At 46.6% G+C, this 144,179-nt stretch overlaps 2 pseudogenes; one reads left to right on the top strand and one right to left on the bottom strand.

The window, feature by feature from the left end:
- Positions 1-50,874: 50,874 nt before the first annotated feature.
- LOC136572338 (peptidyl-prolyl cis-trans isomerase E-like) lies at positions 50,875-54,903 on the bottom strand (annotated as a pseudogene).
- Positions 54,904-58,224: 3,321 nt separating this feature from the next.
- On the top strand, positions 58,225-106,519 carry LOC136583454 (peptidyl-prolyl cis-trans isomerase E-like; annotated as a pseudogene).
- The last annotated feature ends 37,660 nt before the right edge of the window (positions 106,520-144,179 follow it).

The following is a 144,179-nucleotide window of genomic DNA, read 5'->3' as shown; positions in this document are numbered from 1 at the left end:
TGTCTATATCCCAGTGCATTTTGGAGGAGGAGGAAGAGGTGGGGGGGGGGAGAGGAGGAGGGGGAAGAGACAGCTGGCCACACTGCAGAGGGTACCCATGCTGCTTGCCTCTCATCTGTTCAGCGTGTATGGGCTGAAGAGAAGGAGGAGGATCCTGAAAGTCATCTTCCTAGTGAAAACAGCGATGTGTTGCGTACTGGGACCCTGGCACACATAGCTGACTTCATGTTAGGCTGCCTTTCCCATGACCCTCGCGTTAGACGCATTCTGGCCAACACGGATTACTGGGTGTACACCCTTCTAGACCTACGGTATAAGGAGAACCTTTCCACTCTCATTCCTGAAGAGGAAAGGGGTACGAGAGTGATGCAATACTACAGGGCCCTGGTGGAAAAAGTGATGCTAAAGTTCCCATCTGACAGCGCTAGTGGCAAAAGACGTAGTTCAGAGGGCCAACTAGCAGGGGAGCTGCAGGGATCAGGCAGCATGTCCAGCGCATGCAGGGGAACACTCTCCAAGGCCTTTGCCAGATTTATGGCTCCCCAGCAAGGCTGTGTCACCACTCTCCAGTCAGAGGGAGCACTGTAAAAAGATGGTGAGGGAGTACGTAGCCGATCGTACCACCGTCCTCTGTGATGCCTCTGCTCTATACAACTATTGGGTGTCAAAGCTGGACACGTGGCACGAACTTGCGCTGTATGCCCTGGAGGTGCTGGCCTGCCCTGCCGATAGCATCTTGTCAGAGAGGGTGTTTAGTGTAGCTGTGGGAATCATCACGGATAAGCGTACCCGCCTGTCAACTGACAGCGCCGACATGCTTACACTCATAAAAATGAACAAAGGCTGGATTTCCCCAGACTTCTCTTCTCCAGCGGTGGAAAGCAGCGGATCCTAAAGAATCTTTTTGCTGCAACATACAAAAATGCATCCTCTAGCACCCAAAAAAAGGGAGAATCAACTTTGTGTATCTCTTTCAGATATTATTACTCCTCCTCCTCCTCCTAAAACAGCATGTCATCACGCTGAACTGCCAATTTCTATGCGTCTCAAAATGCTCTGTTTAAAACTTTTATCAGTTTTTAAAGTTTTAAAAGTTAAACTTAAACCAATCTTTGCGGAGGGCTGCCTCCAGGCTCTGTTACAAATTAACCAATAACGAGCTGTATCTTCAAAAAATGTTTGTGGGTTTCACCTGCCTTTTCAGGGGTATACTTGTACTCTTGGTACACCAATTTTTTCAGGCCATTGCCAATACTGTTAGCAAACTAATTTTTCCAGGCTTCGCCTATACTCTTGGTAAACAAATTTTTACAGGTGTTCGCCTATACTCTTGGTACACCAATGTTACTGGGGTTCGCCTATACTATTGCTACAGAAATGTTCAGGGGTTAGTCTATACTTTTGCTACAGAAATGTTACTTGGGTCTGCCTATACTTTTGCTACCGAAATGTTACTGGGGTCTGCCTATACCTTTTCTACTAAAATGTATGCCCCTCCCGAGAATGATTATGGGATCAAGTTATCCTAAGAATCTCTGGATAGTAGAGGTCTGAATGACAGCTGAGAGCTGCCCCTGATTGGCTGAGCGCAGGGACCAATCAGAGGCAGCACTCACTCACCCATTCATGAATTCATGAATGGGTGAGTGAGAGCTGCCTCTGATTGGTGAGGCTGGGACCAATCAGAGGCAGCTCATTCAGCAGGCGGGGATTTTAAATCCCCGGCTGCTGAATACTACTCACAGCAGTTCAGGAAAACTGCCGGACGGCCACGGCTGAACTCCGTCTGCCGGGACAAGGTGAGTATTTTTATTTTTTTTTTTACTTTTTACACATTTCTGGATGAATTTCAGGGAAGGGCTTATATTTTTAAGCCCTTCCCGAAAATTCATCGTGAGATCGCCCGCTGTATTGCCGGCTCCATTGAATTCAATGCGCTGGACAGCGCTGCACTGCTCCGGCCCGTTTCTAATGAAACGCGGCTAGGAGCAGATTTTTCGGGCAATTTTTCGGCCCCGGTCACGCGATTTGCAGATGTGCATCCGTCATGCGATCCGCAAATTATGGGGAAAAACGCCCGTGTGACCGAGGCCTTAGATGCAAGGTGAATATTAATTTTGTGTGCTGCTTAAATAACTGTCCTATTGATTAAAAATGATAGAAAACTTGTTTTTACACTTGAATCAAAACTCTAGAGTTTATTTGCAACTCATGCTCTAATTGAGCATTCTGTTGCTGCTGTTATTTAACTAATTGGCATCACAACTGGTTTTCATTTTTTTTTTCATCCTTGACTTCCAAAAGCCATAGTGTTTTCTTGCTTGTATGTCAACGTAACCATATGTGGGCGTGTGTTGCCTGTTAAGTTCTGTTTTTTTAAAGTCCCTATTTAATCTGCCATAAAATGTATTGATACATTTTGAAAATAAATATGGGAGGTAGAATGGATAAAAAAATCGCAATGTGAACAATTTTTAGTAGGTTTAGTTTCTACAGAGTTTACTGCAAGTAAAATGGTATGGTATCTGTTAGTGCAAATAAGGGAGATGGAATAATATCTCCACAGTGCCACCTATTGGAAGGCAGCATTCCTTCAAACCAAAGTTAGACTCTTTATACAAGCCTTGTAACAATGACTGGGAATCAAAAGCAAATCCAGACTCCATGCACAGACAGCTGTTTCGTGGTATTGATAATGGTGATACCAAATTATAGAAAGCTTTTGTTATGTTTTTTTGGGGAAAAAAAATCTGTTTTGCAAAATTGCTTTGTGTCAAAAGTTTCTACACCCCATATCTTTGTTATTTAATGGAGCTGTGTGAGGTTGGTTGCAGGTTACCATGACAATCCCATGGTGGCATTTGAGTGACCACTTAGATGCCTAGATCAATAAAGAACATGGCATCCAAGGAAGTAAACGGCTGAAATAATAGTTATCTCTGATCCTGGCCTTTTGCGGGTGAGTGCCAGCTGTATGAGCCTGCTCCATAGACTTCTTGCGCGCATCTACACTCCTTGCGCGCATCTATCATAAAAATATGACAGATGGTATCAAGGGGTTAAAATTGATAGCCTATCCTAGGCTATCAACAGTAGATTGATGGGGAACTGACTGTTACCACCCCAGATGGATAGCTTCTTTAAGGGACTTTCTTGTTTACTAGGTACAGATTCCTGTTTAGTAACGGCTTTGTTTGATACTACAGCTTCTTCACATTCAAGTGAATGAGAGCAAGACGAAATATCTGGCAGCATATATAGAAAATAGGAAGCAGCACCATAAGCAGATTCTTCACAGTATGTTATAAAGATAAAAGTTGCTTATCTTTATTTAGGCATCCAGGGTCTGCCACTTTTTAACCCTGGATGCCTAAATAAAGATGAGCAACTTTTATCTTTATAAGATGCTGTGAAGAATCTGCTTATGGTGCTGCTTCATATTTTCTATATATGGACTACTTTGGTGGAACCTACTGAGGTCGAGTTCTCTGGTTAAGCCTGCACCTTTTTCCATGTTGCACCCCCACTGTTACCCACTGTTAGTGGTTTTATTTTGGAGTGCTGCTGTTCATTTTATCTATTTTCACTGAAATATCTGGCACCATCGCTCCTAATAAAAACTAAACTGTACAGAGCATTGTAAACAGTCATGGTGGTGGCCCCTTAAGAGAGCTGTTAGGTGGTGGTGCTGAGAGTCAGACCCCACCGATCTAATCTAAGGATAAGCCATCTGTTTTAAAGAATTGAAAAAAACATTTTTTCCACCTTTTACTAATTGCATTTTTTTTAAATTTACAGGTTTTATTTTGTTCAGATCTAAAGAAATTCAGAGAGTTCAGGATATAAACCAAACGCAAAAACAAAAAAGAAGCTAAAAGGATAAAAATAGTATTTCTTTTTCTTTTGTGTTTTTCTATACATAATCATTATTTTCCTGTGTAGAAAAGAAATAAAGTGTTAATTCTCTATTACTCCTGTGTCGGTGGTATAAGTTTTATAAATAAATTTCAGATACAAATCTTCTCAACGTTTTGCAGCATATGGTACAATGATACTGTCTCTTAATAAAAGATACTAACTGGCAGAATAATGGTTTCTGGCATCTTTTCCAATGTTGTAGGGTTTTTCTTTAACCCTTTCCCTCCCCATGACGTAAGGGTACTTCCTGCAAAATGACGTACCCTTACGTCATAGGGATAGCGTGAGATCATAGCAGATCTCGCGCTATCCCGCAGCGAGAGCCGACTGTCACTAGTAGCCGGCCACCCGCTGCAACAGTGGGGGGCATCGGAGATGCGCCCCCCCGCTGTTAACCCCTCTACTTAGATCCTGGCAGGGAAAGGGTTCACAGAGGGAGCGTACTCCCTCTGTGACTTCAGCCGGCTCTCGCAATATAATCGCGAGAGCCTGGCTGGTTGCTATGGCAGCAGGATGCAAGATACCGGAGTCCTGTATTGCCATTGCCTAAGATCGCTATAATAAGCCGGCATGGCAGGAGAGAAGTCCTGCCATGCCTTATCCTAGCGATCTTCAGTCCTGCAGTGTAAGTCCCTCAGATGGACACAGATTGTGTAAAAAGGAGAAAAATAAAGTACAGGCGGAACAGGGGTGGGGCTAAGTTTCAGGAATTAGCTCCGCCCCCGGCCCGCCTCTCCTCATTAAAAATAGTGCAAGGGGGTGGAGAGGAGGCAGAGAGGGGGCAGGAGCATAGAGCACTGCTCCCGACTCTTCCAGTCTCCTCCCCCTGCAGAGAGAGACGCTGTATATCGGCTGGGCGTGAAAACTCAGCCGATATACGGCCGTCTGAATGCACCCTAAGGGCGCCCACCCACTGGCGTTTTTTTTTCTTTGCGTTTTGCGTTTTTTCTCAAGAGCAATTAGTATTGAATGTGTTCCTGTCCACTGGCGTTTTTTTTTCCGGTCCGTTGCAATTTTTAACATAGGAACTGTCAGTTGCATATGTGTCCTTATTTTTCTCTTAATGCACCCATGAATGTCAATGGAAAAGGCGCGAAAAAGCCGTGAAAAACGCGCCAAAAACGCTGCGTTTTTCACGCACGGAAATTGCAAACGCCAGTGGGTGGGCGCCCTAAGGGTGGGCTCACACAAACATATTTGCATTGCGTATTGCATGTGCAATGTACTAATATGTGATAAATGGCGCCAAAGAAAGTACATTGATTTTTATTGTTCCACTCACACTTGTGTATATTGATTGCGTATGTTACTTGTGTAAAAAAGAACGCAGCATGTTCTATTTTAGCGCCTAAGAGAACTATTGTTCACTAAGGGAGTGTTTGCAATCCAGTGAATGCACAATTTTTTTATGCACCGGCTTAACATTGCAAACTAAATTTTGTTCACATAATGCAGATTCTAAATTTATTGTAGGCTTCACTATACAAGGTTTTTTGGTAATTAGATCCTGTTTCGCAAGCAGCAGAAAAACATGTGAACTAATAAACCCCTTTCAGATTCAAGGGAGCGTTCTGGATACCAGGGGGCCTGAATTGAGGGAGGAGTGGCGCCTCAACTTTAATACAGACATTGCTACATGGCTGGCATGGGCGAGCCAGAGGGAGTTTGATGATATCGAGACCAGGACCACTTACCCCACTGGTAGGGACCCCTGATCTGTTAAAAGGAGTACACAGTTTGCCAAGGGGATCCTGGTTATTGTATTTCCATTTACATAACTATATTACCATGCTTGCTCCAAACTCTGACCTGACAGTATATCTCACACCATTCAAAAGACAATGCACAGCAGAGAAGTCACCCACGCACATGATCTCACTAGTGTACGCGCTCCTGCTGGATGGTCGGATGAAGAACTCCGACCCCAGTTGGATCAGGAAGTGGAAGGAGGCATTGGGGAGGCCTGTTCCCCGAGAGCTCTGGTCTAAATTTTATGCCCTGTCAAGTGAAATGAATATATCGCTCAAACTACAGGAGCTCAACTTCAAAATACATTCACAGTGGTATAGAACCCCAGTCAGACTGCATAAAATGCACCCCTCAGTTTTGGAACAGTGCTGGAGGGAGGTGTATGTCAGGCAGGGGCTCCATGGTACGTATGTGGTATTGCCCCCTTTTCGCAAGATGTTGCCCAATTATACAAAGCCATGTGTGCATCTTCACTGCAGTTCACACTGGAATTGGCACTCCTATCTATCTTCCCTGATCTCCCAGCTGAAGAAAGGTCTGCTCAGACTCTTTATTATGGCAATGAGACAGATAATCCCAGGATATTCAAGGCAGAGCATTGCTATTCCGAGAGTGGTGTGGTTGGAGGCCATAGAGGAGTTTAGAAGCAGACAACTCAAAATTTGATGCTACTTGGGCCGTCTGGGTGGAGTTCCAAGACTCCCCCTCTCTCACATCTTAGTTGAGGAGTGGTTTGATGACATAACAGATCCCAGGTAAATTTTCATGCACAGTATTGGTCTATGTCCCCAGGGTATTTTCCCTTCCCTAAATTCCCCTTCTAATCCCTCTTTCAGATTTTCTTATTCTTCTTAACTTATCTGGCTTTCCTCTTCAAACTATTTCTATACTTTCACATCGCCCCGTGAGACGAGAGGGAAGCAGTGCCCCCCTTCTGGCATGTAGGAGGGCGGTTACGCTCAAATCGGAGCCCCACATCCCCGGGGGAATCAAAACAGGCCGCAAAAACCCACGCAAACAGGTGGTCAATGCGATAGCTCAACCTCTATCCCAACCTACCCACACGCACCCTTCCCTAACTGCCCGCCGAGCTCTTCGGAGCCCTAACCCTGGTTAATTCTTCTGTCGTTTTTTTCCTTGTTCTTCTCTCTACCGCCTCATGGACCCCTACCTTGAGGTGGGAAAGAATCCGGTTAATAAAAAGAAAAGTGTGGGCGGAGGCGGGCCAGATACAGCCTCCACTGCGATGAGGCAGTGGAGAGGGAAAGTGGGCGCATCACTAAGTATGTATACATTACAATTGCTTTTGTCTGAGATGCACTCCATGTTTGCTCTTTCACATGCCTTCCAGCCTCAATAAAAACTTATTGAACTAAACTATTTCTATACTTTCATATATATCTAGACTAAAATGGACAAGAGGGGAGGGGTTGGCGCTCGGCGAGCTATCTTAGGGGGGCCAGAGGCGGGAGAGAGAGGGGCTGGATGAGAATCTCCCAGACAAGACACAGAAGAATGTGGTAATGTTTATTTTGTTCTATGCATAAATAAAAGGGACCGAAGAAAATGCCACATTAAGGCTGCCTGTCCACGGGTGGGTTTTCATTGCATTCCCCGCAGCGATAATCCGGCCGTGGGGAACGCAGTTAAGCTCTCCATAGCATTGCTATGAAGAGCGCTTGCCCCCTGTCCACCAGTGGAGAATAATTGTGATTGTCTGCTCGCGGACGGCAAATCGCAGCATGCTGCGATTTGCCGCGATTCTCCGCGATCAGCCTATCTCTCAGATAGGCTGACAGTAGAGATCCGTCTGCCGGCTTCTGCTCCCGGGCGGCGGTATCCTGCGGTGGAGTGGCTAAGACTGTCTGTCCATGGGCGTTGCATTTTCCTGCAGTGAATTTAGATGCAGGAAACCGCTAAAGTCACTGCGGTTCTCTGCGATGAACCTATCATCAATGATGGTTCATTGCGGCATGCCGCAATTTTTATACGTGAGTGGAAAATTGCAGCTGGCTGCGCTTTCCATAGTTATCCTTTGGAAAGCGTTCATTTGTTGAGCCACGTGCGGATTATTGCAGCAGATAACGCAATGATATATCGCCTGTGGACAGGAGGCCTTAAGGCCCATTTAGGCACAACGATTATCGCTCAAAAGCGATCTTTTGAGCGATAATCGTTGTGTGTAACTGCACTGACATTGTGCAGTTTTTATTAAGCCATCGCTCATCGTTGTCTTTCAGCTTGCTGAAAGACAACGATGAGTCTTATCAGGGATTCACAGCGGGATACAGCTGATACTATTGTTTCAGCTGTATCTTGCTCCCTGATGACAGGCTGGGTATGAAGAACAGAGCGGTCCAGCTGTGTTCTCCAGACCCCACACGGAGCGCTAGACTGTATAACAGCCGGGCGCTCCATGCAGAGAACAGCTGGATGCAGGAGACAAACAGGGACACCCTGCTTGTCTTCTGTATCCTCCGCTCAGAGCGCAAGGCTGTATAACAGCTGGGCGCTCGGAGCGGGGGAACAGCTGGATGCAGAAGACAAGTGAGGACACCCAGCTTGTCTTCTGCATCCTCCGCTCGGAGCGCTCGGCTGCATAACAGCCAGGCGCTCTGTGCAGAGAACAGCTGGAGCACAAGGTAATTGCTCAATGTTTGAGAGATCATCTTGCGCTGTAAGTGACACAACGATTACCTCTCAATGACATCTTTTCAGTGATCATCATTGTGTCTAAATGAGCCTTTAAGGATGTCATATCTGTATGCAAATATTTTATTTACAAACAGCCAATTCTTACTCAATGTCCTGTTTTCAAATTCTAACTGTATGTATTCTGCATACGAAAGTTAATAAAGATCTTTTTGAACATAAAAAGACTCAGGAGTTCTGTCATACATTAATCCTCCATGATTCAACGCTTCATTCTACTGCGCATACTTGGCTTTCAGTAGTAGGACAACCTGCTTTGTTTTTACTCCTGCAACTAAAGACATCCAAAGTGAAACTTCTACCAGCTGGAGATTATATTTACCTGCAGCGCTATTTGTCCAGTTTAAAAGAAATGGAAACAGAATGGAAACAAATTGAAAGCATTTGGTTTTTGAAAACCCATTGAAATCAATGGGGAAACAAATGAAACCTTTAGGGCTTCTACCCAGTAGCTCTTTTTTTTAACCCTGCGATATTCACAGCGTTTTTTTCAATGGGACTTTCTAATGTTAAAATTGCATCGCACAAAAATCGCAAGTTTGTGCTTTTGTGATTTTGTGCGATGCAATTTTAACATTAAAAAGTCCCATTGAAAAAAAAACGCACCGATATTGCAGCATTAAAAAAAAAACCTAGTGGGTAGAAGCCCTTAATTGTGTTTTTCTGCTCCAGAAACGGAACAGAAAGACGGAAGGCCCTAATGCAGATGGGGACAAGCCCTAAGTTACTTTCTGCCCTTTAACATCCTAACAAATTTTATGAAGATCTGAGATGGCCAGGTTGGGAGTTCTGAAGATTTTTAAGATTTTGTCCACAAAGCTTAAACTGTAAACGATGCAGATTTTCTGTACAGAAAATCTGCAGAATTTTTGCCCTGTGCGAACATACCCTTAGGCTAACTTCACATGGGCGAGCACGATATAGTGCCATGAATCCTGCCCCCATATTGCACTCCCCACCATGTGAATTCCCTGTGGATGTGAGGCATATTCATGGCAAAACAGCCTCACATCATTCCGGGGAAGAAGCAATCCTCTGCCACAGCTGTCAGCCACTGTGTTGGATCACAGAGTTTCTTCCATTGATTTCAATGGGAGACCTTACGATGATGCCGCCGGTCCCATTAGAAACCATGGGTGCTACGATCAGAGAGCACACAGCAAGATAGAACGTGCCCCGATTTGTTTCTCTCACGTAGCATTGCATTGCGGTGTCATGCAGGAAAAAAAAAACAAAACAAAAAGCTCATGTGTATGACCCCATTCAAAATGGGGGTAATTTGTGTAGGGTTTGTGTGTCTCGCAAAGCACAAATCTCACATGATTTTCTTGGCCATGTGAAGCGAGCCTTAGTTATCTGTGCAGCTCTACTCCTGGACAAGTAAACTCTTTTCTTCTCCAAACTCTTATCCTGTCAACACTCACTCTTTTAGATGCGTCACAGCTCTGCTTGGTGATTTCTTCTCCTTAGTTTACTGAAAATGACTCCTGGGGGTAGTAGTCTCAGGGCAACTCACTGGATATCGCTCAGCCTCTTCCATTCTCCAACGCCTCTCTCAGCCTACTCCCTGACTGCCTGGTTACTTCTACTGACTGGCTACTACTACTGACTTGCTAACTTGCAAACACGTATGAAGCATGATCACATGACTTCCAAACTAACAACTTAAAATGATACATTTCCAGACAAACATCTTACATACCAGACAGTTAGCACTTACAATGCTGCAGCTATGCAATGCACATCAATCATGCAACACAGAGGATACTGACAATACAGTTAGACAAGTGTATGCACACTTTTCTGGAGGGGCCCCATTACTCCGGGCCACTACACAGGCAGCTGTGGCACTTTAAAAAAAAAAAAAAAGGTAGGTTCAATTCTTCCATGGAGATGAATAGGTAGGTAGGCAGGTAGGTAGGTTGGTTCAGTTGCAGCAGCATTTTCAGCAAGCTCAGGCAGCCTTCTGACAGCACCCACAATGCACTGCGATGGATTTAAAATCGTTTTCATAGCACAGCCTTGTGAATTGCCCCACCCCTTATCCTTATTCCTTTTGCACCGGGCTCGCTCACACATCCTAGTCTTGCAGTGCCTGCAGCACTCTTCCCCTCCGTCCTTTTGCAGGATCGTTCAGTGGGTGATTACCTTGCAATCACTTGTTTCCCTCTGAAGATGCGTCGCTCCGAGGGATCTCTTTGGCTGGACGCATTTCGAGTGGGGACAGACAGAACTTTTCCCCTAAAATGAGGAAAATTGGCTTCAACCCCATAGTGGTTTATTGCCTTCCCCTGGGTTGATATTAATAGCACTAGTAAGAATAATGATAAATTATCATCATCATCATCATCACCCTCAACAAAGGCTGAAGAATTTACACGTACAGCAGGACTTTTTTTCCACCATACATAACTATTAAAGATGAGCGAACGTGTTCGGCTCCGCCCCTTTTCGCCCGAACACCGAACTTTGCGAGCAATTCCGTGCTCGGGCGAAAAAAGTTCGGGGGTCGCCGTGGCAACGCACCTCTCCCCGCCCCCCGCCCCCCGGCGCCCCCCGACACTGAAGTCCTCGGTAAAGCCGGTGTCAGGGTGCGTAAGTGTTCGTTAAGAACACGTTCGCTCATCTCTAATAACTATAGATATGGATTATATATATAAATAAATCTTGCAATTTGTATAGCGCCAACTTATTCCACAGCGCTTTCAAGTCATTTAGAGAGATAATATATAAGTAGTTTCTATGCTCTATATTGATTAATAATAATGATTTTTATTATAGATTTTATAATGTGTCAATAGATACACAGACATGCATACACACTGTATGCTAATGAGCCCACCTGTCTGGCAATTGAGACTACATTGTGATGTCATCAGTCTATTGGGACACGGGCAGTATAGAACTATAAATGCCAGAGCTTGGCGGCCATCTTAAGGCAGTCTCCTCTGCAGCTAGAAGTGGGCAGATGTGTCCTCCTGTATCTCCCCACAGAAGTTACAGGAACTGGATTATTTTTTATTTTTAACAGAACACCTTTTAATTCAGCCCTCAAGGGGGAGACAGTGGCCTACAAAAATCTAATTGTCCGCTGCTGTGGCATTTAAAAAAAAAAGGTAGGTTCAATTCTTCCATGGAGAGGAATAGGTAGGTAGGTAGGTTGGTTCAGTTCTTGTCAGTTGGGGAATGCTTATGGGCAAGGCCTTATGCCTGGTGGTGCATGAAACATCTGGAAGGCTCGGGCCAACCTTTAAAGATGGAGCAGCATTTTCAGCAAGCTCAGGCAGCCTTCTGACAGCACCCACAATGCACTGCGGCAGATTTAAAATCTTTTGCATAGCACAGCCATGTGAACCGCCCCACCCCTTATCACCATTCCTCTTGCATGGAGCTCGCTCATGCATCCTAGGCATGCAGTGCCTGCAGCACTCTTCCCCTCCCTCCCTTTGCAGGATGGTTCAGTGGGTGATTACTTTGCAATAACTACTTTCCGTCTGAGGGTGCGTCACTCCAAGGGATCTCTTTGGCTGGCCACATTTCGAGTGGGGACGGACGGCAATTTTTACCTAAAATATGGAAAATTGGCTTCGCCCCATGGGGGTTGATTGCTTTCCCCGGGTTGACATTAATAGCACTAGTAAGAATAATGATAGATTATCGTCATCATCATCACCCTCAACAAAGGCTGAAGAATTTAAACTTACAGCAGGCCTTTTTTCCCACCATACATAACTATAAATATGGATTATATATAAATAAATCTTGCTATTTCTATAGCGCCAACTTATTCCACAGAGCTTTCAAGTCATTTTTTTATCCCCCCACACCCCATCAAGCTGGGTGCTCATTTTACCAGCCTCGGTAGGATGGAAGGCTATAGATTATAGATTTGGATTATATCTATCTTGGATTATAGATTTTGTGGATATAGATGATAGATTTTATGTATATATAGAGAGATTTATTATATCTATGTAGTTTCTATGCCATGTATTGATTAATAATAATAATCTTTAGATAGATACACACAGATATGCATACACACTGTATGCTAATGAGCCCAGCTGTCTGGCAATTGAGACTACATTGTGATGTCATCAGTCTATTGTCATGTCATCAGTCTATTACAACACTGGCAGTATAGAACTATAAATGCCAGAGCTTGGCGATCATCTTAAGGCAGTCTCCTCTGCAGCTAGAAGTGGGCAGATGTGTCCTCCTGTATCTCCCCCCAGAAGTTACAGGAGTTGGATTATTTTTATTTTTAACAGAGCACCTTTTAATTCAGCTCACAAGGGGGAGAGAGCGGACTACAGAAATCAAATTGGCCAATGCTGTGGCATTAAAAAAAAAAAAAAGTAGGTTCAATTCTTTCATGGAGAGGAATAGGTAGTCCGGTAGGTTGGTTCAGTTCTTGTCAGTTGGGGAATGCTTATGACCAACGCCTTATGTCTGGTGGTGCATGAAATGTCAGGCAGGCTTGGGCAGACCTTTAAAGATGGAGCACCATTTGCAGTAAGCTCAGGCAGCTTTTTGAGAGCACCCATAATGCACTGTGGTGGGTTTAAAATTTTTTGTATAGCCCCACCTTGTGAACCACCGCACCCCTTATCACCATTCCTCTTGCACCGAGCTCGCTCATGCATCCTAGTCTTGCAGTGCCTGCAGCACTCTTCCCTCCCCCTCACTTTGCAGGATGGTTCAAAGGGGGGCTAGTTTGCTTCTGAAGGTGTGTTGTTCCTAGGGGTCTCTGGCAGTCCGCATTTCAAGTGGGGACAGAAGGAACTTTTTCCCTAAATGAGGAAAATTGGCTTCGACCCCATGGGACTTTATTGCTTACCCCTAGTTTGACATTAATAGCTCTAGTAAGAATGATGATAGATTATCATCGTCATCATCATCACCCTCAACAAAGGCTGAAGAATTTACACGTACAGCAGGACATTTTTTCCACCATACATAACTATAGATATGGATTATATGTAAAAATAAATCTTGCTATTTGTATAACGCCAACTTATTCCACAGCGCTTTCAAGTCATTTAGAGTTAATATATAAGTAGTTTCTATGCTCTATATTGATTAATAATAATGATCTTTATTATAGATTTTATAATGTGTCAATAGATACACAGACATGCATACACACTGTATGCTAATGAGCCCACCTGTCTGGCAATTGAGACTACATTGTGATGTCATCAGTCTTTTGTGATGTCATCAGTCTTTTGTGATGTCATCAGTCTTTTGTGATGTCAGTCTATTGTGATGTCATCAGTCTTTTGTGATGTCAGTCTATTGTGATGTCAGTCTATTGTGATGTCATCAGTCTTTTGTGATGTCAGTCTATTGTGATGTCATCAGTCTATTGTGACACGGACAGTATAGAACTATAAATGGCAGAGAGGCCCTACGCGGGACAGACCGGCCGAGAGGCCCTACGCGGGACAGACCGGCCGAGAGGCCCTACGCGGGACAGACCGGCCGAGAGGCCCTACGCGGGACAGACCGGCCGAGAGGCCCTACGCGGGACAGACCGGCCGAGAGGCCCTACGCGGGACAGACCGGCCGAGAGGCCCTACGCGGGACAGACCGGCCGAGAGGCCCTACGCGGGACAGACCGGCCGAGAGGCCCTACGCGGGACAGACCGGCCGAGAGGCCCTACGCGGGACAGACCGGCCGAGAGGCCCTACGCGGGACAGACCGGCCGAGAGGCCCTACGCGGGACAGACCGGCCGAGAGGCCCTACGCGGGACAGACCGGCCGAGAGGCCCTACGCGGGACAGACCGGCCGAGAGGCCCTACGCGGGACAGACCGGCCGAGAGGCCCTACGCGGGACAGACCGGCCGAGAGGCCCTACGCGGGACAGACCGGCCGAGAGGCCCTACGCGGGACAGACCGGCCGAGAGGCCCTACGCGGGACAGACCGGCCGAGAGGCCCTACGCGGGACCCTATATATTTAAAAAATTATTTATTCTACTCACTTTTCTCTTTTTCTTTTTAATCACCGGACTGGCCGCCACCACCGCCACCCGAGACAGAGGCCGCCGCCACCAGCTGCACCCGAGACAGAGGCCGCCGCCACCAGCTGCACCCGAGACAGAGGCCGCCGCCACCAGCTGCACCCGAGACAGAGGCCGCCGCCACCAGCTGCACCCGAGACAGAGGCCGCCGCCACCAGCTGCACCCGAGACCGAGGCCGCCGCCACCAGCTGCACCCGAGACCGAGGCCGCCGCCACCAGCTGCACCCGAGACAGAGGCCGTCGCCACCAGCTGCACCCGAGACAGAGGCCGCCGCCACCAGCTGCACCCGAGACAGAGGCCGCCGCCACCAGCTGCACCCGAGACAGAGGCCGCCGCCACCAGCTGCACCCGAGACAGAGGCTAATGAGCCCACCTGTCTGGCAATTGAGACTACATTGTGATGTCATCAGTCTTTTGTGATGTCATCAGTCTTTTGTGATGTCATCAGTCTTTTGTGATGTCAGTCTATTGTGATGTCATCAGTCTTTTGTGATGTCAGTCTATTGTGATGTCAGTCTATTGTGATGTCATCAGTCTTTTGTGATGTCAGTCTATTGTGATGTCATCAGTCTATTGTGACACGGACAGTATAGAACTATAAATGGCAGAGAGGCCCTACGCGGGACAGACCGGCCGAGAGGCCCTACGCGGGACAGACCGGCCGAGAGGCCCTACGCGGGACAGACCGGCCGAGAGGCCCTACGCGGGACAGACCGGCCGAGAGGCCCTACGCGGGACAGACCGGCCGAGAGGCCCTACGCGGGACAGACCGGCCGAGAGGCCCTACGCGGGACAGACCGGCCGAGAGGCCCTACGCGGGACAGACCGGCCGAGAGGCCCTACGCGGGACAGACCGGCCGAGAGGCCCTACGCGGGACAGACCGGCCGAGAGGCCCTACGCGGGACAGACCGGCCGAGAGGCCCTACGCGGGACAGACCGGCCGAGAGGCCCTACGCGGGACAGACCGGCCGAGAGGCCCTACGCGGGACAGACCGGCCGAGAGGCCCTACGCGGGACAGACCGGCCGAGAGGCCCTACGCGGGACAGACCGGCCGAGAGGCCCTACGCGGGACAGACCGGCCGAGAGGCCCTACGCGGGACAGACCGGCCGAGAGGCCCTACGCGGGACAGACCGGCCGAGAGGCCCTACGCGGGACCCTATATATTTAAAAAATTATTTATTCTACTCACTTTTCTCTTTTTCTTTTTAATCACCGGACTGGCCGCCACCACCGCCACCCGAGACAGAGGCCGCCGCCACCAGCTGCACCCGAGACAGAGGCCGCCGCCACCAGCTGCACCCGAGACAGAGGCCGCCGCCACCAGCTGCACCCGAGACAGAGGCCGCCGCCACCAGCTGCACCCGAGACAGAGGCCGCCGCCACCAGCTGCACCCGAGACCGAGGCCGCCGCCACCAGCTGCACCCGAGACCGAGGCCGCCGCCACCAGCTGCACCCGAGACAGAGGCCGTCGCCACCAGCTGCACCCGAGACAGAGGCCGCCGCCACCAGCTGCACCCGAGACAGAGGCCGCCGCCACCAGCTGCACCCGAGACAGAGGCCGCCGCCACCAGCTGCACCCGAGACAGAGGCCGCCGCCACCAGCTGCACCCGAGACAGAGGCCGCCGCCACCAGCTGCACCCGAGACAGAGGCCGCCGCCACCAGCTGCACCCGAGACAGAGGCCGGCCGCCGCCACCAGCTGCACCCGAGACAGAGGCCGGCCGCCGCCACCAGCTGCACCCGAGACAGAGGCAGGCCGCCGCCACCAGCTGCACCCGAGACAGAGGCAGGCCGCCGCCACCAGCTGCACCCGAGACAGAGGCAGGCCGCCGCCACCAGCTGCACCCGAGACAGAGGCAGGCCGCCGCCACCAGCTGCACCCGAGACAGAGGCAGGCCGCCGCCACCAGCTGCACCCGAGACAGAGGCAGGCCGCCGCCACCAGCTGCACCCGAGACAGAGGCAGGCCGCCGCCACCAGCTGCACCCGAGACAGAGGCAGGCCGCCGCCACCAGCTGCACCCGAGACAGAGGCAGGCCGCCGCCACCAGCTGCACCCGAGACAGAGGCCGCCACCACCAGCTGCACCCGAGACAGAGGCCGCCGCCACCAGCTGCACCCGAGACAGGCAGGCTGCCGCCACCAGCTGCACCCGAGACAGAGGCAGGCCGCCGCCACCAGCTGCACCCGAGACAGAGGCCGCCGCCACCAGCTGCACCCGAGACAGAGGCCGCTGCCACCAGCTGCACCCGAGACAGAGCCTGCCGCCACCAGCTGCACCCGAGACAGAGCCTGCCGCCACCAGCTGCACCCGAGACAGAGCCTGCCGCCACCAGCTGCACCCGAGACAGAGCCTGCCGCCACCAGCTGCACCCGAGACAGAGCCTGCCGCTATCAGCTGCACCCGAGACAGAGGCCGCCACCAGCTCCATAGTTTAAGACAGGAGTCCCCAACTCCAGTCCTCAGGAACCAATAACAGGTCATGTTTTCAGGATATCCTATGGTAAGAACAGCTGTGGCAATGTCTGAAGCACCGGCAATAATTACATCACCTGTGCAACACTGAGGAAATCCTGAAAACATGACCTGTTGGCGGTCCCTGAGGACTGGAGTTGGGGAACACTGATTTAAGAGACTCTTTGTTACTGCAAAATCTTGCATGTAGAGACAGTGTTGTTTAATAGTCAAGCAATCATATTCAAAGTAGTTGAAACTGTTCCAAGTTTGTGACTGTACCGCTAATTCAGCTGTCAAATAAAGACCTTTATTATACTGCAATGTGTGTTGTTGTTAAATCTACCTGCACACGCTTTCAGTAGTAGTCTGTGACCTGGTTCTTAACCCTTTCCAATCCAATTTGTATCCTGGTTTTCCTAGGGGGCTTACTCTCTTTCTGCCGTTATACAATGGCGCTATATGCTGGCTAAAGCCAGTACTGCATGAGGTGACACATTGGATAGGCTCCGACAGCAAAGAAGCTGGCAATATACAGTAAGAGAACCCCAACGGACGTCTTCCAACATCCGAGCTGTACAGCCTCAAATCACAATGTCTTCAGAGGTCAGACAGTGGATTGGAAAGGGTTAATTTGAACTAGGGGCCCTCTAGGCTCTGAATTGAGGATATATCCTCTGGCAGGCCTCAATGCAAGATTCTGCAAGGCTACCCATTGTATAGATTAGCACAGCGCTGTTTCCATAGCTCTTATTGAAGAAAAAAGAAGCTACTGATACAGCATAAGGGCTTATTCAGACGTGCGTAAATCGGGCATGTTTTCATGTCAGCAGTGCACTGAGCTCCCACCCCCTCGCCACTCTTTGCAATGGGAGGGACGGGGTGGAGCTAAGTTCCGCCCCCGCCCTGCCCCTTCTATTGCAAATAGTGGCGAGGGGCGTAGAGGGGGCAAGAGCTCAGTGCATTGCTTCTGGCCTGGCCTGCTTCCTCACCCTGCAGAGAGGGACAGCGTATAACGGCCGAGCGTGATAACTCACCGATATATGCACGTCTGAATAAGCCCTAACACCGTGCACTGTGCTGCTTCCTTAACTCTCAGACTTTGATAACAGTGTAGTGTTGGGCTGTGCCGTTTCCTTAGCCGCCATACACTTCAATGAGATTAACAAAAACAGCTCTGTATTAAGCACTCAGTTCTCCTCTTTGACTGGTAAAATGACGATCCAATACTCCCCTCTGCATAGGGTTTGTGTTGACAGTCTGCATTCAACCCATTTACAGAAAATCTGACTACTGCAGCCAATCAGAGACCTCAGTGCTTGAATGCTGAGGTCTGATTGGCTCCATCTGCCTGTGACATTCCATACACAGGCCGACTGCAGCCTGTCCACACTGCATTAGAGAGAAGACTGAAGGATGTGACACTGCAGCTGTACAAACCTGGGAGAAGGGCCTATACATTATTTCTGTGTAATATATATTTTTTTGCATGGCAAGCAGGAATATAAATGGAACCTGTCACGTCCCCACCGCACCATAGACCAAGTTAGTGCACCATTAGGGGATGTGACCGAGTCAGGCAATGTATTTTTTATACTCACCGATCCCCACGATCCAGTGATGAGTCTCATACATGTGCTCTCCAACAGACGTGTATGGGAGTGTGCATGCACAGGACTCGGAAAAGAATCGGAATTTCGCACCATGCGTTGTCTTCAGAGGGGGCATCGTGAGAGTTTCTAAAAAAATACTGTATCTGGCTCCCTGTCACGTGTCCCAACAGCACCATAACTTTGTTTATGGCGCTGTGGGGACTAGACAGGTTTCTTTAAAAAAGAAACAAAAAACTAAGTGACAAGCTCTGCTGTGTTATTGCGCAATAGAAGAATAAAGAAAAATCTTCTACATAGTTGGCATCACTGTAATTGTACCGAGAATAAAGGTAACACATTATTGCCACATGGTACTGTAGAATTTAAAAAGCAAAATAAAAAGCAACAGTTCTGGTTGTCTGAAAAAAGTGCCAAAGTTGGCCTGGTAAGTGGTGGGAGCAGAGTGCTTTGGTAATTAAGGAGTGCGGACTCATTCACATTAGCGATTTTGCCTCCGTTCAGGCCGTCTGTCCCATTTTTGGAGCAGAGCGACCAAATTAAGGTCTCTTACACACTGGCGATAGGTTTTCTAGTGATTGAAAATGCATGATTATGAAACCAATGATTTTCAATGGTTTCTTTCTCATTTGCTATGTGTTTACTCAAGCCTCCGTGCGATACAAAAAAACTTGCAGTATCATCCATTGTTTTTAATGGGCTGGGGCCCCATTAAAATCAATGGGAGAAGATCGCGCAACAGTCTTGGAATCCCCCATAGCGAGGGGAGAGAGCGGGCGAAGCTACAGGGGATCTCTGACATATCTTGAAGAGATAGGGGGCGTGGCTAAAGGGCTTTCCCAGGGTTTAGCTGAGAGAAGGGCGGGGCTAGAGGGATTCTCATAGTGATTCTTGTCTAACAAAGAGAGAAGGCAGGGCTAGCGGGAGGATCCCGCTAAGCCCACCCCCTCTCTTGACCACAGATTGAATTATTATATCACTAGAAAAGTAAAGTTATGGGGGGAGAATTTACTAATACTGGAATTTGTTACAAACCTTGGCACAAAATGCTCCAAATTTATTAAGGGCTCAGGCCCATGGACTATGTGTAAAACGCAAGTTTAACTACAGAGTTTTACCCATCTTGTTGGGCGTAGCTACAGGGGGTGCAGGGGTGGCAGTTGCTACCGGACCCCAAAGCCTTAGGGGGCCCAAAGGCCCCTCCCTCATATAAGTAGACCAAAGTATTATAAACACCACATGTAAGTAGGGGTCACTGTTATAGATTTTGCATCAGGGCCCAAGAGCTTCTAGTTACGCCTCTGCTTGTGACCATACGCTCTGCCAGCAGAGAGCTGGCACAGACCGCGTATGGCACTACGCATGCCTGCGTATAATCTTTTATCACACAAGGCTACCACAAGGCTCTGTCATAGGCCCAGTGTTGTTCAACATTTTTATAAACGATCTGGAGAAGGGAATTGAAGGGAAACTGATCAAATTTGCTGATGACACAAAGCTAGGAGGGATAGCTAACACTAGGGAAGAGAGGGAGTATTCAAAAAGATCCAGAAAAGCTTGAACAGTGGGTGGCGACTAACGGAATGGTATTTAACAAGGAGAAATGCAAAGTCCTACATCTGGGCAAGAAAAATGAAAAAAGCACATACAGAATGGGAGGACTTGGGCTAAGCAGCCTTGGGTATACGAATAGTTCATAGACTGAACATGAGTCAACAATGTGATGCAGCAGTCAAAATGTCAAACACAATTCTGGGATGTATTAAGAGAAGCATAGAATCTAGATCATGTGAGGTAATTATCCCCCTCTACTCTTCCTTGGTCAGACCTCATCTGCAATACTGTGTCCAGTTCTGGGCACCCCACTTTAAAAAAGACATAGACAAACTGGCACAAGTTCAAAGAAGAGTTACCAGGATGGTGAGCGGTCTGCAAATCATGTCCTATGAAGTTAAAGGATCTGGGAATGTTTAACTTGCAAAAGAAGGCTTATTGGAGACTTAATAGCCTTCTACAACTATCTGAAGGGTTGTCACAGTGCAGAGGTATCAGTCCTATTCTCATTTGCACAAGGAAAGACCAGACGCAATGGGATAAAACTGAAAGGGAGGACACACAAATTAGATATTAGAAAAAAACTTTCTGACAGTGAGGGTGATCAATGAGTGGAACAGGTTACCACGGGAGTTGGCGAGTTCTCCTTCAATGGAAGTGTTTAAACAAAGGCTGGACAAATATCTGTCTGGGATGATTTAGTGAATCCTGCACTGAGCAGGGGGTTGGGGCCAATGACCTGGGAGGTCCCTTCCAACTCTATGAGTATCACACAGACATGCAGGGATGCATATGAAAATGCTACACATACACAATGTATTTCATAGCAGGGTCATACAAGCAGGACAGACCCATCAGCAGTCTATGCACTGGTCTTACCCCTCTTGTCTGCTCCAGTCTTACAGCCATCACTCACTAGTACTCCTATAGAAAGAGTCAACTCTTCTCACCTGGTCAGTCAGAGCAGCAGGTGTAATTCTTGGGATGGAATGAGGGTGGTGGATCCTCCCAACTCTTCCCCAAGCGGCTTCAGGACCCTCTATATGCTGGACTAGGACAGAACACAGTTTTCTTCTATGTTTAAACACTATGGGGCTGATTTATTAAGACCAGTACCAGTAACCATGAATGTAACTTTATGTCCTGTGGCATTAAGGGGGTTAAGAGGTTTATGCCACTTAATAGATGTGTCTTGGGCTGATCATGTGCCAGAAGAAAAAATCTTTACCAGCTATGAGGCAGTTCCCTGGTGTAAATTCTACTAAACATAGTGGGTGCCCCCACCTACTTCTCTAAAAGTGTGGAGTGTGGTGCAAAAATCCCAAAAGTTACAAGTCTTAGTGCTGCCTATATTTGTGCACAAAATTAGCTACTTATTTTTTCCCAACATTTGTCCAAGTTGCCACCCCGCAATAACATCATTTTTTCTCATAATTAAAATTGCCAGTAAAAAATTATTCCCCACACCGGCCTCTAGATGTAATTACTGGCCTGGCCAGTAGAGATGAGCGAACGTACTCGGATAGGCACTACTCGTCCGAGTAATGTGCCTTATCCGAGTACCGCTGTACTCGTGCTCAAAGATTCGGGGCGCTCCGCTGCTGACAGGTGAGTCGGAGCGGGGAGCGGGGCAGAGCGGCCGGGAGAGAAGGAGAGAAAGATCTCCCCTCCGTTCCTCCCCGCTCTCCCCTGCAGCTCCCCGCTACGCAGCGCGTCCCGAATCTTTGAGCACGAGCACAGCGGTACTCGGATAAGGCACATTACTCGGACGAGTAGTGCCTATCCGAGTACGTTCGCTCATCTCTACTGGCCAGGCCAGTCATTTAGCAGCAGGGCGGCAATGCTAGTAATGGATGGGACATACTGGGAGATGAGGGGACAGTAATGAATGTGACACATGGGGAGATAAGGGGACAGTAATGAATGTAACACATGGGGAGATGAGGGGACAGTAATGAATGTGACACATGGGGAGATGAGGGGACAGTAATAAATGTGACACATGGGGAGATAAGGGAAAAGTAATGAATGTGACTCGTGGGGAGATGCAGGGACAATAAGGATATGTTCACAAGGTGGATTCCACCTGGAATTCCATTCTGCTGCAGTTTTTGCTGTGAATCTACACGTGGATGTAGCCATCAGTGGGCAAAATTTGCGAGCAAATTTTTGTGACGTGCATTCAAGAAAATCATGCGGATCCATGCAAAAACGTGTCAGACATTCAGCTCACGGATTTTGCCCATTGACAGAGCTAAATCCGCATATTGATCAAGAGCAAAAGCCTAATAAATGTGTCACACATGGAGATGAGAGGGCAGTAATGAATGTGACATAGATAGTATAAGATAGAGAGTGCCCCCATTGTGCCAGACAGACTACCATCATAAATAGTGCCAGACAGAGAATGCCTCCATATATAGTATCAGAGGGAATGCCTTATAGTGACCCATAGAGAGCGACCCAATAAATAGAGCGAATGTCACCCTAGTGCTACACAGAGTGCCCTCATAAATAGTATCAGATAGAGAGTGTCCCCACAAATAGTGCTAGATAGAGCACCCCCAATAATAGTGCTAGATAGAGTGCCCCCATAAACAGTGTCAGAATTCCTCTATAATGTAGGCAGTCAGCGTTCCCCCATGAACAGTGTCGCTGCAAAGAGCAGCCCCATAACCAGTGCCTGACAGTGACCCTACAAAAACTATTAGCCAGTAAACAGTTTGAACCCAACAACAGCCCCGTTCACAATATCAGGGCACTGCACAGTGCCAGCCACAGAGTGCCCACATTAACAGTGCCATGTAACAGAACTGGAGGCAGGTTCACACGGATGGTATATTGATAGAATATCTCATCATTGTCTAATTAGTGAGGGGTCCGCTGTTGGGACACCTACAATCCCCACACCGTGCTGTAAAGGAAGTGCAGCTGCATTCACCAGCATTATTGCAAGGCAAAAGCTAAAGAGGCAGTTGGGTCATTGTAGGTTTCAATGGTATCATTTAATGTACCCCATAATGTACTGAAGAGCTGTAAATGTGGGCTGAAATGCAACCCCCCCCCCCCCTGCCATTTTTTGGAGGGAAGGGGGTGTTACAGTAAACAACCTGCAGCTACAATGACACGTTGGCTTTATTGTGTTAGAATAATTACAACCAGGGGCGTACCTACAGGCTTGTGGGCCCGGGTGCAAGAGTTCAGTATTGGAGCCTGTCACGGCGACCCCCCCGGAGACCCCATACTTACCTCCGGATCCGCTGCCCAGCGTCCCGCATGACGCTCCGGTGCACATGCGCAGTAGAGCGCGTGATGCGCCGACAGCATCATATGCCCACAGCGTCATGTGACGCATCCAAGGCGTCAGATGACGCAGCTGGCGGGAAGCGTTTTCACGCAATCTTCCGCTCTGCTACAGCGGAAGCTAGCGTGACAGACGGCTTCTATTGACTGCAATGGAAGCCGTCTGCGCGTACGTGTGATTTCAAGGTGTGGAATTCCACGGTTCAATTCCGCACCGTGAGCATTGCGCTATTAGGTTCTATAGAACCTAATAGCTGCGGGGCAACACGGCGGATTTCCGCTGCATAATACGCGGTGGAAATCCACCTGTAGGAATTAGGCCTAGTAATAGGGAAAAAGCTTACAGATATAAACTTATTTTATTTTCATTAAGAGTGAAATGATGCTAGAGAGGTCCAATTACTTGTAGTGCACACCCGGAAACAGGAAAAATGTTTGTAGTTAGGAGCACTATTAGTAGTATGGTAATGATACTACAACAACGATACTTCTCCTGCAACAATGGGGTGCATCGGAAATGCGCCCCCCCCCGCTGTTAACCCCTTCCCTGCCGCCATCTATGTAGATTGCGGCATGGGAAGGGTTCACATAGGGAGCGCGCTCTCCCTTTGTGAAGTTGCCGGGCTCTCGCAATATAATCGCAGAGTGCCCGGCTGATTGCCATAGCAACAGGATGCCAGATACCGGCATCCTGTATTCTCATAGCCTGTGATCGCTGTATAAGCGATAAGGCATTGCAGGGCAGTAGCCCTGCCATGCCTTATCACAGCGATCATCAGTGGTATGGTGTAAGTCCCCCAGAGGGACACAAATGGTGTAAAAAAAAGATAATAAAAATGAACAAAAAAGAAAAATGTAAAAAAACCTTTTTTTTGCTTTTTCTCATATTAGCATAAAAAAAGGTTAAAAAAATTGAAATCCCACATATTTGGTATTGTCACGTCCGTAACGACACGTACAATAAGTTGCACATGCTTTTGACTCTAAAGCGTAAAAAAAGGCTAAAAAAAACTGAGGCAAAATGCTAATTTTTAGTGTTTCACCTCCCTAAAAACGCTATTAAAGTAATCAAAAAAGCAGTATGTACCCTATAATGGTACAAATAAAAACTACAGCTCGTCTCACAAAAATGGAAAAATAAAAAAGTTACAGGACTTTGAATGCAGTGATTTAGAAAAAAAATAAATAAAAAGGGGGTTTTATTGCAGAAAAGTGAAAAAAAAAGATTGAATTTTGGTATGGTTGTAACTGTACTGACCCGCAGAAAAAAATATATTGCGTCATTTATGCTGCATGATTAACGCTGTTAAAAAAAAAAACCTATGGCAAAACTGATGCGTTTTCTTTCCCTGTTATCATAAAAAAAATAATAAAATTTTACAATATAGTCTATGTACACAAAAATGGTACCATCAAAAACTACAGTTCGCCACGCAAAAAACAAGTCCTCATACGGCCGTGCCGACACAATCCCAAATTTATATAAAGTTGTATAACCTTTTGTGTAATATATATATATATATTTTATCATATAAAAAAAGGAAGTTGTTCCCTTCCCTTCCCCACTAGCCCACTCTGTCCAATAGCAGCAATCAGGTAGCAGAGCAGCAGAACTTTAACCCTTGCTGCCCTCAGTCCAAGAGCCCTCCCCACTAAGCAGATGATCCACCTAACCACCATATAGTTCTAGTATTCAGGTATTACCTGCTGACCCTGCAGGGTACGTTGCACATCTACATTGTGGCCTCATAGCAGGATAATGATGCACATAGTAAGGCTGCTCTTCTGGGACGGCACACATACCTCAATCAATTGCAGTTCGTGACCCCTGTCACTTCTCAGCAGGAGGGCACCTACGGAGCCGATGTGCACTGTGTCTGCAGGGGGATGATGACATCATCCTGCTACACAGTGCTGTGCCGTGCATCCCCCCTCCCCCCGGAGCCCCTCCTTCTCCTCACCTCTCCCCAGCTACCTCCCTGTCTCATCCTGTCGGCTGGAGCACACGGCTGACAGCGCGACATGGTAATGGTGGAGGGCAGCTTCTGGGCCCCCTTAAGCTCCCGGGCCGGGTCGCGGTTGCGACCCCAGCACCCCCTGACGCTCCGCCTATGATTACAACAATATCAGATGTATCTAGTTTTTTTGAAAAATGAATATATAAAGTATATTTTTTTGAAAAAGGAAATTGCTTTCTGTCACCATCTTCTGACACCATCCATTTTTCATTTTTCTATCAAGTTGGTTGTTTAACCCATTCCCGCTGCAGGGCGTAAGTTTACGTCCTGGCAGCAGGGTACTTCCCGCAACAGGGCGTAAACTTACGTCCTGGGGATAGCGCAGGATCACATATGATCCCGCGGTATCCCGCAGCGGGAGCCGGCTGTCAGTCACAGCCGGTGTCCCGCTGCAACAGCGGGGGGCATCGGAGATGTGCCCCCCCCCCGCGCTGTTAACCCCTTCCCTGCCGCGATCTAAGTAGATTGCGGCAGGGAAAGAGTTCACAGAGGGAGCGGCCTGTCGCCATGGTAACAGGACGCCAGACACTGGCGTCCTGTGTTACCAGTGCCTGAGATCGCTGTATAAGCGATAAGGCATGGCAGAGCAGTATCTCTGCCATGCCTGATGACAGCGATCATCAGGGCAGTGGTCAAAGTCCCCCAGGGGGACACAAATGTTGTAAAAAAAAAAAAAAAAGATTAAAAAAATGAATTTAACGAGTCTCAGCTGCAGCTGGGAGACGGGAGATGGTCTTATCTCCTCCAAGAAGCCGCAGAACTAATTGGATCATTTAGATTTTATTGAACTACAAAAAAAAAAAAAAAAGGAATTTAACAAAACAGTAAAAAAACCTTTTTTATGCTTTTTCTCAGATTAGCATAAAAAAAGGTAAGAAAAAATAAAACCCCAAATATTTGGTATTGTCGCGTCCGTAACGACCGTACAATAAGTTGCACATGCTTTTGACTGTGCACGGAAAAAAAACCCCAAAAAAACACTAAAAAACTGAGGCAAAATGCTAATTTTTAGCATTTTGCCTCACTAAAAACGCAATAAAAGTGATCAAAAAAGCCGTATGTACCCCAAAATGGTACCACTAAAAACTACAGCTCGTCTCGCTAAAAATAAGCCCTCACAAAGCTCCGTACATCAAAAAGTAAAAAAGTTACAGGACTTTTATTGCAGCGATTTAGAAAAAAAAAAAGATTTCCAAAAAAAGTGTTTTTATTGCAGAAAAGTGGAAAAACCTAAAAAAATGTAAGAATTTTGGTATCGTTGTAACCATACCGGTGCGCAGAAAAAATGGAATGTCTCATTTATGCTGCATGATTAACGCTGTAAAAGAAAAATAAAAAAATCTATGTCAGAATTGATACATTTTCTCTCCCTGCTATCATAAAAAAAAAAAAAAAGTTTTACAATATAGTTAATGTACCCAAAAATAACGCCGATAAAAGCTACAGTTCGCCAGGCAAAAAACAAGCCCTTACATGGCCGCGTCGACGGAAAAATAAAAAAGTTATGGCTTTTGAAAAACGGAGAAGAAAATCCGCCAAAAATTGTTGCGTCCTTAAGCCCAAAATAGGCCATGTCATGAAGGGGTTAAAGGCTTTCTTTTTGGGTAGGGCGGAGGGGGGCTGTAGTTTCTATTGACACCATTTTGGGGTATGTACGGATTTTTAATCGCTTTCTATAACATTTTTTTCTTGGAAATAAAAGTGCACTTTTTGTATGATGTATCTTTTTTCTAAAGGTGTTGGCCGTGCGGCAAAAATAATACACTCTGTAAAAAAAAACAAGCACCTAGAATTAGTTGTCGCTTTACTACAAAACTCGTCATGCAGTTATATCTCCGGCAGATATGCAAATGATTATAGTGGTGGCATGATTAGATGAACAGTCCTGCCAGCTGGGGCCTCTTTCAAACGGGCTACAAAATCGCCACTACAAAACGCATGTATGTGAAGTCTATGGTTTCCAATGGGTTCTTTCAGGCTACAAAGCATCTCATGTGAAAGAACCCAATGGACACCACGGGCTTCACATACATGCATTTTGTAGCGAGATTTTGTAGCCCATGTGAAAGAGGCCTTAAATTAGTTCCACCCTTGGCCTATAAAAAGGCTCTCAGAGGCTACTTGTGTGTATTGGACCTTTTTTTTCCGCTTGTGTAGAGCTTGTTAACCACTAGACGCCTCTACGTTACAATCAAAGAGATTATGCCCAGTTAAAGGAGTTTCAAAGGGAAGGTATTATTAGATTTCAAGAACCTGGATGGTTCTATGTATAAATCGCCCATTACCTGGGCTGACCAGAATGTTAGGAGACATTGGGACCAGAGCATGCATGAGGGCACTTAATAGACCACCAGTATGGATCATTTGATTGCCCGACAAGCATGAGCAGCTCCAACTGTATCATTGTCTGCCATCCACAGACAGGTGGCACCATTGTTACAGGCCACTGTGTCTTCTGTCGAAACTTTTACCGGCCACATGGCTGAAAGAGATTTGGTGTCACGGCACCCATTATGCCTTTGACACTCACCCACCGTTTGCAGTGGCGTCGTGCACAGCTAAACTGGACTGCTACGGAGTGGAACTGGGCTGTCTTCAGCGAAAAATCCAAGTTTAGTTTGGTCACCGATCACGCCGTGTTCCTGTCTGTAGACCTAGGGGTGAGCGCCTCAATCCTACCCTTGCTGTAGAGCGGCACACTGTCGCCAATGGTGTGATTGTCTGGGGGCCATCGAATATGATATACAATCATCTCTAGTAATGGCACGAGGGACAATGAGAGCTCAGCAATATGTTCAGGACATTCTGTAGCCACGTGTGTTCTTCTCATGGCGGCTTCCAAGAGGAATTTTCCAACAGGATAATACTCGATCGCACACAATAAGTGTCACAGGAACGCCTCCACAATATTGCCACAATTCCGTGGCCCGCCGGGCACAAACTTTATCACCAATAGAACATGTATGGGACCATCTGGGACGCCAACTTCGACAGCCTACGAGTTTGTATGATCTAGAGGCTCAGTTACAGCAAATCTGGACCGATATGCTGCAGGATACCATACAGAACTCGTATGCTTCCATGCCCGTCCGTATTCTTGTATCCAAGCTAGAGGCGGTACAACAGGGTACTAGAGCCTCCATGCCCGCCTATATCACATCTTACATCCAAGCTAGAGGTGGTATAATAGGGTACTAGAGCCTCCATGCCTGCCTGTATCACATCTTACATCCAAACTAGGGGTGACCCACCAGGGTACTAGAGCCTCCATTCCCGCCTATATCACATCTTACATCCACGCTAGAGGCGGTACAGTAGGGTACTAGAGCTTCCATGCCCGCCCGTGTCACATCTTACATCCAAGCTAGAGGCGATACAACAGGGTACTAGAGCCTCTCTTCAAGTGTTCGGTTTTCTGCAGTAAATTTTCCTTTTGGTCTAATATTGTAATCACTTCTTGATATCATCGTTATAATCACACAGAACAAGTTTCATTTGATTCCAAGAACGTCTTCTAGGGGAGGGATTTCTTTTGATAATGAGTATATGTTTTATTTCAAATCAAAATTCGCACCAATGTTGCGGATTTTGACTCTGTTTTGGATTTGGAAATACTGCGGACATTCTGGATTCATGATAGGGCTACGTATTGCTGGTTGATCTTTGTGTAATAATGTGTCAGAATCGCATCGGATGCCACAATCGTGGGTCAAATTTGAAGACGGTGTTCAGCAGAAGGAAATGTGCATCATCATAGTGTGACTGGAGCACTGAGACGAACAATTCACATATCCGGTGTTAGAAGTAGCTGTTCCACAATCCGCTGCTGGTGACATTATGCAGAGTATATGGACAGATTACTGCAGCATTTATCAGCATTGCCCCAACACTTCACACTGCACCCCAACATTCAGCACCCTCCTATTTATTGGACTTTTTCATCCACTTCACCGCCATCTAACATCCCACTCCAGGGACTACTGTGCATTCCTCTCAACACCTCAATATTTATTTACTTCTAAGCCTGTATCCCAATATCAAACCATATAATCAATGCTTATTAATGCACCATCCCACAGCGGAGATGTACTCCAATACACCCTATAGGTGCATCTTACACTTAGGGCAGTCGTCTGGTATTGCTTTATCCTCATTATCTAGCACCTGCACCCCAATATCCATGTACCGTCGCTGTCTTGGTTTTGTGATCTTGATAACGGACGTTACTTTTCACCCACATGCCCGTATTATCATCGGCTTATCTAATGTCCATCACATCACACGTCAAAGTGTCTCCAGCGCTGACAGTAGCCCAATAATTGTCGCCAAGTTCCATGTGATGAAAGAGGGGGGGGTTCAGCTCATCATATGACACTCCCACATACAGACCTCACCTGTCACGTCACTCCTGCTCCATGTATTACATGTTATTTTTATATTATTAAAATGTATTTTATCTCAGTGACTCTCAAGTTAGGACTGGTGGAAACCACAAAACTTGCTGCAGTCCTTTTGACCAGTCCCCCAATGCCCTAAGATGAAAGGCACCGGACCCAAAGATCTAGAGCACTTGTCAAACAAAAGGCCCGCGGGCCGAATCCGGCCCGCTGCCTCCTTTTATGTGGCCTGCGGCGTGCCAACGGCTGCTCGCCACTCTACTGATTACTAGCTGGGGTGCCGCAGCTCCTTGCTGGTAATCATGCTGACAGCTTTGATCCTGGCGCACACTCTGACGTCAGTGTGCAGCTGGAATACTCCTCCCCTGAGTCCCCTGCTCTTCAGTTCCACAGGAGAGGACTCAGGGAGGAAGGGTTCCGGGCGCACACACTGATGTCAGTGTGCACCCGGGCTCAGGGCTAGCAGAGGGGAAGCGGCGCTGACAGCAAGGAGGAGGTGAGTATATGGGTTAAGGGGGAGCTATTACTACTGAAGGGGGGGGTTATATTACTGAGGGGGGGGGTTATATTTCTGAGGGGGGGTTAATATTACTGAGGGGGATAATATTATTACTGAGGGGGGTTAATATTGCTATGGGGTTAATATTATTTAGGGGGGTTAATATTACTGTGGAGGTTAATATTACTGAGGGGGTTTAATATTACTGACTGTGATAATATCATTACTAAGGAGGGTTAATATTACTATGGGGGGGTTAATATTATTACTGTGGGGGTTGCTATTACTAATGGGGCCACTGTGGGGGGCGCTATTACTACTGAGCCCACTGTGGGGGGTGCCATTACTACTGGGGCCACTGTGGGGGTCACTATTTTTACTGGGGCCACTATGAGAGTCACTATTACTACGGCAACCACTATAGTGGTCACTATTAAGGCTCGTTCACATGGGCCTAATCATATTTCGGTTGCACAAACACGCTGTGTATTTGCGCAATCAAAAATTGCTTATGTCTGAATATTTGGTTACGCAAAACATAACGCAGATGGGCTCACTGAAAGGTGAGCAAATATGCAGTGAATACATAGGTTTCCTGCGCATTCACCACGTATTTGCGCGCCCCATTCACTCCAATGGCCTACGGTGTCGTGGAACCTTCCTTTGTGGAACCACGGCTTACTCAATTTGGAATGTTTACACCCCTCCATATTAATTCTGAATTGATAATGCGCATAAGAAGTTTTCACACTGACACGAGGTTCAGCATGTATAGCTTCCTCAATTCTAACTTTAATGATCGGCGTGTAGCCTGTTTTAAGAGTTTAACATATCCGCCCATCTGGGCAGGTCAAAGATTACATAGATACAACGTATTGTTTAATTATTGGATAAGCATCTTGCAATTCTTCCATCCTCCGGTCATCTGTGATTGGCCATCAGGTGGTGGATGAAATGACTGGGTTGTCTTAGGCCCACGTGTGGTTCCTTCGATATAATTGGGTTACATCATGAGTTAGTAATAGCATAGACCTCCCATGTTATTTGCATACGTTTCCAGTAAAATTGCTTGGGTAATTTCTGCGGTAGCTGTTTCAGACTGCGGTTGTCCATGTCTGAGTTAACTGTCTTCCAAAATTGCAAAACAGATGGAAAACGTAACGTGTTTATACTATATATTATCTTGTCAGCGTTTTGAGAACAGAAGTTTCATGTTGGCTTCCCCATGTCAGCAGAGTTATAAAACAGATATTTTCATATGAGCGGAAGTACCTATTGCATAACTGTAAGAACATTATATTTGTAGCAAGACAGAAAGCAAATATGTATACAGAATGTTAAATTGACAACTGTCTACTGCCAAGGCCCACCGATCCATATAGATATATACTGGGCTTCCACCACAGACCCCCCTTGAAACTATCCGTTTCACTAAACTCGCCCTGCTCCGCCCCACCCCCACTGCTGACCCTAGACTCGCATTGTGTTGTACACTGGAGCTATTGCTGTCATGGGGGTATAGGATGGTTCGACATCATCACATTCTGGATCCATGATAACGACGTTTGCGCTGACAGTGGGCTTTTTGTTGGACATCGTAGTGAGACAGGTGGACCAGGTAGTCATCAGGGTCGGAATACACTGTATGCAATGACAAACAGAAATTAGGATGACTATAAAGGTGACAAATATAATCAGGTTAGGAGAGGTGCGACTTTTACTACTTCAGGTAAACACTGCATAACTTGTATAGAACCCCGCCTTCTTGACGTTACCTCGATTCATCAACAAGAGTGCAAAATCAGAACTATCTAATTACTGATCAATATGACTAAACCCCTGTCTCATTAGTAAGTGCATTATCATATATATCAATCTGGAAAGAAAGAGCTACAAGGTGATTATTCCCACTTCCCTTTTCCAGAGGCGGCAAGGTAACAGGACCACGGGCGTTGTAACACCGGTATGTTGCGTGGACATAAGCAGAGTGCACTGCAGATAAAATAAAGCAAAATCTTAGCGAAAACCTATCACAGTGTTCTAAATACACAATGTTTCAAAACTTATTTTATATATATTTTCCTTCTCCCGTTAGGTACCTTACTGAGGAAAACAGACTAAGGTTAGCTCTTTTTAGTTAGTGCGGTCAGCTTCTTAATGGCAACTGCGTCTTTACCTGCGGGTCACGTTTTGTCTGGAATGTAGGTACAAGTCTCCCCTATCATCTTACAGACACTCCCTTTTTTGGCTAAAATCGTACCTAGTGCCATTCTATTTTGAAAAGTCATAGTCGAGGTAGGTCCTATTGGTCGACTACTCCCTATAAGGCGTCTCTAGTATAACTTATAAATCACTTTTAATTGTAATAAACATAATTAATCTGGTCAACATTTTATTTACCATAATAAATCAAGAAAAATTTTAAAAACTCGTCAGGTACCCCCCTTGGCTGTCTTATGACGTCAACGTACATGTGTGGGTCAAAACTATCACCAGGAGCCTCTCTTCTCACTCTAATATGCTGTTACAATACTAGTAGTGTGCACAGGTACGCACGGCGTGGGACACCCTGATCTTCACCCACACCGATGTCCCTCCTGGAGATAGTCCTAATGGTGAACACGTCCAGGCCGCCTACCCTGACCCTACACTACCTAGTGACAAGACTGGAAGGAGCCGTCGTACCTATGCAGAAACAAGGGTAGACCAACATGACAGGATAACTACAGAAAACAGCAGAGTTGGATCAAGATAGAGTAACTATGGGGGGTAACCTCATTATCTTCAATGCTGTCTGACAGGATGTGGGGGAGCATAAGGGATTTACTAAGGCACACTCCCCTGTCCAATTACTTTCTAGACATGATGTCACATTATTTTACCTGTGAAGTGTGTACCTTCGTTTACCTCATTCACTTCCGGTACCCTGTGTCTGCAGATTACCTCATTCATGAGCTTCTGTGTGGTTACCTGCTCATTCACCTTAGTATCAGGGTGGGCCTCCAACCTGAAAAAGACTCGAGCAACAACAAGCACATATTCATGCTCCCCAACAGGTGTGAGCTGAATTTGGTCAAATTGGCAATCCCTGAAATGGGTAGAGTGGTCAAAGCAAGGGTTATATGGCCACCTTACTTCTGTCCGGACTTGCATATGGCAAAGATCATGCTAACTGGACAAATGATGCAGCAGCTACAGAGAACCTAGGTGTCACCCATTCTTGTTCAGTGTCGACGTCATCGCTGCTTTTGATTCTGTGTACCAGTTGGGCCATCATGGGGGACAGGGACCTCTGTAGGCAAGTTCTGTTGATTGTTCGCCATACGCCGTCCTGTTCTGTCGCTCCCGTCTTTTAGCCCATCTGCTTTCTTTCCTCGTTGACTTGTAACTGTAAAGTCCTTGACATATCAAAGTCCAAGGTTTTATCAAAGTCCAAAGGTTTTATCACTGACTCCTGCTGTCAGTATCTATTCTTCTTTCTTCCACGGCTTGAGGGCCGCTGCCTTTGCTGTGTTGTCGGCGAGGGTGTCATCTCTCGCTTCTCCATTGTAGAAATCGGTGTGAATTCTCCATTGCCAGGTAGTAGTAGTAGGGTTTCCATGAGACTCTGCACCGCTGCACCATTCTTAATTGGCTGTCCTACTGAGATAACAAGCTGTCTGGCCTTCCATATTGGGCCTGATTAAAAGAAGAGTAGCCGGATTCAAGGTATTACAACATTGGGAAGAAATATTGGGGGAGGCATGGAAAGAGCACATTGTAGCCGGATCTAATAGGCCAGAGATAAGTGCTTGGGTTACACTTGCATGAGTATGTTCTGGGTGTCATTTGGGGTGTGGACCACTAGGGGTAGTCCAATACCAACTTAGAAGATTTGTCAACCATTGCCTGTACTGCTGCCACCGCACAAGCAGATGAGGGAGCTCCTTGAGTCACTGGATCTAACCTCATGGCTGTGGTTGTCCTCCGTGCTTTTGTGTCAATACTGTCGTATGGGCAACAGTATGAAACAAGGCCCAGAAAGGTGCGGAATTTGGCAATGGGTGTATGTACAGTTATGGCCTGCAGAACTTGGTTAGTATTTGGAGGCCTCCAGGCCTTACAGCCTTCTGCAAGAGAAATTAACAGTGAAATTGTGGCCGGTTGGCAGTTTTTCCAAAGCATCAGCACACAGCACCTAACATGTGTGGCTGACCCTTCACCCCTTTTTTTTTTTTTTAACTAGGGGGATAATGTTTGACCCAGGGGTGTGTATCTGGGTCTCGTATATATTATCATGGTCGGTACATTCAATTTCCCTATGCCGGTCTTGTGGGTGTCAGGAAACGTGAAAAGCTGAGTTTGAGACAAGAGAAAAAAACAAAACTTTTTTCTTCTGGCTATCTATGATTCTTACCCCCTCCTTGGATAAGAGACGTGTTCTTGCATCATCTAGCTCCACCCCTCTGAATCAGGCTAATCCCTTACTTCCTTATTCTCTCATTCAAGGTTAGCAGTCCTCAGACACACATCACAACCCAATAAAGATAAAGTCTTATGCATCACACAATTTACATTTTACAAATTACGGGTCAATCTGCCCCGTTCCTCCCGTGGATACCTGGCCTTATCGTTACCTGCTTGTTTCCTATTCCTTGGCTTCTCTACCGTTTCTCTACAGTTTCTCTTACTCCCTGTAGTTTATTTATTTATTTTATATTGTCTGTGAATATACGTTACTTGTGCTGGGACTACAGGGCAAGTAACTTCCTCTTTTTAAGTCTCTCGCTCATGTGACAGCCCAGCGACAGGATTACAAGGGAGAACGTGGCTAATTTTTACTTTTACAACAGTTTTTGTCCCAGACTTCCAGCGACTGGGCAGATGCAGTCTTAGATGCCGGGCATCTCCATCTGATTGGTAATGTACTGCAATTCTCTCTATTTACTAAACTGTTATATTGAACGCTGGTGTCTTTGGCGTGTTTTAATACAGACGCCATTTCAGCCCACCTTCTCTTCCTCTTTTTAGGTCTCTTAGGGAAATTCTAACGTCTAATGCATAAATCTTATGTTGTAACCTTACGGTCACAGCGGTGACCACCTAACATTGTATGTGGTTACAATTGAATTGGGGACTTGGCAAACATAGATGTATTCTTAAGAGCCCCCTCAGGATGTGAGTGGCATATAACTTTTTACATTTGTATGACGGACGTATAGTTTATTTATTTATTACAGCACAGGAATTGCTTAACCTCTATTCAGAGTTATGGCACTTCCTCTTTTTAAATGTAGTTAGCAGCCTTTTTTTTTTTTTTTTCCTTTCTAAACAATTACGGGCACAGTTGAGCAGGACTGATACTAATTCTATATGATAGACAAACAAACTATTTCTATATAACAACTCAGCAGGATTAGCTCTACACAACAGACAAGCACACTAACTTTATATAGGTAGGACACACAGAAAGATTGCTTGATTAATCAATGATAACTTGACTCTCCACCCCTTCCACACTTTTCTGGGGGGTGTAAGAATTGACCTTGGTACATTGTTTGTTGCCTTTCAATTTCAATCATGGCTGCCAAATTCATGATTATAGAAGTCTTCTCAGACGCCGGACACAGTATGTCCCGCCATAGAGTCTCTAGCATTTCTGTCACTACACAGTTTATTGATCTACTCTCAGACGGAGGGATCTACTCGTGAACGTTCAAACGATAAACAAATATTTGGGGACACACACAAATAGACAGAGCACCAGTACGGCTGGCTTAGTCTCACTGCCCCTCGGGATACGTGTCTGACAGCTCCCTTCTCCCGGACCCTACAAGCAGGCCTAGCAGGAGCGGAAATCCCATATCAGACTTTTCTCTGGCAGTCTCTCCCTCCCTGGGCCCTCCAAACAGGCCTCAGGACTGCTGAGTCTCTGCGACAGGCCACCTGAACGGCTCCCTCCTCCCTCAGGAGAGGAAACACCCCGTACAGGCCCTCCCTAGAGGCAGCTATTGATGTCACCAATTAACTAGTACTCTCAAGACAACAGGCATGCAAACATTCCTTTTATATCTTATGACAGGTTCTTATCGAGTGATCGAGACTTATAGAAATACCTGTCGAGCGGGTCCAAATCGTTCGGCCTTGACACGGCACATAGGTGAGCCTGAACTTAGCCACACAGGTATAGATAATTAATTTATCTTACCGTGTTCTGATGATATTTTGGGCCCACCAAGTCCAAGGTCGCATATGTCCGTGTCTTCTGTCCGACCTCTATGGAACCTATCGATCACTCCCCGTATGGGCCACCAGCTGTCGTGGAACCTTCCTTTGTGGAACCACGGCTTACTCAATTTGGAATGTTTACACCCCTCCATATTAATTCTGAATTGATAATGCGCATAAGAAGTTTTCACACTGACACGAGGTTCAGCATGTATAGCTTCCTCAATTCTAACTTTAATGATCGGCGTGTAGCCTGTTTTAAGAGTTTAACATATCCGCCCATCTGGGCAGGTCAAAGATTACATAGATACAACGTATTGTTTAATTATTGGATAAGCATCTTGCAATTCTTCCATCCTCCGGTTATCTGTGATTGGCCATCAGGTGGTGGATGAAATGACTGGGTTGTCTTAGGCCCACGTGTGGTTCCTTCGATATAATTGGGTTACATCATGAGTTAGTAATAGCATAGACCTCCCATGTTATTTGCATACGTTTCCAGTAAAATTGCTTGGGTAATTTCTGCGGTAGCTGTTTCAGACTGCGGTTGTCCATGTCTGAGTTAACTGTCTTCCAAAATTGCAAAACAGATGGAAAACGTAACGTGTTTATACTATATATTATCTTGTCAGCGTTTTGAGAACAGAAGTTTCATGTTGGCTTCCCCATGTCAGCAGAGTTATAAAACAGATATTTTCATATGAGCGGAAGTACCTATTGCATAACTGTAAGAACATTATATTTGTAGCAAGACAGAAAGCAAATATGTATGCAGAATGTTAAATTGACAACTGTCTACTGCCAAGGCCCACCGATCCATATAGATATATACTGGGCTTCCACCACAACGGGGGGGGGGGGGGGGGGGGGCGTAGTACGCAACAAAATAGGTCATGCTGTGTGAAAATATACATCATGTGAATGAACTCAATGAATTCAATGGCTTCTATTCACTGCATATTATGTACGCAAATACGCTTGTGTGAACAGGCCCTTACTATACTGTCTTCCATTCGGCCCTTTGAAGGTCACCATATGCCTGATGTGGCCCTCAGTGAAAAGGAGTTTGACACCCCTGATCAAGAGAAAGGCAATCCCCTCCAAAATAATTCCTGCCAACACCAGATTTTGCAATCGGCTATCACCCTGGATCTAATCTGTCCTGCTGCATATATACATGTAATTATAGACTCAGAAGAGCTAACGCTGTACAGAAATAGACATATACAACCTGTTCCTAAGAGCTTCCAATCTAATAGACAATAAAAACTTTGCTGCTATGAGCTTCCAATCTAATAGAATATTAGATATACCTTAGTAGCAGCATATGCGTACCCTAAGATAGCTGCAGGGCCAGCACTCATTCAGCTGACAGTGATTCCTCCCAACTGCCCCAGGCATGGGTCCTGTGAAAACAGCCTTGCATCACTTCGGGAATCCTCCGGTCCAGTTGTCACAGCCGTGGCATTGGACCGTGGAGTTCTTCTATTGCTTTTAATGAGGTGGGCATCTGCAAGTAATTAAATACCTACGGATGTCATTTTATCCTAGTGTGCGGATCGCACGAGCGGGATAAAAATCGCAGCAGGCTTTATTTTCTGCAGCTTCCTGTAGGACAGCAGGAGATTTAAAGAAAACCAAAAAAAAAACAAAACACGTCGCTGGCATGCTTGGACAGATCCACCGGGCAGAAGAAAGAAGAACCGGCCATGATGAAAGACAGTTGTGCCGCGTCCGGATAGGTGAGAAAATGTCATTTTTAGTTTCATGGCTGCGGAATTCTGCACTCGAATTCCATGCGTGCTCATGGACATGAGGCCTTAAACCGGCTGGCTCTGTCATCTCGCCGTCAGACATGCACAGTACAGATTGTTTTATTTTCTTTTAAATGTCTGTTTTTCCCGTGCTTTTGCTAGGCGATGACGTGGGTACCTGTGACCTATTGACATTGCGGATGGGCCGCAGGTCAGACGGCTTCCATTGACTTCAATGGACGCTATCTGTGGTTAACTGCACAAAAATAGGACATGCTTTGATTTTCCCTCTGCTCGCAGAAATCACGATTTAGAGTGTAGGAAAAAGCAGTTTTGTATAGCATGTTTCGAACAGTATTTGCTGCGGATCTGCAGTGTGGATGCCGAACACGTATTCCAAAATGTAAATCCGTTTGTGTCAGCATCCTTAGGTAATAATCTCATCTTCCCTCGTGGATATGATCTGTCAGGTAAGATGAAACACTAACTTTTTATTTTTTTACTTTTTCATGATCGCTGTTATCCATACCACGGCCCATGGTGACATCTCCTTCCTTTTGGCTACCTTTAGTAGTGAGCCATAGTGAGATTTTAATTTTCCAGGCTCTCTAGCCTTCTGCGCCTGACAACTTTCCTCTTGGCGCACATGCGCAAAAGCCAGTGACAGGTTCATGCAGGACCAGATCGCAGCGGGATGTCTGAGGCCAGAGGGGAGTAGTTTCATCTCTCCTCACAGATCCAATCCACGAGAGGAGATGAAACTACCTTTTTTTCCCCTCGGAACACATCGACCATTGTTTTCAACGGGGTATGAGGTTTCCCATTGAAAACAGGATCGCAAGTGTACTGAAGTGATGGGAGGAGTGTTTGAAAAATGGCCGGTATCACGCTCAGCCATGTGAAACTAGCCTCAGAAAGGAGTGCGTTCATTCCAAAACGGATTCTAGATGATCAAAGATTGGATGATGTGGTTGAACCTGAAGCTGCTAATTACAAATCTGATTTCGGTTCACCAGTGTAAACCATGTTCCCTATGTGAAGCCACTGGAATGTGAAATTTTCCCTTTTTGAAATTATATGAGTTCCAGATTTTTCACACATTAGATGTATTATATGTATGAAGAGCTTGGTTGTGACACAATTCTATCTTTTTTTTTTTTTTTTGCTGATATAGGCCTTAATTACCTGGGTTCTAAATGTAGATTTTGACATCTAATCGCCTTAACCTGTATGGAACAAATAGGTTATGGTGGATCCAATCAAATAGGGCAGTGGTAGATTGCTAGTGGAACATAGTTCACGTTTATATCTACATAGGGTTAATAATTAGAGATGAGCGAACGCGTTCGTCTGAGCTTGATATTCGTGCGAATATTAGGGTGTTCGGGATGTTCGTTATTCGTAACGAACACCATGCGGTGTTCTGGTTACTTTCACTTCCTTCCCTGAGACGTTAGCGCGCTTTTCTGGCCAATTGAAAGACAGGGAAGGCATTACAACTTCCCCCTGCAACGTTTAAGCCCTATACCACCCCCCTGCTGTGAGTGGCTGGCGAGATCAGGTGTTCGCCTAATATAAAAGTCGGCCCCTCCCGCGGCTCGCCTCAGATGCGGTGTGAGTTAGATGAGGGACAGTGCTGTTTATACCGGAGCTGCTGTAGGGAAAGAATTGGTAGTTAGTGTAGGCTTCAAGACCCCCCAAAGGTCCTTATTAGGGCCACTGATAGCTGTGTGTTGGCTGCTGTTAGCAGTGGGATTTTTTTCTTCTCAAAATCGCCTCTGCAGACCGTTGCACCTGGCATTAGGGACAGAAGTGCTGCATAGGCAGGGAGAGTGTTAGGAGTGAGTGTAGCCTTCAAGAACCTCAACGGTCCTTTCTAGGGCCATATTTATCCGTGTGCAGTACTGTCCAGGCTGCTGTTAGCTGTGCTGCATTTTTTTTGGGCTTCTCAAAATCGCCTCTGCAGAGCATTCCACCCTCCATTGATACTGCAGGGAAAGAATTGTATAGGCAGGGCCACAACACAGTTATTATTCATAGAATATACGCAGTGCTGCCTGTTGGTGGGAAAAAACTGAAAACAAATCTATTTGTCCAGCCTCTGTCCGTCCTTACGGGCTGTGGACACGTGTGAGCTGCGTGAAAAACATTGCTAAATCATACGCACCCAGCTACGCTTTACTGCTGGCTTCGCCATTTGCTTTCCTTAATTGGGAAAAAAATACCTGCTCTGCCAGAGTTATAATAACTCTGCTACCCTCACGTTCTGTGACACATAAGCAGGGACACAGCACAGTTATTAAACTTCTCATGTTCATTGAATATACGCAGTGCTGCCTGTTGGTGGGAAAAAACTGAAAACAAATCTATTTGTCCAGCCTCTGTCCGTCCTTACGCCTGTGGAGACGTGTGAGCTGCGTGAAAAACATTGCTAAATCATACGCACCCAGCTACGCTTTACTGCTGGCTTCGCCATTTGCTTTCCTTAATTGGGAAAAAAATACCTGCTCTGCCAGAGTTATAATAACTCTGCTACCCTCACGTTCTGTGACACATAAGCAGGGACACAGCACAGTTATTAAACTTCTCATGTTCATTGAATATACGCAGTGCTGCCTGTTGGTGGGAAAAAACTGAAAACAAATCTATTTGTCCAGCCTCTGTCCGTCCTTACGCCTGTGGAGACGTGTGAGCTGCGTGAAAAACATTGCTAAATCATACGCACCCAGCTACGCTTTACTGCTGGCTTCGCCATTTGCTTTCCTTAATTGGGAAAAAAATACCTGCTCTGCCAGAGTTATAATAACTCTGCTACCCTCACGTTCTGTGACACATAAGCAGGGACACAGCACAGTTATTAAACTTCTCATGTTCATTGAATATACGCAGTGCTGCCTGTTGGTGGGAAAAAACTGAAAACAAATCTATTTGTCCAGCCTCTGTCCGTCCTTACGCCTGTGGAGACGTGTGAGCTGCGTGCACCCAGCTACGCTTTACTGCTGGCTTCGCCATTTGCTTTCCTTAATTGGGAAAAAAAATACCTGCTCTGCCAGAGTTATAATAACTCTGCTACCCTCACGTTCTGTGACACATAAGCAGGGACACAGCACAGTTATTAAACTTCTCATGTTCATTGAATATACGCAGTGCTGCCTGTTGGTGGGAAAAAACTGAAAACAAATCTATTTGTCCAGCCTCTGTCCGTCCTTACGGGCGGTGGAGACGTGTGAGCTGCGTGAAGAACAGTGCTAAATCATACGCACCCAGCTACGCTTTACTGCTGGCTTCGCCATTTGCTTTCCTTAATTGGGAAAAAAATACCTGCTCTGCCAGAGTTATAATAACTCTGCTACCCTCACGTTCTGTGACACATAAGCAGGGACACAGCACAGTTATTAAACTTCTCATGTTCATTGAATATACGCAGTGCTGCCTGTTGGTGGGAAAAAACTGAAAACAAATCTATTTGTCCAGCCTCTGTCCGTCCTTACGCCTGTGGAGACGTGTGAGCTGCGTGAAAAACATTGCTAAATCATACGCACCCAGCTACGCTTTACTGCTGGCTTCGCCATTTGCTTTCCTTAATTGGGAAAAAAAATACCTGCTCTGCCAGAGTTATAATAACTCTGCTACCCTCACGTTCTGTGACACATAAGCAGGGACACAGCACAGTTATTAAACTTCTCATGTTCATTGAATATACGCAGTGCTGCCTGTTGGTGGGAAAAAACTGAAAACAAATCTATTTGTCCAGCCTCTGTCCGTCCTTACGGGCGGTGGAGACGTGTGAGCTGCGTGAAGAACAGTGCTAAATCATACGCACCCAGCTACGCTTTACTGCTGGCTTCGCCATTTGCTTTCCTTAATTGGGAAAAAAATACCTGCTCTGCCAGAGTTATAATAACTCTGCTACCCTCACGTTCTGTGACACATAAGCAGGGACACAGCACAGTTATTAAACTTCTCATGTTCATTGAATATACGCAGTGCTGCCTGTTGGTGGGAAAAAACTGAAAACAAATCTATTTGTCCAGCCTCTGTCCGTCCTTACGGGCGGTGGAGACGTGTGAGCTGCGTGAAGAACAGTGCTAAATCATACGCACCCAGCTACGCTTTACTGCTGGCTTCGCCATTTGCTTTCCTTAATTGGGAAAAAAATACCTGCTCTCCAAGAGTTATAATAACTCTGCTACCCTCACGTTCTGTGACACATAAGCAGGGACACAGCACAGTTATTAAACTTAGATAATTCATTCACTAGAGGCAGTGGGGCCTTTCGTTTTCCAAAAAGGGCAAAAATTATATTTGGCCTGCAGTCTTGCGCCAATTTATTTCCTGCCTGTGAAATCAAATCACTGGTAATACAGCATGCTGAGGGGTAGGGGTAGGCCTAGAGGACGTGGACGCGGCCGAGGATGCGGAGGGCCAAGTCAGGGTGTGGGCACAGGCCAAGCTCCTGATCCAGGTGTGTCGCAGCCGACTACTGCGCGATTAGGAGAGAGGCACGTTTCTGGCGTCCCCACATTCATCGCCCAATTAATGGGTCCACGCGGGAGACGGTTATTAGAAAATGAGCAGTGTGAGCAGGTCCTGTCCTGGATGGCAGAAAGTGCTTCGAGCAACCTATCGTCTACCCGCAGTTCTGCGCCGTCCACTGCTGCCAATCCGAATCCTCTGTCTGCTGCTCCTCCTTCCTCCCAGCCTCCTCACTCCACTACAATAACACCTGCTCAGGAGCGGGAGCACTCCCAGGAACTGTTCTCGGGCCCCTGCTTAGATTGGGCAGCAGCGGTTCCTCTCCCACCAGAGGAGTTTATCGTCACTGATGCCCAACCATTCGAAAGTTCCCGGGGTCCGGGGGAAGAGGCTGGGGACTTCCGCCAACTGTCTCAACAACTTTCTGTGGGTCAGGAGGACGATGACGATCAGACACAGTTGTCTTGCAGTGAGGTAGTAGTAAGGGCAGTAAGTCCCAGGGAGCAGCGCACAGAGGATTCGGAGGAAGAGCAGCAGGACGATGAGGTGACTGACCCCACCTGGTGTGCAACGCTTACTCAGGAGGACAGGTCTTCAGAGGGGGAGTCAAGGGCATCAGCAGGGCAGGTTGCAAGAGGCAGTGCGGTGTCCAGGGCCAGGGGTAGAGGCAGGGCCAGACCGAATAATCCACCAAGTGTTTCCCAAAGCGCCCCCTCGCGCCATGCCACCCTGCGGAGGCCGAGGTGCTCTAAGGTCTGGCAGTTTTTCACAGAGACGCCTGACGACCGACGAACAGTGGTGTGCAACCTTTGTCGCGCAAAGCTCAGCCGGGGAGCCAACACCAACAGCCTCACCACCACCACCATGCGCAGACATATGATGGCCAAGCACCCCGCAAGGTGGGACAAAGGCCGTTCACCGCCTCCGGTTTGCACCCCTGCCTCTCCCCCTGTGCCCCAACCTGCCACTGAGATGCAACCCCCCTCTCAGGACACAGGCACTACCGCCTCATGGCCTGCACCCACACCCTCATCTCCGCTGTCCTCGGCCCCATCCAGCAGTGTAGTTCAGCGCACCGTTCAGCCGTCGCTTGCGCAAGTGTTCGAGCGCAAGCGCAAGTACGCCGCCACGCACCCGCACGCTCAAACGTTAACCATCCGCATCGCAAAATTCATCAGCCTTGAGATGCTGCCGTATAGGGTTGTGGAAACGGAGTCCTTCAAAAGTATCATGGAGGCGGCGGCCCCGCGCTACTCAGTTCCCAGTCGCCACTACTTTTCCCGATGTGCCGTCCCAGCCCTGCACGACCACGTCTCCCGCAACATTGTCCGCGCCCTCACCAACGCGGTTACTGCCACGGTCCACTTAACTACGGACACGTGGACAAGCACAGGCGGGCAGGGCCACTACATCTCCCTGACGGCACATTGGGTGAATTTAGTGGAGGCTGGGACAGAGTCAGAGCCTGGGACCGCTCACGTCCTACCCACCCCCAGAATTGCGGGCCCCAGCTCGGTGCTGGTATCTGCGGAGGTGTATGCTTCCTCCACTAAAGCACCCTCCTCCTCCTCCTCCTCCTCTGTCTCACAATCAAGATGTGTTAGCAGCAGCATGTCGCCAGCAGTCGGTGTCGCGCGGTGTGGCAGCACAGCGGTGGGCAAGCGTCAGCAGGCCGTGCTGAAACTACTCAGCTTAGGCGATAAGAGGCACACGGCCCACGAACTGCTGCAGGGTCTGACACAGCAGACCGACCGCTGGCTTGCGCCGCTGAGCCTCCAACCGGGCATGGTCGTGTGTGACAACGGCCGTAACCTGGTGGCGGCTCTGCAGCTCGGCAGCCTCACGCACGTGCCATGCCTGGCCCACGTCTTTAATTTGGTGGTTCAGCGCTTTCTGAAAAGCTACCCACGCTTGTCAGACCTGCTCGTAAAGGCGCGCCGGCTCTGCGCACATTTCCGCAAGTCCCACACGGACGCTGCCACCCTGCGCACCCTGCAACATCACTTTAAGCTGCCAGTGCACCGACTGCTGTGCGACGTGCCCACACGGTGGAACTCTACGCTCCACATGTTGGCCAGGCTCTATGAACAGCGTAGAGCTATAGTCGAATACCAACTCCAACATGGGCGGCGCAGTGGGAGTCAGCCTCCTCAATTCCTTTCAGAAGAGTGGGCCTGGTTGGCAGACATCTGCCATGTCCTTGGTAATTTTGAGGAGTCTACCCAGGTGGTGAGCGGCGATGCTACAATCATTAGCGTCACCATTCCTCTGCTATGCATCTTGAGAAATTCCCTGCAAACCATAAAGGCAGCTGCTTTGCGCTCGGAAACGGGGGCGGGGGAAGACAGTATGCCGCTGGATAGTCAGGGCACCCTCCTGTCTATTTCTCAGCGCGTACAGGAGGAGGAGGAGGAGCATGAGGAGGATGAGGAGGAGGGGGAAGAGACAGCTTGGGCCGCTGCTGACGGTACACCGGCTGATTGCCTGTCATCCTTTCAGCGTGTATGGCCTGAGGAGGAGGAGGAGGAGGAGGAGGAGGAGGATCCTGAAAGTGATCTTCCTAGTGAAGACAGCCATGTGTTGCGCACAGGTACCCTGGCACACATGGCTGACTTCATGTTAGGATGCCTTTCTCGTGACCCTCGCGTTGCACGCATTCTGGCCACTACGGATTACTGGGTGTACACACTGCTCGATCCACGGTATAAGGAGAACCTGCCCACTCTGATTCCCGAAGAGGAAAGGGGTTCGAGAGTGTTGCTATACCACAGGACCCTTGCGGACAAGCTGATGGTAAAATTCCCAGCCGACAGCGCTAGTGGCAGAAGGCGCAGTTCCGAGGGCCATGTTGCAGGGGATGTGCGTAGATCGAGCAGCATGTACATCCCAGGCAGTGCAACAGTCTTTAAGGGCCTGGCCAGCTTTATGGCTCCCCACCAAGACTGTGTCACCGCTCCCCAGTCACGGCTGAGTCGGCGGGAGCACTGCAAAAGGATGGTGAGGGAGTACGTAGCGGATCGCACGACCATCCTTGGTGACGCCTCTGCCCCCTACAACTACTGGGTGTCGAAGCTGGACACGTGGCCTGAACTAGCCCTGTATGCCCTTGAGGTGCTTGCTTGTCCTGCGGCTAGCGTGTTGTCGGAGAGGGTGTTTAGTGCGGCTGGGGGAATCATCACAGATAAGCGTAGCCGCTTGTCAACCGACAGTGCCGACAGGCTAACACTCATCAAGATGAACAAAGGCTGGATTTCCCCAGACTTCTGTTCTCCACCAGCGGACAGCAGCGATACGTAAGCAATACGTAGGCTGCACCCGCGGATGGAAGCTACGTTCTCTCTCACCATCCAAAACGGGGACATTTCTGCTTCATCAATCTGTGTCTAATATTCCTCCTCCTCCTCCTCCTGCTCCTCCTCCTGAAACCTCACGTAATCACGCTGAACGGGCAATTTTTCTTAGGGCCACAAGGCTCACTCAAATAATTTTTCAGAACAATTTTTATAAGTTTCAATGCGCTTAAAAGCATTGGAACTTTAACTTGAACCAATTTTTCGTTACACTGGGCTGCCTCCAGGCCTAGTTACCACTTAAGCCACATTAACCAAAGCGATTAATGGGTTTCACCTGCCCTCTTGGCTGGCCATGGCCAATTTTTGGGATGTACATTAGTACTGTTGATACAGCAATTTTTGTGGGCCCTCGCCTACAGTGTAATCAAATTAATTTTTAGCCCACCTGCATTACAGCTGACGTTACCTCAGCTGTGTTGGGCAATGCAATGGGATATTTCTATGTACCGCCGGTGGCTTCCTGGCACCCACCCAGGCAGTGGGTCCACAGGGAGTTAAACCTACATGTGTCCACTTGTAAAGAACCCCAGTCTGACTGGGGCATGCAGTGTGGGCCGAAGCCCACCTGTATTCCGCACGACATTACTACCTCAGCTGTGTTGGGCAATGCAATGGGATATTTTTGTGTACCGCCGGTGGGTTCCAGGGAGCCACCCATGCTGTAGGTGCACACTGAGTTTTTAATACATCTGTACACTTCTAAAGAACCCGTCTGACTGGGGCATGCAGTGTGGGCCGAAGCCCACCTGTATTACGCACGACATTACTACCTCAGCTGTGTTGGGCAATGCAATGGGATATTTCTATGTACCGCCGGTGGCTTCCTGGCACCCACCCAGGCAGTGGGTCCACAGGGAGTTAAACCTACATGTGTCCACTTGTAAAGAACCCCAGTCTGACTGGGGCATGCAGTGTGGGCCGAAACCCACCTGCATTAACCCTTTCCAGTCCACTGTGTGACCTGTGAAGACATTAGGGTTTAAGGCTGTACAGCTCCGTTGTTGGTAGACGTCCGTCGGGGTTCTCTTACTGTATATTGCCAGCCTCTCTGCTGTCGGAGCCTATCCTACGTGTCAGCTCATGCAGTACTGGCTTTAGCCAGCATATAGCGCCGTTGTATAACAGCAGAAAAAGAGTAAGCCCCCTAGGAAAACCATATACAAATTGGATTGGAAAGGGTTAAGCACAACATTACTACCTCAGCTGTGTTGGGCAATGCAATGGGATATTTCTATGTACCGCCGGTGGCTTCCTGGCACCCACCCATGCTGTAGGTGCACACGGAGTTTTTACTACATCTGTACACTTATAAAGAACCCCAGTCAGACTGGGGCATGCAGTGTGGGCCGAAGCCCACCTGCATTAAGCACGACATTACTACCTCAGCTGTGTTGGGCAATGCAATGGGATATTTCTGTGTACCGCCGGTGGGTTCCAGGGAGCCACCCATGCTGTGGGTCGACAGGGACTTCACAATAGGGAGTTGTACCTGCCTGTGTCTATGAATTAAAAAGCCCGGTCTGACTGGGGCATGCAGACACCTTGACAGAATGAATAGTGTGTGGCACATAGGTTCCCCATTGCTATGCCCACGTGTGCAGCTCCTGATGGCGGTGGCACAGGATTCTATTTCTCATTGCTTCTGTACAGCATTGTGGGCTATCGCTCCGCCACTTTTAAAGAGGGTCGCTGCCTAGCCGTGCCAACCTCTGCAGTGTGTGCCTGCGGTCCCTCGTCATGGCAGACGCAATTCTAAATAGACATGAGCGTGGTGTGGCATGAGGGCAGCTGAAGGCTGCGCAGGGACACTTTGGTGTGCGCTGTGGGGGGGAGGGGGGGGCGGTTGGGCAGCATGTAACCCAGGAGAAGTGTCAGTGGAGTGTCATGCAGGCAGTGATTGTGCTTTGTTGGAGGTAGTGTGGTGCTTAGCAAAGGTATGCCATGCTAATGAGGGCTTTTCAGAAGTAAAAGTTGTTGGGAGGGGGGGGGCCCACTCTTGCCGGTATTGTGGCTTAATAGTGGGACCTGGGAACTTGAGATGCAGCCCAACATGTAGCCCCTCGCCTGCCCTATCCGTCACTGTGTCATTCCCATCACTTTCCTGAATTGCCCAGATTTTCACACATGAAAACCTTAGCGAGCATCGGCGAAATACAAAAATGTTCTGGTCGCCCATTGACTTCAATGGGGTTCGTTGTTCGAAACGAACCCTCGAGCATCACGGGAAGTTCGTTACGAATAACGAACACCCGAACATTTTGGTGTTCGCTCATCTCTATTAATAATGAATGGGGAATAATGCTATCATGTCTCACATATGGCTGAGATGCTGTGAGCTATAATCACTAGAGCCTCTAGAGCAGGGGTCCCCAGCCACCGGTCTGCGGACCGGGGCCGGGCCGTTAGGTGGTTAGCGCCGGTCCGCGGCACCGCCGAAACTTTTCTTCTAAACACAAGGTCCACGGGCCGAATCCAGCCCGCTGCCTTGTGTTATGTGGTCTGCGGCATGCTGACGCTCACCACTGAAGCGATTACCAGCGCGGGCGCCGCAGCTCCCCACTGGTAATCGCGCTGATCCCGGCGCACACTGAGGTCTGTGTGCAGCCAGGATCCTCCTCCCCGAGTCCCCGGCTCATTACTTACCTCCTCCCCGGACGCTGACAGCAGGGAGGAGGTAAGTATATGGGTTGGGGGGGGTTATTTCTGGGGGGGGGCTGCCTGTTACTGTGGGGGCTGGGCTGATTACAACTGGGGGGGGCCTGCTTACTACTGGGGGGGGGCTGCCTGTTACTGGGGAGGACTGCCTATTACTGAGGGGTGGGGGCTGCTTACTACTGGGGGGGATGCCTATTATGGGGGGGATGCCTATTACGGGGGGGGTGCCTATTACGGGGGGGTGCCGCTTATTACTGGTGGGCGGCCTGCTTATTACTGGGGGTGGGGGCTACTTACTACAGGGGGAGGGGCTGCTAATTATTGGGGGGCTGCTTATTTCAGGGGGGCTGCTTATTACTGGGGAGGGCTGTCTTACTGGGGGGGAGATAAATTATATGCTGCCCTATGTGTGTGCTGGGAAGGGGGTAAATAGATTATATACTGCCCTATGTGTGTGCTGCCAGGTGGGGGGGGGCCTGCTTACTACTGGGGGGGACTGCCTATTACTGAGGGGTGGGGGCTGCCTGTTACTGGGGGGGGGCTGCTTACTACTGGGGGGGCTGCCTACTACTGGCGGGGCTGCCTACTACTGGGGGGGCTGCTTATTACTGGGGGGGCTGCTAATTACTGGGGGGTGGGCTGGTTATTACTGGGGGGTGGGCTGGTTATTACTGGGGGGTGGGCTGGTTATTACTGGGGGGGCTGCCTATTACTGGGGAGATGCCTATTATGGGGGGATGCCTATTATGGGGGGATGCCTATTATGGGGGGGCTGCTTATTACTGGTGGGGGGCCTGCTTATTACTGGGAGTGGGGGCTACTTACTACAGGGGGAGGGGCTGCTAATTACTGGGGGGCTGCTTATTTCAGGGGGGGGGGGCTGCTTATTACTGGGGAGGGCTGTCTTACTGGGGGGAGGAGATGAATTATATGCTGCCCTATGTGTGTGCTGGGGAGGGGGGAAATAGATTATATACTGCCCTATGTGTGTGCTGCCAGGTGGGGGGGGGGAGGGGGATATATTATACTGCCCTATGTGTGTACTGCCAGGACATTCTAAATGTCATAATTGACTAAGTATGCACTAAACTCCAACCCCCTTTATAACCCCGCCCTATATAACCAAAGCCCCGCCCATGTCCCGCCAATGAGAAAGCTCAGTACTGAATAGCAGAGCACTGTCATTGGCTGAAGCAACCTGCGACGTCTCTTAAGCAGGCTTGGCAGCTTGTAAATGTGACCTGGAGCAGCGACACAGTGGGTAGAAGTATATGCCATCTTGACCAAGCAATTTGTTTGTTTATTTTGCTTTTTTTTTTAAGGCAGCTCCGTATTACTTCCTTGGTTAGACTGATGATATTTAATGTCATCATCTCACATTTAATTTTTCTCTGTAAATACAGTGGAGAAAAAAAAACTGATAATTTGTTTTTTCCTCATCACCTTCTAAAATGTTTCTCTCATTACTTTTAAAAGGGCAACACTTTCAGTATAATCTTTTTGTTTTAGATGATTGAACAGTTTACAGTTAGTTTTACACTTTGGCGAAGAGGAGTTAACGTCTATAATAAATATAGGAGAACCACCTTTGTATCGTATTAGCCAGTAGAAACCTATGAACTCATATTAATAGTTTTCCATCATTGCCTTATTTACCTCACTATTGCTATCCTATTTCCTTTTGTGTATAATCACATGGCTCCAGATTCTGTGGTAAACCATCCCTGATAAAGAGACCCGAATTGTCTGAAAGACTCGCCATTTGTTATAGTCTTTTCAGTTACGTATTACAAAGGGAACAACTAAGAACACATTTGTGAATGAAAATACTCCCTACTAGAGATGAGCGAATGTGCTCGGCCACGCCCCTTTTTCGCCCGAGTACCGCGATTTTCGAGTACTTCCGTACTCGGGCGAAAAAATTCAGGTGGCGCCGTGGGTGAGTGGGGGGTTGCAGCGGGGAGTGGGGGGGAGAGGGAGAGAGAGAGGGCTCCCCCTTGTTTCCCGCTACTACCCCCCACTCACCCACGGCGCCCCCCGGCCACCCCGAGTACTTTTCACTCGAGTACTGAAGTACTCAAAAATGGCGGTACTCGGGCGAAAAAGGGGCGTGGCCGAGCACGTTCGCTCATCTCTACTCCCTACAGGCCACAACATGAGATTCACCAAAGTAAAAACCGAGGCTAGAAAACAAAACCTTTAATTTTACAATAGCTTACAAACATTTTTTAATGGATGATCATAATTCTCACCACGATTGTTGGTCATGGTCTTATCAGTGCAGAAGATATCACGTCATACATATTCACCACAATCGAGATGATTATTTTCTGTTTTGATTTTCCATCCTTGGTACCTTGAGCCTTTCCAAATAAAAAGGAGAAAAAAGAAGAATGCATATGAGAGCGACTCCATAATGTATTCACTGTAATAAACTGCATGGAAGGATTTTCTTAAAATACACATACATCATATCTCTGTATAACAAGCACAGGTGTATCGCAGTTTAGTTTACTTACCCTTTCAATTGTTTTACAATGGACTTGTTGTGTTCGGCCGCCTTCACACAGGCATTTACAGTGTAAGCCATGTGGAGGAGATTTCTGAAGTCTCCTTCAAATGGTGCAAACATTTTTCACCAGAAAATCCACAGAGTTTTTAAAACACGATGCGGATTCTATATCTGCAGCCAGTCTATAAATGTTGTGGAATTCAACCCCCTGAAACACAAAAGTTGAATTCTGCAGCTGTTCCACAGCTAAAAATACAGATTTGGCTGCAGTGGATTTCGCCACGTGAGAAGGTGCTTTTTTAATGATTCAAGAAATCATGTGGCATTTGCTACATCCACATGTATATATTTTACACACACACTATCTTATATACACTCACATATATTATACAGGGTGTTTCACTGGAAGCGTAACCCTTATTCCAACTTATTTGTGTAGAACTGTAACCATGTTCAGGAGTCTAGAGTTTATCAATGACCCTTGTCCTGTCTCATGCCATGGGTGTATTGTTCAACTGCTGGTGTGCAGTTCGCATTTCCAAGTAGGTGGGTCTCATTTATCCAAACTGTCTTACAGTAAATGCCCATTTAGACACAAAGATTATTGCTCAAAAGCCATATTTTGAGTGATAACCGTTGGGTCTAAACGCATCAACAGCTAACTACAAAAAAAACACTCCATCCCTTTGGGTTCAGCCTATTACTTCTCTCACACAAACACACACACACGTTGATCCAGAGGAAGGAAGGGGAAAAAACAAACAAACAATGAGTTAGAAGCCAATTTTCCCCATTTAGAGGAAAATAATTTATCCCTGACTCTAATCTAGCAATTGGAATCATCCCTGGATAGACAACCCATCTGAAGGGATTAATGACAGGCAACTTGTCACATGTCCAACCACAACATGATGAAAGTTCATTCTTTCTTGGGGGACAGGATCAACTCCAAGGTGGGTGGTCACACAGATCACTGGGCCCTACGCCAGCACACTTTCCCCTGTGGGCCACCAAAAATGTTAACGGTTTGTCAATAAACCTCGCATTGAAGAACAACATTAGATATGAAATTGCCACCATTGATGTGGGCATGTTGCAGCACACTTGACTACAGAGTGCCGGGTTCAGCAGTGCTTGGAGGGTAGCGGTGGCCACTTTCAACATGTTCTGTGAGGACTCTGAATATGGACACCTACCTGGGTTCCTGATGAGTTCACTCGTGACATTGTTTCGAACACAAATATTACAATGTTACTGGGTTGCACTTCAAGTGAAGCACCCTGTACACACAATATATAATATAGAATAAATTGGATTCTGTTGATGGTTAGAGGACCAAGTTCATGTGGAAAACTAGACTGCTTGAATTATCAAGCACTTCTTTTCACAGCAGTGATTGTTTTTTCTTTTCTCTCCTTCAAGAAGGAGAAAGTTTCTTCTGAATAAGGGAAGAGGTTTCTTATTGGGCTCCATCCATCTTTGCCATTTAAGAACATTGAATTATAGATACATTTAAGAGCATTCATGGGGTAAGTTTGCAAATACTTACTTCCATCTGCCGTACAACATCCATTCCCTCCATCACCTCTCCAAACACAACATGTTTTCCATCAAGCCAGTCTGTCTTGTCACATGTGATGAAGAACTGTGATCCATTTGTATTTTGACCAGAATTTGCCATAGAGAGTAAACCTGTACAAAGACAACCTTAGAATGGAAAAACTAAACCGCCTAAAATACTGACCTAGTATAGGGGTGTTTCAATTGCTGCAGACTGAAGGATCCGCAAGTGACCCTGAATGACATTACTAGTCAATTTTGGTAAAATTCTTCTTTTTCATTGACTATATACAGTGAGACATATGTTGTACATATTGGGACATGTCTATTAAGTTATGTATGCCAAATTTCTACAATACAAAGGTTGCAATGTTGGTACACATCGTAAATTTGTGACTTTTCAGGGGCTTTAGGTTTGATCTCTGCACTTTTTCAGAAGTGGGTTTGGTCTAGCTTTAGGAGGCATAGCCATCCACAGCCTACCGGAGTAGCTGGAACCTACACTAGCTTGGGTGTTAGTCTGGCACATGTAGGTACTGCCAATTGCCACAAATATATTAAGAGGCACATTCCTCCTAATACATTTATCTCGCCGAGTCAGCTCATAGTTTACTTTGATCAGAGTATAAAGCAACAGTTTAAGTAACTAGGCTCCTAAGTGTTTATGGGAAATCTATCAAAATAAGCTTACCCACCTACACCTGTGTGCTTTAGAATGAGGTTCTCATCATCAAATTTCCATCCCCATAGATGGATTTTCCGCCTGTGCCATTGTGATTGGTGAAGTCACCTCCCTGACACATAAATTGAGGGATAATTCTATGGAAGCTGCTTCCTTTGAAGCCAAAGCCCTTCTCATGTGTACAGAGACAGCGAAAGTTTTCTGCAAGTTAAAAAAACAAAAACATAAAAACACAAATGTGGACATTCTTACATACAACCCCCCCCCCCCAAAAAAAAAACAACTGTATTTCACTAAAATACCTAGTTTCCTCGAAAATAAGTCTTTGCATAATTTTGGAGGATGCAGAACGATTTTTCAGGATTTTTGAAGCTGCTTGAACTATAAGCCCTACTCCAAAATTAAGCCGTAGTTACTGTCAATAAAAAAAGTCAATTTAAATAGTGTCCAGGCAGCTATACTCATAAATAAAATCCTTCGGAGTAAAAATAAATTTTAAGACCTGGTCTTATTTTTGGGGAAACAGGGTAGTTGTGTTTAGGGCTCATACAGTATGATACGTACAACTTATAGCCTTGAAATCAATTAGCTCAATTTATTGAATGAAAGCATTGTGCCGAGATGGCATCCCCTCTTCATATTAAGGCTCCTGAATGTCAAAGACAAGGGTCCCCTGGCCGGAACAAACCAGTCACGTGAAAGTCCATCCTGTAATACTACATTTTCCCTGCAGTGGAAATATCTCACTAGCAGAAGCTTTCCCTCGCATTACCAGCTTTTAATGGGGGTGACAAGAGTTAGACCTGAGGAAATCATCATTTTGAATGGGATTGTGCATGTTGGCATAACCTCTTTTAACCCCTTCTCGCCACATGACTTAAGGTTACGTCATTGCAGGCAGGTACTTAAGGCAACATGACGTAACCTTACGTCATATGGAACTCGCGGGATCTGAAGAGATCCTGCGGTATCCGGCAGCGGGAGCCAGCTATTACTAATAGTAAGGGTGCATTGGGACAGCGACCCCTGCTGTTAACCCCATACACGCTGCAATCTTCGTAGATCGAGGTTTATAAAGGGTTCACAGAGGGAGCGCACTCCCTCTGTGAGGTCATCGGATCCCCCCTCCCCCGACTTTATCGAGGATAGCCGACAGGTTGCCATGGCAACATGACGTCAGCTACAGGCGTCCTGCTTTGCCATTGCCTATGATCGCTATAACCAGCGATAAGGCATTGCAGGACAGAAGTCCTGCAATGCCTTACCACAGCGATCATAGCTGCTATGGATCAAGTTCCTGAGGACCTAAATAGTGTAAAAAAACAAAATAAATAGTGTAAAAAGAAAAACATAAAAAAATAGAAAAAAACAAGAAACACAACCCCCTATTTATATGAATAAACTTAAGAAAAAAAAAAAACACACGTGTGGCATCATTGTGTCCGTAACGATCTGTGCTATAATTTGATCAAACTAATCCTGCGCAGCAAAACCTGTTAAAAAAAAAAAAACAGATTAAAGGCTTATTTATTCATTTTACCTTCAAAAAGGCGCAATAAAAGTGATCCAAAAAGCTATATGTACCCTAAAATGGTAAAACTAAAAGCTACAGCTCGTGACGCAAAAAAAAATCCCTCACATAGCTGCGACAATGGAACGATTGAAAAATAATTATAACTTCCAAAAGAAAAGTGTCTATTGTGCAAAATTGGAAAAATCTAAAAAAAATTATGTTTTTGTTATAGTTGTAATCGAACCGACCGCAGAAAAAATGTATTGTGTCATTTATGACTTGCTCCACTCCAATCCATACTAAATGCAGCAGCTAGGCTCATTTCTCTATCCAGTCGTTACTCAGACGCCTCTGCATTATGCCAGTCGCTGCATTGGCTGCCCATCCACTGCAGAACTAAATTTAAACTGCTATACCTCACTCACAAAGCTCTGCATGGCGCTGCACCAGCATACATCGCCTCCCTCCTGTCAGTACACCACCCAGCCTGCTCACTCCGATCGGCTAACACACTCAGACTAAACACCCCTGTAATACGAACCTCTCATGCTCGCCTACAGGACTTCACTAGAGCAGCACCCATCTTCTGGAACGCTCTACCCCAAGGCATCCGGACAATTTCCGATGCACGAAATTTTAGACGTGCCTTAAAAATGCACCTCTTCAGGGAAGCATACCAAATCTCCTGACCTAGTCCCCTACCCCTCCCTATGGTGCCCCACCCTGTTTGCTTTCTAATAATTGATCTGCACATGAAATTTCCTATTGGCTGTGTTCCCCAGCCCTTGCACCTCCTGTACCACCCCCAACCATTTGTGTCTAACCCAATGTACCTCACATTGTAATTGTTGTATTGTTCTGCATACATCCATGCCTGAAAGCGCTGCGGAATAAGTTGGCGCTATACAAATAAAGATTATTATTATTATTTATGCTCTTTGATTGACGCACTTAAAAAAATTTAAAATATATGCACCCAAAAATGGTAGCAATAAAAAAAAAAAAAAAAAAAAGGTTGGCCACGCAAAAGACAAGCCCTTATATGGCCATGTCAACGAAAAAATAAAAATGTTATGTAATGAAATGAAAATCCCCCAAAAATCGTTGCTTCCTTTGACTAACCAATTGACTAATCGTTGACTAACCACTACAGATTTTTTTCACTGCGAAATTCCCAGCATTTTTTTTCTGCAGGAGCCTATGAGACTTGTAATGTTAAAATTGCAATTTCCCACGAAATCGCGATTTTAACATTACAAGTCCCATAGACCCCTGCAGAAAAAAAAACTCAGCGAATTTCGCAGTGAAAAAAAAACTGTTGTGGGTAGTCACCCTTAGGGCTTATTTAGACGACCGTATATCGGCTCGGTTTTCACACCGAGCCGATATATGGTGTCATTGTCTGCAGGGGGGGAGGGATGGAAGAGCCAGGAGTAGGAACTGAGCCCCCCGCCTCTTCCTCGCCCCTCGCCACTATTTGCAATAGGAGGGGCGGGGGCAGAGCTAAGCAACAGGACTTAGCTCCGCCCCCGTCTCGCCCCCTCCTATTGCAAATAGTGGCAAGGGGCGGGAGCTCAGTTCCTGCTCCTGGCTCTTCCATCCTCCCCCCCCATGCAGACAAGGACACCGTATATCGGCTCGGCGTGAAAACCGAGCCGATATACGGTCGTCTAAATAAGCCTTTAGGGGGTTAAAGAGGTTTTCCAGTTTGCTCTGAATAAAGCTTAATCATTGTACAATAATAAAATAGCTTTGCAGCTTTCTAACATCCCTTCTGCTCTAATTGCTCCATTTTAATTCTATTTTGCAGATCTCTGCTTGCCATCAGTGAGTGCAGAAATTTGTTACATTGCTATGGCTGAAAAACTTGCCTTGAACATGTCAAACTTCATGGGTTGTACCAAAGCTGGACAACGCTTGGACATGATCAGGGCTTAAGCCTCTAGATGTAAACATAAATGCTTTAAATCACTGAAAGCAAACATCTCAAAAAGTGAGAAACTGAAATAAATTAGAATACTATTTCATCATACATTGGACAAGCTTAACGAACATAAAATTAGAAGAAAAAAAAGATTTTTTTTGGATAAAGACAGGAAATGCAAATGAAACATGCTGGTCATTCACAGAGAAATATCCTGCAATAGTCTGTAATAACCCAGCTCTGCCAGAGAGCCGTGTATACATTGCCAGAACAGCTCTGATCCCATCAACAGCAAGTAGATTCAATCTTTATATATTTTTTAAAACCTAAGGCTCAATGTCCACGGGCGGATTTGATTTGCTGAATCTACGCGTGGCACCTGCGTGACATCTGCAAATGAAGCCGCCCATAGGGAAGCATTGGGCATCCGCACTTCATTTAACATCTGCGGATTTTTAATTTGATTTGCAGATAATAAATCGCAGCATGCTCCATTTTACCGCGGATGTGGCTTCATTCATCTCTATGGGAGCTTACGATCCGCATTGCATCCACAAATACATTCGCAGATTTAAAGGTTATAATCTATTCGGGAGGTGGCGGAAAGGCTGGGAGGTGGGGCTGCGGATTTGTTCCACACGGATGATCCAAAAGGCATCTGCGTGGGAAAAAAAACGCAATCCGCGATCTCCTGCAAACAATAAAAAAATCAATTTGATGACTTGCAGTGATCCGCTGCGGAAATCCGCATAAAAAATCTGCGTGTGTATGGACATGAGGCCTAAGGCCTCATGCCCACAGGGAAAATCAGATCCGCTGCGGATTTGTAACGCGGATTTGGGCTGCGGATGCACTGTAATTGTCTTTTATTTTTCATGCGGGAGATCAATTGAGCTATGTGCTCTATGAGCTCCTGCACACGTGATCCGCACTAAAATGGAGCATGTCCATTTTTTGTTTTCATGCTCCAGAAAGATTTTAATTCACTTTTAAATACCATCCGCGAGTATTTATCTACCCGCGGGTGGTCAATGCATTCCTATGGGGCGCGGATCCGCGTGCGGGAAAAACGCTGTGGATTTTAATCCTTATTTTCCCCGTGGACATGAGGCCTTAGGCCTCATGTCCACGGGGAAAATCAGGCCCGCTACGGATTCTCCATGGAGAATCCGTAGCGGGTCCCTCCTGCCCCGCAGACATGAGGGCTGAAAATAAGAATTAACTCACCTCTCACACGCTCCGGATTTTCCCTTCGCCGCAGCTTCATCTTCTCTCCGTTACGGCCGGATCTTCTTTCTTCAGCCCGGCGGATGTGTATGGCACGTCGGTTGCGTGCCGCGCACATGCGCCGACCCGAAGAGAAAAGATCCGGCCGCGACGGAGAGAAGATGAAGCCGCGGCGAAGGGAAGATCCGGAGCAGGTGAGTATATTCTTATTTTAGGTCTCCCGCGGATCCGGATGGCTTCCATAGGCCTCAATAGAAGCTTGCGGGAGCCGTCCCCGTGGGAAACCCGCACGAAAATGGAGCATGGTCCTGATTTTTTCATTCTCCATTTTAAAAAAAATCAATTTTATTGACCATCCGCGGGTATTTATCTACCCTCGGGTGGTCAATGCATCATGCCTAGGGGTGCGGATCCACGGGCGGGAGGAGAGTTAAAATCCGCTGCGGATTTTAATTCTTCTTTTGCCCGTGGACATGAGGCCTTAGAAAGGTTTTCCCAAGTACACAGGATAGCATTGATCCTATTACCAGCACCAATATAAGGCTCCTGGATAGAATGCTAGGCAGCCCAACCTCTGTATCTTAATTCTTGATTAAAGGGGTATTCTGGCCTTCTTTCAACTGACGATCTATCCTGTGGATGTCAGTGCAGCAGGACTAATTAATTAGGGCTAATTATTCGCTCAGGTCCTTTCATCTTGTTATCCAATTCTATCAGGATGATACCTGCGCTGCAATTTTGGAAACGTCCAGGACATTTGTCAATTTAACACTAACAATACAAGTTGGTTAAGTTGACTCTCTGTCACTTAACTTGATTAGTCTTTATTTTCCTACAAAAGTGGCATAAATCGTAGCACACTTTATTCATCATTTTTTCTATCATCTATAATATATGTGTCTGTTCTTCTTTCTTTTAACTATTAGTAATAAAAGTTATATTTTAATATTTATTAGTTCTAAGGTCCATTTAGTTAGCTTCTTGAAACCATTTCTTGGACTTATATTGCCTTTGTGAAATTCGATTTTACGCTCGCAAATCCATGGTAGAAAATATGCCGCTTATATGCCACATGTGAAGATACTTTTTCCCTAGGATAAGAGTTTAGGTAATATAAGATTTAAGGTTTTGTATCCTCCTAATATCTGTACTTGGAGCTATGATTACTATAGGACCAGTACCTCTTGTGCTGCAGGTTTAGGAGCTTCTGACCCTTCAGCCTGTTCGCTCTCCTCCAGTGTTTACCAGAAAATCTTTTGAGCCAGTCGTCATCAGACCAAACTATAATAAAAAAAAATGAAGTGTAAACCTTAGAACATGGAAGTAAAGTAGACATTTGTAAAGGCCCATTTATACACAACGATAATCGCTCAAAAGGTGTCGCACAAGCGACTTGAGCGATCATCGCTGTGTCAGCGCAAGATGCAGAAGGCAAGCGGGGTGTCTTAAAAAGAGACAGATCATCTCGCCTGGTCAGTCAGAGCAGCAGGTGTAATTCATGGGATGGAATGAGGGTTGAGTATCCTTCCAACTCTTCCCCAACCGACTCCAGGACCCTCTCCATGCTGGACTGAGACACAACACAGTTTTCTTCTATGTTTAAACACTATGGGGCTGATTTAATAAGACCAATAACTGTAACCAGTAATGTAACTTTACATCCTGTGGCATTAAGGGTTAGGAGGTGTATGCCACTTAATAGATGTGTCTTGGGCGGCTCATGTTAAAGAAGAAGAAATCTTTACCAGCTATGAGGCAGTCCCCTGGTGTAAATTCTACTAAACATAGTGGGTGCCCCCACCTACTTCTCTAAAAGTGTGGAGCGTGGTGCAAAAATCCCAAAAGTTACAAGTCTTAGTGCTGGCTATATTTGTGCACAAAATGTGCTGCTTATTTTTTCCCAACATTTGTCCAAGTTGCCACCCCGCAATAACATCATTTATTCTCATAATTAAAATTGCCAGTAAAATATTATTCCCCACACCGGCCTCTAGATGTAATTACTGGCCAGGCCGGTCATTTACCAGCAGGGTGGCAACCCTAGTAATGGATGGGACATACTGGGAGATGAGGGGACAGTAATGAATGTAACTCATGGGGAGATGAGGGGACAGTAATGAATGTGACACATGGGGAGATGAGGGGACAGTAATGAATGTGACTCATGGGGAGATGAGGGGACAGTAATGAATGTGACACATGGGGAGATGAGGGGACAGTAATGAATGTGACTCATGGGGAGATGAGGGGACAGTAATGAATGTAACACATGGGGAGATGAGGGGACAGTAATGAATGTGACGCATGGGGAGAGGAGGGGACAGTAATGAATGTAACACATGGGGAGATGAGGGGACAGTAATGAATGTGACGCATGGGGAGAGGAGGGGACAGTAATGAAAGTGACACATGGGGAGAGGAGGGGACAGTAATGAATGTGACGCATGGGGAGAGGAGGGTACAGTAATGAAAGTGACACATGCAGAGATGGGGGGACAATAAGGATATGTTCACACGGTGGATTCCACCTGGAATTCCATTCTGCTGCAGTTTTCGCCATGGATCCACACGTGGCTGCAGCCATCAGTGGGCAAAATTTGCGAGCACATTTTTTGACGTGTATTCAAGAAAAGAAGTCGTATGTTACTTCTTCATGCGGATCCATGCAAAAACGTGTCAGACATTCAGCACGCGAATTTTGCCCATTAATAGAGCTAAATCCACATATTGATCACGAGCAAAAGCCGTAAATGGTGCCAAATGATATCATATAGAATGCCCTCATAGTGACCCATAGAAAGCCACCCAATAAATACGGCAAGATACTGAATGTCACTCGAGTGCTACACAGAGTGCCCTCATAAATAGTATCAGATAGAGAGTGTCCCCACAAATAGTGCTAGACAGAGCGCCCCCATTAATAGTGCTAGATAGAGTGCCCTCATAAATAGTATCAGATAGAGTGTCCCCACAAATAGTGCTAGACAGAGCACCCCCATTAATAGTGCTACACAGAGTGCCCTCATAAATAGTATCAGATAGAGAGTGTCCCCACAAATAGTGCTACACAGAGCGCCCCCATTAATAGTGCTACACAGAGTGCCCTCATAAATAGTATCAGATAGAGAGTGTCCCCACAAATAGTGCTAGACAGAGCGCCCCCATTAATAGTGCTAGATAGAGTGCCCTCATAAATAGTATCAGATAGAGTGTCCCCACAAATAGTGCTAGACAGAGCACCCCCATTAATAGTGCTACACAGAGTGCCCTCATAAATAGTATCAGATAGAGTGTCCCCACAAATAGTGCTAGACAGAGCGCCCCCATTAATAGTGCTAGATAGAGTGCCCCCATAAACAGTGTCAGAATTCCCCTATAATGTACACAGGCAGCCAGTGTGCCCCCATAAACAGTGTCCGCCAAAGAACGTCACTGCAAAGAGCAGCTCGATCACACGTGCCTGACAGTGACCCTATAAAGAGCAGCAGCCATAGTGTCCCAGTAGTCTAACAACAGCCCCGTTCACAATATCAGAGCATTGCACAGTGCCAGCCACGGGGTGCCCACGTTAGCAGTGCCATATGACAGAACTGGAGGCAGGTTCACACGGATGGTATATTGATAGAATATCTCATCATTGTCTGATTAGTGAGGGGTCCGCTGTTGGGATCCCTACAATCCCCACACCTTGCTGTAAAGGAAGTGCAGCTGTATTCACCAGCATGATTGCGATGGAAAAGTTAAAGAGGCAGTAGGGCCGTTACCCGGGGAGTGCAGACATCCATGGATATCACATAGTATCAGATTAACATAATATGCCATCAATGACATTATGTGCAGGGTAGGATTATCCCTTCAAATGCAGTTTAATAAACAGACACTAGAGGGAGGCACTGAGCCAACATAGTTAATACACTACATAGCTGTGCCATCTATAGACATCAATGCCCTGCTCATCTGCGTTCTTGCGTTGTGGCACATGTGGACGATAGTGATTATCATCCATATGTAAAGAGACCTTCCTTAAAGGGTTTTTTTAACGGCCCATTTTTGGTTTAACATTTTTCTTTTTTTTCTCCCCATTAAAAAAAAAATAAAAACATACCTTATTTATTTGTCCGGCAACATATCCACCTGAGGGCTTGTTTTTTGTGGACAAGTTGTATGTTTCTATTGTATCATTTAATGTACCACATAATGTACTGGAAAGCTTTTAAAAATTTCTAAGTAGGCTGAAATGAAAAAAAAAAACCCTCAAGTTCGCCATTTTTTGGAGGGGGGGGGGGGGGTGTGTTTTTACAGTAAACAACCTGAAGCTAAAATGACGTGTTGGCTTTATTTTGTCAGAATAATTACAACAATATCAGATGTATCTAGTTTAGAGATGAGCGAACACACTCTTCCGAGCTTGATGCTCGTTCAAGTACTAGGGTACTCGAGATGCTTGTCACTCGAGTTGAACACCACGCGGTACTCGAGTCAATTGCATTTTCTTCCCCGCATGTTTAGCGCCATTTTCTAGCCAATAAACATGCGGAGAAGGCATTACCACTTCCTGCTGTGACGTGCCCCCCACCCCAGTAGGGAGTGGCTGGGCCGATCAGGTGTCCGCCGAGTACTTAAACTGGTCCCACCTGCGGCTCGCCTCAGACGCATGCTGGCAGAGGTTAGGGAAAGTGCTGCTGCTGATATAGGGACAGTGTTAGAGTAGGATCCTGTTGTCAAGAACCCCAACGGTCCTTCTTAGGGCTACTCCTTATAGTGTGCATTACTGTTGTTGCTGGCTGGGAGCAGTGATGCACCAATTTTTTTTTTAAGCATCTCGGGCTGTGCAGGCCATTTCAACTATAGCGTTCTCAGTCTGCAGTGTATTATGCAGAGTTTAGAGACGGAGCTGCCTATATAGGGAAAGTTTTACAGTACTCCTGATCCTCTGTGCAAGAACCCCAACGGTCCTTCTTGGGGCTACATCTGACCGTGTGCATTATAGTTGTGGCTGGCTGGGAGCAGTAGTGCATCAATGTTTGTATTACGCATCTAGGCCTGTTCCCAGCCTTGCAGTTATAGCATTCTCAGCCTGCAGTGCATAACGCAGAGTTTAGGGACAGAGCTGCTTCTATAGCGAAAGTTATACAGTCCTCATCCTCCGTACAAGAACCCCAACAGTCCTTCTTAGGGCTACATCTGATCCGTGTACTTTACAATTGTGGCTGGCTGGGAGCAGTAGTGCACCAACCTTTGTATTACGCATCTAGGCCTGTTCCCAGTCTTTCCGTAATAGCGTTCTCAGCCTGCAGTGCCGTACAACCAGCTTTCACCATGAAACTGCACTCTAGGGCTGGGTTCACACAGGGCGGATTTGCTGCGGTTTTGCCGCAGTTTTTCCGTTGCAGTTTTGCCGCAGAAGAAATGCTTCTCCGGCAAAACCGTTTCAAAGGTTAATTTTGGCTTGCGGATTTTCTTTCGGAAAAATCTGCAAGCTTTTTTTCCCAGCGTTTTTTTACTTTTTGCCGCGTATTTTGGTACAGATGTTGCTGCGTCCATAGAGGTCTATGGACAAAAAAGCGCTGCGGAAAAGAAAGAAGAATGGACATGCTGCATTTTTTAAAACTGCGCCGCAGTTGCATTTCCGCACTCATTTTTGCTGCATTGCACTGCAAAGGCAGCGGTTTTGCCGCAGTGCGGATATGCAACGGCAATCCGTGGCAAAACCGCAGCAAATCCGCACTGTGTGAACCCAGGCTAACATTTCCTAGCCTACTGCAAAGTAGTTCAGTTATACCATTCCGTGTCTGCAGTGCATTAGCAGAGGTCTCACCGCTAAACAGTAATGCAATATTTCCTGGGCCACTGCAAAATATTTTAGTTATATCGTTCTATGCCTGCAGTGCATTAGACAGAGGTCTCACCATGAAACTGCAGCCACTTCTATAGGGAAAGTTATACAGTCCTGCTCCTCCGTGCAAGAAACGCAACGCTCCTTCTTAGGGCTACATCTCACCGTGTGCATTATAGTTGTGGCTGGCTGGGAGCAGTAGTGCATCAATTTTTGTATTACGCATCTAGGCCGGTTCCCAGCCTTTCAGTAATAGCATTCTCAGCCTGCAGTGCCGTACAACCAGCTCTCACCGTGAAACTGCACTCTAACATTTCCGAGCCTACTGCAAACTACTTCAGTTATACTGTTCTGTGTCTGCAGTGCATTAGACAGAGGCCCCACCGCTAAACAGTACTGTAATATTTCCTGGGCCACTGCAAAGTATTTCAGCTCTGCCACTGTGCAGAGCGTCTCACAATACCCTTTTCTTGGTGGGGTTGAGATAGCCACAGTTACCAGCACTATCCATTGGCTTTAGAGTCTTCTCCCACTCCATACAGCTCCTATTATCTACAAATCTCTGCGTGCGGTAAATTACCCCTAGGTATCAGCGCAAGACAGCGGATTAATTTTTTCAAGTCACAGCATAGCATTCCGCTATCTACAAGTCTGTGTGTGCAGGGAATTAAGCCACAGGTGTCAGTGCTGTACAGTCGGGTAATTTATTTGGGCCCTCCTCTATTCTTAATCCGCCATGATGAGGAGTAGGGGTAGGGGTCGAGGGCACGGACGTCCAAATGAGGGTGTTGGCACAGGCCGAGTTCCTGGGCGTGGTAAATCACAGCCGGCTGTTGCAGGATTAGGAGAGAGGCAAGTTTCTGGGCTTCCCAGCTTCATATCACAATTTATGGGTCCGTGTGGTAGACCTTTATTACAAACAGAGCAGTGCGAGCAAGTCCTCTCCTGGATGGCAAAAAACGCGTCCAGCAATGTATCGACCACCCAGTCTTCTACGCAGTCCACTACTCCCGGCCTAGGGACTGCAACTCTGAATCCTCTGGCTGCTCCTCCTTCCTCCCAGCCTTCTCACTCCATGAAAATGACATATTCTGAGCAGGCAGACTCTCAGGAACTGTTCTCGGGTCCCTGCCATGAGTGGGGAAAAAACGGTTCCTCTCTCACCTGAGGAGTTTGTCGTGACTGATGCCCAACCTTTGGAAAGTTCCCAGAGTCTGGGTAATGAGGCTGGGGACTTCCAACAACTGTCTCAAGAGCTTTTTGTGGATGAGGATGATGAGACACAGTTGTCTGTCAGTGACGTAGTAGTAAGGGCAGTAAGTCCGAGGGAGGAGCGCACAGAGGATTCAGAGGAAGAGCAGCTGTACGATGAGGTGACCGACTCCACCTGGTTTGCTAAGCCTACTGAGGACAGGGCTTCAGAGGGGGAGGCAAGTGCAGCATCAGGAAAGGTTGGAAGAGGCAGTGGAGTGGCCAGGGGTAGAGGCAGGGCCAGAGCGAAGAATCCCCTAACTGTTTCCCAAAGCACCCCCTCGCGGCAAGCCTCCGTGCAGAGGGCTAGGTGTTCAAAGGTGTGGATGTTTTTTAGTGAGAGCGTGGATGACCAACAAACAGTGGTGTGCAACCTGTGTCACACCAAGATCTCCCGGGGAGCCACCACTACCAGCCTTACCACCACCAGCATGCGCAGGCATATGATGGCCAAGGTGGGACGAAGGCCATTCACCGCCTCTGGGTCACACCACTGCCTCTTCCCCTGTGACACAACCTGGCACACAGACCCAATCCCCCTCCCAGGACACAGGCACGAGCGTCTCCCGGCCTGCACGCACACCCTCACCTCCACCGTCCTCCACTCCATCCAGCAATGTCTCTCAGCGCAGCGTTCAGCTTTAGCTAACAGAAGCGTTGGAGCGAAAGTGGAAATACGCCGCCACCCACTCGCATGCACAAGCTTTAAACATGCACATTGCCAAATTAATCAGCCTGGAGATGCTGCTGTACAGGCTTGTGGAAACAGAGGCTGCCAGAGCAGCGACTGCTGTGCGATGTGCCCACACGCTGGAATTCTACGCTGCACATGTTGGCCAGGCTGTACGTGCAGCGTAGAGCAATGTTGGAATACCAGCTGCAACATGGGCAGCAGAGTGGTAGTCAGCCTCCGCAATTCTTTACTGAGGAGTGGGCATGGATGGCAGATATCTGCCAGGTCCTCGGAAACTTTGAGTAGTCTACCCAGATGTTGAACGGCGATGCGGCAATCATTAACATTACCATCCTGCTGCTTTGCCTGCTGAGAAGTTCGCTGCTAAGCATAAAGGCCGACGTTTTGCGGTTGGAACAGGAGACAGGGCATGACAGTATGTCGCTTGATAGCCAGACCACCCTCATGTCTATATCCCAGTGCATTTTGGAGGAGGAGGAAGAGGTGGGGAGGGGGGGGGGGAGAGGAGGAGGGGGAAGAGACAGCTGGCCACACTGCAGAGGGTACCCATGCTGCTTGCCTCTCATCTGTTCAGCGTGTATGGGCTGAAGAGAAGGAGGAGGATCCTGAAAGTCATCTTCCTAGTGAAAACAGCAATGTGTTGCGTACTGGGACCCTGGCACACATAGCTGACTTCATGTTAGGCTGCCTTTCCCATGACCCTCGCGTTAGACGCATTCTGGCCAACACGGATTACTGGGTGTACACCCTTCTAGACCTACGGTATAAGGAGAACCTTTCCACTCTCATTCCTGAAGAGGAAAGGGGTACGAGAGTGATGCAATACTACAGGGCCTTGGTGGAAAAAGTGATGCTAAAGTTCCCATCTGACAGCGCTAGTGGCAAAAGACGTAGTTCAGAGGGCCAACTAGCAGGGGAGCTGCAGGGATCAGGCAGCATGTCCAGCGCATGCAGGGGAACACTCTCCAAGGCCTTTGCCAGATTTATGGCTCCCCAGCAAGGCTGTGTCACCACTCTCCAGTCAGAGGGAGCACTGTAAAAAGATGGTGAGGGAGTACGTAGCCGATCGTACCACCGTCCTCTGTGATTTTAAATCCCCGGCTGCTGAATACTACTCACAGCAGTTCAGGAAAACTGCCGGCCGGCCACGGCTGAACTCCGTCTGCCGGGACAAGGTGAGTATTTTTTATTTTTTTTTTACTTTTTACACATTTCTGGATGAATTTCAGGGAAGGGCTTATATTTTTAAGCCCTTCCCGAAAATTCATCGTGAGATCGCCCGCTGTATTGCCGGCTCCATTGAATTCAATGCGCTGGACAGCGCTGCACTGCTCCGGCCCGTTTCTAATGAAACGCGGCTAGGAGCAGATTTTTCGGGCAATTTTTCGGCCCCGGTCACGCGATTTGCAGATGTGCATCCGTCATGCGATCCGCAAATTACGGGGAAAAACGCCCGTGTGACCGAGGCCTTAGATGCAAGGTGAATATTAATTTTGTGTGCTGCTTAAATAACTGTCCTATTGATTAAAAATGATAGAAAACTTGTTTTTACACTTGAATCAAAACTCTAGAGTTTATTTGCAACTCATGCTCTAATTGAGCATTCTGTTGCTGCTGTTATTTAACTAATTGGCATCACAACTGGTTTTCATTTTTTTTTTCATCCTTGACTTCCAAAAGCCATAGTGTTTTCTTGCTTGTATGTCAACGTAACCATATGTGGGCGTGTGTTGCCTGTTAAGTTCTGTTTTTTTAAAGTCCCTATTTAATCTGCCATAAAATGTATTGATACATTTTGAAAATAAATATGGGAGGTAGAATGGATAAAAAAATCGCAATGTGAACAATTTTTAGTAGGTTTAGTTTCTACAGAGTTTACTGCAAGTAAAATGGTATGGTATCTGTTAGTGCAAATAAGGGAGATGGAATAATATCTCCACAGTGCCACCTATTGGAAGGCAGCATTGCTTCAAACCAAAGTTAGACTCTTTATACAAGCCTTGTAACAATGACTGGGAATCAAAAGCAAATCCAGACTCCATGCACAGACAGCTGTTTCGTGGTATTGATAATGGTGATACCAAATTATAGAAAGCTTTTGTTATGTTTTTTTGGGGAAAAAAAATCTGTTTTGCAAAATTGCTTTGTGTCAAAAGTTTCTACACCCCATATCTTTGTTATTTAATGGAGCTGTGTGAGGTTGGTTGCAGGTTACCATGACAATCCCATGGTGGCATTTGAGTGACCACTTAGATGCCTAGATCAATAAAGAACATGGCATCCAAGGAAGTAAACGGCTGAAATAATAGTTATCTCTGATCCTGGCCTTTTGCGGGTGAGTGCCAGCTGTATGAGCCTGCTCCATAGACTTCTTGCACGCATCTACACTCCTTGCGCGCATCTATCATAAAAATATGACAGATGGTATCAAGGGGTTAAAATTGATAGCCTATCCTAGGCTATCAACAGTAGATTGATGGGGAACTGACTGTTACCACCCCAGATGGATAGCTTCTTTAAGGGACTTTCTTGTTTACTAGGTAAACGGTTTAGTAACGGCTTTGTTTGATACTACAGCTTCTTCACATTCAAGTGAATGAGAGCAAGACGAAATATCTGGCAGCATATATAGAAAATAGGAAGCAGCACCATAAGCAGATTCTTCACAGTATCTTATAAAGATAAAAGTTGCTTATCTTTATTTAGGCATCCAGGGTCTGCCACTTTTTAACCCTGGATGCCTAAATAAAGATGAGCAACTTTTATCTTTATAAGATGCTGTGAAGAATCTGCTTATGGTGCTGCTTCATATTTTCTATATATGGACTACTTTGGTGGAACCTACTGAGGTCGAGTTCTCTGGTTAAGCCTGCACCTTTTTCCATGTTGCACCCCCACTGTTACCCACTGTTAGTGGTTTTATTTTGGAGTGCTGCTGTTCATTTTATCTATTTTCACTGAAATATCTGGCACCATCGCTCCTAATAAAAACTAAACTGTACAGAGCATTGTAAACAGTCATGGTGGTGGCCCCTTAAGAGAGCTGTTAGGTGGTGGTGCTGAGAGTCAGACCCCACCGATCTAATCTAAGGATAAGCCATCTGTTTTAAAGAATTGAAAAAAACATTTTTTCCACCTTTTACTAATTGCATTTTTTTTTTAATTTACAGGTTTTATTTTGTTCAGATCTAAAGAAATTCAGAGAGAGTTCAGGATATAAACCAAACGCAAAAACAAAAAAGAAGCTAAAAGGATAAAAATAGTATTTCTTTTTCTTTTGTGTTTTTCTATACATAATCATTATTTCCCTGTGTAGAAAAGAAATAAAGTGTTTATTCTCTATTACTCCTGTGTCGGTGGTATAAGTTTTATAAATAAATTTCAGATACAAATCTTCTCAACGTTTTGCAGCATATGGTACAATGATACTGTCTCTTAATAAAAGATACTAACTGGCAGAATAATGGTTTCTGGCATCTTTTCCAATGTTGTAGGGTTTTTCTTTAACCCCTTCCCTCCCCATGACGTAAGGGTACTTCCTGCAAAATGACGTACCCTTACGTCATAGGGATAGCGTGAGATCATAGCAGATCTCGCGCTATACCGCAGCGAGAGCCGACTGTCACTAGTAGCCGGCCACCCGCTGCAACAGTGGGGGGCATCGGAGATGCGCCCCCCCCGCTGTTAACCCCTCTACTTAGATCCTGGCAGGGAAAGGGTTCACAGAGGGAGCGTACTCCCTCTGTGACTTCAGCCGGCTCTCGCAATATAATCGCGAGAGCCTGGCTGGTTGCTATGGCAGCAGGATGCAAGATACCGGAGTCCTGTATTGCCATTGCCTAAGATCGCTATAATAAGCCGGCATGGCAGGAGAGAAGTCCTGCCATGCCTTATCCTAGCGATCTTCAGTCCTGCAGTGTAAGTCCCTCAGATGGACACAGATTGTGTAAAAAGGAGAAAAATAAAGTACAGGCGGAACAGGGGTGGGGCTAAGTTTCAGGAATTAGCCCCGCCCCCGGCCCGCCTCTCCTCATTAAAAATAGTGCAAGGGGGTGGAGAGGAGGCAGAGAGGGGGCAGGAGCATAGAGCACTGCTCCCGACTCTTCCAGTCTCCTCCCCCTGCAGAGAGAGACGCTGTATATCGGCTGGGCGTGAAAACCCAGCCGATATACGGCCGTCTGAATGCACCCTAAGGGCGCCCACCCACTGGCGTTTTTTTTTCTTTGCGTTTTGCGTTTTTTCTCAAGAGCAATTAGTATTGAATGTGTTCCTGTCCACTGGCGTTTTTTTTTCCGGTCCGTTGCAATTTTTAACATAGGAACTGTCAGTTGCATATGTGTCCTTATTTTTCTCTTAATGCACCCATGAATGTCAATGCAAAAGGCGCGAAAAAGCCGTGAAAAACGCGCCAAAAACGCGCGGAAAACGCTGCGTTTTTCACGCACGGAAATTGCAAACGCCAGTGGGTGGGCGCCCTAAGGGTGGGCTCACACAAACATATTTGCATTGCGTATTGCATGTGCAATGTACTAATATGTGATAAATGGCGCCAAAGAAAGTACATTGATTTTTATTGTTCCACTCACACTTGTGTATATTGATTGCGTATGTTACTTGTGTAAAAAAGAACGCAGCATGTTCTATTTTAGCGCCTAAGAGAACTATTGTTCACTAAGGGAGTGTTTGCAATCCAGTGAATGCACAATTTTTTTATGCACCGGCTTAACATTGCAAACTAAATTTTGTTCACATAATGCAGATTCTAAATTTATTGTAGGCTTCACTATACAAGGTTTTTTGGTAATTAGATCCTGTTTCGCAAGCAGCAGAAAAACATGTGAACTAATAAACCCCTTTCAGATTCAAGGGAGCGTTCTGGATACCAGGGGGCCTGAATTGAGGGAGGAGTGGCGCCTCAACTTTAATACAGACATTGCTACATGGCTGGCATGGGCGAGCCAGAGGGAGTTTGATGATATCGAGACCAGGACCACTTACCCCACTGGTAGGGACCCCTGATCTGTTAAAAGGAGTACACAGTTTGCCAAGGGGATCCTGGTTATTGTATTTCCATTTACATAACTATATTACCATGCTTGCTCCAAACTCTGACCTGACAGTATATCTCGCACCATTCAAAAGACAATGCACAGCAGAGAAGTCACCCACGCACATGATCTCACTAGTGTACGCGCTCCTGCTGGATGGTCGGATGAAGAACTCCGACCCCAGTTGGATCAGGAAGTGGAAGGAGGCATTGGGGAGGCCTGTTCCCCGAGAGCTCTGGTCTAAATTTTATGCCCTGTCAAGTGAAATGAATATATCGCTCAAACTACAGGAGCTCAACTTCAAAATACATTCACAGTGGTATAGAACCCCAGTCAGACTGCATAGAATGCACCCCTCAGTTTTGGAACAGTGCTGGAGGGAGGTGTATGTCAGGCAGGGGCTCCATGGTACGTATGTGGTATTGCCCCCTTTTCGCAAGATGTTGCCCAATTATACAAAGCCATGTGTGCATCTTCACTGCAGTTCACACTGGAATTGGCACTCCTATCTATCTTCCCTGATCTCCCAGCTGAAGAAAGGTCTGCTCAGACTCTTTATTATGGCAATGAGACAGATAATCCCAGGATATTCAAGGCAGAGCATTGCTATTCCGAGAGTGGTGTGGTTGGAGGCCATAGAGGAGTTTAGAAGCAGACAACTCAAAATTTGATGCTACTTGGGCCGTCTGGGTGGAGTTCCAAGACTCCCCCTCTCTCACATCTTAGTTGAGGAGTGGTTTGATGACATAACAGATCCCAGGTAAATTTTCATGCACAGTATTGGTCTATGTCCCCAGGGTATTTTCCCTTCCCTAAATTCCCCTTCTAATCCCTCTTTCAGATTTTCTTATTCTTCTTAACTTATCTGGCTTTCCTCTTCAAACTATTTCTATACTTTCACATCGCCCCGTGAGACGAGAGGGAAGCAGTGCCCCCCTTCTGGCATGTAGGAGGGCGGTTACGCTCAAATCGGAGCCCCACATCCCCGGGGGAATCAAAACAGGCCGCAAAAACCCACGCAAACAGGTGGTCAATGCGATAGCTCAACCTCTATCCCAACCTACCCACACGCACCCTTCCCTAACTGCCCGCCGAGCTCTTCGGAGCCCTAACCCTGGTTAATTCTTCTGTCGTTTTTTTCCTTGTTCTTCTCTCTACCGCCTCATGGACCCCTACCTTGAGGTGGGAAAGAATCCGGTTAATAAAAAGAAAAGTGTGGGCGGAGGCGGGCCAGATACAGCCTCCACTGCGATGAGGCAGTGGAGAGGGAAAGTGGGCGCATCACTAAGTATGTATACATTACAATTGCTTTTGTCTGAGATGCACTCCATGTTTGCTCTTTCACATGCCTTCCAGCCTCAATAAAAACTTATTGAACTAAACTATTTCTATACTTTCATATATATCTAGACTAAAATGGACAAGAGGGGAGGGGTTGGCGCTCGGCAAGCTATCTTAGGGGGGCCAGAGGCGGGAGAGAGAGGGGCTGGATGAGAATCTCCCAGACAAGACACAGAAGAATGTGGTAATGTTTATTTTGTTCTATGCATAAATAAAAGGGACCGAAGAAAATGCCACATTAAGGCTGCCTGTCCACGGGTGGGTTTTCATTGCATTCCCCGCAGCGATAATCCGGCCGTGGGGAACGCAGTTAAGCTCTCCATAGCATTGCTATGAAGAGCGCTTGCCCCCTGTCCACCAGTGGAGAATAATTGTGATTGTCTGCTCGCGGACGGCAAATCGCAGCATGCTGCGATTTGCCGCGATTCTCCGCGATCAGCCTATCTCTCAGATAGGCTGACAGTAGAGATCCGTCTGCCGGCTTCTGCTCCCGGGCGGCGGTATCCTGCGGTGGAGTGGCTAAGACTGTCTGTCCATGGGCGTTGCATTTTCCTGCAGTGAATTTAGATGCAGGAAACCGCTAAAGTCACTGCGGTTCTCTGCGATGAACCTATCATCAATGATGGTTCATTGCGGCATGCCGCAATTTTTATACGTGAGTGGAAAATTGCAGCTGGCTGCGCTTTCCATAGTTATCCTTTGGAAAGCGTTCATTTGTTGAGCCACATGCGGATTATTGCAGCAGATAACGCAATGATATATCGCCTGTGGACAGGAGGCCTTAAGGCCCATTTAGGCACAACGATTATCGCTCAAAAGCGATCTTTTGAGCGATAATCGTTGTGTGTAACTGCACTGACATTGTGCAGTTTTTATTAAGCCATCGCTCATCGTTGTCTTTCAGCTTGCTGAAAGACAACGATGAGTCTTATCAGGGATTCACAGCGGGATACAGCTGATACTATTGTTTCAGCTGTATCTTGCTCCCTGATGACAGGCTGGGTATGAAGAACAGAGCGGTCCAGCTGTGTTCTCCAGACCCCACACGGAGCGCTAGACTGTATAACAGCCGGGCGCTCCATGCAGAGAACAGCTGGATGCAGGAGACAAACAGGGACACCCTGCTTGTCTTCTGTATCCTCCGCTCAGAGCGCAAGGCTGTATAACAGCTGGGCGCTCGGAGCGGGGGAACAGCTGGATGCAGAAGACAAGTGAGGACACCCAGCTTGTCTTCTGCATCCTCCGCTCGGAGCGCTCGGCTGCATAACAGCCAGGCGCTCTGTGCAGAGAACAGCTGGAGCACAAGGTAATTGCTCAATGTTTGAGAGATCATCTTGCGCTGTAAGTGACACAACGATTACCTCTCAATGACATCTTTTCAGTGATCATCATTGTGTCTAAATGAGCCTTTAAGGATGTCATATCTGTATGCAAATATTTTATTTACAAACAGCCAATTCTTACTCAATGTCCTGTTTTCAAATTCTAACTGTATGTATTCTGCATACGAAAGTTAATAAAGATCTTTTTGAACATAAAAAGACTCAGGAGTTCTGTCATACATTAATCCTCCATGATTCAACGTTTCATTCTACTGCGCATACTTGGCTTTCAGTAGTAGGACAACCTGCTTTGTTTTTACTCCTGCAACTAAAGACATCCAAAGTGAAACTTCTACCAGCTGGAGATTATATTTACCTGCAGCGCTATTTGTCCAGTTTAAAAGAAATGGAAACAGAATGGAAACAAATTGAAAGCATTTGGTTTTTGAAAACCCATTGAAATCAATGGGGAAACAAATGAAACCTTTAGGGCTTCTACCCAGTAGCTCTTTTTTTTAACCCTGCGATATTCACAGCGTTTTTTTCAATGGGACTTTCTAATGTTAAAATTGCATCGCACAAAAATCGCAAGTTTGTGCTTTTGTGATTTTGTGCGATGCAATTTTAACATTAAAAAGTCCCATTGAAAAAAAACGCACCGATATTGCAGCATTAAAAAAAAAACCTAGTGGGTAGAAGCCCTTAATTGTGTTTTTCTGCTCCAGAAACGGAACAGAAAGACGGAAGGCCCTAATGCAGATGGGGACAAGCCCTAAGTTACTTTCTGCCCTTTAACATCCTAACAAATTTTATGAAGATCTGAGATGGCCAGGTTGGGAGTTCTGAAGATTTTTAAGATTTTGTCCACAAAGCTTAAACTGTAAACGATGCAGATTTTCTGTACAGAAAATCTGCAGAATTTTTGCCCTGTGCGAACATACCCTTAGGCTAACTTCACATGGGCGAGCACGATATAGTGCCATGAATCCTGCCCCCATATTGCACTCCCCACCATGTGAATTCCCTGTGGATGTGAGGCATATTCATGGCAAAACAGCCTCACATCATTCCGGGGAAGAAGCAATCCTCTGCCACAGCTGTCAGCCACTGTGTTGGATCACGGAGTTTCTTCCATTGATTTCAAGGGGAGACCTTACGATGATGCCGCCGGTCCCATTAGAAACCATGGGTGCTACGATCAGAGAGCACACAGCAAGATAGAACGTGCCCCGATTTGTTTCTCTCACGTAGCATTGCATTGCGGTGTCATGCAGGAAAAAAAAAAAAAACAAAAAGCTCATGTGTATGACCCCATTCAAAATGGGGGTAATTTGTGTGGGGTTTGTGTGTCTCGCAAAGCACAAATCTCACGTGATTTTCTTGGCCATGTGAAGCGAGCCTTAGTTATCTGTGCAGCTCTACTCCTGGACAAGTAAACTCTTTTCTTCTCCAAACGCTTATCCTGTCAACACTCACTCTTTTAGATGCGTCACAGCTCTGCTTGGTGATTTCTTCTCCTTAGTTTACTGAAAATGACTCCTGGGGGTAGTAGTCTCAGGGCAACTCACTGGATATCGCTCAGCCTCTTCCATTCTCCAACTCCTCTCTCAGCCTACTCCCTGACTGCCTGGTTACTTCTACTGACTGGCTACTACTACTGACTTGCTAACTTGCAAACACGTATGAAGCATGATCACATGACTTCCAAACTAACAACTTAAAATGATACATTTCCAGACAAACATCTTACATACCAGACAGTTAGCACTTACAATGCTGCAGCTATGCAATGCACATCAATCATGCAACACAGAGGATACTGACAATACAGTTAGACAAGTGTATGCACACTTTTCTGGAGGGGCCCCATTACTCCGGGCCACTACACAGGCAGCTGTGGCACTTTAAAAAAAAAAAAAAAGGTAGGTTCAATTCTTCCATGGAGATGAATAGGTAGGTAGGCAGGTAGGTAGGTTGGTTCAGTTGCAGCAGCATTTTCAGCAAGCTCAGGCAGCCTTCTGACAGCACCCACAATGCACTGCGATGGATTTAAAATCGTTTTCATAGCACAGCCTTGTGAATTGCCCCACCCCTTATCCTTATTCCTTTTGCACCGGGCTCGCTCACACATCCTGGTCTTGCAGTGCCTGCAGCACTCTTCCCCTCCGTCCTTTTGCAGGATCGTTCAGTGGGTGATTACCTTGCAATCACTTGTTTCCCTCTGAAGATGCGTCGCTCCGAGGGATCTCTTTGGCTGGACGCATTTCGAGTGGGGACAGACAGAACTTTTCCCCTAAAATGAGGAAAATTGGCTTCAACCCCATAGTGGGTTATTGCCTTCCCCTGGGTTGATATTAATAGCACTAGTAAGAATAATGATAAATTATCATCGTCATCATCATCATCACCCTCAACAAAGGCTGAAGAATTTACACGTACAGCAGGACTTTTTTTCCACCATACATAACTATTAAAGATGAGCGAACGTGTTCGGCTCCGCCCCTTTTCGCCCGAACACCGAACTTTGCGAGCAATTCCGTGCTCGGGCGAAAAAAGTTCGGGGGTCGCCGTGGCAGCGCGGGGGGGTGCGGCGGGGAGTGGGGGGGAGAGGGAGAGAGAGAGGGCTCCCCCTGTTCCCCGCTGCTGCCGCCCGCGCCGCCGCGCCTCTCCCCGCCGCCCGGCGCCCCCCGACACTGAAGTCCTCGGTAAAGCCGGTGTCCGGGTGCGTAAGTGTTCGTTAAGAACACGTTCGCTCATCTCTAATAACTATAGATATGGATGACATATATAAATAAATCTTGCTATTTGTATAGCGCCAACTTATTCCACAGCGCTTTCAAGTCATTTAGAGAGATAATATATAAGTAGTTTCTATGCTCTATATTGATTAATAATAATGATTTTTATTATAGATTTTATAATGTGTCAATAGATACACAGACATGCATACACACTGTATGCTAATGAGCCCACCTGTCTGGCAATTGAGACTACATTGTGATGTCATCAGTCTATTGGGACACGGGCAGTATAGAACTATAAATGCCAGAGCTTGGCGGCCATCTTAAGGCAGTCTCCTCTGCAGCTAGAAGTGGGCAGATGTGTCCTCCTGTATCTCCCCACAGAAGTTACAGGAACTGGATTATTTTTTATTTTTAACAGAACACCTTTTAATTCAGCCCTCAAGGGGGAGACAGTGGCCTACAAAAATCTAATTGTCCGCTGCTGTGGCATTTAAAAAAAAAAGGTAGGTTCAATTCTTCCATGGAGAGGAATAGGTAGGTAGGTAGGTTGGTTCAGTTCTTGTCAGTTGGGGAATGCTTATGGGCAAGGCCTTATGCCTGGTGGTGCATGAAACATCTGGAAGGCTCGGGCCAACCTTTAAAGATGGAGCAGCATTTTCAGCAAGCTCAGGCAGCCTTCTGACAGCACCCACAATGCACTGCGGCAGATTTAAAATCTTTTGCATAGCACAGCCATGTGAACCGCCCCACCCCTTATCACCATTCCTCTTGCATGGAGCTCGCTCATGCATCCTAGGCATGCAGTGCCTGCAGCACTCTTCCCCTCCCTCCCTTTGCAGGATGGTTCAGTGGGTGATTACTTTGCAATAACTACTTTCCGTCTGAGAGTGCGTCACTCCAAGGGATCTCTTTGGCTGGCCACATTTCGAGTGGGGACGGACGGCAATTTTTACCTAAAATATGGAAAATTGGCTTCGCCCCATGGGGGTTGATTGCTTTCCCCGGGTTGACATTAATAGCACTAGTAAGAATAATGATAGATTATCGTCATCATCATCACCCTCAACAAAGGCTGAAGAATTTAAACTTACAGCAGGCCTTTTTTCCCACCATACATAACTATAAATATGGATTATATATAAATAAATCTTGCTATTTCTATAGCGCCAACTTATTCCACAGAGCTTTCAAGTCATTTTTTTATCCCCCCATACCCCATCAAGCTGGGTGCTCATTTTACCAGCCTCGGTAGGATGGAAGGCTATAGATTATAGATTTGGATTATATCTATCTTGGATTATAGATTTTGTGGATATAGATGATAGATTTTATGTATATATAGAGAGATTTATTATATCTATGTAGTTTCTATGCCATGTATTGATTAATAATAATAATCTTTAGATAGATACACACAGATATGCATACACACTGTATGCTAATGAGCCCAGCTGTCTGGCAATTGAGACTACATTGTGATGTCATCAGTCTATTGTCATGTCATCAGTCTATTACAACACTGGCAGTATAGAACTATAAATGCCAGAGCTTGGCGATCATCTTAAGGCAGTCTCCTCTGCAGCTAGAAGTGGGCAGATGTGTCCTCCTGTATCTCCCCCCAGAAGTTACAGGAGTTGGATTATTTTTATTTTTAACAGAGCACCTTTTAATTCAGCTCACAAGGGGGAGAGAGCGGACTACAGAAATCAAATTGGCCAATGCTGTGGCATTAAAAAAAAAAAAAAAGTAGGTTCAATTCTTTCATGGAGAGGAATAGGTAGTCCGGTAGGTTGGTTCAGTTCTTGTCAGTTGGGGAATGCTTATGACCAACGCCTTATGTCTGGTGGTGCATGAAATGTCAGGCAGGCTTGGGCAGACCTTTAAAGATGGAGCACCATTTGCAGTAAGCTCAGGCAGCTTTTTGAGAGCACCCATAATGCACTGTGGTGGGTTTAAAATTTTTTGTATAGCCCCACCTTGTGAACCACCGCACCCCTTATCACCATTCCTCTTGCACCGAGCTCGCTCATGCATCCTAGTCTTGCAGTGCCTGCAGCATTCTTCCCTCCCCCTCACTTTGCAGGATGGTTCAAAGGGGGGCTAGTTTGCTTCTGAAGGTGTGTTGTTCCTAGGGGTCTCTGGCAGTCCGCATTTCAAGTGGTGACAGAAGGAACTTTTTCCCTAAATGAGGAAAATTGGCTTCGACCCCATGGGACTTTATTGCTTACCCCTAGTTTGACATTAATAGCTCTAGTAAGAATGATGATAGATTATCATCGTCATCATCATCACCCTCAACAAAGGCTGAAGAATTTACACGTACAGCAGGACATTTTTTCCACCATACATAACTATAGATATGGATTATATGTAAAAATAAATCTTGCTATTTGTATAACGCCAACTTATTCCACAGCGCTTTCAAGTCATTTAGAGTTAATATATAAGTAGTTTCTATGCTCTATATTGATTAATAATAATGATCTTTATTATAGATTTTATAATGTGTCAATAGATACACAGACATGCATACACACTGTATGCTAATGAGCCCACCTGTCTGGCAATTGAGACTACATTGTGATGTCATCAGTCTTTTGTGATGTCAGTCTATTGTGATGTCATCAGTCTTTTGTGATGTCAGTCTATTGTGATGTCATCAGTCTATTGTGACACGGGCAGTATAGAACTATAAATGGCAGAGAGGCCCTACGCGGGACAGACCGGCCGAGAGGCCCTACGCGGGACAGACCGGCCGAGAGGCCCTACGCGGGACAGACCGGCCGAGAGGCCCTACGCGGGACAGACCGGCCGAGAGGCCCTACGCGGGACAGACCGGCCGAGAGGCCCTACGCGGGACAGACCGGCCGAGAGGCCCTACGCGGGACAGACCGGCCGAGAGGCCCTACGCGGGACAGACCGGCCGAGAGGCCCTACGCGGGACAGACCGGCCGAGAGGCCCTACGCGGGACAGACCGGCCGAGAGGCCCTACGCGGGACAGACCGGCCGAGAGGCCCTACGCGGGACAGACCGGCCGAGAGGCCCTACGCGGGACAGACCGGCCGAGAGGCCCTACGCGGGACAGACCGGCCGAGAGGCCCTACGCGGGACAGACCGGCCGAGAGGCCCTACGCGGGACAGACCGGCCGAGAGGCCCTACGCGGGACAGACCGGCCGAGAGGCCCTACGCGGGACAGACCGGCCGAGAGGCCCTACGCGGGACAGACCGGCCGAGAGGCCCTACGCGGGACAGACCGGCCGAGAGGCCCTACGCGGGACCCTATATATTTAAAAAATTATTTATTCTACTCACTTTTCTCTTTTTCTTTTTAATCACCGGACTGGCCGCCACCACCGCCACCCGAGACAGAGGCCGCCGCCACCAGCTGCACCCGAGACAGAGGCCGCCGCCACCAGCTGCACCCGAGACAGAGGCCGCCGCCACCAGCTGCACCCGAGACAGAGGCCGCCGCCACCAGCTGCACCCGAGACAGAGGCCGCCGCCACCAGCTGCACCCGAGACAGAGGCCGCCGCCACCAGCTGCACCCGAGACAGAGGCCGCCGCCACCAGCTGCACCCGAGACCGAGGCCGCCGCCACCAGCTGCACCCGAGACAGAGGCCGCCGCCACCAGCTGCACCCGAGACAGAGGCCGCCGCCACCAGCTGCACCCGAGACAGAGGCCGCCGCCACCAGCTGCACCCGAGACAGAGGCCGCCGCCACCAGCTGCACCCGAGACAGAGGCCGCCGCCACCAGCTGCACCCGAGACAGAGGCAGGCCGCCGCCACCAGCTGCACCCGAGACAGAGGCAGGCCGCCGCCACCAGCTGCACCCGAGACAGAGGCCGCCGCCACCAGCTGCACCCGAGACAGAGGCAGGCCGCCGCCACCAGCTGCACCCGAGACAGAGGCAGGCCGCCGCCACCAGCTGCACCCGAGACAGAGGCAGGCCGCCGCCACCAGCTGCACCCGAGACAGAGGCAGGCCGCCGCCACCAGCTGCACCCGAGACAGAGGCAGGCCGCCGCCACCAGCTGCACCCGAGACAGAGGCAGGCCGCCGCCACCAGCTGCACCCGAGACAGAGGCAGGCCGCCGCCACCAGCTGCACCCGAGACAGAGGCAGGCCGCCGCCACCAGCTGCACCCGAGACAGAGGCAGGCCGCCGCCACCAACTGCACCCGAGACAGAGGCCGCCGCCACCAGCTGCACCCGAGACAGAGGCAGGCCGCCGCCACCAGCTGCACCCGAGACAGAGGCAGGCCGCCGCCACCAGCTGCACCCGAGACAGAGGCAGGCCGCCGCCACCAGCTGCACCCGAGACAGAGGCCGCCGCCACCAGCTGCACCCGAGACAGAGGCAGGCCGCCGCCACCAGCTGCACCCGAGACAGAGGCAGGCCGCCGCCACCAGCTGCACCCGAGACAGAGGCCGCCGCCACCAGCTGCACCCGAGACAGAGGCCGCCGCCACCAGCTGCACCCGAGACAGAGCCTGCCGCCACCAGCTGCACCCGAGACAGAGCCTGCCGCCACCAGCTGCACCCGAGACAGAGCCTGCCGCCACCAGCTGCACCCGAGACAGAGCCTGCCGCCACCAGCTGCACCCGAGACAGAGCCTGCCGCCACCAGCTGCACCCGAGACAGAGCCTGCCGCCACCAGCTGCACCCGAGACAGAGCCTGCCGCCACCAGCTGCGCCCGAGACAGAGCCTGCTGCCACCAGCTGCACCCGAGACAGAGCCTGCCGCCATCAGCTGCACCCAAGACAGAGGCCGCCACCAGCTCCATAGTTTAAGACAGGAGTCCCCAACTCCAGTCCTCAGGAACCAATAACAGGTCATGTTTTCAGGATATCCTATGGTAAGAACAGCTGTGGCAATGTCTGAAGCACCGGCAATAATTACATCACCTGTGCAACACTGAGGAAATCCTGAAAACATGACCTGTTGGCGGTCCCTGAGGACTGGAGTTGGGGAACACTGATTTAAGAGACTCTTTGTTACTGCAAAATCTTGCATGTAGAGACAGTGTTGTTTAATAGTCAAGCAATCATATTCAAAGTAGTTGAAACTGTTCCAAGTTTGTGACTGTACCGCTAATTCAGCTGTCAAATAAAGACCTTTATTATACTGCAATGTGTGTTGTTGTTAAATCTACCTGCACACGCTTTCAGTAGTAGTCTGTGACCTGGTTCTTAACCCTTTCCAATCCAATTTGTATCCTGGTTTTCCTAGGGGGCTTACTCTCTTTCTGCCGTTATACAATGGCGCTATATGCTGGCTAAAGCCAGTACTGCATGAGGTGACACATTGGATAGGCTCCGACAGCAAAGAAGCTGGCAATATACAGTAAGAGAACCCCAACGGACGTCTTCCAACATCCGAGCTGTACAGCCTCAAATCACAATGTCTTCAGAGGTCAGACAGTGGATTGGAAAGGGTTAATTTGAACTAGGGGCCCTCTAGGCTCTGAATTGAGGATATATCCTCTGGCAGGCCTCAATGCAAGATTCTGCAAGGCTACCCATTGTATAGATTAGCACAGCGCTGTTTCCATAGCTCTTATTGAAGAAAAAAGAAGCTACTGATACAGCATAAGGGCTTATTCAGACGTGCGTAAATCGGGCATGTTTTCATGTCAGCAGTGCACTGAGCTCCCACCCCCTCGCCACTCTTTGCAATGGGAGGGACGGGGTGGACCTAAGTTCCGCCCCCGCCCTGCCCCTTCTATTGCAAATAGTGGCGAGGGGCGTAGAGGGGGCAAGAGCTCAGTGCATTGCTTCTGGCCTGGCCTGCTTCCTCACCCTGCAGAGAGGGACAGCGTATAACGGCCGAGCGTGATAACTCACCGATATATGCACGTCTGAATAAGCCCTAACACCGTGCACTGTGCTGCTTCCTTAACTCTCAGACTTTGATAACAGTGTAGTGTTGGGCTGTGCCGTTTCCTTAGCCGCCATACACTTCAATGAGATTAACAAAAACAGCTCTGTATTAAGCACTCAGTTCTCCTCTTTGACTGGCAAAATGACGATCCAATACTCCCCTCTGCATAGGGTTTGTGTTGACAGTCTGCATTCAACCCGTTTACAGAAAATCTGACTACTGCAGCCAATCAGAGACCTCAGTGCTTGAATGCTGAGGTCTGATTGGCTCCATCTGCCTGTGACATTCCATACACAGGCCGACTGCAGCCTGTCCACACTGCATTAGAGAGAAGACTGAAGGATGTGACACTGCAGCTGTACAAACCTGGGAGAAGGGCCTATACATTATTTCTGTGTAATATATATTTTTTTGCATGGCGAGCAGGAATATAAATGGAACCTGTCACGTCCCCACCGCACCATAGACCAAGTTAGTGCACCATTAGGGGATGTGACCGAGTCAGGCGATGTATTTTTTATACTCACCGATCCCCACGATCCAGTGATGAGTCTCATACATGTGCTCTCCAACAGACGTGTATGGGAGTGTGCATGCACAGGACTCGGAAAAGAATCGGAATTTCGCACCATGCGTTGTCTTCAGAGGGGGCATCGTGAGAGTTTCTAAAAAAATACTGTATCTGGCTCCCTGTCACGTGTCCCAACAGCACCATAACTTTGTTTATGGCGCTGTGGGGACTAGACAGGTTTCTTTAAAAAAGAAACAAAAAACTAAGTGACAAGCTCTGCTGTGTTATTGCGCAATAGAAGAATAAAGAAAAATCTTCTACATAGTTGGCATCACTGTAATTGTACCGAGAATAAAGGTAACACATTATTGCCACATGGTACTGTAGAATTTAAAAAGCAAAATAAAAAGCAACAGTTCTGGTTGTCTGAAAAAAGTGCCAAAGTTGGCCTGGTAAGTGGTGGGAGCAGAGTGCTTTGGTAATTAAGGAGTGCGGACTCATTCACATTAGCGATTTTGCCTCCGTTCAGGCCGTCTGTCCCATTTTTGGAGCAGAGCGACCAAATTAAGGTCTCTTACACACTGGCGATAGGTTTTCTAGTGATTGAAAATGCATGATTATGAAACCAATGATTTTCAATGGTTTCTTTCTCATTTGCTATGTGTTTACTCAAGCCTCCGTGCGATACAAAAAAACTTGCAGTATCATCCATTGTTTTTAATGGGCTGGGGCCCCATTAAAATCAATGGGAGAAGATCGCGCAACAGTCTTGGAATCCCCCATAGCGAGGGGAGAGAGCGGGCGAAGCTACAGGGGATCTCTGACATATCTTGAAGAGATAGGGGGCGTGGCTAAAGGGCTTTCCCAGGGTTTAGCTGAGAGAAGGGCGGGGCTAGAGGGATTCTCATAGTGATTCTTGTCTAACAAAGAGAGAAGGCAGGGCTAGCGGGAGGATCCCGCTAAGCCCACCCCCTCTCTTGACCACAGATTGAATTATTATATCACTAGAAAAGTAAAGTTATGGGGGGAGAATTTACTAATACTGGAATTTGTTACAAACCTTGGCACAAAATGCTCCAAATTTATTAAGGGCTCAGGCCCATGGACTATGTGTAAAACGCAAGTTTAACTACAGAGTTTTACCCATCTTGTTGGGCGTAGCTACAGGGGGTGCAGGGGTGGCAGTTGCTACCGGACCCCAAAGCCTTAGGGGGCCCAAAGGCCCCTCCCTCATATAAGTAGACCAAAGTATTATAAACACCACATGTAAGTAGGGGTCACTGTTATAGATTTTGCATCAGGGCCCAAGAGCTTCTAGTTACGCCTCTGCTTGTGACCATACGCTCTGCCAGCAGAGAGCTGGCACAGACCGCGTATGGCACTACGCATGCCTGCGTATAATCTTTTATCACACAAGGCTACCACAAGGCTCTGTCATAGGCCCAGTGTTGTTCAACATTTTTATAAACGATCTGGAGAAGGGAATTGAAGGGAAACTGATCAAATTTGCTGATGACACAAAGCTAGGAGGGATAGCTAACACTAGGGAAGAGAGGGAGTATTCAAAAAGATCCAGAAAAGCTTGAACAGTGGGTGGCGACTAACGGAATGGTATTTAACAAGGAGAAATGCAAAGTCCTACATCTGGGCAAGAAAAATGAAAAAAGCACATACAGAATGGGAGGACTTGGGCTAAGCAGCCTTGGGTATACGAATAGTTCATAGACTGAACATGAGTCAACAATGTGATGCAGCAGTCAAAATGTCAAACACAATTCTGGGATGTATTTAGAGAAGCATAGAATCTAGATCATGTGAGGTAATTATCCCCCTCTACTCTTCCTTGGTCAGACCTCATCTGCAATACTGTGTCCAGTTCTGGGCACCCCACTTTAAAAAAGACATAGACAAACTGGCACAAGTTCAAAGAAGAGTTACCAGGATGGTGAGCGGTCTGCAAATCATGTCCTATGAAGTTAAAGGATCTGGGAATGTTTAACTTGCAAAAGAAGGCTTATTGGAGACTTAATAGCCTTCTACAACTATCTGAAGGGTTGTCACAGTGCAGAGGTATCAGCCCTATTCTCATTTGCACAAGGAAAGACCAGACGCAATGGGATAAAACTGAAAGGGAGGACACACAAATTAGATATTAGAAAAAAACTTTCTGACAGTGAGGGTGATCAATGAGTGGAACAGGTTACCACGGGAGTTGGCGAGTTCTCCTTCAATGGAAGTGTTTAAACAAAGGCTGGACAAATATTTGTCTGGGATGATTTAGTGAATCCTGCACTGAGCAGGGGGTTGGGGCCAATGACCTGGGAGGTCCCTTCCAACTCTATGAGTATCACACAGACATGCAGGGATGCATATGAAAATGCTACACATACACAATGTATTTCATAGCAGGGTCATACAAGCAGGACAGACCCATCAGCAGTCTATGCACTGGTCTTACCCCTCTTGTCTGCTCCAGTCTTACAGCCATCACTCACTAGTACTCCTATAGAAAGAGTCAACTCTTCTCACCTGGTCAGTCAGAGCAGCAGGTGTAATTCTTGGGATGGAATGAGGGTGGTGGATCCTCCCAACTCTTCCCCAAGCGGCTTCAGGACCCTCTATATGCTGGACTAGGACAGAACACAGTTTTCTTCTATGTTTAAACACTATGGGGCTGATTTATTAAGACCAGTACCAGTAACCATGAATGTAACTTTATGTCCTGTGGCATTAAGGGGGTTAAGAGGTTTATGCCACTTAATAGATGTGTCTTGGGCTGATCATGTGCCAGAAGAAAAATTTTTTACCAGCTATGAGGCAGTTCCCTGGTGTAAATTCTACTAAACATAGTGGGTGCACCCACCTACTTCTCTAAAAGTGTGGAGTGTGGTGCAAAAATCCCAAAAGTTACAAGTCTTAGTGCTGGCTATATTTGTGCACAAAATTAGCTACTTATTTTTTCCCAACATTTGTCCAAGTTGCCACCCCGCAATAACATCATTTTTTCTCATAATTAAAATTGCCAGTAAAAAATTATTCCCCACACCGGCCTCTAGATGTAATTACTGGCCTGGCCAGTAGAGATGAGCGAACGTACTCGGATAGGCACTACTCGTCCGAGTAATGTGCCTTATCCGAGTACCGCTGTACTCGTGCTCAAAGATTCGGGGCGCTCCACTGCTGACAGGTGAGTCGGAGCGGGGAGCGGGGCAGAGCGGCCGGGAGAGAAGGAGAGAAAGATCTCCCCTCCGTTCCTCCCCGCTCTCCCCTGCAGCTCCCCGCTCCGCAGCGCGTCCCGAATCTTTGAGCACGAGCACAGCGGTACTCAGATAAGGCACATTACTCGGACGAGTAGTGCCTATCCGAGTACGTTCGCTCATCTCTACTGGCCAGGCCAGTCATTTAGCAGCAGGGCGGCAATGCTAGTAATGGATGGGACATACTGGGAGATGAGGGGACAGTAATGAATGTGACACATGGGGAGATAAGGGGACAGTAATGAATGTAACACATGGGGAGATGAGGGGACAGTAATAAATGTGACACATGGGGAGATAAGGGAAAAGTAATGAATGTGACTCGTGGGGAGATGCAGGGACAATAAGGATATGTTCACAAGGTGGATTCCACCTGGAATTCCATTCTGCTGCAGTTTTTGCTGTGAATCTACACGTGGATGTAGCCATCAGTGGGCAAAATTTGCGAGCAAATTTTTGTGACGTGCATTCAAGAAAATCATGCGGATCCATGCAAAAACGTGTCAGACATTCAGCACACGGATTTTGCCCATTGACAGAGCTAAATCCGCATATTGATCAAGAGCAAAAGCCTAATAAATGTGTCACACATGGAGATGAGAGGGCAGTAATGAATGTGACATAGATAGTATAAGATAGAGAGTGCCCCCATTGTGCCAGACAGACTACCATCATAAATAGTGCCAGACAGAGAATGCCTCCATATATAGTATCAGAGGGAATGCCTTATAGTGACCCATAGAGAGCGACCCAATAAATAGTGCGAGATAGCGAATGTCACCCTAGTGCTACACAGAGTGCCCTCATAAATAGTATCAGATAGAGAGTGTCCCCACAAATAGTGCTAGACAGAGCACCCCCAATAATAGTGCTAGATAGAGTGCCCCCATAAACAGTGTCAGAATTCCTCTATAATGTAGGCAGTCAGCGTTCCCCCATGAACAGTGTCGCTGCAAAGAGCAGCCCCATAACCAGTGCCTGACAGTGACCCTACAAAAACTATTAGCCAGTAAACAGTTTGAACCCAACAACAGCCCCGTTCACAATATCAGGGCACTGCACAGTGCCAGCCACAGAGTGCCCACATTAACAGTGCCATGTAACAGAACTGGAGGCAGGTTCACACGGATGGTATATTGATAGAATATCTCATCATTGTCTAATTAGTGAGGGGTCCGCTGTTGGGACACCTACAATCCCCACACCGTGCTGTAAAGGAAGTGCAGCTGCATTCACCAGCATTATTGCAAGGCAAAAGCTAAAGAGGCAGTTGGGTCATTGTAGGTTTCAATGGTATCATTTAATGTACCCCATAATGTACTGAAGAGCTGTAAATGTGGGCTGAAATGCAACCCCCCCCCCCCCTGCCATTTTTTGGAGGGAAGGGGGTGTTACAGTAAACAACCTGCAGCTACAATGACACGTTGGCTTTATTGTGTTAGAATAATTACAACCAGGGGCGTACCTACAGGCTTGTGGGCCCGGGTGCAAGAGTTCAGTTTGGGCCCCCCCTCCACAGCTGCACACCCATCACAGTAAGGCCTAGTGCCCACAGCCGTGACGGGCGCCGCAAGCGGAATACCGTATTGGAGCCTGTCACGGCGACCCCCCCGGAGACCCCATACTTACCTCCGGATCCGCTGCCCAGCGTCCCGCATGACGCTCCGGTGCACATGCGCAGTAGAGCGCGTGATGCGCCGACAGCATCATATGCCCACAGCGTCATGTGACGCATCCAAGGCGTCAGATGACGCAGCTGGCGGGAAGCGTTTTCACGCAATCTTCCGCTCTGCTACAGCGGAAGCTAGCGTGACAGACGGCTTCTATTGACTGCAATGGAAGCCGTCTGCGCGTACGTGTGATTTCAAGGTGTGGAATTCCACGGTTCAATTCCGCACCGTGAGCATTGCGCTATTAGGTTCTATAGAACCTAATAGCTGCGGGGCAACACGGCGGATTTCCGCTGCATAATACGCGGTGGAAATCCACCTGTAGGAATTAGGCCTAGTAATAGGGAAAAAGCTTACAGATATAAACTTATTTTATTTTCATTAAGAGTGAAATGATGCTAGAGAGGTCCAATTACTTGTAGTGCACACCCGGAAACAGGAAAAATGTTTGTAGTTAGGAGCACTATTAGTAGTATGGTAATGATACTACAACAACGATACTTCTCCTGCAACAATGGGGTGCATTGGAAATGCGCCCCCCGCTGTTAACCCCTTCCCTGCCGCCATCTATGTAGATTGCGGCATGGGAAGGGTTCACATAGGGAGCGCGCTCTCCCTTTGTGAAGTTGCCGGGCTCTCGCAATATAATCGCAGAGTGCCCGGCTGATTGCCATAGCAACAGGATGCCAGATACCGGCATCCTGTATTCTCATAGCCTGTAATCGCTGTATAAGCGATAAGGCATTGCAGGGCAGTAGCCCTGCCATGCCTTATCACAGCGATCATCAGTGGTATGGTGTAAGTCCCCCAGAGGGACACAAATGGTGTAAAAAAAAGATAATAAAAATGAACAAAAAAGAAAAATGTAAAAAAACCTTTTTTTTGCTTTTTCTCATATTAGCATAAAAAAAGGTTAAAAAAATTGAAATCCCACATATTTGGTATTGTCACGTCCGTAACGACACGTACAATAAGTTGCACATGCTTTTGACTCTAAAGCGTAAAAAAAGGCTAAAAAAAACTGAGGCAAAATGCTAATTTTTAGTGTTTCACCTCCCTAAAAACGCTATTAAAGTAATCAAAAAAGCAGTATGTACCCTATAATGGTACAAATAAAAACTACAGCTCGTCTCACAAAAATGGAAAAATAAAAAAGTTACAGGACTTTGAATGCAGTGATTTAGAAAAAAAATAAATAAAAAGGGGGTTTTATTGCAGAAAAGTGAAAAAAAAAGATTGAATTTTGGTATGGTTGTAACTGTACTGACCCGCAGAAAAAAATATATTGCGTCATTTATGCTGCATGATTAACGCTGTTAAAAAAAAAAAACCTATGGCAAAACTGATGCGTTTTCTTTCCCTGTTATCATAAAAAAAATAATAAAATTTTACAATATAGTCTATGTACACAAAAATGGTACCATCAAAAACTACAGTTCGCCACGCAAAACACAAGTCCTCATACGGCCGTGCCGACACAATCCCAAATTTATATAAAGTTGTATAACCTTTTGTGTAATATATATATATATATATATTTTATCATATAAAAAAAGGAAGTTGTTCCCTTCCCTTCCCCACTAGCCCACTCTGTCCAATAGCAGCAATCAGGTAGCAGAGCAGCAGAACTTTAACCCTTGCTGCCCTCAGTCCAAGAGCCCTCCCCACTAAGCAGATGATCCACCTAACCACCATATAGTTCTAGTATTCAGGTATTACCTGCTGACCCTGCAGGGTACGTTGCACATCTACATTGTGGCCTCATAGCAGGATAATGATGCACATAGTAAGGCTGCTCTTCTGGGACGGCACACATACCTCAATCAATTGCAGTTCGTGACCCCTGTCACTTCTCAGCAGGAGGGCACCTACGGAGCCGATGTGCACTGTGTCTGCAGGGGGATGATGACATCATCCTGCTACACAGTGCTGTGCCGTGCATCCCCCCTCCCCCCGGAGCCCCTCCTTCTCCTCACCTCTCCCCAGCTACCTCCCTGTCTCATCCTGTCGGCTGGAGCACACGGCTGACAGCGCGACATGGTAATGGTGGAGGGCAGCTTCTGGGCCCCCTTAAGCTCCCGGGCCGGGTCGCAGTTGCGACCCCAGCACCCCCTGACGCTCCGCCTATGATTACAACAATATCAGATGTATCTAGTTTTTTTGAAAAATGAATATATAAAGTATATTTTTTTGAAAAAGGAAATTGCTTTCTGTCACCATCTTCTGACACCATCCATTTTTCATTTTTCTATCAAGTTGGTTGTTTAACCCATTCCCGCTGCAGGGCGTAAGTTTACGTCCTGGCAGCAGGGTACTTCCCGCAACAGGGCGTAAACTTACGTCCTGGGGATAGCGCGGGATCACATATGATCCCGCGGTATCCCGCAGCGGGAGCCGGCTGTCAGTCACAGCCGGTGTCCCGCTGCAACAGCGGGGGGCATCGGAGATGTGCCCCCCCCCCCACGCTGTTAACCCCTTCCCTGCCGCGATCTAAGTAGATTGCGGCAGGGAAAGAGTTCACAGAGGGAGCGGCCTGTCGCCATGGTAACAGGACGCCAGACACTGGCGTCCTGTGTTACCAGTGCCTGAGATCGCTGTATAAGCGATAAGGCATGGCAGAGCAGTATCTCTGCCATGCCTGATGACAGCGATCATCAGGGCAGTGGTCAAAGTCCCCCAGGGGGACACAAATGTTGTAAAAAAAAAAAAAAAAGATTAAAAAAATGAATTTAACGAGTCTCAGCTGCAGCTGGGAGACGGGAGATGGTCTTATCTCCTCCAAGAAGCCGCAGAACTAATTGGATCATTTAGATTTTATTGAACTACAAAAAAAAAAAAAAAAAGGAATTTAACAAAACAGTAAAAAAACCTTTTTTATGCTTTTTCTCAGATTAGCATAAAAAAAGGTAAGAAAAAATAAAACCCCAAATATTTGGTATTGTCGCGTCCGTAACGACCGTACAATAAGTTGCACATGCTTTTGACTGTGCACGGAAAAAAAACCCCAAAAAAACACTAAAAAACTGAGGCAAAATGCTAATTTTTAGCATTTTGCCTCACTAAAAACGCAATAAAAGTGATCAAAAAAGCCGTATGTACCCCAAAATGGTACCACTAAAAACTACAGCTCGTCTCGCTAAAAATAAGCCCTCACAAAGCTCCGTACATCAAAAAGTAAAAAAGTTACAGGACTTTGATTGCAGCGATTTAGAAAAAAAAAAAGATTTCCAAAAAAAGTGTTTTTATTGCAGAAAAGTGGAAAAACCTAAAAAAATGTAAGAATTTTGGTATCGTTGTAACCATACCGGTGCGCAGAAAAAATGGAATGTCTCATTTATGCTGCATGATTAACGCTGTAAAAGAAAAATAAAAAAATCTATGTCAGAATTGATACATTTTCTCTCCCTGCTATCATAAAAAAAAAATAAAAGTTTTACAATATAGTTAATGTACCCAAAAATAACGCCGATAAAAACTACAGTTCGCCAGGCAAAAAACAAGCCCTTACATGGCCGCGTCGACGGAAAAATAAAAAAGTTATGGCTTTTGAAAAACGGAGAAGAAAATCCGCCAAAAATTGTTGCGTCCTTAAGCCCAAAATAGGCCATGTCATGAAGGGGTTAAAGGCTTTCTTTTTGGGTAGGGCGGAGGGGGGCTGTAGTTTCTATTGACACCATTTTGGGGTATGTACGGATTTTTAATCGCTTTCTATAACATTTTTTTCTTGGAAATAAAAGTGCACTTTTTGTATGATGTATCTTTTTTCTAAAGGTGTTGGCTGTGCGGCAAAAATAATACACTCTTTGTAAAAAAAAACAAGCACCTAGAATTAGTTGTCGCTTTACTACAAAACTCGTCATGCAGTTATATCTCCGGCAGATATGCAAATGATTATAGTGGTGGCATGATTAGATGAACAGTCCTGCCAGCTGGGGCCTCTTTCAAACGGGCTACAAAATCGCCACTACAAAACGCATGTATGTGAAGTCTATGGTTTCCAATGGGTTCTTTCAGGCTACAAAGCATCTCATGTGAAAGAACCCAATGGACACCACGGGCTTCACATACATGCATTTTGTAGCGAGATTTTGTAGCCCATGTGAAAGAGGCCTTAAATTAGTTCCACCCTTGGCCTATAAAAAGGCTCTCAGAGGCTACTTGTGTGTATTGGACCTTTTTTTTCCGCTTGTGTAGAGCTTGTTAACCACTAGACGCCTCTACGTTACAATCAAAGAGATTATGCCCAGTTAAAGGAGTTTCAAAGGGAAGGTATTATTAGATTTCGAGAACCTGGATGGTTCTATGTATAAATCGCCCATTACCTGGGCTGACCAGAATGTTAGGAGACATTGGGACCAGAGCATGCATGAGGGCACTTAATAGACCACCAGTATGGATCATTTGATTGCCCGACAAGCATGAGCAGCTCCAACTGTATCATTGTCTGCCATCCACAGACACACTGTGTCTTCTGTCGAAACTTTTACCGGCCACATGGCTGAAAGAGATTTGGTGTCACGGCACCCATTATGCCTTTGACACTCACCCACCGTTTGCAGTGGCGTCGTGCACAGCTAAACTGGACTGCTACGGAGTGGAACTGGGCTGTCTTCAGCGAAAAATCCAAGTTTAGTTTGGTCACCGATCACGCCGTGCTCCTGTCTGTAGACCTAGGGGTGAGCGCCTCAATCCTACCCTTGCTGTAGAGCGGCACACTGTCGCCAATGGTGTGATTGTCTGGGGGCCATCGAATATGATATACAATCATCTCTAGTAATGGCACGAGGGACAATGAGAGCTCAGCAATATGTTCAGGACATTCTGTAGCCACGTGTGTTCTTCTCATGGCGGCTTCCAAGAGGAATTTTCCAACAGGATAATACTCGATCGCACACAATAAGTGTCACAGGAACGCCTCCACAATATTGCCACAATTCCGTGGCCCGCCGGGCACAAACTTTATCACCAATAGAACATGTATGGGACCATCTGGGACGCCAACTTCGACAGCCTACGAGTTTGTATGATCTAGAGGCTCAGTTACAGCAAATCTGGACCGATATGCTGCAGGATACCATACAGAACTCGTATGCTTCCATGCCCGTCCGTATTCTTGTATCCAAGCTAGAGGCGGTACAACAGGGTACTAGAGCCTCCATGCCCGCCTATATCACATCTTACATCCAAGCTAGAGGTGGTATAATAGGGTACTAGAGCCTCCATGCCTGCCTGTATCACATCTTACATCCAAACTAGGGGTGACCCACCAGGGTACTAGAGCCTCCATTCCCGCCTATATCACATCTTACATCCACGCTAGAGGCGGTACAGTAGGGTACTAGAGCTTCCATGCCAGCCCGTGTCACATCTTACATCCAAGCTAGAGGCGATACAAAAGGGTACTAGAGCCTCTCTTCAAGTGTTCGGTTTTCTGCAGTAAATTTTCCTTTTGGTCTAATATTGTAATCACTTCTTGATATCATCGTTATAATCACACAGAACAAGTTTCATTTGATTCCAAGAACGTCTTCTAGGGGAGGGATTTCTTTTGATAATGAGTATATGTTTTATTTCAAATCAAAATTCGCACCAATGTTGCGGATTTTGACTCTGTTTTGGATTTGGAAATACTGCGGACATTCTGGATTCATGATAGGGCTACGTATTGCTGGTTGATCTTTGTGTAATAATGTGTCAGAATCGCATCGGATGCCACAATCGTGGGTCAAATTTGAAGACGGTGTTCAGCAGAAGGAAATGTGCATCATCATAGTGTGACTGGAGCACTGAGACGAACAATTCACATATCCGGTGTTAGAAGTAGCTGCTCCACAATCCGCTGCTGGTGACATTATGCAGAGTATATGGACAGATTACTGCAGCATTTATCAGCATTGCCCCAACACTTCACACTGCACCCCAACATTCAGCACCCTCCTATTTATTGGACTTTTTCATCCACTTCACCGCCATCTAACATCCCACTCCAGGGACTACTGTGCATTCCTCTCAACACCTCAATATTTATTTACTTCTAAGCCTGTATCCCAATATCAAACCATATCATCAATGCTTATTAATGCACCATCCCACAGCGGAGATGTACTCCAATACACCCTATAGGTGCATCTTACACTTAGGGCAGTCGTCTGGTATTGCTTTATCCTCATTATCTAGCACCTGCACCCCAATATCCATGTTCCGTCGCTGTCTTGGTTTTGTGATCTTGATAACGGACGTTACTTTTCACCCACATGCCCGTATTATCATCGGCTTATCTAATGTCCATCACATCACACGTCAAAGTGTCTCCAGCGCTGACAGTAGCCAAATAATTGTCGCCAAGTTCCATGTGATGAAAGAGGGGGGGGTTCAGCTCATCATATGACACTCCCACATACAGACCTCACCTGTCACGTCACTCCTGCTCCATGTATTACATGTTATTTTTATATTATTAAAATGTATTTTATCTCAGTGACTCTCAAGTTAGGACTGGTGGAAACCACAAAACTTGCTGCAGTCCTTTTGACCAGTCCCCCAATGCCCTAAGATGAAAGGCACCGGACCCAAAGATCTAGAGCACTTGTCAAACAAAAGGCCCGCGGGCCGAATCCGGCCCACTGCCTCCTTTTATGTGGCCTGCGGCGTGCCAACGGCTGCTTGCCACTCTACTGATTACTAGCTGGGGTGCCGCAGCTCCTTGCTGGTAATCATGCTGACAGCTTTGATCCTGGCGCACACTCTGACGTCAGTGTGCAGCTGGAATACTCCTCCCCTGAGTCCCCTGCTCTTCAGTTCCACAGGAGAGGACTCAGGGAGGAAGTGTTCCGGGCGCACACACTGATGTCAGTGTGCACCCGGGCTCAGGGCTAGCAGAGGGGAAGCGGCGCTGACAGCAAGGAGGAGGTGAGTATATGGGTTAAGGGGGAGCTATTACTACTGAAGGGGGGGGGTTATATTACTGAGGGGGGGGTTATATTTCTGAGGGGGGGTTAATATTACTGAGGGGGATAATATTATTACTGAGGGGGGTTAATATTGCTATGGGTTAATATTATTTAGGGGGGTTAATATTACTGTGGAGGTTAATATTACTGAGGGGGTTTAATATTACTGACTGTGATAATATCATTACTAAGGAGGGTTAATATTACTATGGGGGGGTTAATATTATTACTGTGGGGGTTGCTATTACTAATGGGGCCACTGTGGGGGGCGCTATTACTACTGAGCCCACTGTGGGGGGTGCCATTACTACTGGGGCCACTGTGGGGGTCACTATTTTTACTGGGGCCACTATGAGAGTCACTATTACTACGGCAACCACTATAGTGGTCACTATTAAGGCTCGTTCACATGGGCCTAATCATATTTCGGTTGCACAAACACGCTGTGTATTTGCGCAATCAAAAATTGCTTATGTCTGAATATTTGGTTACGCAAAACATAACGCAGATGGGCTCACTGAAAGGTGAGCAAATATGCAGTGAATACATAGGTTTCCTGCGCATTCACCACGTATTTGCGCGCCCCATTCACTCCAATGGCCTACGGTGTCGTGGAACCTTCCTTTGTGGAACCACGGCTTACTCAATTTGGAATGTTTACACCCCTCCATATTAATTCTGAATTGATAATGCGCATAAGAAGTTTTCACACTGACACGAGGTTCAGCATGTATAGCTTCCTCAATTCTAACTTTAATGATCGGCGTGTAGCCTGTTTTAAGAGTTTAACATATCCGCCCATCTGGGCAGGTCAAAGATTACATAGATACAACGTATTGTTTAATTATTGGATAAGCATCTTGCAATTCTTCCATCCTCCGGTTATCTGTGATTGGCCATCAGGTGGTGGATGAAATGACTGGGTTGTCTTAGGCCCACGTGTGGTTCCTTCGATATAATTGGGTTACATCATGAGTTAGTAATAGCATAGACCTCCCATGTTATTTGCATACGTTTCCAGTAAAATTGCTTGGGTAATTTCTGCGATAGCTGTTTCAGACTGCGGTTGTCCATGTCTGAGTTAACTGTCTTCCAAAATTGCAAAACAGATGGAAAACGTAACGTGTTTATACTATATATTATCTTGTCAGCGTTTTGAGAACAGAAGTTTCATGTTGGCTTCCCCATGTCAGCAGAGTTATAAAACAGATATTTTCATATGAGCGGAAGTACCTATTGCATAACTGTAAGAACATTATATTTGTAGCAAGACAGAAAGCAAATATGTATACAGAATGTTAAATTGACAACTGTCTACTGCCAAGGCCCACCGATCCATATAGATATATACTGGGCTTCCACCACAGACCCCCCTTGAAACTATCCGTTTCACTAAACTCGCCCTGCTCCGCCCCACCCCCACTGCTGACCCTAGACTCGCATTGTGTTGTACACTGGAGCTATTGCTGTCATGGGGGTATAGGATGGTTCGACATCATCACATTCTGGATCCATGATAACGACGTTTGCGCTGACAGTGGGCTTTTTGTTGGACATCGTAGTGAGACAGGTGGACCAGGTAGTCATCAGGGTCGGAATACACTGTATGCAACGACAAACAGAAATTAGGATGACTATAAAGGTGACAAATATAATCAGGTTAGGAGAGGTGCGACTTTTACTACTTCAGGTAAACACTGCATAACTTGTATAGAACCCCGCCTTCTTGACGTTACCTCGATTCATCAACAAGAGTGCAAAATCAGAACTATCTAATTACTGATCAATATGACTAAACCCCTGTCTCATTAGTAAGTGCATTATCATATATATCAATCTGGAAAGAAAGAGCTACAAGGTGATTATTCCCACTTCCCTTTTCCAGAGGCGGCAAGGTAACAGGACCACGGGCGTTGTAACACCGGTATGTTGCGTGGACATAAGCAGAGTGCACTGCAGATAAAATAAAGCAAAATCTTAGCGAAAACCTATCACAGTGTTCTAAATACACAATGTTTCAAAACTTATTTTATATATATTTTCCTTCTCCCGTTAGGTACCTTACTGAGGAAAACAGACTAAGGTTAGCTCTTTTTAGTTAGTGCGGTCAGCTTCTTAATGGCAACTGCGTCTTTACCTGCGGGTCACGTTTTGTCTGGAATGTAGGTACAAGTCTCCCCTATCATCTTACAGACACTCCCTTTTTTGGCTAAAATCGTACCTAGTGCCATTCTATTTTGAAAAGTCATAGTCGAGGTAGGTCCTATTGGTCGACTAGTCCCTATAAGGCGTCTCTAGTATAACTTATAAATCACTTTTAATTGTAATAAACATAATTAATCTGGTCAACATTTTATTTACCATAATAAATCAGGAAAAATTTTAAAAACTCGTCAGGTACCCCCCTTGGCTGTCTTATGACGTCAACGTACATGTGTGGGTCAAAACTATCACCAGGAGCCTCTCTTCTCACTCTAATGTGCTGTTACAATACTAGTAGTGTGCACAGGTACGCACGGCGTGGGACACCCTGATCTTCACCCACACCGATGTCCCTCCTGGAGATAGTCCTAATGGTGAACACGTCCAGGCCGCCTACCCTGACCCTACACTACCTAGTGACAAGACTGGAAGGAGCCGTCGTACCTATGCAGAAACAAGGGTAGACCAACATGACAGGATAACTACAGAAAACAGCAGAGTTGGATCAAGATAGAGTAACTATGGGGGGTAACCTCATTATCTTCAATGCTGTCTGACAGGATGTGGGGGAGCATAAGGGATTTACTAAGGCACACTCCCCTGTCCAATTACTTTCTAGACATGATGTCACATTATTTTACCTGTGAAGTGTGTACCTTTGTTTACCTCATTCACTTCCGGTACCCTGTGTCTGCAGATTACCTCATTCATGAGCTTCTGTGTGGTTACCTGCTCATTCACCTTAGTATCAGGGTGGGCCTCCAACCTGAAAAAGACTCGAGCAACAACAAGCACATATTCATGCTCCCCAACAGGTGTGAGCTGAATTTGGTCAAATTGGCAATCCCTGAAATGGGTAGAGTGGTCAAAGCAAGGGTTATATGGCCACCTTACTTCTGTCCGGACTTGCATATGGCAAAGATCATGCTAACTGGACAAATGATGCAGCAGCTACAGAGAACCTAGGTGTCACCCATTCTTGTTCAGTGTCGACGTCATCGCTGCTTTTGATTCTGTGTACCAGTTGGGCCATCATGGGGGACAGGGACCTCTGTAGGCAAGTTCTGTTGATTGTTCGCCATACGCCGTCCTGTTCTGTCGCTCCCGTCTTTTAGCCCATCTGCTTTCTTTCCTCGTTGACTTGTAACTGTAAAGTCCTTGACATATCAAAGTCCAAGGTTTTATCAAAGTCCAAAGGTTTTATCACTGACTCCTGCTGTCAGTATCTATTCTTCTTTCTTCCACGGCTTGAGGGCCGCTGCCTTTGCTGTGTTGTCGGCGAGGGTGTCATCTCTCGCTTCTCCATTGTAGAAATCGGTGTGAATTCTCCATTGCCAGGTAGTAGTAGTAGGGTTTCCATGAGACTCTGCACCGCTGCACCATTCTTAATTGGCTGTCCTACTGAGATAACAAGCTGTCTGGCCTTCCATATTGGGCCGTAATCATGAGCTATGCCAAATGCATTCCAGGAGTCAGTGTAGAGAGTTGTAGAGAAGCTAACTAAATGGACCTTAGAACTAATAAATATTAAAATATAACTTTTATTACTAATAGTTAAAAGAAAGAAGAACAGACACATATATTATAGATGATAGAAAAAATGATGAATAAAGTGTGCTACGATTTATGCCACTTTCGTAGGAAAATAAAGACTAATCAAGTTAAGTGACAGAGAGTCAACTTAACCAACTTGTATTGTTAGTGTTAAATTGACAAATGTCCTGGACGTTTCCAAAATTGCAGCGCAGGTATCATCCTGATAGAATTGGATAACAAGACGAAAGGACCTGAGCGAATAATTAGCCCTAATTAATTAGTCCTGCTGCACTGACATCCACAGGATAGATCGTCAGTTGAAAGAAGGCCAGAATACCCCTTTAATCAAGAATTAAGATACAGAGGTTGGGCTGCCTAGCATTCTATCCAGGAGCCTTATATTGGTGCTGGTAATAGGATCAATGCTATCCTGTGTACTTGGGAAAACCTTTCTAAGGCCTCATGTCCACGGGCAAAAGAAGAATTAAAATCCGCAGTGGATTTTAACTCTCCTCCCGCCCGTGGATCCGCACCCCTAGGCATGATGCATTGACCACCCGAGGGTAGATAAATACCCGCGGATGGTCAATAAAATTGATTTTTTTTAAAATGGAGAATGAAAAAATCAGGACCATGCTCCATTTTCGTGCGGGTTTCCCACGGGGACGGCTCCCGCAAGCTTCTATTGAGGCCTATGGAAGCCATCCGGATCCGCGGGAGACCTAAAATAAGAATATACTCACCTGCTCCGGATCTTCCCTTCGCCGCGGCTTCATCTTCTCTCCGTCGCGGCCGGATCTTTTCTCTTCGGGCCGGCGCATGTGCGCGGCACGCAACCGACGTGCCATACACATCCGCCGGGCTGAAGAAAGAAGATCCGGCCGTAACGGAGAGAAGATGAAGCTGCGGCGAAGGGAAAATCCGGAGCGTGTGAGAGGTGAGTTAATTCTTATTTTCAGCCCTCATGTCTGCGGGGCAGGAGGGACCCGCTACGGATTCTCCATGGAGAATCCGTAGCGGGCCTGATTTTCCCCGTGGACATGAGGCCTAAGGCCTCATGTCCACGTGGAAAATAAGGATTAAAATCCACAGCGTTTTTCCCGCACGCGGATCCGCGCCCCATAGGAATGCATTGACCACCCGCGGGTAGATAAATACTCGCGGATGGTATTTAAAAGTGAATTAAAATCTTTCTGGAGCATGAAAACAAAAAATGGACATGCTCCATTTTAGTGCGGATCACGTGTGCAGGAGCTCATAGAGCACATAGCTCAATTGATCTCCCGCATGAAAAATAAAAGACAATTACAGTGCATCCGCAGCCCAAATCCGCGTTACAAATCCGCAGCGGATCTGATTTTCCCTGTGGGCATGAGGCCTTAGGCCTCATGTCCATACACACGCAGATTTTTTATGCGGATTTCCGCAGCGGATGCACTGCAAGTCATCAAATTGATTTTTTTATTGTTTGCAGGAGATCGCGGATTGCATTTTTTTTCCCACGCAGATGCCTTTTGGATCATCCGTGTGGAACAAATCCGCAGCCCCACCTCCCAGCCTTTCCGCCACCTCCCGAATAGATTATAACCTTTAAATCTGCGAATGTATTTGTGGATGCACTGCGGATCGTAAGCTCCCATAGAGATGAATGAAGCCACATCCGCGGTAAAATGGAGCATGCTGCGATTTATTATCTGCAAATCAAATTAAAAATCCGCAGATGTTAAATGAAGTGCGGATGCCCAATGCTTCCCTATGGGCGGCTTGATTTCCAGATGTCACGCAGGTGCCAGGCGTAGATTCAGCAAATCAAATCCGCCCGTGGACATTGAGCCTTAGGTTTTAAAAAATATATAAAGATTGAATCTACTTGCTGTTGATGGGATCAGAGCTGTTCTGGCAATGTATACACGGCTCTCTGGCAGAGCTGGGTTATTACAGACTATTGCAGGATATTTCTCTGTGAATGACCAGCATGTTTCATTTGCATTTCCTGTCTTTATCCAAAAAAAATCTTTTTTTTCTTCTAATTTTATGTTCGTTAAGCTTGTCCAATGTATGATGAAATAGTATTCTAATTTATTTCAGTTTCTCACTTTTTGAGATGTTTGCTTTCAGTGATTTAAAGCATTTATGTTTACATCTAGAGGCTTAAGCCCTGATCATGTCCAAGCGTTGTCCAGCTTTGGTACAACCCATGAAGTTTGACATGTTCAAGGCAAGTTTTTCAGCCATAGCAATGTAACAAATTTCTGCACTCACTGATGGCAAGCAGAGATCTGCAAAATAGAATTAAAATGGAGCAATTAGAGCAGAAGGGATGTTAGAAAGCTGTAAAGCTATTTTATTATTGTACAATGATTAAGCTTTATTCAGAGCAAACTGGAAAACCTCTTTAACCCCCTAAAGGCTTATTTAGACGACCGTATATCGGCTCGGTTTTCACGCCGAGCCGATATACGGTGTCCTTGTCTGCATGGGGGGGGAGGATGGAAGAGCCAGGAGCAGGAACTGAGCTCCCGCCCCTTGCCACTATTTGCAATAGGAGGGGGCGAGACGGGGGCGGAGCTAAGTCCTGTTGCTTAGCTCTGCCCCCGCCCCTCCTATTGCAAATAGTGGCGAGGGGCGAGGAAGAGGCGGGGGGCTCAGTTCCTACTCCTGGCTCTTCCATCCCTCCCCCCCTGCAGACAATGACACCATATATCGGCTCGGTGTGAAAACCGAGCCGATATACGGTCGTCTAAATAAGCCCTAAGGGTGACTACCCACAACAGGTTTTTTTTCACTGCGAAATTCGCTGAGTTTTTTTTTCTGCAGGGGTCCATGGGACTTGTAATGTTAAAATCGCGATTTCGTGGGAAATTGCAATTTTAACATTACAAGTCTCATAGGCTCCTGCAGAAAAAAAATGCTGGGAATTTCGCAGTGAAAAAAATCTGTAGTGGTTAGTCAACGATTAGTCAATTGGTTAGTCAAAGGAAGCAACGATTTTTGGGGGATTTTCATTTCATTACATAACATTTTTATTTTTTCGTCGACATGGCCATATAAGGGCTTGTCTTTTGCGTGGCCAACCTTTTTTTTTTTTTTTTTTATTGCTACCATTTTTGGGTGCATATATTTTAAATTTTTTTAAGTGCGTCAATCAAAGAGCATAAATAATAATAATAATCTTTATTTGTATAGCGCCAACTTATTCCGCAGCGCTTTCAGGCATGGATGTATGCAGAACAATACAACAATTACAATGTGAGGTACATTGGGTTAGACACAAATGGTTGGGGGTGGTACAGGAGGTGCAAGGGCTGGGGAACACAGCCAATAGGAAATTTCATGTGCAGATCAATTATTAGAAAGCAAACAGGGTGGGGCACCATAGGGAGGGGTAGGGGACTAGGTCAGGAGATTTGGTATGCTTCCCTGAAGAGGTGCATTTTTAAGGCACGTCTAAAATTTCGTGCATCGGAAATTGTCCGGATGCCTTGGGGTAGAGCGTTCCAGAGGATGGGTGCTGCTCTAGTGAAGTCCTGTAGGCGAGCATGAGAGGTTCGTATTACAGGGGTGTTTAGTCTGAGTGTGTTAGCCGATCGGAGTGAGCAGGCTGGGTGGTGTACTGACAGGAGGGAGGCGATGTATGCTGGTGCAGCGCCATGCAGAGCTTTGTGAGTGAGGTATAGCAGTTTAAATTTAGTTCTGCAGTGGATGGGCAGCCAATGCAGCGACTGGCATAATGCAGAGGCGTCTGAGTAACGACTGGATAGAGAAATGAGCCTAGCTGCTGCATTTAGTATGGATTGGAGTGGAGCAAGTCATAAATGACACAATACATTTTTTCTGCGGTCGGTTCGATTACAACTATAACAAAAACATAATTTTTTTTAGATTTTTCCAATTTTGCACAATAGACACTTTTCTTTTGGAAGTTATAATTATTTTTCAATCGTTCCATTGTCGCAGCTATGTGAGGGATTTTTTTTTGCGTCACGAGCTGTAGCTTTTAGTTTTACCATTTTAGGGTACATATAGCTTTTTGGATCGCTTTTATTGCGCCTTTTTGAAGGTAAAATGAATAAATAAGCCTTTAATCTGTTTTTTTTTTTTTAACAGGTTTTGCTGCGCAGGATTAGTTTGATCAAATTATAGAACAGATCGTTACGGACACAATGACGCCACACGTGTGTTTTTTTTCTTCTTACGTTTATTCATATAAATAGGGGGTTGTGTTTCTTGTTTTTTTCTATTTTTTTATGTTTTTCTTTTTACACTATTTATTTTGTTTTTTTACACTATTTAGGTCCTCAGGAACTTGATCCATAGCAGCTATGATCGCTGTGGTAAGGCATTGCAGGACTTCTGTCCTGCAATGCCTTATCGCTGGTTATAGCGATCATAGGCAATGGCAAAGCAGGACGCCTGTAGCTGACGTCATGTTGCCATGGCAACCTGTCGGCTATCCTCGATAAAGTCGGGGGAGGGGGGATCCGATGACCTCACAGAGGGAGTGCGCTCCCTCTGTGAACCCTTTATAAACCTCGATCTACAAAGATTGCAGCGTGTATGGGGTTAACAGCAGGGGTCGCTGTCCCAATGCACCCTTACTATTAGTAATAGCTGGCTCCCGCTGCCGGATACCGCAGGATCTCTTCAGATCCCGCGAGTTCCATATGACGTAAGGTTACGTCATGTTGCCTTAAGTACCTGCCTGCAATGACGTAACCTTAAGTCATGTGGCGAGAAGGGGTTAAAAGAGGTTATGCCAACATGCACAATCCCATTCAAAATGATGATTTCCTCAGGTCTAACTCTTGTCACCCCCATTAAAAGCTGGTAATGCGAGGGAAAGCTTCTGCTAGTGAGATATTTCCACTGCAGGGAAAATGTAGTATTACAGGATGGACTTTCACGTGACTGGTTTGTTCCGGCCAGGGGACCCTTGTCTTTGACATTCAGGAGCCTTAATATGAAGAGGGGATGCCATCTCGGCACAATGCTTTCATTCAATAAATTGAGCTAATTGATTTCAAGGCTATAAGTTGTATGTATCATACTGTATGAGCCCTAAACACAACTACCCTGTTTCCCCAAAAATAAGACCAGGTCTTAAAATTTATTTTTACTCCGAAGGATTTTATTTATGAGTATAGCTGCCTGGACACTATTTAAATTGACTTTTTTTATTGACAGTAACTACGGCTTAATTTTGGAGTAGGGCTTATAGTTCAAGCAGCTTCAAAAATCCAGAAAAATCGTTCTGCATCCTCCAAAATTATGCAAAGACTTATTTTCGAGGAAACTAGGTATTTTAGTGAAATACAGTTTTTTTTTGGGGGGGGGGGGGTTGTATGTAAGAATGTCCACATTTGTGTTTTTATGTTTTTGTTTTTTTAACTTGCAGAAAACTTTCGCTGTCTCTGTACACATGAGAAGGGCTTTGGCTTCAAAGGAAGCAGCTTCCATAGAATTATCCCTCAATTTATGTGTCAGGGAGGTGACTTCACCAATCACAATGGCACAGGCGGAAAATCCATCTATGGGGATGGAAATTTGATGATGAGAACCTCATTCTAAAGCACACAGGTGTAGGTGGGTAAGCTTATTTTGATAGATTTCCCATAAACACTTAGGAGCCTAGTTACTTAAACTGTTGCTTTATACTCTGATCAAAGTAAACTATGAGCTGACTCGGCGAGATAAATGTATTAGGAGGAATGTGCCTCTTAATATATTTGTGGCAATTGGCAGTACCTACATGTGCCAGACTAACACCCAAGCTAGTGTAGGTTCCAGCTACTCCGGTAGGCTGTGGATGGCTATGCCTCCTAAAGCTAGACCAAACCCACTTCTGAAAAAGTGCAGAGATCAAACCTAAAGCCCCTGAAAAGTCACAAATTTACGATGTGTACCAACATTGCAACCTTTGTATTGTAGAAATTTGGCATACATAACTTAATAGACATGTCCCAATATGTACAACATATGTCTCACTGTATATAGTCAATGAAAAAGAAGAATTTTACCAAAATTGACTAGTAATGTCATTCAGGGTCACTTGCGGATCCTTCAGTCTGCAGCAATTGAAACACCCCTATACTAGGTCAGTATTTTAGGCGGTTTAGTTTTTCCATTCTAAGGTTGTCTTTGTACAGGTTTACTCTCTATGGCAAATTCTGGTCAAAATACAAATGGATCACAGTTCTTCATCACATGTGACAAGACAGACTGGCTTGATGGGAAACATGTTGTGTTTGGAGAGGTGATGGAGGGAATGGATGTTGTACGGCAGATGGAAGTAAGTATTTGCAAACTTACCCCATGAATGCTCTTAAATGTATCTATAATTCAATGTTCTTAAATGGCAAAGATGGATGGAGCCCAATAAGAAACCTCTTCCCTTATTCAGAAGAAACTTTCTCCTTCTTGAAGGAGAGAAAAGAAAAAACAATCACTGCTGTGAAAAGAAGTGCTTGATAATTCAAGCAGTCTAGTTTTCCACATGAACTCGGTCCTCTAACCATCAACAGGATCCAATTTATTCTATATTATATATTGTGTGTACAGGGTGCTTCACTTGAAGTGCAACCCAGTAACATTGTAATATTTGTGTTCGAAACAATGTCACGAGTGAACTCATCAGGAACCCAGGTAGGTGTCCATATTCAGAGTCCTCACAGAACATGTTGAAAGTGGCCACCGCTACCCTCCAAGCACTGCTGAACCCGGCACTCTGTAGTCAAGTGTGCTGCAACATGCCCACATCAATGGTGGCAATTTCATATCTAATGTTGTTCTTCAATGCAAGGTTTATTGACAAACCGTTAACATTTTTGGTGGCCCACAGGGGAAAGTGTGCTGGCGTAGGGCCCAGTGATCTGTGTGACCACCCACCTTGGAGTTGATCCTGTCCCCCAAGAAAGAATGAACTTTCATCATGTTGTGGTTGGACATGTGACAAGTTGCCTGTCATTAATCCCTTCAGATGGGTTGTCTATCCAGGGATGATTCCAATTGCTAGATTAGAGTCAGGGATAAATTATTTTCCTCTAAATGGGGAAAATTGGCTTCTAACTCATTGTTTGTTTGTTTTTTCCCCTTCCTTCCTCTGGATCAACGTGTGTGTGTGTTTGTGTGAGAGAAGTAATAGGCTGAACCCAAAGGGATGGAGTGTTTTTTTTGTAGTTAGCTGTTGATGCGTTTAGACCCAACGGTTATCACTCAAAATATGGCTTTTGAGCAATAATCTTTGTGTCTAAATGGGCATTTACTGTAAGACAGTTTGGATAAATGAGACCCACCTACTTGGAAATGCGAACTGCACACCAGCAGTTGAACAATACACCCATGGCATGAGACAGGACAAGGGTCATTGATAAACTCTAGACTCCTGAACATGGTTACAGTTCTACACAAATAAGTTGGAATAAGGGTTACGCTTCCAGTGAAACACCCTGTATAATATATGTGAGTGTATATAAGATAGTGTGTGTGTAAAATATATACATGTGGATGTAGCAAATGCCACATGATTTCTTGAATCATTAAAAAAGCACCTTCTCACGTGGCGAAATCCACTGCAGCCAAATCTGTATTTTTAGCTGTGGAACAGCTGCAGAATTCAACTCTTGTGTTTCAGGGGTTGAATTCCACAACATTTATAGACTGGCTGCAGATATAGAATCCGCATCGTGTTTTAAAAACTCTGTGGATTTTCTGGTGAAAAATGTTTGCACCATTTGAAGGAGACTTCAGAAATCTCCTCCACATGGCTTACACTGTAAATGCCTGTGTGAAGGCGGCCGAACACAACAAGTCCATTGTAAAACAATTGAAAGGGTAAGTAAACTAAACTGCGATACACCTGTGCTTGTTATACAGAGATATGATGTATGTGTATTTTAAGAAAATCCTTCCATGCAGTTTATTACAGTGAATACATTATGGAGTCGCTCTCATATGCATTCTTCTTTTTTCTCCTTTTTATTTGGAAAGGCTCAAGGTACCAAGGATGGAAAATCAAAACAGAAAATAATCATCTCGATTGTGGTGAATATGTATGACGTGATATCTTCTGCACTGATAAGACCATGACCAACAATCGTGGTGAGAATTATGATCATCCATTAAAAAATGTTTGTAAGCTATTGTAAAATTAAAGGTTTTGTTTTCTAGCCTCGGTTTTTACTTTGGTGAATCTCATGTTGTGGCCTGTAGGGAGTAGAGATGAGCGAACGTGCTCGGCCACGCCCCTTTTTCGCCCGAGTACCGCCATTTTTGAGTACTTCAGTACTCGAGTGAAAAGTACTCGGGGTGGCCGGGGGGCGCCGTGGGTGAGTAGGGGGTAGTAGCGGGAAACAGGGGGGAGCCCTCTCTCTCTCCCTTTCCCCCCCACTCCCCGCTGCAACCCCCCACTCACCCACGGCGCCACCTGAATTTTTTCGCCCGAGTACGGAAGTACTCGAAAATCGCGGTACTCGGGCGAAAAAGGGGCGTGGCCGAGCACGTTCGCTCATCTCTAGTAGGGAGTATTTTCATTCACAAATGTGTTCTTAGTTGTTCCCTTTGTAATACCTAACTGAAAAGACTATAACAAATGGCGAGTCTTTCAGACAATTCGGGTCTCTTTATCAGGGATGGTTTACCACAGAATCTGGAGCCATGTGATTATACACAAAAGGAAATAGGATAGCAATAGTGAGGTAAATAAGGCAATGATGGAAAACTATTAATATGAGTTCATAGGTTTCTACTGGCTAATACGATACAAAGGTGGTTCTCCTATATTTATTATAGACGTTAACTCCTCTTCGCCAAAGTGTAAAACTAACTGTAAACTGTTCAATCATCTAAAACAAAAAGATTATACTGAAAGTGTTGCCCTTTTAAAAGTAATGAGAGAAACATTTTAGAAGGTGATGAGGAAAAAACAAATTATCAGGTTTTTTTTCTCCACTGTATTTACAGAGAAAAATTAAATGTGAGATGATGACATTAAATATCATCAGTCTAACCAAGGAAGTAATACGGAGCTGCCTTAAAAAAAAAAGCAAAATAAACAAACAAATTGCTTGGTCCAGATGGCATATACTTCTACCCACTGTGTCGCTGCTCCAGGTCACATTTACAAGCTGCCAAGCCAGCTTAAGAGACGTCGCAGGTTGCTTCAGCCAATGACAGTGCTCTGCTATTCAGTACTGAGCTTTCTCATTGGCGGGACATGGGCGGGGCTTTGGTTATATAGGGCAGGGTTATAAAGGGGGTTGGAGTTTAGTGCATACTTAGTCAATTATGACATTTAGAATGTCCTGGCAGTACACACATAGGGCAGTATAATATATCCCCCCCCCCACCTGGCAGCACACACATAGGGCAGTATATAATCTATTTCCCCCCTCCCCAGCACACACATAGGGCAGCATATAATTCATCTCCTCCCCCCAGTAAGACAGCCCTCCCCAGTAATAAGCAGCCCCCCCCCTGAAATAAGCAGCCCCCCAGTAATTAGCAGCCCCTCCCCCTGTAGTAAGTAGCCCCCACTCCCAGTAATAAGCAGGCCCCCCACCAGTAATAAGCAGCCCCCCCATAATAGGCATCCCCCCATAATAGGCATCTCCCCAGTAATAGGCAGCCCCCCCAGTAATAACCAGCCCACCCCCCAGTAATAACCAGCCCACCCCCCAGTAATTAGCAGCCCCCCCAGTAATAAGCAGCCCCCCCAGTAGTAGGCAGCCCCGCCAGTAGTAGGCAGCCCCCCCAGTAGTAAGCAGCCCCCTCCCCAGTAACAGGCAGCCCCCACCCCTCAGTAATAGGCAGTCCCCCCCAGTAGTAAGCAGGCCCCCCCCCCACCTGGCAGCACACACATAGGGCAGTATATAATCTATTTACCCCCTTCCCAGCACACACATAGGGCAGCATATAATTTATCTCCCCCCCAGTAAGACAGCCCTCCCCAGTAATAAGCAGCCCCCCCCGAAATAAGCAGCCCCCCAATAATTAGCAGTCCCTCCCCCTGTAGTAAGTAGCCCCCACCCCCAGTAATAAGCAGGCCGCCCACCAGTAATAAGCAGGCCGCCCACCAGTAATAAGCGGCACCCCCCCGTAATAGGCACCCCCCCCCATAATAGGCATCCCCCCCATAATAGGCATCCCCCCCAGTAGTAAGCAGCCCCCACCCCTCAGTAATAGGCAGTCCTCCCCAGTAACAGGCAGCCCCCCCCCCAGTAGTAAGCAGGCCCCCCCCAGTTGTAATCAGCCCAGCCCCCACAGTAACTGGCAGCCCCCCCCAGAAATAACCCCCCCCAACCCATATACTTACCTCCTCCCTGCTGTCAGCGTCCGGGGAGGAGGTAAGTAATGAGCCGGGGACTCGGGGAGGAGGATCCTGGCTGCACACAAACCTCAGTGTGCGCCGGGATCAGCGCGATTACCAGTGGGGAGCTGCGGCGCCCGCGCTGGTAATCGCTTCAGTGGTGAGCGTCAGCATGCCGCAGACCACATAACACGAGGCAGCGGGCTGGATTCGGCCCGTGGACCTTGTGTTTAGAAGAAAAGTTTCGGCGGTGCCGCGGACCGGCGCTAACCACCTAACGGCCCGGCCCCGGTCCGCAGACCGGTGGCTGGGGACCCCTGCTCTAGAGGCTCTAGTGATTATAGCTCACAGCATCTCAGCCATATGTGAGACATGATAGCATTATTCCCCATTCATTATTAACCCTATGTAGATATAAACGTGAACTATGTTCCACTAGCAATCTACCACTGCCCTATTTGATTGGATCCACCATAACCTATTTGTTCCATACAGGTTAAGGCGATTAGATGTCAAAATCTACATTTAGAACCCAGGTAATTAAGGCCTATATCAGCAAAAAAAAAAAAAAAAGATAGAATTGTGTCACAACCAAGCTCTTCATACATATAATACATCTAATGTGTGAAAAATCTGGAACTCATATAATTTCAAAAAGGGAAAATTTCACATTCCAGTGGCTTCACATAGGGAACATGGTTTACACTGGTGAACCGAAATCAGATTTGTAATTAGCAGCTTCAGGTTCAACCACATCATCCAATCTTTGATCATCTAGAATCCGTTTTGGAATGAACGCACTCCTTTCTGAGGCTAGTTTCACATTGCTGAGCGTGATACCGGCCATTTTTCAAACACTCCTCCCATCACTTCAGTACACTTGCGATCCTGTTTTCAATGGGAAACCTCATACCCCGTTGAAAACAATGGTCGATGTGTTCCGAGGGGAAAAAAAGGTAGCTTCATCTCCTCTCGTGGATTGGATCTGTGAGGAGAGATGAAACTACTCCCCTCTGGCCTCAGACATCCCGCTGCGATCTGGTCCTGCATGAACCTGTCACTGGCTTTTGCGCATGTGCGCCAAGAGGAAAGTTGTCAGGCGCAGAAGGCTAGAGAGCCTGGAAAATTAAAATCTCACTATGGCTCACTACTAAAGGTAGCCAAAAGGAAGGAGATGTCACCGTGGGCCGTGGTATGGATAACAGCGATCATGAAAAAGTAAAAAAATAAAAAGTTAGTGTTTCATCTTACCTGACAGATCATATCCACGAGGGAAGATGAGATTATTACCTAAGGATGCTGACACAAACGGATTTACATTTTGGAATACGTGTTCGGCATCCACACTGCAGATCCGCAGCAAATACTGTTCGAAACATGCTATACAAAACTGCTTTTTCCTACACTCTAAATCGTGATTTCTGCGAGCAGAGGGAAAATCAAAGCATGTCCTATTTTTGTGCAGTTAACCACAGATAGCGTCCATTGAAGTCAATGGAAGCCGTCTGACCTGCGGCCCATCCGCAATGTCAATAGGTCACAGGTACCCACGTCATCGCCTAGCAAAAGCACGGGAAAAACAGACATTTAAAAGAAAATAAAACAATCTGTACTGTGCATGTCTGACGGCGAGATGACAGAGCCAGCCGGTTTAAGGCCTCATGTCCATGAGCACGCATGGAATTCGAGTGCAGAATTCCGCAGCCATGAAACTAAAAATGACATTTTCTCACCTATCCGGACGCGGCACAACTCTCTTTCATCATGGCCGGTTCTTCTTTCTTCTGCCCGGTGGATCTGTCCAAGCATGCCAGCGACGTGTTTTTTTTTTTTGGGGTTTTCTTTAAATCTCCTGCTGTCCTACAGGAAGCTGCAGAAAATAAAGCCTGCTGCGATTTTTATCCCGCTCGTGCGATCCGCACACTAGGATAAAATGACATCCGTAGGTATTTAATTACTTGCAGATGCCCACCTCATTAAAAGCAATAGAAGAACTCCACGGTCCAATGCCACGGCTGTGACAACTGGACCGGAGGATTCCCGAAGTGATGCAAGGCTGTTTTCACAGGACCCATGCCTGGGGCAGTTGGGAGGAATCACTGTCAGCTGAATGAGTGCTGGCCCTGCAGCTATCTTAGGGTACGCATATGCTGCTACTAAGGTATATCTAATATTCTATTAGATTGGAAGCTCATAGCAGCAAAGTTTTTATTGTCTATTAGATTGGAAGCTCTTAGGAACAGGTTGTATATGTCTATTTCTGTACAGCGTTAGCTCTTCTGAGTCTATAATTACATGTATATATGCAGCAGGACAGATTAGATCCAGGGTGATAGCCGATTGCAAAATCTGGTGTTGGCAGGAATTATTTTGGAGGGGATTGCCTTTCTCTTGATCAGGGGTGTCAAACTCCTTTTCACTGAGGGCCACATCAGGCATATGGTGACCTTCAAAGGGCCGAATGGAAGACAGTATAGTAAGGGCCTGTTCACACAAGCGTATTTGCGTACATAATATGCAGTGAATAGAAGCCATTGAATTCATTGAGTTCATTCACATGATGTATATTTTCACACAGCATGACCTATTTTGTTGCGTACTACGCCCCCCCCCCCCCCCCGTTGTGGTGGAAGCCCAGTATATATCTATATGGATCGGTGGGCCTTGGCAGTAGACAGTTGTCAATTTAACATTCTGCATACATATTTGCTTTCTGTCTTGCTACAAATATAATGTTCTTACAGTTATGCAATAGGTACTTCCGCTCATATGAAAATATCTGTTTTATAACTCTGCTGACATGGGGAAGCCAACATGAAACTTCTGTTCTCAAAACGCTGACAAGATAATATATAGTATAAACACGTCACGTTTTCCATCTGTTTTGCAATTTTGGAAGACAGTTAACTCAGACATGGACAACCGCAGTCTGAAACAGCTACCGCAGAAATTACCCAAGCAATTTTACTGGAAACGTATGCAAATAACATGGGAGGTCTATGCTATTACTAACTCATGATGTAACCCAATTATATCGAAGGAACCACACGTGGGCCTAAGACAACCCAGTCATTTCATCCACCACCTGATGGCCAATCACAGATGACCGGAGGATGGAAGAATTGCAAGATGCTTATCCAATAATTAAACAATACGTTGTATCTATGTAATCTTTGACCTGCCCAGATGGGCGGATATGTTAAACTCTTAAAACAGGCTACACGCCGATCATTAAAGTTAGAATTGAGGAAGCTATACATGCTGAACCTCGTGTCAGTGTGAAAACTTCTTATGCGCATTATCAATTCAGAATTAATATGGAGGGGTGTAAACATTCCAAATTGAGTAAGCCGTGGTTCCACAAAGGAAGGTTCCACGACAGCTGGTGGCCCATACGGGGAGTGATCGATAGGTTCCATAGAGGTCGGACAGAAGACACGGACATATGCGACCTTGGACTTGGTGGGCCCAAAATATCATCAGAACACGGTAAGATAAATTAATTATCTATACCTGTGTGGCTAAGTTCAGGCTCACCTATGTGCCGTGTCAAGGCCGAACGATTTGGACCCGCTCGACAGGTATTTCTATAAGTCTCGATCACTCGATAAGAACCTGTCATAAGATATAAAAGGAATGTTTGCATGCCTGTTGTCTTGAGAGTACTAGTTAATTGGTGACATCAATAGCTGCCTCTAGGGAGGGCCTGTACGGGGTGTTTCCTCTCCTGAGGGAGGAGGGAGCCGTTCAGGTGGCCTGTCGCAGAGACTCAGCAGTCCTGAGGCCTGTTTGGAGGGCCCAGGGAGGGAGAGACTGCCAGAAAAAAGTCTGATATGGGATTTCCGCTCCTGCTAGGCCTGCTTGTAGGGTCCGGGAGAAGGGAGCTGTCAGACACGTATCCCGAGGGGCAGTGAGACTAAGCCAGCCGTACTGGTGCTCTGTCTATTTGTGTGTGTCCCCAAATATTTGTTTATCGTTTGAACGTTCACGAGTAGATCCCTCCGTCTGAGAGTAGATCAATAAACTGTGTAGTGACAGAAATGCTAGAGACTCTATGGCGGGACATACTGTGTCCGGCGTCTGAGAAGACTTCTATAATCATGAATTTGGCAGCCATGATTGAAATTGAAAGGCAACAAACAATGTACCAAGGTCAATTCTTACACCCCCCAGAAAAGTGTGGAAGGGGTGGAGAGTCAAGTTATCATTGATTAATCAAGCAATCTTTCTGTGTGTCCTACCTATATAAAGTTAGTGTGCTTGTCTGTTGTGTAGAGCTAATCCTGCTGAGTTGTTATATAGAAATAGTTTGTTTGTCTATCATATAGAATTAGTATCAGTCCTGCTCAACTGTGCCCGTAATTGTTTAGAAAGGAAAAAAAAAAAAAAGGCTGCTAACTACATTTAAAAAGAGGAAGTGCCATAACTTTGAATAGAGGTTAAGCAATTCCTGTGCTGTAATAAATAAATAAACTATACGTCCGTCATACAAATGTAAAAAGTTATATGCCACTCACATCCTGAGGGGGCTCTTAAGAATACATCTATGTTTGCCAAGTCCCCAATTCAATTGTAACCACATACAATGTTAGGTGGTCACCGCTGTGACCGTAAGGTTACAACATAAGATTTATGCATTAGACGTTAGAATTTTCCTAAGAGACCTAAAAAGAGGAAGAGAAGGTGGGCTGAAATGGCGTCTGTATTAAAACACGCCAAAGACACCAGCGTTCAATATAACAGTTTAGTAAATAGAGAGAATTGCAGTACATTACCAATCAGATGGAGATGCCCGGCATCTAAGACTGCATCTGCCCAGTCACTGGAAGTCTGGGACAAAAACTGTTGTAAAAGTAAAAATTAGCCACGTTCTCCCTTGTAATCCTGTCGCTGGGCTGTCACATGAGCGAGAGACTTAAAAAGAGGAAGTTACTTGCCCTGTAGTCCCAGCACAAGTAACGTATATTCACAGACAATATAAAATAAATAAATAAACTACAGGGAGTAAGAGAAACTGTAGAGAAACGGTAGAGAAGCCAAGGAATAGGAAACAAGCAGGTAACGATAAGGCCAGGTATCCACGGGAGGAACGGGGCAGATTGACCCGTAATTTGTAAAATGTAAATTGTGTTATGCATAAGACTTTATCTTTATTGGGTTGTGATGTGTGTCTGAGGACTGCTAACCTTGAATGAGAGAATAAGGAAGTAAGGGATTAGCCTGATTCAGAGGGGTGGAGCTAGATGATGCAAGAACACGTCTCTTATCCAAGGAGGGGGTAAGAATCATAGATAGCCAGAAGAAAAAAGTTTTGTTTTTTTCTCTTGTCTCAAACTCAGCTTTCCACGTTTCCTGACACCCACAAGACCGGCATAGGGAAATTGAATGTACCGACCATGATAATATATACGAGACCCAGATACACACCCCTGGGTCAAACATTATCCCCCTAGTTAAAAAAAAAAAAAAGGGGTGAAGGGTCAGCCACACATGTTAGGTGCTGTGTGCTGATGCTTTGGAAAAACTGCCAACCGGCCACAATTTCACTGTTAATTTCTCTTGCAGAAGGCTGTAAGGCCTGGAGGCCTCCAAATACTAACCAAGTTCTGCAGGCCATAACTGTACATACACCCGTTGCCAAATTCCGCACCTTTCTGGGCCTTGTTTCATACTGTTGCCCATACGACAGTATTGACACAAAAGCACGGAGGACAACCACAGCCATGAGGTTAGATCCAGTGACTCAAGGAGCTCCCTCATCTGCTTGTGCGGTGGCAGCAGTACAGGCAATGGTTGACAAATCTTCTAAGTTGGTATTGGACTACCCCTAGTGGTCCACACCCCAAATGACACCCAGAACATACTCATGCAAGTGTAACCCAAGCACTTATCTCTGGCCTATTAGATCCGGCTACAATGTGCTCTTTCCATGCCTCCCCCAATATTTCTTCCCAATGTTGTAATACATTGAATCCGGCTACTCTTCTTTTAATCAGGTATTCCGGTTCAAACGGGGGAGGGGAGGCATAGGTGATCTGAGTATGACAGATCAGCTATTTTTTTAAGTTTTTTAAGATTCTGTGCAACAAAAATTCTTATGTTATTAGAATACACTGTTAATGATGCATATTTTGAGTTTTCTTTTGTAGATGGTACCAGGGTGAGGATTGATGACTCCGAACCAGATATGCAGAGGTCACATAACAAGATGTCCTAAACGCAGAAGCTCTGCCTCCGCATGTCTCAGGGCAAGAAGCGGAACCGGAGGCCCTCACTGTGGCGTGTGGAGTGGTAGAAGGTAAGACGGCAACTCTCTACACTGACTCCTGGAATGCATTTGGCATAGCTCATGATTACGGCCCAATATGGAAGGCCAGACAGCTTGTTATCTCAGTAGGACAGCCAATTAAGAATGGTGCAGCGGTGCAGAGTCTCATGGAAACCCTACTACTACTACCTGGCAATGGAGAATTCACACCGATTTCTACAATGGAGAAGCGAGAGATGACACCCTCGCCGACAACACAGCAAAGGCAGCGGCCCTCAAGCCGTGGAAGAAAGAAGAAAGAAGAATAGATACTGACAGCAGGAGTCAGTGATAAAAACTTTGGACTTTGATAAAACCTTTGGACTTTGATAAAACCTTTGGACTTTGATAAAACCTTTGGACTTTGATAAAACCTTGGACTTTGATATGTCAAGGACTTTACAGTTACAAGTCAACGAGGAAAGAAAGCAGATGGGCTAAAAGACGGGAGCGACAGAACAGGACGGCGTATGGCGAACAATCAACAGAACTTGCCTACAGAGGTCCCTGTCCCCCATGATGGCCCAACTGGTACACAGAATCAAAAGCAGCGATGACGTCGACACTGAACAAGAATGGGTGACACCTAGGTTCTCTGTAGCTGCTGCATCATTTGTCCAGTTAGCATGATCTTTGCCATATGCAAGTCCGGACAGAAGTAAGGTGGCCATATAACCCTTGCTTTGACCACTCTACCCATTTCAGGGATTGCCAATTTGACCAAATTCAGCTCACACCTGTTGGGGAGCATGAATATGTGCTTGTTGTTGCTCGAGTCTTTTTCAGGTTGGAGGCCCACCCTGATACTAAGGTGAATGAGCAGGTAACCACACAGAAGCTCATGAATGAGGTAATCTGCAGACACAGGGTACCGGAAGTGAATGAGGTAAACAAAGGTACACACTTCACAGGTAAAATAATGTGACATCATGTCTAGAAAGTAATTGGACAGGGGAGTGTGCCTTAGTAAATCCCTTATGCTCCCCCACATCCTGTCAGACAGCATTGAAGATAATGAGGTTACCCCCCATAGTTACTCTATCTTGATCCAACTCTGCTGTTTTCTGTAGTTATCCTGTCATGTTGGTCTACCCTTGTTTCTGCATAGGTACGACGGCTCCTTCCAGTCTTGTCACTAGGTAGTGTAGGGTCAGGGTAGGCGGCCTGGACGTGTTCACCATTAGGACTATCTCCAGGAGGGACATCGGTGTGGGTGAAGATCAGGGTGTCCCACGCCGTGCGTACCTGTGCACACTACTAGTATTGTAACAGCACATTAGAGTGAGAAGAGAGGCTCCTGGTGATAGTTTTGACCCACACATGTACGTTGACGTCATAAGACAGCCAAGGGGGGTACCTGACGAGTTTTTAAAATTTTTCCTGATTTATTATGGTAAATAAAATGTTGACCAGATTAATTATGTTTATTACAATTAAAAGTGATTTATAAGTTATACTAGAGACGCCTTATAGGGACTAGTCGACCAATAGGACCTACCTCGACTATGACTTTTCAAAATAGAATGGCACTAGGTACGATTTTAGCCAAAAAAGGGAGTGTCTGTAAGATGATAGGGGAGACTTGTACCTACATTCCAGACAAAACGTGACCCGCAGGTAAAGACGCAGTTGCCATTAAGAAGCTGACCGCACTAACTAAAAAGAGCTAACCTTAGTCTGTTTTCCTCAGTAAGGTACCTAACGGGAGAAGGAAAATATATATAAAATAAGTTTTGAAACATTGTGTATTTAGAACACTGTGATAGGTTTTCGCTAAGATTTTGCTTTATTTTATCTGCAGTGCACTCTGCTTATGTCCACGCAACATACCGGTGTTACAACGCCCGTGGTCCTGTTACCTTGCCGCCTCTGGAAAAGGGAAGTGGGAATAATCACCTTGTAGCTCTTTCTTTCCAGATTGATATATATGATAATGCACTTACTAATGAGACAGGGGTTTAGTCATATTGATCAGTAATTAGATAGTTCTGATTTTGCACTCTTGTTGATGAATCGAGGTAACGTCAAGAAGGCGGGGTTCTATACAAGTTATGCAGTGTTTACCTGAAGTAGTAAAAGTCGCACCTCTCCTAACCTGATTATATTTGTCACCTTTATAGTCATCCTAATTTCTGTTTGTCGTTGCATACAGTGTATTCCGACCCTGATGACTACCTGGTCCACCTGTCTCACTACGATGTCCAACAAAAAGCCCACTGTCAGCGCAAACGTCGTTATCATGGATCCAGAATGTGATGATGTCGAACCATCCTATACCCCCATGACAGCAATAGCTCCAGTGTACAACACAATGCGAGTCTAGGGTCAGCAGTGGGGGTGGGGCGGAGCAGGGCGAGTTTAGTGAAACGGATAGTTTCAAGGGGGGTCTGTGGTGGAAGCCCAGTATATATCTATATGGATCGGTGGGCCTTGGCAGTAGACAGTTGTCAATTTAACATTCTGTATACATATTTGCTTTCTGTCTTGCTACAAATATAATGTTCTTACAGTTATGCAATAGGTACTTCCGCTCATATGAAAATATCTGTTTTATAACTCTGCTGACATGGGGAAGCCAACATGAAACTTCTGTTCTCAAAACGCTGACAAGATAATATATAGTATAAACACGTTACGTTTTCCATCTGTTTTGCAATTTTGGAAGACAGTTAACTCAGACATGGACAACCGCAGTCTGAAACAGCTACCGCAGAAATTACCCAAGCAATTTTACTGGAAACGTATGCAAATAACATGGGAGGTCTATGCTATTACTAACTCATGATGTAACCCAATTATATCGAAGGAACCACACGTGGGCCTAAGACAACCCAGTCATTTCATCCACCACCTGATGGCCAATCACAGATGACCGGAGGATGGAAGAATTGCAAGATGCTTATCCAATAATTAAACAATACGTTGTATCTATGTAATCTTTGACCTGCCCAGATGGGCGGATATGTTAAACTCTTAAAACAGGCTACACGCCGATCATTAAAGTTAGAATTGAGGAAGCTATACATGCTGAACCTCGTGTCAGTGTGAAAACTTCTTATGCGCATTATCAATTCAGAATTAATATGGAGGGGTGTAAACATTCCAAATTGAGTAAGCCGTGGTTCCACAAAGGAAGGTTCCACGACACCGTAGGCCATTGGAGTGAATGGGGCGCGCAAATACGTGGTGAATGCGCAGGAAACCTATGTATTCACTGCATATTTGCTCACCTTTCAGTGAGCCCATCTGCGTTATGTTTTGCGTAACCAAATATTCAGACATAAGCAATTTTTGATTGCGCAAATACACAGCGTGTTTGTGCAACCGAAATATGATTAGGCCCATGTGAACGAGCCTTAATAGTGACCACTATAGTGGTTGCCGTAGTAATAGTGACTCTCATAGTGGCCCCAGTAAAAATAGTGACCCCCACAGTGGCCCCAGTAGTAATGGCACCCCCCACAGTGGGCTCAGTAGTAATAGCGCCCCCCACAGTGGCCCCATTAGTAATAGCAACCCCCACAGTAATAATATTAACCCCCCCATAGTAATATTAACCCTCCTTAGTAATGATATTATCACAGTCAGTAATATTAAACCCCCTCAGTAATATTAACCTCCACAGTAATATTAACCCCCCTAAATAATATTAACCCCATAGCAATATTAACCCCCCTCAGTAATAATATTATCCCCCTCAGTAATATTAACCCCCCCTCAGAAATATAACCCCCCTCTCAGTAATATAACCCCCCCCTTCAGTAGTAATAGCTCCCCCTTAACCCATATACTCACCTCCTCCTTGCTGTCAGCGCCGCTTCCCCTCTGCTAGCCCTGAGCCCGGGTGCACACTGACATCAGTGTGTGCGCCCGGAACCCTTCCTCCCTGAGTCCTCTCCTGTGAAACTGAAGAGCAGGGGACTCAGGGGAGGAGTATTCCAGCTGCACACTGACGTCAGAGTGTGCGCCAGGATCAACGCTGTCAGCATGATTACCAGCAAGGAGCTGTGGCACCCCAGCTAGTAATCAGTAGAGTGGCGAGCAGCCGTTGGCATGCCGCGGGCCACATAAAAGGAGGCAGCGGGCCGGATTCGGCCCGCGGGCCTTTTGTTTGACAAGTGCTCTAGATCTTTGGGTCCGGTGCCTTTCATCTTAGGGCATTGGGGGACTGGTCAAAAGGACTGCAGCAAGTTTTGTGGTTTCCACCAGTCCTAACTTGAGAGTCACTGAGATAAAATACATTTTAATAATATAAAAATAACATGTAATACATGGAGAAGGAGTGACGTGACAGGTGAGGTCTGTATGTGGGAGTGTCATATGATGAGCTGAACCCCCCCCCTCTTTCATCACATGGAACTTGGCGACAATTATTGGGCTACTGTCAGCGCTGGAGACACTTTGACGTGTGATGTGATGGACATTAGATAAGCCGATGATAATACGGGCATGTGGGTGAAAAGTAACGTCCGTTATCAAGATCACAAAACCAAGACAGCGACGGTACATGGATATTGGGGTGCAGGTGCTAGATAATGAGGATAAAGCAATACCAGACGACTGCCCTAAGTGTAAGATGCACCTATAGGGTGTATTGGAGTACATCTCCGCTGTGGGATGGTGCATTAATAAGCATTGATGATATGGTTTGATATTGGGATACAGGCTTAGAAGTAAATAAATATTGAGGTGTTGAGAGGAATGCACAGTAGTCCCTGGAGTGGGATGTTAGATGGCGGTGAAGTGGATGAAAAAGTCCAATAAATAGGAGGGTGCTGAATGTTGGGGTGCAGTGTGAAGTGTTGGGGCAATGCTGATAAATGCTGCAGTAATCTGTCCATATACTCTGCATAATGTCACCAGCAGCGGATTGTGGAGCAGCTACTTCTAACACCGGATATGTGAATTGTTCGTCTCAGTGCTCCAGTCACACTATGATGATGCACATTTCCTTCTGCTGAACACCGTCTTCAAATTTGACCCACGATTGTGGCATCCGATGCGATTCTGACACATTATTACACAAAGATCAACCAGCAATACGTAGCCCTATCATGAATCCAGAATGTCCGCAGTATTTCCAAATCCAAAACAGAGTCAAAATCCGCAACATTGGTGCGAATTTTGATTTGAAATAAAACATATACTCATTATCAAAAGAAATCCCTCCCCTAGAAGACGTTCTTGGAATCAAATGAAACTTGTTCTGTGTGATTATAACGATGATATCAAGAAGTGATTACAATATTAGACCAAAAGGAAAATTTACTGCAGAAAACCGAACACTTGAAGAGAGGCTCTAGTACCCTGTTGTATCGCCTCTAGCTTGGATGTAAGATGTGACACGGGCGGGCATGGAAGCTCTAGTACCCTACTGTACCGCCTCTAGCGTGGATGTAAGATGTGATATAGGCGGGAATGGAGGCTCTAGTACCCTGGTGGGTCACCCCTAGTTTGGATGTAAGATGTGATACAGGCAGGCATGGAGGCTCTAGTACCCTATTATACCACCTCTAGCTTGGATGTAAGATGTGATATAGGCGGGCATGGAGGCTCTAGTACCCTGTTGTACCGCCTCTAGCTTGGATACAAGAATACGGACGGGCATGGAAGCATACGAGTTCTGTATGGTATCCTGCAGCATATCGGTCCAGATTTGCTGTAACTGAGCCTCTAGATCATACAAACTCGTAGGCTGTCGAAGTTGGCGTCCCAGATGGTCCCATACATGTTCTATTGGTGATAAAGTTTGTGCCCGGCGGGCCACGGAATTGTGGCAATATTGTGGAGGCGTTCCTGTGACACTTATTGTGTGCGATCGAGTATTATCCTGTTGGAAAATTCCTCTTGGAAGCCGCCATGAGAAGAACACACGTGGCTACAGAATGTCCTGAACATATTGCTGAGCTCTCATTGTCCCTCGTGCCATTACTAGAGATGATTGTATATCATATTCGATGGCCCCCAGACAATCACACCATTGGCGACAGTGTGCCGCTCTACAGCAAGGGTAGGATTGAGGCGCTCACCCCTAGGTCTACAGGCAGGAACACGGCGTGATCGGTGACCAAACTAAACTTGGATTTTTCGCTGAAGACAGCCCAGTTCCACTCCGTAGCAGTCCAGTTTAGCTGTGCACGACGCCACTGCAAACGGTGGGTGAGTGTCAAAGGCATAATGGGTGCCGTGACACCAAATCTCTTTCAGCCATGTGGCCGGTAAAAGTTTCGACAGAAGACACAGTGGCCTGTAACAATGGTGCCACCTGTCTGTGGATGGCAGACAATGATACAGTTGGAGCTGCTCATGCTTGTCGGGCAATCAAATGATCCATACTGGTGGTCTATTAAGTGCCCTCATGCATGCTCTGGTCCCAATGTCTCCTAACATTCTGGTCAGCCCAGGTAATGGGCGATTTATACATAGAACCATCCAGGTTCTCGAAATCTAATAATACCTTCCCTTTGAAACTCCTTTAACTGGGCATAATCTCTTTGATTGTAACGTAGAGGCGTCTAGTGGTTAACAAGCTCTACACAAGCGGAAAAAAAAGGTCCAATACACACAAGTAGCCTCTGAGAGCCTTTTTATAGGCCAAGGGTGGAACTAATTTAAGGCCTCTTTCACATGGGCTACAAAATCTCGCTACAAAATGCATGTATGTGAAGCCCGTGGTGTCCATTGGGTTCTTTCACATGAGATGCTTTGTAGCCTGAAAGAACCCATTGGAAACCATAGACTTCACATACATGCGTTTTGTAGTGGCGATTTTGTAGCCCGTTTGAAAGAGGCCCCAGCTGGCAGGACTGTTCATCTAATCATGCCACCACTATAATCATTTGCATATCTGCCGGAGATATAACTGCATGACGAGTTTTGTAGTAAAGCGACAACTAATTCTAGGTGCTTGTTTTTTTTTACAAAGAGTGTATTATTTTTGCCGCACAGCCAACACCTTTAGAAAAAAGATACATCATACAAAAAGTGCACTTTTATTTCCAAGAAAAAAATGTTATAGAAAGCGATTAAAAATCCGTACATACCCCAAAATGGTGTCAATAGAAACTACAGCCCCCCTCCGCCCTACCCAAAAAGAAAGCCTTTAACCCCTTCATGACATGGCCTATTTTGGGCTTAAGGACGCAACAATTTTTGGCGGATTTTCTTCTCCGTTTTTCAAAAGCCATAACTTTTTTATTTTTCCGTCAACGCGGCCATGTAAGGGCTTGTTTTTTGCCTGGCGAACTGTAGTTTTTATCGGCGTTATTTTTGGGTACATTAACTATATTGTAAAACTTTTATTTTTTTTTTATGATAGCAGGGACGAGCTGTAGTTTTTAGTGGTACCATTTTGGGGTACATACGGCTTTTTTGATCACTTTCATTGCGTTTTTAGTGAGGCAAAATGCTAAAAATTAGCATTTTACCTCAGTTTTTTAGTGTTTTTTTGGGGGGGTTTTTCCGTGCACAGTCAAAAGCATGTGCAACTTATTGTACGGTCGTTACGGACGCGACAATACCAAATATTTGGGGTTTTATTTTTTCTTACCTTTTTTTATGCTAATCTGAGAAAAAGCATAAAAAAGGTTTTTTTACTGTTTTGTTAAATTCCTTTTTTTTTTTTTTTTTTGTAGTTCAATAAAATCTAAATGATCCAATTAGTTCTGCGGCTTCTTGGAGGAGATAAGACCATCTCCCGTCTCCCAGCTGCAGCTGAGACTCGTTAAATTCATTTTTTTAATCTTTTTTTTTTTTTTTTTTACAACATTTGTGTCCCCCTGGGGGACTTTGACCACTGCCCTGATGATCGCTGTCATCAGGCATGGCAGAGATACTGCTCTGCCATGCCTTATCGCTTATACAGCGATCTCAGGCACTGGTAACACAGGACGCCAGTGTCTGGCGTCCTGTTACCATGGCGACAGGCCGCTCCCTCTGTGAACTCTTTCCCTGCCGCAATCTACTTAGATCGCGGCAGGGAAGGGGTTAACAGCGCGGGGGGGGGGGCACATCTCCGATGCCCCCCGTTGTTGCAGCGGGACACCGGCTGTGACTGACAGCCGGCTCCCGCTGCGGGATACCGCGGGATCATATGTGATCCCGCGCTATCCCCAGGACGTAAGTTTACGCCCTGTTGCGGGAAGTACCCTGCTGCCAGGACGTAAACTTATGCCCTGCAGCGGGAATGGGTTAAACAACCAACTTGATAGAAAAATGAAAAATGGATGGTGTCAGAAGATGGTGACAGAAAGCAATTTCCTTTTTCAAAAAAATATACTTTATATATTCATTTTTCAAAAAAACTAGATACATCTGATATTGTTGTAATCATAGGCGGAGCGTCAGGGGGTGCTGGGGTCGCAACTGCGACCCGGCCCGGGAGCTTAAGGGGGCCCAGAAGCTGCCCTCCACCATTACCATGTCGCGCTGTCAGCCGTGTGCTCCAGCCGACAGGATGAGACAGGGAGGTAGCTGGGGAGAGGTGAGGAGAAGGAGGGGCTCCGGGGGGAGGGGGGATGCACGGCACAGCACTGTGTAGCAGGATGATGTCATCATCCCCCTGCAGACACAGTGCACATCGGCTCCGTAGGTGCCCTCCTGCTGAGAAGTGACAGGGGTCACGAACTGCAATTGATTGAGGTATGTGTGCCGTCCCAGAAGAGCAGCCTTACTATGTGCATCATTATCCTGCTATGAGGCCACAATGTAGATGTGCAACGTACCCTGCAGGGTCAGCAGGTAATACCTGAATACTAGAACTATATGGTGGTTAGGTGGATCATCTGCTTAGTGGGGAGGGCTCTTGGACTGAGGGCAGCAAGGGTTAAAGTTCTGCTGCTCTGCTACCTGATTGCTGCTATTGGACAGAGTGGGCTAGTGGGGAAGGGAAGGGAACAACTTCCTTTTTTTATATGATAAAATATATATATATATATTACACAAAAGGTTATACAACTTTATATAAATTTGGGATTGTGTCGGCACGGCCGTATGAGGACTTGTTTTTTGCGTGGCGAACTGTAGTTTTTGATGGTACCATTTTTGTGTACATAGACTATATTGTAAAATTTTATTATTTTTTTTATGATAACAGGGAAAGAAAACGCATCAGTTTTGCCATAGGTTTTTTTTTTTAACAGCGTTAATCATGCAGCATAAATGACGCAATATATTTTTTTCTGCGGGTCAGTACAGTTACAACCATACCAAAATTCAATCTTTTTTTTTCACTTTTCTGCAATAAAACCCCCTTTTTATTTATTTTTTTTTCTAAATCACTGCATTCAAAGTCCTGTAACTTTTTTATTTTTCCATTTTTGTGAGACGAGCTGTAGTTTTTATTTGTACCATTATAGGGTACATACTGCTTTTTTGATTACTTTAATAGCGTTTTTAGGGAGGTGAAACACTAAAAATTAGCATTTTGCCTCAGTTTTTTTTAGCCTTTTTTTACGCTTTAGAGTCAAAAGCATGTGCAACTTATTGTACGTGTCGTTACGGACGTGACAATACCAAATATGTGGGATTTCAATTTTTTTAACCTTTTTTTATGCTAATATGAGAAAAAGCAAAAAAAAGGTTTTTTTACATTTTTCTTTTTTGTTCATTTTTATTATCTTTTTTTTACACCATTTGTGTCCCTCTGGGGGACTTACACCATACCACTGATGATCGCTGTGATAAGGCATGGCAGGGCTACTGCCCTGCAATGCCTTATCGCTTATACAGCGATTACAGGCTATGAGAATACAGGATGCCGGTATCTGGCATCCTGTTGCTATGGCAATCAGCCGGGCACTCTGCGATTATATTGCGAGAGCCCGGCAACTTCACAAAGGGAGAGCGCGCTCCCTATGTGAACCCTTCCCATGCCGCAATCTACATAGATGGCGGCAGGGAAGGGGTTAACAGCGGGGGGCGCATTTCCGATGCACCCCATTGTTGCAGGAGAAGTATCGTTGTTGTAGTATCATTACCATACTACTAATAGTGCTCCTAACTACAAACATTTTTCCTGTTTCCGGGTGTGCACTACAAGTAATTGGACCTCTCTAGCATCATTTCACTCTTAATGAAAATAAAATAAGTTTATATCTGTAAGCTTTTTCCCTATTACTAGGCCTAATTCCTACAGGTGGATTTCCACCGCGTATTATGCAGCGGAAATCCGCCGTGTTGCCCCGCAGCTATTAGGTTCTATAGAACCTAATAGCGCAATGCTCACGGTGCGGAATTGAACCGTGGAATTCCACACCTTGAAATCACACGTACGCGCAGACGGCTTCCATTGCAGTCAATAGAAGCCGTCTGTCACGCTAGCTTCCGCTGTAGCAGAGCGGAAGATTGCGTGAAAACGCTTCCCGCCAGCTGCGTCATCTGACGCCTTGGATGCGTCACATGACGCTGTGGGCATATGATGCTGTCGGCGCATCACGCGCTCTACTGCGCATGTGCACCGGAGCGTCATGCGGGACGCTGGGCAGCGGATCCGGAGGTAAGTATGGGGTCTCCGGGGGGGTCGCCGTGACAGGCTCCAATACGGTATTCCGCTTGCGGCGCCCGTCACGGCTGTGGGCACTAGGCCTTACTGTGATGGGTGTGCAGCTGTGGAGGGGGGGCCCAAACTGAACTCTTGCACCCGGGCCCACAAGCCTGTAGGTACGCCCCTGGTTGTAATTATTCTAACACAATAAAGCCAACGTGTCATTGTAGCTGCAGGTTGTTTACTGTAACACCCCCTTCCCTCCAAAAAATGGCAGGGGGGGGGGGGTTGCATTTCAGCCCACATTTACAGCTCTTCAGTACATTATGGGGTACATTAAATGATACCATTGAAACCTACAATGACCCAACTGCCTCTTTAGCTTTTGCCTTGCAATAATGCTGGTGAATGCAGCTGCACTTCCTTTACAGCACGGTGTGGGGATTGTAGGTGTCCCAACAGCGGACCCCTCACTAATTAGACAATGATGAGATATTCTATCAATATACCATCCGTGTGAACCTGCCTCCAGTTCTGTTACATGGCACTGTTAATGTGGGCACTCTGTGGCTGGCACTGTGCAGTGCCCTGATATTGTGAACGGGGCTGTTGTTGGGTTCAAACTGTTTACTGGCTAATAGTTTTTGTAGGGTCACTGTCAGGCACTGGTTATGGGGCTGCTCTTTGCAGCGACACTGTTCATGGGGGAACGCTGACTGCCTACATTATAGAGGAATTCTGACACTGTTTATGGGGGCACTCTATCTAGCACTATTATTGGGGGTGCTCTGTCTAGCACTATTTGTGGGGACACTCTCTATCTGATACTATTTATGAGGGCACTCTGTGTAGCACTAGGGTGACATTCGCTATCTCGCACTATTTATTGGGTCGCTCTCTATGGGTCACTATAAGGCATTCCCTCTGATACTATATATGGAGGCATTCTCTGTCTGGCACTATTTATGATGGTAGTCTGTCTGGCACAATGGGGGCACTCTCTATCTTATACTATCTATGTCACATTCATTACTGCCCTCTCATCTCCATGTGTGACACATTTATTAGGCTTTTGCTCTTGATCAATATGCGGATTTAGCTCTGTCAATGGGCAAAATCCGTGTGCTGAATGTCTGACACGTTTTTGCATGGATCCGCATGATTTTCTTGAATGCACGTCACAAAAATTTGCTCGCAAATTTTGCCCACTGATGGCTACATCCACGTGTAGATTCACAGCAAAAACTGCAGCAGAATGGAATTCCAGGTGGAATCCACCTTGTGAACATATCCTTATTGTCCCTGCATCTCCCCACGAGTCACATTCATTACTTTTCCCTTATCTCCCCATGTGTCACATTTATTACTGTCCCCTCATCTCCCCATGTGTCACATTCATTACTGTCCCCTCATCTCCCCATGTGTTACATTCATTACTGTCCCCTTATCTCCCCATGTGTCACATTCATTACTGTCCCCTCATCTCCCAGTATGTCCCATCCATTACTAGCATTGCCGCCCTGCTGCTAAATGACTGGCCTGGCCAGTAGAGATGAGCGAACGTACTCGGATAGGCACTACTCGTCCGAGTAATGTGCCTTATCCGAGTACCGCTGTGCTCGTGCTCAAAGATTCGGGACGCGCTGCGGAGCGGGGAGCTGCAGGGGAGAGCGGGGAGGAACGGAGGGGAGATCTTTCTCTCCTTCTCTCCCGGCCGCTCTGCCCCGCTCCCCGCTCCGACTCACCTGTCAGCAGTGGAGCGCCCTGAATCTTTGAGCACGAGTACAGCGGTACTCGGATAAGGCACATTACTCGGACGAGTAGTGCCTATCCGAGTACGTTCGCTCATCTCTACTGGCCAGGCCAGTAATTACATCTAGAGGCCGGTGTGGGGAATAATTTTTTACTGGCAATTTTAATTATGAGAAAAAATGATGTTATTGCGGGGTGGCAACTTGGACAAATGTTGGGAAAAAATAAGTAGCTAATTTTGTGCACAAATATAGCCAGCACTAAGACTTGTAACTTTTGGGATTTTTGCACCACACTCCACACTTTTAGAGAAGTAGGTGGGGGCACCCACTATGTTTAGTAGAATTTACACCAGGGAACTGCCTCATAGCTGGTAAAGATTTTTTCTTCTGGCACATGATCAGCCCAAGACACATCTATTAAGTGGCATAAACCTCTTAACCCCCTTAATGCCACAGGACATAAAGTTACATTCATGGTTACTGGTACTGGTCTTAATAAATCAGCCCCATAGTGTTTAAACATAGAAGAAAACTGTGTTCTGTCCTAGTCCAGCATATAGAGGGTCCTGAAGCCGCTTGGGGAAGAGTTGGGAGGATCCACCACCCTCATTCCATCCCAAGAATTACACCTGCTGCTCTGACTGACCAGGTGAGAAGAGTTGACTCTTTCTATAGGAGTACTAGTGAGTGATGGCTGTAAGACTGGAGCAGACAAGAGGGGTAAGACCAGTGCATAGACTGCTGATGGGTCTGTCCTGCTTGTATGACCCTGCTATGAAATACATTGTGTATGTGTAGCATTTTCATATGCATCCCTGCATGTCTGTGTGATACTCATAGAGTTGGAAGGGACCTCCCAGGTCATTGGCCCCAACCCCCTGCTCAGTGCAGGATTCACTAAATCATCCCAGACAGATATTTGTCCAGCCTTTGTTTAAACACTTCCATTGAAGGAGAACTCGCCAACTCCCGTGGTAACCTGTTCCACTCATTGATCACCCTCACTGTCAGAAAGTTTTTTTCTAATATCTAATTTGTGTGTCCTCCCTTTCAGTTTTATCCCATTGCGTCTGGTCTTTCCTTGTGCAAATGAGAATAGGACTGATACCTCTGCACTGTGACAACCCTTCAGATAGTTGTAGAAGGCTATTAAGTCTCCAATAAGCCTTCTTTTGCAAGTTAAACATTCCCAGATCCTTTAACTTCATAGGACATGATTTGCAGACCGCTCACCATCCTGGTAACTCTTCTTTGAACTTGTGCCAGTTTGTCTATGTCTTTTTTAAAGTGGGGTGCCCAGAACTGGACACAGTATTGCAGATGAGGTCTGACCAAGGAAGAGTAGAGGGGGATAATTACCTCACATGATCTAGATTCTATGCTTCTCTTAATACATCCCAGAATTGTGTTTGACATTTTGACTGCTGCATCACATTGTTGACTCATGTTCAGTCTATGAACTATTCGTATACCCAAGGCTGCTTAGCCCAAGTCCTCCCATTCTGTATGTGCTTTTTTCATTTTTCTTGCCCAGATGTAGGACTTTGCATTTCTCCTTGTTAAATACCATTCCGTTAGTCGCCACCCACTGTTCAAGCTTTTCTGGATCTTTTTGAATACTCCCTCTCTTCCCTAGTGTTAGCTATCCCTCCTAGCTTTGTGTCATCAGCAAATTTGATCAGTTTCCCTTCAATTCCCTTCTCCAGATCGTTTATAAAAATGTTGAACAACACTGGGCCTATGACAGAGCCTTGTGGTAGCCTTGTGTGATAAAAGATTATACGCAGGCATGCGTAGTGCCATACGCGGTCTGTGCCAGCTCTCTGCTGGCAGAGCGTATGGTCACAAGCAGAGGCGTAACTAGAAGCTCTTGGGCCCTGATGCAAAATCTATAACAGTGACCCCTACTTACATGTGGTGTTTATAATACTTTGGTCTACTTATATGAGGGAGGGGCCTTTGGGCCCCCTAAGGCTTTGGGGTCCGGTAGCAACTGCCACCCCTGCACCCCCTGTAGCTACGCCCAACAAGATGGGTAAAACTCTGTAGTTAAACTTGCGTTTTACACATAGTCCATGGGCCTGAGCCCTTAATAAATTTGGAGCATTTTGTGCCAAGGTTTGTAACAAATTCCAGTATTAGTAAATTCTCCCCCCATAACTTTACTTTTCTAGTGATATAATAATTCAATCTGTGGTCAAGAGAGGGGGTGGGCTTAGCGGGATCCTCCCGCTAGCCCTGCCTTCTCTCTTTGTTAGACAAGAATCACTATGAGAATCCCTCTAGCCCCGCCCTTCTCTCAGCTAAACCCTGGGAAAGCCCTTTAGCCACGCCCCCTATCTCTTCAAGATATGTCAGAGATCCCCTGTAGCTTCGCCCGCTCTCTCCCCTCGCTATGGGGGATTCCAAGACTGTTGCGCGATCTTCTCCCATTGATTTTAATGGGGCCCCAGCCCATTAAAAACAATGGATGATACTGCAAGTTTTTTTGTATCGCACGGAGGCTTGAGTAAACACATAGCAAATGAGAAAGAAACCATTGAAAATCATTGGTTTCATAATCATGCATTTTCAATCACTAGAAAACCTATCGCCAGTGTGTAAGAGACCTTAATTTGGTCGCTCTGCTCCAAAAATGGGACAGACGGCCTGAACGGAGGCAAAATCGCTAATGTGAATGAGTCCGCACTCCTTAATTACCAAAGCACTCTGCTCCCACCACTTACCAGGCCAACTTTGGCACTTTTTTCAGACAACCAGAACTGTTGCTTTTTATTTTGCTTTTTAAATTCTACAGTACCATGTGGCAATAATGTGTTACCTTTATTCTCGGTACAATTACAGTGATGCCAACTATGTAGAAGATTTTTCTTTATTCTTCTATTGCGCAATAACACAGCAGAGCTTGTCACTTAGTTTTTTGTTTCTTTTTTAAAGAAACCTGTCTAGTCCCCACAGCGCCATAAACAAAGTTATGGTGCTGTTGGGACACGTGACAGGGAGCCAGATACAGTATTTTTTTAGAAACTCTCACGATGCCCCCTCTGAAGACAACGCATGGTGCGAAATTCCGATTCTTTTCCGAGTCCTGTGCATGCACACTCCCATACACGTCTGTTGGAGAGCACATGTATGAGACTCATCACTGGATCGTGGGGATCGGTGAGTATAAAAAATACATCGCCTGACTCGGTCACATCCCCTAATGGTGCACTAACTTGGTCTATGGTGCGGTGGGGACGTGACAGGTTCCATTTATATTCCTGCTCGCCATGCAAAAAAATATATATTACACAGAAATAATGTATAGGCCCTTCTCCCAGGTTTGTACAGCTGCAGTGTCACATCCTTCAGTCTTCTCTCTAATGCAGTGTGGACAGGCTGCAGTCGGCCTGTGTATGGAATGTCACAGGCAGATGGAGCCAATCAGACCTCAGCATTCAAGCACTGAGGTCTCTGATTGGCTGCAGTAGTCAGATTTTCTGTAAACGGGTTGAATGCAGACTGTCAACACAAACCCTATGCAGAGGGGAGTATTGGATCGTCATTTTACCAGTCAAAGAGGAGAACTGAGTGCTTAATACAGAGCTGTTTTTGTTAATCTCATTGAAGTGTATGGCGGCTAAGGAAACGGCACAGCCCAACACTACACTGTTATCAAAGTCTGAGAGTTAAGGAAGCAGCACAGTGCACGGTGTTAGGGCTTATTCAGACGTGCATATATCGGTGAGTTATCACGCTCGGCCGTTATACGCTGTCCCTCTCTGCAGGGTGAGGAAGCAGGCCAGGCCAGAAGCAATGCACTGAGCTCTTGCCCCCTCTACGCCCCTCGCCACTATTTGCAATAGAAGGGGCAGGGCGGGGGCGGAACTTAGCTCCACCCCGTCCCTCCCATTGCAAAGAGTGGCGAGGGGGTGGGAGCTCAGTGCACTGCTGACATGAAAACATGCCCGATTTACGCACGTCTGAATAAGCCCTTATGCTGTATCAGTAGCTTCTTTTTTCTTCAATAAGAGCTATGGAAACAGCGCTGTGCTAATCTATACAATGGGTAGCCTTGCAGAATCTTGCATTGAGGCCTGCCAGAGGATATATCCTCAATTCAGAGCCTAGAGGGCCCCTAGTTCAAATTAACCCTTTCCAATCCACTGTCTGACCTCTGAAGACATTGTGATTTGAGGCTGTACAGCTCGGATGTTGGAAGACGTCCATTGGGGTTCTCTTACTGTATATTGCCAGCTTCTTTGCTGTCGGAGCCTATCCAATGTGTCACCTCATGCATGCAGTACTGGCTTTAGCCAGCATATAGCGCCATTGTATAACGGCAGAAAGAGAGTAAGCCCCCTAGGAAAACCAGGATACAAATTGGATTGGAAAGGGTTAAGAACCAGGTCACAGACTACTACTGAAAGCGTGTGCAGGTAGATTTAACAACAACACACATTGCAGTATAATAAAGGTCTTTATTTGACAGCTGAATTAGCGGTACAGTCACAAACTTGGAACAGTTTCAACTACTTTGAATATGATTGCTTGACTATTAAACAACACTGTGTCTACATGCAAGATTTTGCAGTAACAAAGAGTCTCTTAAATCAGTGTTCCCCAATTCCAGTCCTCAGGGACCGCCAACAAGTCATGTTTTCAGGATTTCCTCAGTGTTGCACAGGTGATGTAATTATTGCCGGTGCTTCAGACATTGCCACAGCTGTTCTTACCATAGGATATCCTGAAAACATGACCTGTTATTGGTTCCTGAGGACTGGAGTTGGGGACTCCTGTCTTAAACTATGGAGCTGGTGGCGGCCTCTGTCTCGGGTGCAGCTGATGGCGGCAGGCTCTGTCTCGGGTGCAGCTGGTGGCGGCAGGCTCTGTCTCGGGTGCAGCTGGTGGCGGCAGGCTCTGTCTCGGGTGCAGCTGGTGGCGGCAGGCTCTGTCTCGGGTGCAGCTGGTGGCGGCAGGCTCTGTCTCGGGTGCAGCTGGTGGCGGCGGGCTCTGTCTCGGGTGCAGCTGGTGGCGGCGGGCTCTGTCTCGGGTGCAGCTGGTGGCGGCGGCCTCTGTCTCGGGTGCAGCTGGTGGCGGCGGCCTGCCTCTGTCTCGGGTGCAGCTGGTGGCAGCGGCCTGCCTCTGTCTCGGGTGCAGCTGGTGGCGGCGGCCTGCCTCTGTCTCGGGTGCAGCTGGTGGCGGCGGCCTGCCTCTGTCTCGGGTGCAGCTGGTGGCGGCGGCCTGCCTCTGTCTCAGGTGCAGCTGGTGGCAGCGGCCTGCCTCTGTCTCAGGTGCAGCTGGTGGCAGCGGCCTGCCTCTGTCTCGGGTGCAGCTGGTGGCGGCGGCCTGCCTCTGTCTCGGGTGCAGCTGGTGGCGGCGGCCTCTGTCTCGGGTGCAGCTGGTGGCGGCGGCCTGCCTCTGTCTCGGGTGCAGCTGGTGGCGGCGGCCTGCCTCTGTCTCGGGTGCAGCTGGTGGCGGCGGCCTGCCTCTGTCTCGGGTGCAGCTGGTGGCGGCGGCGGCCTCTGTCTCGGGTGCAGCTGGTGGCGGCGGCCTCTGTCTCGGGTGCAACTGGTGGCGGCGGCCTCTGTCTCGGGTGCAGCTGGTGGCGGCGGCCTCTGTCTCGGGTGCAGCTGGTGGCGGCGGACTCTGTCTCGGGTGCAGCTGGTGGCGGCGGCCTCTGTCTCGGGTGCAGCTGGTGGCGGCGGCCTCTGTCTCGGGTGCAGCTGGTGGCGGCGGCCTCGGTCTCGGGTGCAGCTGGTGGCGGCGGCCTCGGTCTCGGGTGCAGCTGGTGGCGGCGGCCTCTGTCTCGGGTGCAGCTGGTGGCGGCGGCCTCTGTCTCGGGTGCAGCTGGTGGCGGCGGCCTCTGTCTCGGGTGCAGCTGGTGGTGGCGGCCTCTGTCTCGGGTGCAGCTGGTGGCGGCGGCCTCTGTCTCGGGTGGCGGTGGTGGCGGCGGCCTCTGTCTCGGGTGGCGCTGGTGGCGGCCAGTCCGGTGATTAAAAAGAAAAAGAGAAAAGTGAGTAGAATAAATAATTTTTTAAATTTATAGGGTCCCGCGTAGGGCCTCTCGGCCGGTCTGTCCCGCGTAGGGCCTCTCGGCCGGTCTGTCCCGCGTAGGGCCTCTCGGCCGGTCTGTCCCGCGTAGGGCCTCTCGGCCGGTCTGTCCCGCGTAGGGCCTCTCGGCCGGTCTGTCCCGCGTAGGGCCTCTCGGCCGGTCTGTCCCGCGTAGGGCCTCTCGGCCGGTCTGTCCCGCGTAGGGCCTCTCGGCCGGTCTGTCCAGCGTAGGGCCTCTCGGCCGGTCTGTCCCGCGTAGGGCCTCTCGGCCGGTCTGTCCCGCGTAGGGCCTCTCGGCCGGTCTGTCCCGCGTAGGGCCTCTCGGCCGGTCTGTCCCGCGTAGGGCCTCTCGGCCGGTCTGTCCCGCGTAGGGCCTCTCGGCCGGTCTGTCCCGCGTAGGGCCTCTCGGCCGGTCTGTCCCGCGTAGGGCCTCTCGGCCGGTCTGTCCCGCGTAGGGCCTCTCGGCCGGTCTGTCCCGCGTAGGGCCTCTCGGCCGGTCTGTCCCGCGTAGGGCCTCTCGGCCGGTCTGTCCCGCGTAGGGCCTCTCGGCCGGTCTGTCCCGCGTAGGGCCTCTCGGCCGGTCTGTCCCGCGTAGGGCCTCTCGGCCGGTCTGTCCCGCGTAGGGCCTCTCGGCCGGTCTGTCCCGCGTAGGGCCTCTCGGCCGGTCTGTCCCGCGTAGGGCCTCTCGGCCGGTCTGTCCCGCGTAGGGCCTCTCGGCCGGTCTGTCCCGCGTAGGGCCTCTCGGCCGGTCTGTCCCGCGTAGGGCCTCTCGGCCGGTCTGTCCCGCGTAGGGCCTCTCGGCCGGTCTGTCCCGCGTAGGGCCTCTCGGCCGGTCTGTCCCGCGTAGGGCCTCTCTGCCATTTATAGTTCTATACTGCCCGTGTCACAATAGACTGATGACATCACAATAGACTGACATCACAAAAGACTGATGACATCACAATAGACTGACATCACAAAAGACTGATGACATCACAATAGACTGACATCACAAAAGACTGATGACATCACAATAGACTGACATCACAAAAGACTGATGACATCACAAAAGACTGATGACATCACAATGTAGTCTCAATTGCCAGACAGGTGGGCTCATTAGCATACAGTGTGTATGCATGTCTGTGTATCTATTGACACATTATAAAATCTATAATAAAGATCATTATTATTAATCAATATAGAGCATAGAAACTACTTATATATTAACTCTAAATGACTTGAAAGCGCTGTGGAATAAGTTGGCGTTATACAAATAGCAAGATTTATTTTTACATATAATCCATATCTATAGTTATGTATGGTGGAAAAAATGTCCTGCTGTACGTGTAAATTCTTCAGCCTTTGTTGAGGGTGATGATGATGACGATGATAATCTATCATCATTCTTACTAGAGCTATTAATGTCAAACTAGGGGTAAGCAATAAAGTCCCATGGGGTCGATGCCAATTTTCCTCATTTAGGGAAAAAGTTCCTTCTGTCCCCACTTGAAATGCGGACTGCCAGAGACCCCTAGGAACAACACACCTTCAGAAGCAAACTAGCCCCCCTTTGAACCATCCTGCAAAGTGAGGGGGAGGGAAGAGTGCTGCAGGCTCTGCAAGACTAGGATGCATGAGCGAGCTCGGTGCAAGAGGAATGGTGATAAGGGGTGCGGTGGTTCACAAGGTGGGGCTATACAAAAAATTTTAAACCCACCACAGTGCATTATGGGTGCTCTCAAAAAGCTGCCTGAGCTTACTGCAAATGGTGCTCCATCTTTAAAGGTCTGCCCAAGCCTGCCTGACATTTCATGCACCACCAGACATAAGGCGTTGGTCATAAGCATTCCCCAACTGACAAGAACTGAACCAACCTACCGGACTACCTATTCCTCTCCATGAAAGAATTGAACCTACTTTTTTTTTTTTTTAATGCCACAGCATTGGCCAATTTGATTTCTGTAGTCCGCTCTCTCCCCCTTGTGAGCTGAATTAAAAGGTGCTCTGTTAAAAATAAAAATAATCCAACTCCTGTAACTTCTGGGGGGAGATACAGGAGGACACATCTGCCCACTTCTAGCTGCAGAGGAGACTGCCTTAAGATGATCGCCAAGCTCTGGCATTTATAGTTCTATACTGCCAGTGTTGTAATAGACTGATGACATGACAATAGACTGATGACATCACAATGTAGTCTCAATTGCCAGACAGCTGGGCTCATTAGCATACAGTGTGTATGCATATCTGTGTGTATCTATCTAAAGATTATTATTATTAATCAATACATGGCATAGAAACTACATAGATATAATAAATCTATATATACATAAAATCTATCATCTATATCCACAAAATCTATAATCCAAGATAGATATAATCCAAATCTATAATCTATAGCCTTCCATCCTACCGAGGCTGGTAAAATGAGCACCCAGCTTGATGGGGTGTGGGGGGATAAAAAAATGACTTGAAAGCTCTGTGGAATAAGTTGGCGCTATAGAAATAGCAAGATTTATTTATATATAATCCATATTTATAGTTATGTATGGTGGGAAAAAAGGCCTGCTGTAAGTTTAAATTCTTCAGCCTTTGTTGAGGGTGATGATGATGACGATAATCTATCATTATTCTTACTAGTGCTATTAATGTCAACCCGGGGAAAGCAATCAACCCCCATGGGGCGAAGCCAATTTTCCATATTTTAGGTAAAAATTGCCGTCCGTCCCCACTCGAAATGTGGCCAGCCAAAGAGATCCCTTGGAGTGACGCACCCTCAGACGGAAAGTAGTTATTGCAAAGTAATCACCCACTGAACCATCCTGCAAAGGGAGGGAGGGGAAGAGTGCTGCAGGCACTGCATGCCTAGGATGCATGAGCGAGCTCCATGCAAGAGGAATGGTGATAAGGGGTGGGGCGGTTCACATGGCTGTGCTATGCAAAAGATTTTAAATCTGCCGCAGTGCATTGTGGGTGCTGTCAGAAGGCTGCCTGAGCTTGCTGAAAATGCTGCTCCATCTTTAAAGGTTGGCCCGAGCCTTCCAGATGTTTCATGCACCACCAGGCATAAGGCCTTGCCCATAAGCATTCCCCAACTGACAAGAACTGAACCAACCTACCTACCTACCTATTCCTCTCCATGGAAGAATTGAACCTACCTTTTTTTTTTAAATGCCACAGCAGCGGACAATTAGATTTTTGTAGGCCACTGTCTCCCCCTTGAGGGCTGAATTAAAAGGTGTTCTGTTAAAAATAAAAAATAATCCAGTTCCTGTAACTTCTGTGGGGAGATACAGGAGGACACATCTGCCCACTTCTAGCTGCAGAGGAGACTGCCTTAAGATGGCCGCCAAGCTCTGGCATTTATAGTTCTATACTGCCCGTGTCCCAATAGACTGATGACATCACAATGTAGTCTCAATTGCCAGACAGGTGGGCTCATTAGCATACAGTGTGTATGCATGTCTGTGTATCTATTGACACATTATAAAATCTATAATAAAAATCATTATTATTAATCAATACAGAGCATAGAAACTACTTATATATTATCTCTCTAAATGACTTGAAAGCGCTGTGGAATAAGTTGGCGCTATACAAATAGCAAGATTTATTTATATATATAATCCATATCTATATTTATTAGAGATGAGCGAACGTGTTCTTAACGAACACTTACGCACCCGGACACCGGCTTTACCGAGGACTTCAGTGTCGGGGGGCGCCGGGGGCGGGGAGAGGCGCGGCGGCGCGGGCGGCAGCAGCGGGGAACAGGGGGGAGCCCTCTCTCTCTCCCTCTCCCCCCCACTCCCCGCCGCACCCCGCCGCGCTGCCACGGCGGCCCCCGAACTTTTTTCGCCCGAGCACGGAATTGCTCGCAAAGTTCGGTGTTCGGGCGAAAAGGGCGGAGCCAAACACGTTCGCTCATCTTTAATAGTTATGTATGGTGGAAAAAAAGTCCTGCTGTACGTGTAAATTCTTCAGCCTTTGTTGAGGGTGATGATGATGATGACGATGATAATTTATCATTATTCTTACTAGTGCTATTAATATCAACCCAGGGGAAGGCAATAAACCACTATGGGGTTGAAGCCAATTTTCCTCATTTTAGGGGAAAAGTTCTGTCTGTCCCCACTCGAAATGCGTCCAGCCAAAGAGATCCCTCGGAGCGACGCATCTTCAGAGGGAAACAAGTGATTGCAAGGTAATCACCCACTGAACGATCCTGCAAAAGGACGGAGGGGAAGAGTGCTGCAGGCACTGCAAGACCAGGATGTGTGAGCGAGCCCGGTGCAAAAGGAATAAGGATAAGGGGTGGGGCAATTCACAAGGCTGTGCTATGAAAACGATTTTAAATCCATCGCAGTGCATTGTGGGTGCTGTCAGAAGGCTGCCTGAGCTTGCTGAAAATGCTGCTGCAACTGAACCAACCTACCTACCTGCCTACCTACCTATTCATCTCCATGGAAGAATTGAACCTACCTTTTTTTTTTTTTTAAAGTGCCACAGCTGCCTGTGTAGTGGCCCGGAGTAATGGGGCCCCTCCAGAAAAGTGTGCATACACTTGTCTAACTGTATTGTCAGTATCCTCTGTGTTGCATGATTGATGTGCATTGCATAGCTGCAGCATTGTAAGTGCTAACTGTCTGGTATGTAAGATGTTTGTCTGGAAATGTATCATTTTAAGTTGTTAGTTTGGAAGTCATGTGATCATGCTTCATATGTGTTTGCAAGTTAGCAAGTCAGTAGTAGTAGCCAGTCAGTAGAAGTAACCAGGCAGTCAGGGAGTAGGCTGAGAGAGGCGTTGGAGAATGGAAGAGGCTGAGCGATATCCAGTGAGTTGCCCTGAGACTACTACCCCCAGGAGTCATTTTCAGTAAACTAAGGAGAAGAAATCACCAAGCAGAGCTGTGACGCATCTAAAAGAGTGAGTGTTGACAGGATAAGCGTTTGGAGAAGAAAAGAGTTTACTTGTCCAGGAGCAGAGCTGCACAGATAACTAAGGCTCGCTTCACATGGCCAAGAAAATCACGTGAGATTTGTGCTTTGCGAGACACACAAACCCCACACAAATTACCCCCATTTTGAATGGGGTCATACACATGAGCTTTTTGTTTTGTTTTTTTTTCCTGCATGACACCGCAATGCAATGCTACGTGAGAGAAACAAATCGGGGCACGTTCTATCTTGCTGTGTGCTCTCTGATCGTAGCACCCATGGTTTCTAATGGGACCGGCGGCATCATCGTAAGGTCTCCCATTGAAATCAATGGAAGAAACTCTGTGATCCAACACAGTGGCTGACAGCTGTGGCAGAGGATTGCTTCTTCCCCGGAATGATGTGAGGCTGTTTTGCCATGAATATGCCTCACATCCACAGGGAATTCACATGGTGGGGAGTGCAATATGGGGGCAGGATTCATGGCACTATATCGTGCTCGCCCATGTGAAGTTAGCCTAAGGGTATGTTCGCACAGGGCAAAAATTCTGCAGATTTTCTGTACAGAAAATCTGCATCGTTTACAGTTTAAGCTTTGTGGACAAAATCTTAAAAATCTTCAGAACTCCCAACCTGGCCATCTCAGATCTTCATAAAATTTGTTAGGATGTTAAAGGGCAGAAAGTAACTTAGGGCTTGTCCCCATCTGCATTAGGGCCTTCCGTCTTTCTGTTCCGTTTCTGGAGCAGAAAAACACAATTAAGGGCTTCTACCCACTAGGTTTTTTTTTTTAATGCTGCAATATCGGTGCGTTTTTTTTTTCAATGGGACTTTTTAATGTTAAAATTGCATCGCACAAAATCACAAAAGCACAAACTTGCGATTTTTGTGCGATGCAATTTTAACATTAGAAAGTCCCATTGAAAAAAACGCTGTGAATATCGCAGGGTTAAAAAAAAGAGCTACTGGGTAGAAGCCCTAAAGGTTTCATTTGTTTCCCCATTGATTTCAATGGGTTTTCAAAAACCAAATGCTTTCAATTTGTTTCCATTCTGTTTCCATTTCTTTTAAACTGGACAAATAGCGCTGCAGGTAAATATAATCTCCAGCTGGTAGAAGTTTCACTTTGGATGTCTTTAGTTGCAGGAGTAAAAACAAAGCAGGTTGTCCTACTACTGAAAGCCAAGTATGCGCAGTAGAATGAAACGTTGAATCATGGAGGATTAATGTATGACAGAACTCCTGAGTCTTTTTATGTTCAAAAAGATCTTTATTAACTTTCGTATGCAGAATACATACAGTTAGAATTTGAAAACAGGACATTGAGTAAGAATTGGCTGTTTGTAAATAAAATATTTGCATACAGATATGACATCCTTAAAGGCTCATTTAGACACAATGATGATCACTGAAAAGATGTCATTGAGAGGTAATCGTTGTGTCACTTACAGCGCAAGATGATCTCTCAAACATTGAGCAATTACCTTGTGCTCCAGCTGTTCTCTGCACAGAGCGCCTGGCTGTTATGCAGCCGAGCGCTCCGAGCGGAGGATGCAGAAGACAAGCTGGGTGTCCCTACTTGTCTTCTGCATCCAGCTGTTCCCCCGCTCCGAGCGCCCAGCTGTTATACAGCCTTGCGCTCTGAGCGGAGGATACAGAAGACAAGCAGGGTGTCCCCGTTTGTCTCCTGCATCCAGCTGTTCTCTGCATGGAGCGCCCGGCTGTTATACAGTCTAGCGCTCCGTGTGGGGTCTGGAGAACACAGCTGGACCGCTCTGTTCTTCATACCCAGCCTGTCATCAGGGAGCAAGATACAGCTGAAACAATAGTATCAGCTGTATCCCGCTGTGAATCCCTGATAAGACTCATCGTTGTCTTTCAGCAAGCTGAAAGACAACGATGAGCGATGGCTTAATAAAAACTGCACATTGTCAGTGCAGTTACACACAACGATTATCGCTCAAAAGATCGCTTTTGAGCGATAATCGTTGTGCCTAAATGGGCCTTAAGGCCTTCTGTCCAAGGGCGATATATCATTGCGTTATCTGCTGCAATAATCCGCACGTGGCTCAACAAATGAACGCTTTCCAAAGGATAACTATGGAAAGCGCAGCCAGCTGCAATTTTCCACTCACGTATAAAAATTGCGGCATGCCGCAATGTACCATCATTGATGATAGGTTCATCGCAGAGAACCGCAGTGACTTTAGCGGTTTCCTGCATCTAAATTCACTGTAGGAAAATGCAACGCCCATGGACAGACAGTCTTAGCCACTCCACCGCAGGATACCGCCGCCCGGGAGCAGAAGCCGGCAGACGGATCTCTACTGTCAGCCTATCTGAGAGATAGGCTGATCGCGGAGAATCGCGGCAAATCGCAGCATGCTGCGATTTGCCGTCTGCGAGCAGACAATCACAATTATTCTCCACTGGTGGACAGGGGGCAAGCGCTCTTCATAGCAATGCTATGGAGAGCTTAACTGCGTTCCCCACGGCCGGATTATCGCTGCGGGGAATGCAATGAAAACCCACCCGTGGACAGGCAGCCTTAATGTGGCATTTTCTTCGGTCCCTTTTATTTATGCATAGAACAAAATAAACATTACCACATTCTTCTGTGTCTTGTCTGGGGGCTTCTCGTCCAGCCCCTCTCTCTCCCGCCTCTGGCCCCCCTAAGATAGCTCGCCGAGCGCCAACCCCTCCCCTCTTGTCCATTTTAGTCTAGATATATATGAAAGTATAGAAATAGTTTAGTTCAATAAGTTTTTATTGAGGCTGGAAGGCATGTGAAAGAGCAAACATGGAGTGCATCTCAGACAAAAGCAATTGTAATGTATACAAACTTAGTGATGCGCCCACTTTCCCTCTCCACTGCCTCATCGCAGTGGAGGCTGTATCTGGCCCGCCTCCGCCCACACTTTTCTTTTTATTAACCGGATTCTTTCCCACCTCAAGGTAGGGGTCCATGAGGCGGTAGAGAGAAGAACAAGGAAAAAAACGACAGAAGAATTAACCAGGGTTAGGGCTCCGAAGAGCTCGGCGGGCAGTTAGGGAAGGGTGGGGGAGGGGGGAGTGTGTGGGTAGGTTGGGATAGAGGTTGAGCTATCGCATTGACCACCTGTTTGTGTGGGTTTTTGCGGCCTGTTTTTATTCCCCCGGGGATGTGGGGCTCCGATTTGAGCGTAACCGCCCTCCTACATGCCAGAAGGGGGGCACTGCTTCCCTCTCGTCTCACGGGGCGATGTGAAAGTATAGAAATAGTTTGAAGAGGAAAGCCAGATAAGTTAAGAAGAATAAGAAAATCTGAAAGAGGGATTAGAAGGGGAATTTAGGGAAGGGAAAATACCCCGGGGACATAGACCAATACTGTGCATGAAAATTTACCTGGGATCTGTTATGTCATCAAACCACTCCTCAACTAAGATGTGAGAGAGGGGAAGTCTTGGAACTCCACCCAGACGGCCCAAGTAGCATCAAATTTTGAGTTGTCTGCTTCTAAACTCCTCTATGGCCTCCAACCACACCACTCTCGGAATAGCAATGCTTTGCCTTGAATATCCTGGGATTATCTGTCTCATTGCCATAATAAAGAGTCTGAGCAGACCTTTCTTCAGCTGGGAGATCAGGGAAGATAGATAGGAGTGCCAATTCCAGTGTGAACTGCAGTGAAGATGCACACATGGCTTTGTATAATTGGGCAACATCTTGCGAAAAGGGGGCAATACCACATACGTACCATGGAGCCCCTGCCTGACATACACCTCCCTCCAGCACTGTTCCAAAACTGAGGGGTGCATTCTATGCAGTCTGACTGGGGTTCTATACCACTGTGAATGTATTTTGAAGTTGAGCTCCTGTAGTTTGAGCGATATATTCATTTCACTTGACAGGGCATAAAATTTAGACCAGAGCTCTCGGGGAACAGGCCTCCCCAATGCCTCCTTCCACTTCCTGATCCAACTGGGGTCGGAGTTCTTCATCCGACCATCCAGCAGGAGCGCGTACACTAGTGAGATCATGTGCGTGGGTGACTTCTCTGCTGTGCATTGTCTTTTGAATGGTGTGAGATATACTGTCAGGTCAGAGTTTGGAGCAAGCATGGTAATATAGTTATGTAAATGGAAATACAATAACCAGGATCCCCTTGGCAAACTGTGTACTCCTTTTAACAGATCGGGGTTCCCTACCAGTGGGGTAAGTGGTCCTGGTCTCGATATCATCAAACTCCCTCTGGCTCGCCCATGCCAGCCATGTAGCAATGTCTGTATTAAAGTTGAGGCGCCACTCCTCCCTCAATTCAGGCCCCCTGGTATCCAGAACGCTCCCTTGAATCTGAAAGGGGTTTATGGCCTGCTCCATTTCCACCCAGAATTTAGTCCTAGAATGTAGACAAATGTCTATAATGCAGTTGCCGATTGTTGTAGGTCGGCTGCAAGCTGGATTTCTAAATATTTTATGGATGAGTTTCTCCACCTAAATGGGAAGTGTTCCACTTTGCCACCCGGGATAGATATACCGTATATAGTCGAGTATTAGCCGACCCGAGTATAAGCCGAGTCAATAAGTTTTACCACAAAAAACTGGTAAAACTTATTGACTCGAGTATAAGTCTAGCTAGACTCGAGTATATACTAGGTAAAAAAAAAACCTCAACACTCACCTCTCAGCTGGCGTCTGTGTCCCCGACGCGATGGTCTCCCCGGCGGTGCCGCAAGCTGCTTCAGACTTCTCCCCGCTCTCATCTCCCTGCTAGGTTTTCAATTCCCCTGCCGTCAGCGCTGTATAAGTAAGAGCTGTGATTGGATCGAGCACCAGCCAATCACAGCTGGCGCTCGATAAACCAATCACAGCCATTTAGTGATGTATTTCACTAACTGGCTGTGATTGGCTGGCGCTTGATCCAACCACAGTGCTTACCTACACAGTACTGGCGGCGGAGGAATTCAAAGCTGAGCAGGGAGATGACAGTGGGGAGAATTCTCAAGCAGCTTGCCGCACCGTCGGGCAGACCATCGCGTCGGAAACACAGGCGCCGGCTGGGAGGTATGTATTGCAGTGTTTTTTTTTCTTTCTTTTTTTTATCTCACTCAAGTATAAGCCAAGGGGAGCTTTTTCAGCATAAAAAAATGTGCTGAAAAACCAGGCTTATATTCGAGTATATATGGTATTTAATACTTCTGAATGTTAATTTTGAAGTTACTAATCCTAATATATTAGAAAATTCTTGTAGAAGCATAGGGATATCTACTCTCGGAGATGTGATGTAGAGCAGCATGTCGTCTGCGTACAGTGCCAGTTTGTGGGTCTGCTTGTTTAGATGAATCCCTCTAATGGAGGGGTTGCTTCTGATGGTGTTCGACAGATCTTGAGTCTTTTTATGTGAATATTGCTGATTATGTTTTAAACAACTGCTGTAGAGGGCCACAGCTGAAAAGTAATTTAGTAGCAGAGGCTTTCTACATCTCAAATGTGGGCATCTCCAATGGCACAAAGGGGCCTTCCCAGAGAGTTTGGTGCCATTGTTAAACTATAAAAGTTACATTAGTTCACATGTTTTTCTGCTGCTTGCGAAACAGGATCTAATTACCAAAAAACCTTGTATAGTGAAGCCTACAATAAATTTAGAATCTGCATTATGTGAACAAAATTTAGTTTGCAATGTTAAGCCGGTGCATAAAAAAATTGTGCATTCACTGGATTGCAAACACTCCCTTAGTGAACAATAGTTCTCTTAGGCGCTAAAATAGAACATGCTGCGTTCTTTTTTACACAAGTAACATACGCAATCAATATACACAAGTGTGAGTGGAACAATAAAAATCAATGTACTTTCTTTGGCGCCATTTATCACATATTAGGCGCAAGTACATTGCACATGCAATACGCAATGCAAATATGTTTGTGTGAGCCCACCCTTAGGGCGCCCACCCACTGGCGTTTGCGATTTCCGTGTGTGAAAAACGCAGCATTTTCCGCGCGTTTTTCGCTGCTTTTTCGCGCCTTTTCCGTTAATTTCCATTGACAT

Source organism: Eleutherodactylus coqui, chromosome 1, assembly GCF_035609145.1.
Source record: "Eleutherodactylus coqui strain aEleCoq1 chromosome 1, aEleCoq1.hap1, whole genome shotgun sequence".
NCBI classification, from domain to species: Eukaryota; Metazoa; Chordata; class Amphibia; order Anura; family Eleutherodactylidae; genus Eleutherodactylus; species Eleutherodactylus coqui.
This window is presented reverse-complemented; position numbering and strand designations above follow the sequence as displayed.